General features: G+C 39.3%; 6 protein-coding genes and 1 long non-coding RNA gene across 11 annotated transcripts; 3 read left to right on the top strand and 4 right to left on the bottom strand.

The window, feature by feature from the left end:
- Nucleotides 1-1959: 1959 nt before the first annotated feature.
- Nucleotides 1960-2731, bottom strand: LOC140924929 (uncharacterized). The gene is made up of 2 exons (XR_012164362.1): nucleotides 2562-2731; nucleotides 1960-2034 (listed from the first exon to the last, which is right to left on the bottom strand). It is a non-coding gene; the product is annotated as an uncharacterized lncRNA (long non-coding RNA).
- A 4984-nt stretch (nucleotides 2732-7715) lies between these two features.
- LOC140924999 (uncharacterized) lies at nucleotides 7716-10175 on the top strand (the record flags this gene model as incomplete). The annotated part of the gene is made up of 4 exons (XM_073374961.1): nucleotides 7716-8328; nucleotides 8931-9221; nucleotides 9486-9537; nucleotides 9929-10175. Coding segments are annotated over 4 exons (975 nt in total), but the record flags the coding sequence as incomplete, so codon positions are not given.
- A 6772-nt stretch (nucleotides 10176-16947) lies between these two features.
- On the top strand, nucleotides 16948-18927 carry LOC140924293 (uncharacterized). Its single transcript, XM_073374324.1, has 4 exons — nucleotides 16948-17056; nucleotides 17692-17982; nucleotides 18247-18298; nucleotides 18690-18927. Exons 1-4 carry the CDS (start codon nucleotides 16990-16992, stop codon nucleotides 18706-18708), a joined length of 429 nt encoding a protein of 142 aa, XP_073230425.1. The 5' UTR covers nucleotides 16948-16989; the 3' UTR covers nucleotides 18709-18927.
- A 13648-nt stretch (nucleotides 18928-32575) lies between these two features.
- On the bottom strand, nucleotides 32576-35523 carry LOC140924697 (uncharacterized). The gene has a single exon (XM_073374717.1). The coding sequence runs from the start codon at nucleotides 35397-35399 to the stop codon at nucleotides 34026-34028; it is 1374 nt and encodes a 457-aa protein (XP_073230818.1). The 5' UTR covers nucleotides 35400-35523; the 3' UTR covers nucleotides 32576-34025.
- Nucleotides 35524-40629: 5106 nt separating this feature from the next.
- On the bottom strand, nucleotides 40630-61092 carry LOC140923873 (uncharacterized). 3 transcript variants are annotated; one of them, XR_012164191.1, is made up of 18 exons: nucleotides 58278-58966; nucleotides 53735-53811; nucleotides 52558-52596; nucleotides 52167-52244; nucleotides 51557-51675; nucleotides 50971-51061; nucleotides 50728-50806; nucleotides 50414-50487; nucleotides 49737-49793; nucleotides 48709-48783; nucleotides 47903-47959; nucleotides 47781-47812; nucleotides 47321-47363; nucleotides 46679-46752; nucleotides 45426-45619; nucleotides 44759-44833; nucleotides 42043-44100; nucleotides 40630-41950 (listed from the first exon to the last, which is right to left on the bottom strand). XR_012164191.1 is itself a non-coding variant. In XM_073373885.1 (17 exons), exons 1-17 carry the CDS (start codon nucleotides 61011-61013, stop codon nucleotides 42404-42406), a joined length of 2961 nt encoding a protein of 986 aa, XP_073229986.1. In that variant the 5' UTR covers nucleotides 61014-61092; the 3' UTR covers nucleotides 41979-42403. The 3 variants fall into 3 exon arrangements, 2 of the variants coding, with proteins under 2 accessions (XP_073229986.1, XP_073229985.1); XM_073373885.1 differs by lacking the exons at nucleotides 40630-41950; nucleotides 58278-58966 and adding an exon at nucleotides 60914-61092 and having other exon boundaries at nucleotides 41979-44100; XM_073373884.1 differs by lacking the exon at nucleotides 40630-41950 and having other exon boundaries at nucleotides 41979-44100.
- An 855-nt stretch (nucleotides 61093-61947) lies between these two features.
- Nucleotides 61948-84413, bottom strand: LOC140925235 (histone-lysine N-methyltransferase SETD2-like). The gene is made up of 22 exons (XM_073375224.1): nucleotides 84048-84413; nucleotides 81808-81826; nucleotides 80538-80626; nucleotides 79917-79975; nucleotides 78681-78741; nucleotides 78264-78315; nucleotides 77279-77355; nucleotides 75769-75892; nucleotides 75487-75564; nucleotides 74898-74995; nucleotides 74182-74356; nucleotides 73544-73678; nucleotides 73201-73311; nucleotides 72072-72545; nucleotides 71778-71813; nucleotides 71460-71508; nucleotides 71164-71188; nucleotides 69501-70868; nucleotides 68625-68748; nucleotides 67392-67598; nucleotides 65797-65898; nucleotides 61948-63912 (listed from the first exon to the last, which is right to left on the bottom strand). Exons 1-22 carry the CDS (start codon nucleotides 84095-84097, stop codon nucleotides 63769-63771), a joined length of 3657 nt encoding a protein of 1218 aa, XP_073231325.1. The 5' UTR covers nucleotides 84098-84413; the 3' UTR covers nucleotides 61948-63768.
- A 259-nt stretch (nucleotides 84414-84672) lies between these two features.
- On the top strand, nucleotides 84673-99653 carry LOC140925236 (uncharacterized). Of its 3 annotated transcripts, XM_073375225.1 has the most exons (15): nucleotides 84682-85020; nucleotides 87358-87413; nucleotides 88642-88705; nucleotides 89287-89313; nucleotides 90464-90556; nucleotides 91412-91495; nucleotides 92472-92533; nucleotides 92677-92746; nucleotides 93035-93057; nucleotides 93828-94017; nucleotides 94778-94820; nucleotides 95336-95420; nucleotides 95909-96040; nucleotides 96837-96917; nucleotides 97181-99653. In XM_073375225.1, exons 1-15 carry the CDS (start codon nucleotides 84841-84843, stop codon nucleotides 97323-97325), a joined length of 1335 nt encoding a protein of 444 aa, XP_073231326.1. In that variant the 5' UTR covers nucleotides 84682-84840; the 3' UTR covers nucleotides 97326-99653. The 3 variants fall into 3 exon arrangements, with proteins under 3 accessions (XP_073231328.1, XP_073231329.1, XP_073231326.1); XM_073375227.1 differs by lacking the exon at nucleotides 96837-96917 and having other exon boundaries at nucleotides 84673-85020; XM_073375228.1 differs by lacking the exon at nucleotides 87358-87413 and having other exon boundaries at nucleotides 84681-85020.
- The last annotated feature ends 6632 nt before the right edge of the window (nucleotides 99654-106285 follow it).

Below are 106285 nucleotides of genomic sequence, written 5' to 3'. Positions count from 1 at the left end.
TTTAATACAGCATTTTATAAATTGTTACAAAGCATTCTGACAGTTCATTGTGGTGGAAATCTTCTCATTACTGCACCATATCTTCACTGCATTGCTTAATGGAACTGTAGATATAAAAAAATAATTAATGCAGTTACAGATCAAGTTATTTTTATGAAAACATGGATAGCTACAACTTGGCTTTCTTTTTGCAATTGATTTAGTTTCTAGTGAATGGTAGGCCACTCAGAAAGTATGTTAATTAGTTAATTTAGGCGATAAAGCAATTTCTTAATTATTTTGAAGGAAATAGCATCATGAAATCAATAATCAATGGCTTAATGAGCCATTATACAAGAAATCTCAGTGTATTATAAAAAATTTTGACAAATTGGCCATCGAAGAGTGAAACGAGAGTGAATCCACACCGGTTTCCACCGTTTTTCAGAAATTGGTCAGATTTTGCATAATAAATGATATTATTCTAATAAAAAAATTTCCTGAGTTGAAATCTGGAAAATGGTTTGGACAAATGTTTTTTAGAATTCTTCCAATTTCCGGGCATTTCTGGGCATTAGAACTGGCCAATATCCTGTCTGAATGACCCAGAAAGATACTAGGAAAGGGGACTTTCCTAGGTGAAAGGGGAGTTATGATAAACAAAAGTTCCCAGGGGAGAATGTCCCCTGATCCGCCGCCTTCATCGCTTGTTAAGGAAATCGGTCAGTATTAATTATCCTAGCTCTGTGCCTGAGAAAGTTTAATGACATTAGCTTCCAGGGGTCTCCTGTGGCTCATCAGTAGAGTATACTAGACTAGTAACCAGAAAGTCATAGGTTTTACTCCTGTTGGGAGTACTCGGACTTTTTTTCGAAGTTGCCTATCTCCCTAACCGAAAAAAATTTCTTTCTAATGAAGGAACACATCTGTAAATGATATGTAGCTATGATTTACACAGGTATATATTATGAACAAGCTTTTAGCTCAACTCAACTCTTTAACACTTTTTTCCATTTTTTAGTCAAGCTTGCTTTAGCAGCAAGACTGTCAAAATGCAAACATTTCTTTTTTTTTTCATGTGTGTGCGCCAAAAGGGGGCCCAGCAGAGACCATGGAAACTGGGGATAAATATTGCAACATGACCTACAACATATTTAAAAGATGTTGAGCTTTTCCAGAACAGGTCAGTCTACAAATTCTATTGCTTGAAAGCACTGTTTACTTTGGAACAAGTGAATACTTCAGTGATCAAAAACAAAAAAGAATCTCTATGAGCAGAAGTTCAGCAAAACTTGAGGCTAATTTCTCTCAAATAAAGGCCCTTGATTTTGTGTATTTAATCCATCCTCGGAGACCCAGGGCCAGATAAAGGGGCGAGGGAAAGTCTAAACGGGCGGAAAAATATATATGGAACAAAGAAAAGTAAAGAATGGCGAGAAGAGCCCCTGGGGACAATGTCTTACCAGACCAGTTCCAAACGGTCGCCGCCGTTCTGGCTTCTGGTTGGTGCCAGAAAACTTGTGTTTTTCTGGCACCAATCAGAAACCAGAGCGGCAGCAACCGTTTGGAACTGGACTGGTAAGACATTGTCCCCAGGGGCTCTTCTCGCCGTTCTTTACTTTTCTTCGCGCCACATTTTTCCCCCCGTTTAGACTTTCCCTCGTCCCCACTATCTGCCCCTGGGTCTCCGAGGATGGTATTTAATCATGCACACTCAATCAACTCAGAAACAAATCATCAAATACAATATAAAAAGTAAATATCCTGAAGAATACTCAACCGTTGATAAAGTAAAAAGTGAGAAACTTTTAATGCGGAAATCCTGTTTTGTGTAGAATTGATTGCCCTCTAATTTCTTATCTAATCTCCAAGCAACAAGCTTGGCCTGACGCTTTTTTAAGGGCATTTTTGTCTTTCTTGGTAGACTGCACAAAAAGTAAGGTATTTTTACTAACCTTTTGGAAGCCAATATCTTTGGCATACTGTCTGAAGCATCTTCGACAAATGTTTAAACCATATTTTCTGATAATTCCATGGTGATTGAAACATACACGGCTATGAAAAAATAAGGACTAGACATCAGTAACTATGTTGACAGTGTATATAGTTGCAAGAAATAAAATGTTGACATGAAAAAATCCTTACAATTTATTAGCTGAAACAAGATATAAGTAGCTGTATTACCAAAATTTCTTCAATATGAATGAAGGAAGCCAGGCAGAAGTCTACTGATAGCTTAACAAAGCTAAATCTTTTAATAAGTATTGAGAGTATTGCAAAGGTCAAATTTATTTGTTGAAAGAAATACGATTTTATGACATTAACAAGGCTTCCCATATTTTCTATTTAAAGTTACTGACCAACACATATATTAAAACCGTCCTAACCGCGAGGAAAGTAAACTGTAAGCCGACAGTTTTAAGCTATCCGTTCCAAAACCACGTGTCCGCCATCTTGAATTGTCGTCGTGCTGAGCGCCGAGTTCTTTGCTCGCCAAATAAACGTTTATCAAAAGTAAATCCTTATTAATTTGGCAAGAAATAACGAGAAACGAATTAAGTGGGCTATGAAGACAATCTTACCAGGATCTTGATCCTGGTCCATAGGTTCTTGGGTGTGAAAACCAAACGTTCGAATGAGGCATGTTGGAATAATCCGCCACAAAAGAGAAAGAAGCGTGTGCAACATGCGACCACATGGGACGCTGGGAAGTGTAGAAATAACCTTGTGGGGTAGGGTGAGGAATGCTTGACCACTGCAGAAAAGATTTTAGCAACATGAGATTTGTATTCCTTTAAGATAAAAGAAGTAGTTGTTAATCAAAAGCAAAATAGGTTTTGAATTGTAACGACTTTCCAGTTCATTAGATCCCCTGAAGAAGGACGGCTTGTCCGTCAGAAATATCGCGAAACTTCAAGTCTTCGCTTTTCTCTTTGCTTTTTTGTTATTTATGTCTATATTTTTGTCTCCGAAAATGGCTACGAGCTGAGGGCGCTAAAAGATATGTATTTTAGCTCAAACAGCCGAATATTGCAGTTGGGTTCAGATCATGTGTCAGATTTTAACTCTGGTGGTCTGAATAGAGTTCGGGTCGGCGGAGGTCTAGAAATAGGAATTAGTTCACGAGGACGCAAAAACGAGAAGTCCAAAGAACGTGACTGCAAAGCTGATCAGAACAACGTGTATTGTTTTTTCATGATAATATTTCGGCTGGCCACACCAGCCTTTTTCAAGTTTACAGATGTTACTGAATTTATGGAAGGAATCACAATATTATATAGAGTGGAGAACGCCACAATAAAAATCACGAAGACGCCACTTTTTACCTTAGATTCATCTCAACTATACAACTAAAAAGTAGTACAAAACCGAAGGGAGGTGGGTGGGAGCACTCCATAAAAGTTTTGTACGGAGCCGGAGAGGCTCTGCTCCAAGGTCCAACCTGTTACCTTATTATACAGACCATTTTTAACAGAAAAGGTACCCCTTTCACGGCTCAGCCCTTTTCACATTCTAGTTTAGATCACTGTATCTCTTTTAGTTGTTGTAAATTCCCCGTCTTTTAAATATGATTAAATCACTAAACCGAGAAAGTTTTCTCGTCCTCTTCACAGCCATAAAATGCGCCTATTAGCCCTTTCAGATCCTTTCACAGACCACAATGACAAATTCCCTCCCCCTTTCGTGCCCGGGGGGGGGGTACTTGGGTTAATGTTTGCTGGGTATGTGCCGCTGGCTTGTCAGAGCCCCTACCCCATTATAGCCTATTTTGTGGCCAAATAAAGACTCCATCTTACTCACTTTTTGGAAAATGTAATTTTCGCGATCCCAACTTAGTCACTTTCTATTTATGCATCTACCTTATCGATGTGGTTTCAAGCGACGGAATGTAATTTAATAAACAACAACTTTCTGATTTTTTAACCGAGAATCTTCCCATTTTGAATCGGCCTACTTATCCCAAAAATCTGAAAAATTTGCGACCCCATTCTAGTAAATCTATTGAAAATGCGATCCCATTATAGTCAATCCAGTCGTGAAAATGCGACCTCATCCAGCGGCACATCCCTTTCCGCCTCTTGTAAGGGAGTACCCCCCCCGGGGGGCTTTCGTGTACTGCAACTGGTGAAACCCCTACCGTTTATATACGTTAAGCCTGAAAAAGGCACCCCTTTGGCGGAAACTCCCCGTATTGGCCATTATAGAGTATCCTCCCAAAGCCGAAAGCCAAAGAGTTCGTGGGTAGATTGGATCGTTTATAAGCTAGGGTGTAAGTGCATCATGGGACTGGTTCAAAATAGGACCTACCTGAAAAATAAGAGGTTCCTGAATAGTTTGCTCTGAATTTAGGTAAAGCTTTTAGAGGACATGCCGGTTGATCAAAATGCATCATAGCGACCTGAAATTGTATACGAAAGTCCCAGAAACCATACCTTGTTCAGCGGCACATCTCCTTATAGGCAAAGTAAGAGATTCCCCACTCCCCCACCCCCCCACCACCTTTCCCACAGCCTTATCCTGGGAAATAGATCGTAATTTGCCATGAATAATCAATACCGAAGGTTAACTGAAAAAAGAAAACTGCATGTTAAGTCGTTCACATGCTTATCCACCGTTTAAGACAGGACGAAAAAAAACATTCCAAAGATCTTTCGCTGGACGCTAATCAAAACTGCAGGTGACCGTATCATTGTTTTGTCGTTAAAACATCATCGCCTCTTCTTTTGCGTACTTAGGGTCTTCAATAGCGTCAGTAAAACCATGAGACTATTTGAATAAAAAACTTGCCTACGATGGGCCTTAAGAAGGTTCGTAGAGGCGATAAAAACATTGCAAAAAATAAAACGTAATGCTGTACCATTCAAATTCACAAAGGTTGAATAAAACTGGTAATTATTTTTCATAATGTTTCAGATCCTAGCGCGCTCTGTGTGAATCCTCAATTGTATGCGGTCTCCATGGCGATGATTGAAACACTCAAGTTATCAATGCGTCAATAACTTGTACTGCGTTCTTTAGAATAACAACGTTATCAGGGGTTTTGTTACGGTAACCGACAAATAGCGCCAAAAAAAAAAAAGTGTCATGTTTTAGCCTCGGTTGCCATGGATACACCAATGAGAGCGACTTTTGTAATGTCCTCCTTCAAATATATTGTCTCAGAAATTACTGATTCTCACATAATCAACACGAACTAGATTTGTGTGGTCAAAGAGGCCTTTTCCTTCCATTTTCGATCTTAAAAGCCAAGCCAGATCAAGGTAAGAGAACCAGACTATTTGATGTTACTTTTTACACTTCTAGAAAGGGTTAGCTTTCAAGGTTTTGAAAGAGAATCACAGAATCCCAATCGAGGCTAGAAAATGTGGTTTTGTGGCCGTCATAGCCTTAGATTTCCTTTCATAATTTGATTCAAATTACGGTTCGTGAACTATTTCCAGTTTTCCGTCAAAGATGACAGTCTCATGTACTTCACAAGTGAACGTTTCGGTCTTTTTAGTATTTCTCTACATCAACTATTTTACCAACAATTAAATTGCCACCTAGATGAACTGAGTTGACCTTTTTATCTACAGGGATATTTAATTGCTTGTAAAACATTATTCTAAAATAAAAAAATTCAATATAAATACAGGCTACGGGAATGGCATACGCGGACTAAAATGTCACTTAAATCAATACAAATCGCGTTAGATAAACTTCCTTGTTTGCCAATATGAAATTAAACTAGATGTGCAAACGAAATTCTGCGGCGCGACTCCTTTAACGTTAACGATGCAAAGTTTTGAGAGAATCTCAGAATGAATTCATTAAATATTTGATTTCTTTCAATGACGGCCTTCCGCGAAAAAAACCTGAAAGTGTGTAGTAAGGCTGAGAAAACTGCCTAGAATATTCGCGTTTCTGAAATTAAAGTGTGCATGACATTTTTTAGAAGGCCCTTCGCAATTTGGCAAAGACCGCCATTAAAAAAGATCTGAGGCTTTGTGGTAAGCTTATATTCAGCTCGTCTAGGGCACGAATTTTAAATAACGTTTGTGAAATAAAAATTGCATTTGGTGGACGCAGCACGTAGAAGCTCTTTATTTCAGTTTTCTGTTCTTTTCTAATATATATGTCTAATATATTAACGAACGAGCCACTGGTACATTAAAGTCTTTTCTAAGGTATAAACACACGAAGCACAGCATGTTTTTTGGATTTCAAAGCCGTCCTACTTTCTTCCGTTTAAACTAAAACTAAGTAGCGGAACAGGTGTATTTGAGAATACTACGTTATGCAAAACTGTGATCGTATGAATTATTTAAACACCTTAATTTTTTGCCCTAAAGGAACATTTAACTCTCTTGAATGTCAATAGAATGGATTTAAAACTAGTTCCCTGAAACATGATTCAGTGAACTTACAAAAATGAGTGACAAGTGTTCCGCCACGAGTCTGTCGCAACGATCATGTCTTTGCTGAATTGAGGTGTGTAACCATGGAAACAAACTTCGGAGCAAACATGCATACGTATTAAACATACGTATAGACATAACACATAAAGAAGAAACTAGTTTCCCTCTTCAAAAGATAGAATTAACCTTAAGAACTACAAATGCTACGTACGGCTTAACATAAAACAGGAAATATAGCATTTCTTGACACTTACAAGTTCTAGTTCTCGTTGGTTATATGCCAGCTGTGACTGCATTAATCCGTTAGCCTTCATTTCTAGCCTGTTTTTAGTGGAAATCTGTACTTTCTTCTGTATTTTGTTGCCTTGATTGAGTTTGTTGTCTAATCGACAACTTTATCCTTTAAATCACCTTTTTCAGACATTCACAGTAACTAGCGAGGTAATACTTAAAAAATATATTAAAGAACCACCTGTCTTCAAAGATAAAGTTACGTCCTCCACTCCTATTTTCTTCAATTCTATTGAAAAGACTGAAATACTCACTCGCTGTCAAAGTTTTAATTGGAGGTAGGCACAGACTGTACACAAATCAAGCAATTTAGGTCCAGTTCTAACAATTTACAAGGTGGTTCGATTTTTCGAAGATGCATTTCCCTGTTCAGTAAAGCAGTACTTTTCTGAGGTGCGTTGCGGTTATTTTAGTACAGGGTGCGTCTTGCGCTTTATTCTGGTGTTTAAAACTTATGCATTGACCCTGAAACGAAACTAATGCCACTGAGCAATACGTTTCTGTAGTACTGTTTGGTGACGTGTTAATTCTGCGGCAAAAATTACACACCATAGTGATAAGTGCACAGTGCCTGAATTTTAAAGGAATCAGCTATATTTTTTGCATCCTTGATTGAGAATTTTCCTAAATAACCTCTTTTACACCATGCTATTCTGTTCTTTTTGTCAAAAGAAATTTGTTTCTTTTTACTCTTCTTTCTGAAACTAATTGAAATCATGTCTGCAAACGTATTTTTAACCCCTTAAAACTCGAAAAATATGTTGTTTATTATAGAATATGAGATTACTCTATTAACTCTGTTTTGTATTATCTTTCTACCGTGAAAAGATGATGGCAGCTTATCGAGTGGTATGTCTTCTTCTGTTAATTCATTGGATCTACCCAGGATCTTCTTCATCATCCTCGTCTTCATCTGTTTCGACATCGTCATCAGCTTCTGCATCTACATCTTCGTCATCATCTCTGTCTGCTTCTGCTTCGTCGTCAGTGTCATTGCCGCCATCGTTGTCGTCATCAGCATCAACATCAGCGTCAATATCAGTATCAATATCAACGTCAGCAGCAATGTCAGCATCAACATTAGCAGCAATATCGACATCAGCACCAGTATCAATATCGACATCAGCAGCATCTACATCAACATTGGCATCAGTTTCAGCATCAACATCACCATCCTCCTCTCCATCATCGTCATCAATTTCATCACCATCATCATCACCATCTTCAGCTGCACCAAACTCAATGTCAACATCATCATCAACAACAACACTCTCCGCTTCCACGCCGTCGACAACGCTCTCCATATCAACGCCGCCAACCTCTACTTTAACCTCTCCATCATCAACAACTCTTTCAACCTCCACTCTGTCAAGAACGCTTTCCGCGTCCACGTTCACGCTGTCAACAACGTCTTCTACGTCCGCGCCGTTATCAGCAATCCTTTCCATATCCACGCTGTCATCGTATTCAACCACAGAACCTATGACGGTGACAACAGCATCAGCTATGACTGGAAACACGACATCCACCGCGGGAGGAGCCTCGCTTTCAGCTACAGTATCACCAACGGAACCGATTGCGTCTTCCACTGCAATGACAAATTCATCGATAACAGCCGTACCTTCCATCAATCAGACCTCAGCTATGCCCATTGTAAATGGTAAATATCGATCTGAGTTTTAAGGGGCTCTCAGGATATTGCTGTTTAAGGTCAAATCTGTGTTATAGTCATAACCTATTGCTTTATCTATAACCAAAATACTTTTTACAATAACTGAGCGTATCCTCGCGCGCTGATTGGTCGAGAGCTATGGTCTATGAGAGTATAGGCCATGGAAATGACGTAACATGTCACGCAGTACCGGTTGTTTCGTTTTTGGTTTTTCGTAAAAAAATAAGTGTTATAGTAATTATGGACCATAGAATTTCCGCCCAGTTCTCCAAATCCTGACCCTATTTCAGACCAAAAAATGTCATCTTTCACACTCATTTTCAGACCTGGCCTCTAAAATCCATACCCATTCTCAGACCTGGCCTTTAAGAAATTATGTCATCACTACTTAGATTAAAACAGGAACACCTTGAAAACCATACCCGATTCCAGACCAAAACGGCGCAAAAACCCTTCCCTATGGGGCCGCACATACCTGTATGGCTTATATAGGGGGAGTACCTCTCCGGGGGAGGGGTGGAAGCTTTCCGTATAAAACTTTGTTGAGTAGTCGACACAGGACCTAATGTATCATTTTAATCCGTCAACAGTTACCCTCAGCACAGATTCCATAACAACGTTGGCATCCGCAGATTGCAGCCAGTCCTGCAGTGGGATCGGTGGCACTGTAACTGTTACATTGCAATGCAAAATAAAAGGAACCGGCATCGATCAAGATTGCAATGCAGCAAACTTCAACGCCACAAAATGCGACTATGTTGTGCTACGGGATAAACATTTTATCTGTGACGATGTCAAGAGAAACTACAGTCAGATTGTCGTGGGGTTCGATAAAGTGGTCCAGGATTGTGAGACTGTATGTCCTCCTGATTCAGCGGCCGGTGAGTATTTGTAGCTTAACCGTTTCATTCCGCTGAAAAGGTGACCAAGCGAAAAAAATATTCACCAAAAAATCATATTTCGGTCAAATAAACGAGATCTCCTTTGCAAGAGAAATGACGTTCATAATGCCGAGCCTGGTTGATTTTTCGCAAGTTTTCCATAGCGCAGGCAAGTCACAGAATTCATTTGCAGTACAGATAAAATTTAAGAAAACGTACTTTTTTGATATGTTTCACTAAATATATGTGTTGTTTATTCTACAGGAATGTTTCTTCATTTCTGGCTTGTTTTGTCCGCTCTTTTTCTTAGTGTTAGGTAAGTTATTTCTCCTGAATTTGTCAGCAAAAAATTAATTCGGAATATGAGAAACGTTTGACTACCGCAAATCTTCAATTTACTCAAGTTGCTGTGACGGTTGCAGAAAGTTTCTTGCGTTACACAGGCTGGTGAGGCTGCTTTCTGCGACTTGTTACGTAGTTTTCGTTGTTTGGCAACCGAATGCCCATGCGCACATGACATAATCAATGTTAAAAAGAAAAGAACAATCTCGTTCCCAGAGGCCGTGATCCTTTCGGACATGCGCACAGCTATATCACCCGGGCAACGGGCAGTGGGTGCACACTGTAATCTAACAACTCATAAAAAAGACCAATTTAAAAAATTAAATAAGGAAATCTTACTTTTCTTTACTCGATTATTTCTATAGCTTGCCCCTGATGGTATGAACCAGTGAATCCAGTTGACAGTGTAAAGAAGAAATGGAGAAGGAAGACAGATTACAAGTTGAAGCTCCGTGTTCAACTTTTAACTGATTATGGAACTCGCTTCAATTCATTTCCTGTCTTAGTGTCAAACTGTTTAATTGATTTATTTAGTCACTTACCTGAAAGTAAGTCCTCCAAGTCCCAAGTCCCGCTGACAAGGCCGGAGATGTCGTACTAAAACCAACTTTTCACATGACGTCACGGCGGCCATATTGGTGTCCCAAAACAATGAAGCGGCGCCAATGTTGGTGTCCCAAACCAGTCCTCTGGGAGTTGAACTCTTTTCTTATGTAAACGCTTTCTTTTGTTCCAATGAATTTGCATATATGCTGGCCACGTGAGTGAAAACACTCTATATGAACACTACACCCATCAAAAGTGCTTCGTACTGTATATTATATATTTAACGAGAGGGATGTAGGTATTTACCGCTGGCTTGGATAGGGATGAAAGCTCTTCACCGATACAAGCTTACCTGAAGCGATTGAAAAAATGATTTCTATTTTCTGGGAAGCCCTGTAGTGTAGCCCTTTGTATAAATGATTATTGCAGAAAAATGCCCTAACATTTTTGTAATTTCAAGTTACTGTGTTTTTATTATAATCCGCAAACAACCTAGTCTCAGTCGTAGACAGTCAAAAATATCGAGTCTCGAGTGACAAGTCCGGCTGCAACTCAGGTTACAAACGAGCAAGACGAGGCGAATCCTTAATTCTGATTGGCTACCTGAGCGAGCAAGATAGTTCCCGATCTTGCCCGCTCGGGATGACTGGCTTTGTCCCGCAAGAAACGATTTTGCTTTTACTTTATCATAAATCTGTTATTGACAGGAATAGTGTGGCTCATATGTTGTAAATAGATAAGTCTTGTCTTATTAAATACTAACTGATTCTCAATTATGGTATCACCGGTTCACTGATGTGAATAACAATGGGTAGAACGTACCCCGTCGAAAGTTTAGGAGTGCCAGCGTATAAATAGACTACAAGCGGTCTCTCTTTTTTCTTGGTCCGTCGAGCAAAACGCCCGAGACACGCAATTGATCACGCGCGTGACTGAAGGCGCGGGGCTGCCGCCTTCGTTTCTCGCAACGCTCGCGCGCACGTGCACTCCCCTTACAAAATCTGAAGAAAAAGAGAGACTGCTCGCACTCTAGCGTGCAAATCGTCTCCTAAAGTACAAGGCTTGCAAAATGATGAAACTGAAAATTTTTGAAGAGATAAATAATCTTGAGTAGTTCTAATGTCTGATAAAACAAATAACTCTAAAGAAACGGAAAATTTTTACTTTAAAATTTGATGACGTCAAAAACAAGCCAGCAGTAGGCCATTTAAGAGTCTCTACAACTCTCACTTCAAAACGAGGCTATGTGCAAAATCTAAAGAGTTTTATGTGCATGAGAATAAAAATGATTTTCATCTCAACGGCTTTGCACTTAGCCTCGCTTTGAAACAGAGGCTCAAGACTACTCGGAAATGGCCCATTGAAGCAAGTGTAGTTTAACAGAGAGAGTTAAAGTTTAAAAGAGAGAGAAAGATATCCATATAATTTAAGAATTAGCGGGAGGGGGGACGCACATTGCTAGTCTAGCCAAGCCAGGGGGTGGTAGCTTATTGACGGAGCACGCATTAGAGCGTGGTTGCTTCTGACTCGTCCCCAGTCGTCTCTCAGTCTGCTATTAATATTAACGAGAGAGGCGCACTCAAGGGGAGTGCGAGGGGTGCTGGGAAGGAGGAAAGAAGAGAGACTTTCTCCCTTTTGTTTTCCTCCTTCGTATCACCCGTCGCGCTCCCTTCGGTCGCGCGTGCGAACCAAATAGAGAAGACTGGGGACGAGTCAGTGGTTCCTTTAACCTAAAGCCCCGTGCAAACACCCGAACGCAACATTGTTGGGGGTTGTTGCGTCCGTTTGCATGTAGCTTAACAAACACAGTATGCATATATTTTAACACTACAATGATGAAAGAAGATGTTCCAGCTGCGTCTGATTCCATTCCCAGAATGAAAGGTACCAAGAACACAGCGCTCGTTCAGTTTGAAGCGTTTTTGCCCTCGTTGGTTCATCTCAGTATGAACTTCATCGGTGCGAACGACATTTGTTTCCTGACAGTAATCACATCTTATCCTTGTCAAGTACCCCAAGCCAGCTTGCCTCTCGTTCGTCGTTTTTTTTCGAGTTCAGGGGACCCACACCACACCACACCACATTTGCACATTTATCCAGTTGTTCTGATTAATATCCCCAGTTAACTATACGGTACCGTGTATTAGCCGATTCTAATGCGTGGCTTACGCTTTGGCTTCTTGTTATAGTAGGAGATAAAGAAGGGCAAGGGTACTCAACTGGTACTTTCCTTTTTATAGGTGGATGACGCTTATTTTTTTCTCTTCGCTTACCTTTCAATATTTTCATACACTCCCCAAATGATTTTCTTACTGGAGCCTCTCCTTCGCTTGTAATTAGTTTCAGAATAAAAAAGAGCCAATCAAAAATATAGCCCATGAGGCAGTTTGAGCAAGAAAAAAACTAAGCATTGACAGCTCAAAACGTGGCTGAAACCGACCACTTACCTTGTTCTCTGCTATCATTCGGGCTGGTAAAATTTGTATTTATTAAATTGTTCAAATTGCTTTCATCAGGTTTACCTTCCTTTTGTCCTGGTTCACTTAACTTTTCCTCATTCATGTCCTTCTCTCAAAAACGTCTAACAGTGCACTGCAACGTTTACCATCTTTAAACGTATATTGTGCAAAGGTGAAATCGCCATAAATTACCAATTTATAGGAAATAGATTTCCATATGTAAATGATAACTATTATCCCCAAGTGGCATACTGCTCGTGAGCATGTGATAGCATGTGATTTTGACCAACATTTTGTGGAGCGATTTCTACGGTCACGATACGCTCTTCTCACGTATGGTAATATGCCCGTCTAACCTCGTTTTTGAGTAAAAAGTCCTTTGAAATGCTAATCAGACGACGTTTTCGTATTTGAATTTCAAAAGAATTTTTACCCGTAAACGAGGTTAGACGGGCATATTACCATATGTGAGAAGAGCGTATTGCCTTCAAACTTGCAGACATAAAACTAGAGAGCTCTGAGGCTTATATGCTGAAGTTAGGGAAAAATCTGTCGTGGGATTTCGAAGTTATTTTCATTTTTCGTAAAAATGAGGTTTTAAATATAAAAGTTTTTATACCTATAAGAAAATAAATAACATTTCCTTAAAGGTCCATCATTATTTATTAAGGATGCAAAAAGTCGTAGAAATGGTTGAATCTTTCATTCTGAAAAACGCGAATCAAAACATAATCAACACGCATATAAATAGGAACGGGCCACCTTAAACTAAAACTAAGTAGCGGAACAGGTGTATTTGAGAATACTACGTTATGCAAAACTGTGATCGTATGAAATATTTTAACACCTTAATTTTTGGCCCAAAACGAACATTCAACTCTCTTGAATGTCAATTGAACGGCTTTAAAACTAGTTATCTGAAACATGATTCACTGAACTTACAAACGTGAGAGATCGAATTGAATTGAGGTATGTAACCATGGAAACAAACTGGGAGCAAACATGCCTACTTATAGTCATAACACATACAGAATACCCTGGGGGCCAGAGGGTTTTTTTTCCTGTTGTTTGCCGCGAAAATTGAGCGGCGAAGCCACGATCGTGACAAGCGAGAAAAAAATTCGCCGCAAACAACAGGAAAACAAACCCTCTGGCACCCAGGGTACATACAGAATAGACCAGTTTACCTCTTCAAAAGTTTAAGAACTACAAATGCCAGGTACGGCCTAACATAAAACAGGAAATTTAGCATTTCTCGACAGTTTCAAGTATTAGTTCTCGCTGCTTATATGCCAGCTGTGACTGTAGTAATCCGTCGGCCTTCATTTCTAGCCTGTTTTTAGTGGAAATCTGTACTTTTTTTCCGTCAGGCTTTCCTTGACTGAGTTTCCTGTGTAATCGACAACTTTATCTTTCACATCACGTTTTTCAGACATTCACAGAAACTAGCGTAGTAATAGTTGAAAAATATATTAAAGAACCATCTGTCTTCAAAGATAAGGTTACGTCCTCTACTCCTATTTTCTTAAATTCTATTGAAAAGACTGAAATATAATACGCACTTGTTGTCAAAGTTTTAAATGGACGCACAGACTGTACTCCAATCAAGCAATTTAGGTTCAGTTCTAACAATTTACAAGGTGGTTCGATTTTTCGAAGATGTATTTCTCTGTTCAAATGAAAGTTGCTAAGCAGTACTTTCCTGTGGTACTTTTTTCTATTAGTCTGCACAAGGTGGTTCTAACTTTTGAGTCTTTGTTTGAAATCCTATTGTATGACCATTCAAATGAAAGCTACTGAGCAGTACTTTCCTGGGGTTCTGTTTATTATGCTGTACAAGGTGGTTCTAACTTTTGAATCCTTGGATGAAATCCTATGGTGTGACCATTCAAATGAAAGCTACTGAGCAGTACTTTCCTGTGGTACTGTTTATTATGCTGTACAAGGTGGTTCTAACTTTTGGATCTGTGGATGAGATACTATGGTGTGACTATTCAAATCAGGGGCACGCAATGACTGTGTTCTGTAAAATATCTGTTCGGATACGCAAATATTGCCTAGAATTTTCTTTTGCTTGAGGACGGCTAAAAAGATTCTAGATACACGACCGTTCCATTTATGTAAAATTTTCGAAGCTCATCTAATAAATTTCCTACGATTTTCTGAAATTTAATTTTTCACATTTTACTCCTCATGTTATAGGTTATTTTTCAACGAATAAAGAAAAACTTAAAATTTTCGGATTGAAAAATGAGATAGAAAGAGGAATCAGAAAGAGGAATCTTTCCTTTGTCCTTTGTAATAAGTTAAATTGCATCTAAAATTTTCGGGGGAAATGATACTGAAGCCCTGGTAATTTCGGAAAGACTCACGTTCCCCTAGGATGACCGAACAGACACAAATTTTACAGCGCCGCTAAGAACGTAAAATTACACACAATAGTGATCAGTGCGCAGTGCCGGAATTTTGAAGGAATCAGCCATGATATTTTTTGGATCCTTGACTGAGAATTTTCTTAAATAACCTCTTTTACACCGTGCTATTCTGTTCTTTTTGTCAAATGAAATTTGTTTCTTTTTTTACTCTTCTTTCTGCAACTAATGGAAATAGCGTGGCGCGCGAAAGACGTCAAAGTGACTGATTTGCAATTTTTGTCTGAGTTTTGTAATTTTTTTCATTTTGATGACAAAAGACAGACAAACATGACATTTTAATGACAAAAGTCAGACAAAAGTGAGAAATTCGCTAATGTAAATTTCTGGTGGTTTGTCTGAGTTTCCGGTCTATGAATAGCAACGGCGCGCAGCGCTATTGTGTCTGCCGACTTGTTTTTAAACCCTCTAGAACTCGAAAAACATATTGTTTATTATAGAATATGAGACTACTCTAGGTGTTTACTCTGTTTTGTATTATCTTTCTCCTTAGAAAAGATGATGGCAGCTTATCGAGTGCTATGTCTTCCAGTTCTGTTAATTCATTGGATCCACCAAGGATCTTCTTCACCATCCTTATCTTTGACATCGTTATCAGCTTTTGCATCCACATCTTCTGCTTCTGCTTCAGCGTCAGTATCATTGTCGCCATCGTTGTCCTCATCAGCATCAACATTAACCTCAATATCAGCATCAACATCAACGTCAACATCAGTATCAACATCACCATCAATATCAGCATCAACATCAACGTCAACATCAGCATCAATATCAGCATCAACATCAGCATCAATATCAGCATCAACATCAGCATCAATATCGACATCAGCACCAGCATCAATATCGACATCAATATCAGCATCAACATCAACATCAACATCACCATCAATATCAGCATCAACATCAACGTCAACATCAGTATCAACATCACCATCAATATCAGCATCAACATCAACGTCAACATCAGCATCAATATCAGCATCGACATCAGCATCAATATCAGCATCAACATCAACATCAATATCGACATCAGCACCAGCATCAATATCACCATCAATATCAGCATCAACATCAACGTCAACATCGGTATCAACATCACCATCAATATCAGCATCAACATCAACGTCAACATCAGTATCAACATCACCATCAATATCAGCATCAACATCAACGTCAACATCAGCATCAATATCAGCATCAACATCAACATCAACGTCAACATCAGTATCAACATCAGTATCAATATCAGCATCATCATCAACATCAATATCGACATCAGCACCAGCATCAATATCGACATCAGTATCAGCACCTACATCAACATCGGAATCAGTTTCAGCATCAGCATCAACGTCAACATCAACGTCAACATCACCATCAATATCAGCATCAACATCAACGTCAACATCAGTATCAATATCAGCATCAACATCAACATCAATATCGACATCAGCACCAGCATCAATATCGACATCAGTATCAGCACCTACATCAACATCGGAATCAGTTTCAGCATCAGCATCACTATCCTCCTCTCCATCATCATCAATATCCTCATCACCAACATCATCACTATCATCATTGTCATCAATTTCATCATCATCATCATCACCATCTTCAGCTACATCAAACTCAATGACAAAATCATCACCATCAACAACAGCACTCTCCGCCTCTGCGTCGTCGACAACCATCCCCACATCAACGCCCCCAACCTCTACTTCAACCTCTCCGTCATCAGCAACTCTTTCAACCTCCACTCCGTCAAGAACGCTTTCCGCGTCCACGTTCACGCCGTCAACAACGTCTTCTACGTCCACGCCGTTATCAGCAATCCTTTCCACATCCACGCCATCATCCTATTCATCCACAGAACCTATGTCGGTGACAACAACATCAGCTATGACTGGAAACACGACATCCACCGCGGGAGGAGCCTCGCTTTCAGCTACAGTATCACCAACGGAACCGATTGCGTCTTCCACTGCAATGACAAATTCATCGATAACAGCTGTACCTTCCATCAATCAGACCTCAGCTATGCCCATTGTAAATGGTAAATATCGATCTGAGTTTTAAGGGGCTCTCAGGATATTGCTGTTTAAGGTCAAATCTGTGTTATAGTCATAACCTATTGCTTTATCTATAACCAAAATACTTTTTACAATAACTGAGCGTATCCTCGCGCGCTGATTGGTCGAGAGCTATGGTCTATGAGAGTATAGGCCATGGAAATGACGTAACATGTCACGCAGTACCGGTTGTTTCGTTTTTGGTTTTTCGTAAAAAAATAAGTGTTATAGTAATTATGGACCATAGAATTTCCGCCCAGTTCTCCAAATCCTGACCCTATTTCAGACCAAAAAATGTCATCTTTCACACTCATTTTCAGACCTGGCCTCTAAAATCCATACCCATTCTCAGACCTGGCCTTTAAGAAATTATGTCATCACTACTTAGATTAAAACAGGAACACCTTGAAAACCATACCCGATTCCAGACCAAAACGAGCAAAGTCTATACCTTTTTTCAGACCAAAACGGCGCAAAAACCCTTCCCTATGGGGCCGCACATACCTGTATGGCTTATATAGGGGGAGTACCTCTCCGGGGGAGGGGTGGAAGCTTTCCGTATAAAACTTTGTTGAGTAGTCGACACGGGACCTAATGTATCATTTTAATCCGTCAACAGTTACCCTCAGCACAGATTCCATAACAACGTTGGCATCCGCAGATTGCAGCCAGTCCTGCAGTGGGATCGGTGGCACTGTAACTGTTACATTGCAATGCAAAATAAAAGGAACCGGCATCGATCAAGATTGCAATGCAGCAAACTTCAACGCCACAAAATGCGACTATGTTGTGCTACGGGATAAACATTTTATCTGTGACGATGTCAAGAGAAACTACAGTCAGATTGTCGTGGGGTTCGATAAAGTGGTCCAGGATTGTGAGACTGTATGTCCTCCTGATTCAGCGGCCGGTGAGTATTTGTAGCTTAACCGTTTCATTCCGCTGAAAAGGTGACCAAGCGAAAAAAATATTCACCAAAAAATCATATTTCGGTCAAATAAACGAGATCTCCTTTGCAAGAGAAATGGCGTTCATAATGCCGAGCCTGGTTGATTTTTCGCAAGTTTTCCATAGCGCAGGCAAGTCACAGAATTCATTTGCAGTACAGATAAAATTTAAGAAAACGTACTTTTTTGATATGTTTCACTAAATATATGTGTTGTTTATTCTACAGGAATGTTTCTTCATTTCTGGCTTGTTTTGTCCGCTCTTTTTCTTAGTGTTAGGTAAGTTATTTCTCCTGAATTTGTCAGCAAAAAATTAATTCGGAATATGAGAAACGTTTGACTACCGCAAATCTTCAATTTACTCAAGTTGCTGTGACGGTTGCAGAAAGTTTCTTGCGTTACACAGGCTGGTGAGGCTGCTTTCTGCGACTTGTTACGTAGTTTTCGTTGTTTGGCAACCGAATGCCCATGCGCACATGACATAATCAATGTTAAAAAGAAAAGAACAATCTCGTTCCCAGAGGCCGTGATCCTTTCGGACATGCGCACAGCTATATCACCCGGGCAACGGGCAGTGGGTGCACACTGTAATCTAACAACTCATAAAAAAGACCAATTTAAAAAATTAAATAAGGAAATCTTACTTTTCTTTACTCGATTATTTCTATAGCTTGCCCCTGATGGTATGAACCAGTGAATCCAGTTGACAGTGTAAAGAAGAAATGGAGAAGGAAGACAGATTACAAGTTGAAGCTCCGTGTTCAACTTTTAACTGATTATGGAACTCGCTTCAATTCATTTCCTGTCTTAGTGTCAAACTGTTTAATTGATTTATTTAGTCACTTACCTGAAAGTAAGTCCTCCAAGTCCCAAGTCCCGCTGACAAGGCCGGAGATGTCGTACTAAAACCAACTTTTCACATGACGTCACGGCGGCCATATTGGTGTCCCAAAACAATGAAGCGGCGCCAATGTTGGTGTCCCAAACCAGTCCTCTGGGAGTTGAACTCTTTTCTTATGTAAACGCTTTCTTTTGTTCCAATGAATTTGCATATATGCTGGCCACGTGAGTGAAAACACTCTATATGAACACTACACCCATCAAAAGTGCTTCGTACTGTATATTATATATTTAACGAGAGGGATGTAGGTATTTACCGCTGGCTTGGATAGGGATGAAAGCTCTTCACCGATACAAGCTTACCTGAAGCGATTGAAAAAATGATTTCTATTTTCTGGGAAGCCCTGTAGTGTAGCCCTTTGTATAAATGATTATTGCAGAAAAATGCCCTAACATTTTTGTAATTTCAAGTTACTGTGTTTTTATTATAATCCGCAAACAACCTAGTCTCAGTCGTAGACAGTCAAAAATATCGAGTCTCGAGTGACAAGTCCGGCTGCAACTCAGGTTACAAACGAGCAAGACGAGGCGAATCCTTAATTCTGATTGGCTATCTGAGCGAGCAAGATAGTTCCCGATCTTGCCCGCTCGGGATGACTGGCTTTGTCCCGCAAGAAACGATTTTGCTTTTACTTTATCATAAATCTGTTATTGACAGGAATAGTGTGGCTCATATGTTGTAAATAGATAAGTCTTGTCTTATTAAATACTAACTGATTCTCAATTATGGTATCACCGGTTCACTGATGTGAATAACAATGGGTAGAACGTACCCCGTCGAAAGTTTAGGAGTGCCAGCGTATAAATAGACTACAAGCGGTCTCTCTTTTTTCTTGGTCCGTCGAGCAAAACGCCCGAGACACGCAATTGATCACGCGCGTGACTGAAGGCGCGGGGCTGCCGCCTTCGTTTCTCGCAACGCTCGCGCGCACGTGCACTCCCCTTACAAAATCTGAAGAAAAAGAGAGACTGCTCGCACTCTAGCGTGCAAATCGTCTCCTAAAGTACAAGGCTTGCAAAATGATGAAACTGAAAATTTTTGAAGAGATAAATAATCTTGAGTAGTTCTAATGTCTGATAAAACAAATAACTCTAAAGAAACGGAAAATTTTTATTTTAAAATTTGATGACGTCAAAAACAAGCCAGCAGTAGGCCATTTAAGAGTCTCTACAACTCTCACTTCAAAACGAGGCTATGTGCAAAATCTAAAGAGTTTTATGTGCATGAGAATAAAAATGATTTTCATCTCAACGGCTTTGCACTTAGCCTCGCTTTGAAACAGAGGCTCAAGACTACTCGGAAATGGCCCATTGAAGCAAGTGTAGTTTAACAGAGAGAGTTAAAGTTTAAAAGAGAGAGAAAGATATCCATATAATTTAAGAATTAGCGGGAGGGGGGACGCACATTGCTAGTCTAGCCAAGCCAGGGGGTGGTAGCTTATTGACGGAGCACGCATTAGAGCGTGGTTGCTTCTGACTCGTCCCCAGTCGTCTCTCAGTCTGCTATTAATATTAACGAGAGAGGCGCACTCAAGGGGAGTGCGAGGGGTGCTGGGAAGGAGGAAAGAAGAGAGACTTTCTCCCTTTTGTTTTCCTCCTTCGTATCACCCGTCGCGTTCCCTTCGGTCGCGCGTGCGAACCAAATAGAGAAGACTGGGGACGAGTCAGTGGTTCCTTTAACCTAAAGCCCCGTGCAAACACCCGAACGCAACATTGTTGGGGGTTGTTGCGTCCGTTTGCATGTAACTTAACAAACACAGTATGCATATATTTTAACACTACAATGGTGAAAGAAGATGTTCCAGCTGCGTCTGATTCCATTCCCAGAATGAAAGGTACCAAGAACACAGCGCTCGTTCAGTTTGAAGCGTTTTTGCCCTCGTTGGTTCATCTCAGTATGAACTTCATCGGTGCGAACGACATTTGTTTCCTGACAGTAATCACATCTTATCCTTGTCAAGTACCCCAAGCCAGCTTGCCTCTCGTTCGTCGTTTTTTTTTCAAGTTCAGGGGACCCACACCACATTTTGCACATTTATCCAGTTGTTCTGATTAATATCCCCAGTTAACTATACGGTACCGTGTATTAGCCGATTCTAATGCGTGGCTTACGCTTTGGCTTCTTGTTGTTGTAGGAGATAAAGAAGGGCAAGGGTACTCAACTGGTACTTTCCTTTTTATCGGTGGATGACGCTTATTTTTTTCTCTTCGCTTACCTTTCAATATTTTCATACACTCCCCAAATGATTTTCTTACTGGAGCCTCTCCTTCGTCTGTAATTAGTTTCAGAATAAAAAAGAGCCAATCAAAAATATAGCCCATGAGGCAGTTTGAGCAAGAAAAAAACTAAGCATTGACAGCTCAAAACGTGGCTGAAACCGACCACTTACCTTGTTCGCTGCTATCATTCGGGCTGGTAAAATTTGTATTTATTAAATTGTTCAAATTGCTTTCATCAGGTTTACCTTCCTTTTGTCCTGGTTCACTTAACTTTTCCTCATTCATGTCCTTCTCTCAAAAACGTCTAACAGTGCACTGCAACGTTTACCATCTTTAAACGTATATTGTGCAAAGGTGAAATCGCCATAAATTACCAATTTATTGGAAATAGATTTCCATATGTAAATGATAACTATTATCCCCAAGTGGCATACTGCTCGTGAGCATGTGATAGCATGTGATTTTGACCAACATTTTGTGGAGCGATTTCTACGGTCACGATACGCTCTTCTCACGTATGGTAATATGCCCGTCTAACCTCGTTTTTGAGTAAAAAATCCTTTGAAATGCTAATCAGACGACGTTTTCGTATTTGAATTTCAAAAGAATTTTTACCCGTAAACGAGGTTAGACGGGCATATTACCATATGTGAGAAGAGCGTATTGCCTTCAAACTTGCAGACATAAAACTAGAGAGCTCTGAGGCTTATATGCTGAAGTTAGGGAAAAATCTGTCGTGGGATTTCGAAGTTATTTTCATTTTTCGTAAAAATGAGGTTTTAAATATAAAAGTTTTTATACCTATAAGAAAATAAATAACATTTCCTTAAAGGTCCATCATTATTTATTAAGGATGCAAAAAGTCGTAGAAGTGGTTGAATCTTTCATTCTGAAAAACGCGAATCAAAACATAACCAACACGCATATAAATAGGAACGGGCCACTTTAAACTAAAACTAAATAGCGGAACAGGTGTATTTGAGAATACTACGTTATGCAAAACTGTGATCGTATGAATTATTTTAACACCTTAATTTTTGGCCCAAAACGAACATTCAACTCTCTTGAATGTCAATTGAACGGCTTTAAAACTAGTTATCTGAAACATGATTCACTGAACTTACAAAAGTGAGAGACAAGTTTTCCGCCACGCGTTTGTCGCAAAGATCATGTCTTTGCTGAATTGAGGTATGTAACCATGGAAACAAAGTGGGAGCAAACATGCCTACTTATAGTCATAACACATACAGAATACCCTGGGGGGCCAGAGGGTTTTTTTTCCTGTTGTTTGCCGCGAAAATTGAGCGGCGAAGCCACGATCGTGACAAGCGAGAAAAAAATTCGCCGCAAACAACAGGAAAACAAACCCTCTGGCACCCAGGGTACATACAGAATAGACCAGTTTACCTCTTCAAAAGTTTAAGAACTACAAATGCCAGGTACGGCCTAACATAAAACAGGAAATTTAGCATTTCTCGACAGTTTCAAGTATTAGTTCTCGCTGCTTATATGCCAGCTGTGACTGTAGTAATCCGTCGGCCTTCATTTCTAGCCTGTTTTTAGTGGAAATCTGTACTTTTTTTCCGTCAGGCTTTCCTTGACTGAGTTTCCTGTGTAATCGACAACTTTATCTTTCACATCACGTTTTTCAGACATTCACAGAAACTAGCGTAGTAATGGTTGAAAAATATATTAAAGAACCATCTGTCTTCAAAGATAAGGTTACGTCCTCTACTCCTATTTTCTTAAATTCTATTGAAAAGACTGAAATATAATACGCACTTGTTGTCAAAGTTTTAAATGGACGCACAGACTGTACTCCAATCAAGCAATTTAGGTTCAGTTCTAACAATTTACAAGGTGGTTCGATTTTTCGAAGATGTATTTCTCTGTTCAAATGAAAGTTGCTAAGCAGTACTTTCCTGTGGTACTTTTTTCTATTAGTCTGCACAAGGTGGTTCTAACTTTTGAGTCTTTGTTTGAAATCCTATTGTATGACCATTCAAATGAAAGCTACTGAGCAGTACTTTCCTGGGGTTCTGTTTATTATGCTGTACAAGGTGGTTCTAACTTTTGAATCCTTGGATGAAATCCTATGGTGTGACCATTCAAATGAAAGCTACTGAGCAGTACTTTCCTGTGGTACTGTTTATTATGCTGTACAAGGTGGTTCTAACTTTTGAATCCTTGGATGAAATCCTATGGTGTGACCATTCAAATGAAAGCTACTGAGCAGTACTTTCCTGTGGTACTGTTTATTATGCTGTACAAGGTGGTTCTAACTTTTGGATCTGTGGATGAGATACTATGGTGTGACTATTCAAATCAGGGGCACGCAATGACTGTGTTCTGTAAAATATCTGTTCGGATACGCAAATATTGCCTAGAATTTTCTTTTGCTTGAGGACGGCTAAAAAGATTCTAGATACACGACCGTTCCATTTATGTAAAATTTTCGAAGCTCATCTAATAAATTTCCTACGATTTTCTGAAATTTAATTTTTCACATTTTACTCCTCATGTTATAGGTTATTTTTCAACGAATAAAGAAAAACTTAAAATTTTCGGATTGAAAAATGAGATAGAAAGAGGAATCAGAAAGAGGAATCTTTCCTTTGTCCTTTGTAATAAGTTAAATTGCATCTAAAATTTTCGGGGGAAATGATACTGAAGCCCTGGTAATTTCGGAAAGACTCACGTTCCCCTAGGATGACCGAACAGACACAAATTTTACAGCGCCGCTAAGAACGTAAAATTACACACAATAGTGATCAGTGCGCAGTGCCGGAATTTTGAAGGAATCAGCCATGATATTTTTTGGATCCTTGACTGAGAATTTTCTTAAATAACCTCTTTTACACCGTGCTATTCTGTTCTTTTTGTCAAATGAAATTTGTTTCTTTTTTTACTCTTCTTTCTGCAACTAATGGAAATAGCGTGGCGCGCGAAAGACGTCAAAGTGACTGATTTACAATTTTTGTCTGAGTTTTGTAATTTTTTTCATTTTGATGACAAAAGACAGACAAACATGACATTTTAATGACAAAAGTCAGACAAAAGTGAGAAATTCGCTAATGTAAATTTCTGGTTGTTTGTCTGAGTTTCCGGTCTATGAATAGCAACGGCGCGCAGCGCTATTGTGTCTGCCGACTTGTTTTTAAACCCTTTACAACTCGAAAAACATATTGTTTATTATAGAATATGAGACTACTCTAGGTGTTAACTCTGTTTTGTATTATCTTTCTCCTTAGAAAAGATGATGGCAGCTTATCGAGTGCTATGTCTTCCAGTTCTGTTAATTCATTGGATCCACCAAGGATCTTCTTCACCATCCTTATCTTTGACATCGTTATCAGCTTTTGCATCCACATCTTCTGCTTCTGCTTCAGCGTCAGTATCATTGTCGCCATCGTTGTCCTCATCAGCATCAACATCACCCTCAATATCAGCATCAACATCAACGTCAACATCAGTATCAACATCACCATCAATATCAGCATCAACATCAACGTCAACATCAGCATCAATATCAGCATCAACATCAGCATCAATATCAGCATCAACATCAACATCAATATCGACATCAGCACCAGCATCAATATCGACATCAATATCAGCATCAACATCAACATCAACATCAACATCACCATCAATATCAGCATCAACATCAACGTCAACATCAGTATCAACATCACCATCAATATCAGCATCAACATCAACGTCAATATCAGCATCAATATCAGCATCGACATCAGCATCAATATCAGCATCAACATCAACATCAATATCGACATCAGCACCAGCATCAATATCGACATCAGTATCAGCACCTACATCAACATCGGAATCAGTTTCAGCATCAGCATCAACGTCAACATCAACGTCAACATCACCATCAATATCAGCATCAACATCAACGTCAACATCAGTATCAATATCAGCATCAACATCAACATCAATATCGACATCAGCACCAGCATCAATATCGACATCAGTATCAGCACCTACATCAACATCGGAATCAGTTTCAGCATCAGCATCAACGTCAACATCAGTATCAACATCACCATCAATATCAGCATCAACATCAACGTCAACATCAGCATCAATATCAGCATCGACATCAGCATCAATATCAGCATCAACATCAACATCAATATCGACATCAGCACCAGCATCAATATCGACATCAATATCAGCATCAACATCAACATCAACATCACCATCAATATCAGCATCAACATCAACGTCAACATCACTATCAACATCACCATCAATATCAGCATCAACATCAACGTCAACATCAGCATCAATATCAGCATCGACATCAGCATCAATATCAGCATCAACATCAGCATCAATATCAGCATCAACATCAACATCAATATCGACATCAGCACCAGCATCAATATCGACATCAATATCAGCATCAACATCAACATCAACATCACCATCAATATCAGCATCAACATCAACGTCAACATCAGTATCAACATCACCATCAATATCAGCATCAACATCAACGTCAACATCAGCATTAATATCAGCATCGACATCAGCATCAATATCAGCATCAACATCAACATCAATATCGACATCAGCACCAGCATCAATATCGACATCAATATCAGCATCAACATCAACATCAACATCACCATCAATATCAGCATCAACATCAACGTCAACATCAGTATCAACATCACCATCAATATCAGCATCAACATCAACGTCAACATCAGTATCAACATCACCATCGATATCAGCATCAACATCAACGTCAACATCAGCATCAATATCAGCATCAACATCAACATCAACGTCAACATCAGTATCAACATCAGTATCAATATCAGCATCAACATCAACATCAATATCGACATCAGCACCAGCATCAATATCGACATCAGTATCAGCACCTACATCAACATCGGAATCAGTTTCAGCATCAGCATCAACGTCAACATCAGTATCAACATCACCATCAATATCAGCATCAACATCAACGTCAACATCAGCATCAATATCAGCATCAACATCAACATCAATATCGACATCAGCACCAGCATCAATATCGACATCAGTATCAGCACCTACATCAACATCGGAATCAGTTTCAGCATCAGCATCACTATCCTCCTCTCCATCATCATCAATATCCTCATCACCAACATCATCACTATCATCATTGTCATCAATTTCATCATCATCATCATCACCATCTTCAGCTACATCAAACTCAATGACAAAATCATCACCATCAACAACAGCACTCTCCGCCTCTGCGTCGTCGACAACCATCCCCACATCAACGCCCCCAACCTCTACTTCAACCTCTCCGTCATCAGCAACTCTTTCAACCTCCACTCCGTCAAGAACGCTTTCCGCGTCCACGTTCACGCCGTCAACAACGTCTTCTACGTCCACGCCATTATCAGAAATCCTTTCCACATCCACGACATCATCCTATTCATCCACGGAACCTATGTCGGTGACAACAACATCAGCTATGACGGGAAACACGACATCAACCACGCAAGTAGTCTCACTTACAGCTACAGTATCACCAACGGAACCGATTGCGTCTTCCACTGCAATGACAAATTCATCGATAACAGCAGTACCTTCCATCAATCAGACCTCAGCTGTGCCCATGGTAAATGGTAAATATCGATCTGAGTTTTAAGGGGCTCTCAGGATATTGCTGTTTTAGGGCAAATCTGTGTTATAGTCATAACCTATCGCTTTATCTATAACCAAAATGCTTTTTACAATAACTGAGCGAATCCTCGGCGCGGTGATTGGTCAAGAGCTATGGTCTATGAGAGTATATACCATGGAAATGACGTAACATGTCACGCAGTGCCGCTTGTTTCGTTTGTGGTTTTTCGTAAAAAATAAAATTAATGTTATAGTAAAAAACAAATCGACCACAATTTCCCATGGTCTACACTCTTATAGACCATAGAAGTTCCGCCCAGTTCTCCAAATCCCGACCCTTTTTCAGACCAAAAAATATCATTTTTCACACCCGTTTTCAGACCTGGCCTCTAAAATCATTACCCATTCTCAGACCTGGCCTTTCATAAATTATTTCATCATTACTTAGATTAGAACAGCAACAAAAAAGGCTTCTTACAATCCATTTCGAATTCGCATATTTCTCTTTCTTTCTTACTCATTTGGAATTGAAAAAAATAAATAGGTTCGTACACTCCCGTAGTTCTTTTGAAAACCATACCCGATTCCACACCAAAATGAGCAAAGTCTGTACCCATTTTCAGACCAAAACGGCGCAAAAATCCTTCCCTTTGGGGCGGCACACACATGTATGGCTTATATAGGGGGAGTACCTCCCCGGGGGAGGGGTGGAAGCTTTCCGTATAAAACTTTGTTGAGTAGTCCACACGCGACCTAATGTATCATTTTAATCCGTCAACAGTTACCCTCAGCATAGATTCCATAACTACGTTGGCATTCGCAGATTGCAGCCAGTCCTGCAGTGGGATCGGTGGCACTGTAACTGTTACATTGCAATGCAAAATAAAAGGAACCGGCATCGATCAAGATTGCAATGCAGCAAATTTCAACGCCACAAAATGCGACTATGTGGTGCTTCAGGATAAACATTTTGTCTGTGACGATGTCAAGAGAAACTACAGTCAGATTGTCGTGGGGTTCGATAAAGTGGTACGGGATTGTGAGACTGTATGTCCTCCTGATTCAGCGACCGGTGAGTGATTATAGCTTAACCGTTTCATTCCTGTGAAAAGGTGACCAAGCGAAAAAAATATTCACCAAAAAATCATATTTCGGTCAAATAAAAGAGATCTCCTTTGCAAGAGAAATGGTATTCACAATGCCAAACCTGGTTGATTTTTCGCAAGTTTTCCATAGCGCAGGCAAGTCACAGAATTCATTTGCAGTACAGATAAAATTTAAGAAAACGTGCTTTTTTGATATGTTTCACTAAATATATCTGTTGTTTATTCTACAGGAATGTTTCTTCATTTCTGGCTTGTTTTGTCCGCTCTTTTTCTTAATGTTAGGTAAGTTATTTCTCCTGAATTTGTGAGCAAAAAATTAATTCGGAATGTGAGAAACGTTTGACTACCGCAAATCTTCAATTAACTCAGGTTTCTGTGACGGTTGCAGAAAGTTTCTTGCGTTACGCAGGCTGGTGAGGCTGCTTTCTGCGACTTGTTACGTAGTTTTCTTTGCTTGGCAACCAAATGCTCATGCGCACATGACTTAATCAATGTTACCAGAAAAGAATAATCTCGTTCCCAGAGGCCGCGATCCTTTTGGTCAGCGAAAAGAGTACAAAACGGTAACAACAAGGAAGCAGACACTACTAGCTCCGCGAAATGGCCAGTACATTACGCATGCGCACAGCTATATCACAAGGGCAACAGGCAATGGGTGTACACTGTAATCTAACAACTCATTAAAAGACCAATTTTAAAAATTAAATAATTACTAATAATCTTTACTCGATTATTTCTATAGCTTGCCCCTGATGATATGAACCAATGAATCCAGTTGACAGTGTAAAGAAGAAATGGAGAAGGAAGACAGATTACAAGTTGAAGCTCCGTGTTCAACTTTTAACTGATTATGGAACTCGCTTCAATTCATTTTCTGTCTTAGTGTCAAACTGTTAAATTGATTTATTTAGCGACTTACCTGAAAGAAAGTCCTCCAAGTCCCAAGTCCCCTGACTAGGCGGGAGATGTCGTGCTGAAACCAACTTGAACACGTTGCAGATGTAGCTAGAAAAGTAGGTTTTCAAGAACACTACACCCATCGAAAATGCTTCGTACTGTACATTATATATTTAACGAAAGGGATGTAGGTATTTACCGCTGGCTTGGATAGGGATGAAAGCTCTTCACCGATACAAGCTTACCTGAAGCGATTGAAAAAATGATTTCTATTTTCTGGGAAGCCCTGTAGTGTAGCCCTTTGTATAAATGATTAATGCAGAAAAATGCCCTAACATTTTGTAATTGCAAGTTACTGTGTTTTTATTATAATCCGCAAACAAGCTAGTCTCAGTCGCAGACAGTCAAAATATCGAGTCTCGAGTGTCAAGTCCGGCTGCAACGCAAGTTACAAACGAGCAAGACGAGGCGAATCCTTAATTCTGATTGGCTACCCGAGCGAGCAAGATAGTTCCCGATCTTGCCCGCTCGGGATGACTGGCTTTGTCCTGCAAGAAACGATTTTGTTTTGCCTTTATCATAAATCTGTTATTGACAGGAATAGTGTGGCTCATATGTTGTAAATAGATAAGTCTTGTCTTATTAAATACTCAAAGATTCTCAATCATGGTATCACCGGTTCACTGATGTGAATAACAATGGGTAGAACGTACCCAGTCGAAAGTTTAGGAGAGCCAGCGTATAAATCGTCTCCTAAAGTGCAAGGTTTGCAAAATAATGAAACTGAAAATTTTTGAAGAGTTAAATAATCTTGAGTAGTTCTAATGTCTGATAAAACAAATAACTCTAAAGAAACGGAAAATTTTTATTTTAAAATTTGATGACAAAAACAAACCAGAAATAGGCCAGTTTAGGGTCCCTACAACTCTCACTTCAAAACGAGGTTAAGTGCAAAATCTAGAGAGTTTTATTTGGATGAGATTAAAAATGATTTTCATCTCAACGGCTTTGCACTTAGCCTCGCTTTGAAACAGAGGCTCAAGACTACTCGGAAATGGCCCATTGAAGCAAGTGTAGTTTAACAGAAAGTTTAAAAGTTTAAATTCCATGCAAAACAAAAAGACTAGTAGTTAGTTTTTGTTCCATATTTCAATTCTGGCATGGACGATTAGCGGAATTACACATCCATTTATATGCAGTTCACGCCGCAATTTCAATTAATAAGCCCACATCACGTATTACACGGAATAACAGGCCTCAGAAATTTGCTTCTCTGTAAAAAATTCACAAGTAAATAGGTACCTCTCAAGCAGCATTTAATTTATTACTTGTTTTGCTACTTTATCAAACTTAACTCTTGTGCCAAGTGAGTCAGGGTAGTTTTGGCCTCTGGAATCTCGGCACCAGGACTAGGAGACCCTCGGGCTTCCCTCGGGTTACATCAGTTAACAAAGCCATTGCCAGACTAAAATGTTACACAATTGCACGCGTTGCGAGTCACGGGAAGCTGTGCATAGGAAATGTGGAACCAGAATGTAACCGAATTCTCTCTGTCCAAGAATTTGTAGAATTTAATTAAGATTGTGCTAACAAGAAATCGAACCCAGGCATGGTTGCCTGTAGCGATACAAAGGACAGCGTCAGAGAAAGGAAGGAACCACCGACACCAACAATAAAAACTACAACAAATGATGGAACGGTATGGCAACTCGAAGTTGTGAAAAGGAAATACTTGGCTACTATTCTTTCGGCAAGCACGGGACTCGGAGGGCTACAGAAAAAACAAACAAACAAAAACTACATTGTGGACTGCAGCGTGACTAGTACTCTTGCAACTAAGAAAGCAAGGAAAACACGTTCATTAGCACACACACGAAATGCTAAACACGGGATACAGAGGCAGTAACCTAGAACGACAATGTCGTGCGAAGTACACAACTAAACCAACTTTTCGGACAGCTTGTGATATGACACCAACAATTTTCAGAGACCTAAGTAAGTAATAACTGAAAAATAACATGCACAATTCACGCTCCCACGATGTACAAGGGAATGTAAAACTTTTAAGTTAGGACAACTGTTATCCATATTACGTATTGCAACAGTTATTTTGAAGCATGAGGTTCACTCGAAGGCAAGCACAAAAAGCTTCTACCCTAGGCCTGACCTTATACAAATACATGCAAAGTTGCACGTAATGTTGCATACGAAATGAACAGTAATTGGCTCAGGTACATGTATTCCTAAGGTAAACGATACAACATCAACACAACAACAATATTCAGCCACGCTTGGCGTATTGCATGCTGTGTCAATTAAAACTCCACGCGTACATTGCAAGTACAGTGTGGTTCTGTTTATTAACTTACTTGGGGAGGAATGCGATACCCTTGAATGACTATTTCTCCTGACAGGAAACGAGCATTTTCGAAGGAGACTGGATATAACTTACCGAAGATAACCAAGCCGATTACATATATCAGATTAATAAACAAGACGGATCTGGGATCACATTCTTTCAACGCGTCATTTGGAAAAGTCATTGATCTGCCAAGTCATCAGTTCAACAGGTTGGTTAGAATGCCACGCTTGGTGTATTGCATGCTGTGACAATTAAAACTCCACGCGTACATTGCAAGTACAGTGTGGTTCTGTTTATTAACTTATTGGGGAGGAATGCGATACCCTTGAATGACTATTTCTTCTGACAGGAAACGAGCATTTTCAAAGGAGAACGATATAACTTACAGAAGATAACCAAGCCGATTACATATATCAGATTAATAAACAAGACGGATCTGGGATCACATTCTTTCAAAGCGTCATTTGAAAAAGTCATTGATCTACCAAGTCATCAGTTCAACAGGTTGGTTAGAATGGATCAATGTGTGATTGTGGGAAATGAACTTTCCACATACCCCTCCCCTAACCAGCTGATGAGTTTCCCGCAGGTGATGAGTTAGCATTCCTGTTGAGTTAGGGTCGGGGTAGGTGGGGAGACTCTTAGAAACACGGAATAAACCGTCCAGCAATCAATATCTACCATCAAAAGGTCATGTACGCTGTACGCGGTAACTATTTTAACAGATCACGGGCGTAAAGAGAATACCCTGCTAGCAAAGGTTTTTATCTCGCCGCTTCTTTTTCCTAGTCTTTATACGCCGGTGCGGGCAATTTTTCGCAATTTTCAGCCTTATTGTTTTTTCTCATAAAAAACTTTATAAATATGCAAATTATTCAAATTACGAAACAATATACAGAGTCAATATACTGAATTCTGCAGTATTCATATATAGAGCTTGGGCTGCCTGTGATGCTACTCAGAAACAATGTAGATTTTACGTATTGTGAAAACATGTGAAATTCAAACTGCTCTATTTTCAAAACAAAGCAGGCTACCAAGCTGAAAACAGGCCAGCAGATATATGTTTAAATATGTCTTTTAGCTGACGAATGTAAAAACTCATTTTTTTTTTATTTTAGTTTTTTCTGACGTCACGTGAAAACCAAGAATACTTTTAGCCTTCAAAGTCTCGTTTAGGGTTTTAGGGAACAAATTTAGCAAAATAAATTCTATTTTTTAAATCAGATTGGTCTCCTTTAGGGGTCAATTTCAAAATTTTCGACGTGCAACGTGGTCTTTTTCAGAAAGAAGTCAACCCCCACCCTCGAGTGTAAAGGTATCGTATTTTATATAGAGCAAGAGACAAATTAAAAAAACTCTTGGTGCATGCACCTGATTAAAACTCCTTGTCGCACAATACACAACAAAACATCGGATAAATGTGGTAATTTTATTAAGTGACATTATACAAACAACAACAAGTTATTAACACGATCGTGCCCCAGTACAAACGTAATTGAAAAATGAAAAATGCTATCAACAAATGACTATTAAGGCAATGCTTCTGCTACAAAAACATGCATGCAAAACGTATCTTGCTATGTTGAGCCCAAAGGTCTACACTGCATGCATCTCAACTTCTACAAAACCCATGATCAAGCTAACCCTTTCATTCCTAACAGTGGCCAAAACGAAAATTTGGGAAAAATCCTACATTTAATTTTGTAAAATACATAAAATCGAATAGTACCAATCAAAAGTACTGCTAAGGAGGTTTCATTTAAATGGTCACACCATAGGATTTCATCCACAGACTCAAAAGTTAGAACTACCTTGAACAGCATAATAAACAGTACCACAGTAAAGTACTGCTGAAGAGGTTTCATTTGAATGGTCACACCACGGGATTTCATCAACAGACTCAAAAGTTAGAGCGACATACTAAATAAATAGTACCATGTGAAAGTACTGCCAAAGAGGTCTCATTTAAATGGTCGCACCACGGGATTTCATCTACAGACTCAAAACTTAGAGCTACATTTTCTTGTGCACGTAACTGGTGCCGTTTTACACCGCACATGAGTTACATGTGCCCACACGTTCAAACTAAAGCATACTCACCGGTCAAGAAATTGAGTTCATTCCTTAGAAAACGTTTCGGTCATGGTACAGACAGGCTGTTGCACGTAACAAAAACACTACCGTTAGCGTGAAATTTCCGCTTGAGACCATACAACTCGAAGAACACTGACCCGAACGAAACCTGAGGCCACCGCCATCTTGTTTGTGGTTCAAAAGCCGAGCGGATGGAGTTGTGCCATTATTAGTAAAATCAAAAAGCGACTTGTCATTTAGCATTTTATCGGTGTTGGTACTGTTTCTTGCACTTTTGTTACACATGAATTGTTTTGTCAACTCTTACAGTTTTGACTTCGTGGGACAGGTCAAACGTAGTTGAGACAAAAAAAATCAAAATAGTCTTCAATTTTGTTCTTTTCTAGTTTTCAAGAAAGCGAAAATCAGAATTCAAGAGCGCCAATTTTGTAATTTTCAATTTTTGATTTCCGAAATTGAAAAATGATTTCAGTTTTCCTTTTTCCTAGCAATCAAAAATTTAAAATCAAAAATTAAGCATATCGATTGTCAATTTTTAACTTTTTCTGAAAATCAAATGGAGGGAAGGTACACCGACCTCGCAGCAATTACCTCTCTGGTTCTGCTCTATGCAAGAAAAAGATTGTTTCAAGGTTTCACCCTGTTTACAGGTAATTCTCTACAACGCTAAAAATCACTCACAATATCGTAACCTAACGTAGTAAGTTAAAATTAGGAATGTAAACTCACAACAGTTCAATGTCTTTCAAAATCCTCGCAACTCTTCTCACTTCTTTGGCTTTTTCACTTCAGCAATCTTAGCTTTGACGTTGATATTATGTGAATCCAGACCTGGTGTTTGACCTCCAAGATCAAACTCGATGTCCACTTCTGGGCGGAATATCAGCAAATGTGTGGAGCCACCAAAGTGAAACATGCCAAGCTGGTCACCTTTCTTTACTTTATCCCCTTTCTTAACAGTGATTTCGTTGGTAGACACTTCTGACATACCGATTGATACGAAGCACATCAAGCCAATATGAGGGTTTTTAGCTTTAATGTAAATAATACCCCGGGCGGCTACCTGAGCAATGTATCCCTGTGACATGTTGGGTGATGCGGGGTCGTCCTGGATGTTGTGGGTTTGCGAGTAGTAGGAACCATCCACAAGCTCCGTTCCAACGATTTCACCAGTCACGGGGCTGTGCCATCGGTGGTAACTGGTGGCGCTCAGAAATGCTTGGTACAAGGTTCCACCATAAAATGGCTGGGCTTTTTCTTTCCCGTTCAGGATGAAATCCAACGAGTATCGCTGCTTTTTTATCCAAAAGAAGTCCCTGTGCTTAACGTTTATAGCCAACTTGTACGGCGCCGATTCACAGGCATTTGCAACAATGTAATCATCGTCTGGGGATGCTACTGGACGAACATCAGGTTTCGTCCGAAACTTTCTGGTAAAAAAATCGTCCCATGACTTAAAGCCATAATGGGGTTGCTCTGGGTGGCATTCAAATTCTTCAACAAAGTTTGGCATATGCTTCATTGCCTCTTCGCTAAACCAACCTCCAGGTGACTCCGTGGTCAAAACAGAGCAAGATTTTGGAGTGTTCAGCCAGGTTTCTGCCCAGTAATTGAGAATCGCCTTGAACAACTTGTTGACTTTGTCGTTCAGGAAAGCAGCAAAGCCAGCAGTGGTATTCATCGGCCAGTTCAAGATTACATTGATGGGGAAGCCAACCAAACCAGACTCGTTGAACTCAGGAGCAGTTGTCATGATGTAGTCGATCAACACAATCATCAAATGCCAGGTCGGAATTTTGACTCCTTCTGAAGAATCTGGGAGTCTATACTGTTGCCAGAACATTTGATGGAAAAACATGTTGATCTCAGGGTCGGTAAGAATGGCATTCTTCAAGTCTTCCACCGGTGGATGGAGACGATACCGTTCGTCTGCAGGGGGAGGTGGAGGTGGAAGCTTAACCATGGCTGCTTCAGCTATTTCTTCGCCTTCAGCTGGAGGGTGTTGATCCTCAATCGCCTTTAACTTTCCTTGGCAGATCGAGTCGGCTTTGACTTTTTTGATCAAGTTGTCTAACCATTCGTCAAGAACTTTAGGGTCGGAGGGAAGCCATTGACCAACACGACGAGGTTTGGAGCTCATGATTGTGCCAGTAGCGTGTGGTTCGCTGATCGTTTTGCCGTTAAATGATGCACTCCTATCGAGTGCGTCTATTCTTTATGGAGTTTTGTGTACTTGCACTTCCACAATTAACGCTGTAATGAGAGTGTAATGATGCGATAAGCCTTTGTTCGGATACTTGATAACCGGATGGAAATTCTCAGACAAGGCGGCACTTAAATTTGTGCAGCTAAGTGGAACAATATGTTCTTTATTGCACTTTTCGTGCTAATTTCCTTCAAGGGCAAGGTAAAGCGGGGTAAAGATCATTTCATGGTAGTTAACAAGAACCGTGCTAAAAAAAATCCAACTAACGGTTCATAGTTCCGTCATAGTTAACGAAATTATCCCGTTAGCAAGATCAAGGTAATTAAAAACCTCCTTGCGGGATACATCAGCGAGACCAGACGCTTAAATCCGCCAAAACAATTATAATTGCATGGAATAAAAATGCTGATACTGTGAAAACATCCGTTTCTCCTTGCTGTTCGCCGCTGGGGACGTCTCCAGCGGCGAAGAGCAAGATGTTTTCGCGGGCTAGTAAAAATGCTGATACTGCCCTAAGACACGCACAGTACAGCGTTTGACACTCAAACCTATAAAGCTATTTTAATACTTTCACTAAAAATATTTTTTACATTTGACTAATTCAGTCATAAATTAACACTTCGAACTGAAGATCAATATTCTGCCCCTCCCTCTCTTTAATTCTGTTATCTGATTATTTGCTTACGGCCCCGGGAGGGGGGGTACTTTAGGAATTTCGGGGTGGGGATGTGCCGCTGGGACCCTGGAACCCTTAACCTATACCAGAGCTAGTTCAGCTGAATTTTGTTACCCAATACTAGAGTAAACTCCCCGAATCCCCCCTATCCTAGAGAAGTTGTTTCCCTAGTCTGGATAAAATCTTCAACCAACTGATCAGTTTCCTGAAAAATGATACCCAATTCTAGACCCAAACTCTCTAATTTATATACCCTATCCCAGAGCAAACTGCTTGAAAACCATACCCTTCATAGCGGCACATACCTATATAGCCCATATATGGCAGTACCCCCCCCCCCCCCCCGCCCGGGCTTATGGCCAACTTCGCCTATGTCAAGTTTTCCCGATTTTTCATTCAAAGGAAATATTAGCCTGTTCCAGACTGTCGGTAATTAGGGTGGAGCGAAAAAGAGAGGGCGAGCGAGAGAAAAAACGAGGGGGCCCCCTCGTTTTTTCTCTCGCTCGTCCCCAACTACCGACAGCCTGGAACAGGCTAAGGAAATATCAACCTCATCGCTGGCTTGTTCATGTCGAATTTAGTAAGAAAGAAAAGTTTCACGGGATTAAGTTGCAAAAGTATGGAAATATAGGACGCCAAACTTGCCAAACTTTGCAGGGGGCAAGCACTTGACTCCATTTGCATCTCTATAGATGAATTGGCACGTTCCAGTTCCCATATTACCATGAGTTTGCAAAGGATCCTATGAAACTTTGCAGATTTCCTTATCTCTACCTGATAAATTAATGTATGGAGGTGTTTTTTTTTTGTAAAAATACGAATGGTTGTTTATGTTACGTGCCAGACGACGATCGAATAGTATCCCATGATGCATTTGACGCTGTAACGAGAGTGCAATGATGCAATAAGCCTTTGTTCGGATACTTGATAACCGGATACAAATTTTCAGACAAGGCGGCACTTCAATTTGTGCAGCTATGAAAAGTGTTCTTTACTGGAATTTTTCGTGCTAATTTACTTCACAAGCAAGGTCACGAACAGCGGGGTAAAGATCATTTCATGGTAGTTAACAAGAACCGTGCTAAAAAAAAATCCAACTAACGGTTCATAGTTCCGTCATAGTTAACGAAATTATCCCGTTAGCCAGATCAAGGTAATTAAAAACCTCCTTGCGGGATACATCAGCGCGACCAGACGCTTTAGTCCGCCAAAACAAATATAATTGCATGGAGTAAAAAATGCTGATACTGCTCTAAGACACGCACAGTACAGCGTTTGACACTCAAACCTATAAAGCTATTTTAATACTTTCACTAAAAAAATTTTTTTCATTTGACTAATTGATAAATTAACACTTCGAACTGAAGACCAATATTCTGCTCCTCCCGCTCTTTAATTCTGTTATCTGATTATTTGCTTATGGCCCACTTCGCCTGTGTCAAGTTTTTCCGAATTTTCATTCAAAGGAAATATTAGCCTGTTCCAGGCTGTCGGTAGTTGGGGACGAGCGAAAAAGAGAGGGCGAGCGAGAGAAAAAACGAGGGGGCCCTCTCGTTTTTTCTCTCGCTCGCCCTCTCTTTTTCGCTCGTGCCCAACTACCGACAGCCTGGAACAGGCTAAGGAAATATCAACCTCATCACTTGCTTGTTAATGTCGAATTTAGTAAGAAAGAAAAGTTTCACGGGATTAAGTTGCAAAAGTATGGAAATATAGGACGCCAAACTTGCCAAACTGTTTGCAGACATATCCGGAAGACATATATGCCAGGGGGCAAGCACTTGACTCCATTTGCATCTCTACAGATGAATTGGCACGTTCCAGTTCCCATATTACCATGAGTTTGCAAAGGATCCTATGAAACTTTGCAGATTTCCTTATCTCTACCTGATAAATTAATGTATGGAGGTGTTTTTTTTTTTGTAAAAATACGAATGGTTGTTTATGTTACGTGCCATCCTCGAAGTGATCAAGCAGCTATTTATCAGCGGTAATCACAAAAGGCTTTTAAAAACAAAGAACTTTTTTGTTTTACCAGGGGTGTTGCCAGCGTTTGTTTTCCACCTTCTAAACTTATGACCTTTCACTGTGTATGGAACACCAAGCGTGGCAAAAGTGTTGAAAACTAAAATATAGGTTGTATCGCTGAATATATGCTGTACCGTGTTATAAATGGGTTGAAAATTGCGTATATATAGCTTACGGTGAGGCAAATACAGGTTGTAAATTTGAACATATCTAGAGAATACTTCATGGAAAGTGCTGGCGTACGGTATTTACGCACGAGTTGTTGACGTATCAGAAATCTTACTCGTTCGCTGCGCTCACTCGTTCGATTTCTGATACGTCAACAACTCGTGCGTAAATACCGTACAAAGCATTTTCCATGTGGTATTGTGTTTATTATATACATACTGAGACATTCATCATTTTGGCGGCCTTTTTTTTTAAATCTTTAAAAAATGCTAAAATTTGTCGCTACAAGAAAAGGCGCAACAAAAGCTTACGTCTCGTTCTGTTTACCCCTTTCCACTGTTGTTTCGCCGGCTCTCTACAGTTTTCTTTATCGACAGTGAAACAAACGAAACTATTCCACTCCATTTCCGAAATGTTTTTCACTTTTTTGGCGAGAAAAACTCATTGAGTAAAACCTTTTCACGTTGAATGTGTACGAAGCGGCGCTGCAAGCTGCAATAAAAGGCGGGAATTTTGGCGCGAAACTCGCACACCTCTGTGGCTTCTGATTGGACGTATCATTTTTCTCACACGTGAAAAAACATCGTTCGCGATTCTGATTGGACGTGTCATTTTCTTTCACATGTGAAAACCATCGTTCGCTTCTCTGATTGGCTAGCACTAATTTGCGTACGAAAATTTACGACATAGCTTTTTGGTGAGTATTTCTCAGTATATATATATAATAAATATATATATGTCACTTGAAAATCGATATGATATGTTGTACAGCCTGAAAAATATATAGGTTGATTGGTCGATTTGTTCGCTTTTACGAAAATTTTCGGAACGAGACCGACGGGCGCGTCACGAAGTATGGAGACGACGCCATGTTCGGGTGATCATCGATTATCATCTATGCGGCCTATATTAGCGATTTTTTCGACAGAATTCCTGGCATTGTCTCACAGGCCCGTCGAGGCTAAGTGCAAAATCTAAAGAGTTTTATGTGCATGAGAATAAAAATGATTTTCATCTCAACGGCTTTGCACTTAGCCTCGCTTTGAAACAGAGGCTCAAGTCTACTCGGAAATGGCCCACTGAAGCAAGTGTAGTTTAACAGAAAGCTTAAAAGAGAGAGAAAGATATCCATATAATTAAAGAATTAGCGGGAGGGGAACGCACATTGCTAGTCTAGCCAAGCCAGGGGATGGGAGCTTATTGACGGAGCACGCATTAGAGCGTGGTTGCTTCTGACTCGTCCCCACTCGTCTCTCAGTCTGCTATTAATATTAACGAGAGAGGCGCATTCAAGGTAGCCTCCCACGCAGGCGTTTTTAGGGGAGCTCGTTTTTCATCCCTCCCCACAAACGCTTGCTCAACCGAAGACAACATTCCTTTCCCATGCTTAGCCAATCACATTGTACTTTCCAAATTCTGGAAAGTTGACCTTGACTGCAGGGTAAACTGATAATTACTCGATCTGCAAGAAACACTGGGAAAGATTTCTGACCTCCAATAAATGTCAGATTCAGAGCGGCAAAAATAAGATTTAGTCAAATTTTAGAATACTCCATGCACTGCATAACCTTAGCGAAGGAAAGAAAAGAAGGAAAACGGTAACTCTAGGGTCACGTTTTAGTCGCGTTTAGCCTGTCAACACTTAATTGCACAACTGTTGATTGGCACTTACCACGCAAATAAAACAATGGGAAAGGAATGTTGTTTTCGGTTAAGCAGGCGTTTGTGGGGAGGGATGAAAACCGAGCTCCCCTAAAAACGCCTGCGTGGGAGGCTACATTCAAAGGGAGTGCGAGGGGTCTCTCCGTTTTGTTTTCCTCCTTCCCATCACTCGTCGCGCTCCCTTCGGTCGCGCGTGCGATCCAAAAAGAGAAGACTGGGGACGAGTCAGTGGTTGCTTTTATCTAAAGCCCCGTGCAAACAACCGGACGCAACATTGTTGGCCAACTACACCCAACATTGTTGGCGGTTGTTGCGTCCGTTTGCATGTAGCTTAACAAACACAGTATACATATATTGTGACACTACAATGTATGACAGTTGCTCATGGACGGCCCTGTTTATGGCGGTGGTTTATTTATACAGTACTTAGCTATTTACAATTCCATCCAAAACAAAATTCTAGTAGTTAGTTTTTGTTCCATATTTCAATTCTGGCATGGATGATTAGCCGGATTACACATTCATTTACATATAGTTCATGCCGCAATTTCAAATAATAAGCCCATATCACGCATTACACGGAATAACCAGCCTCAGAAATTTGCTTCTCTGTAAAAAATTCACCAGTAAATATGAACCTCACAAGCAGCATTCAATTTATTACTTGTTTTGTTACTTTACCAAACTTAACTCTCGTGCCTAGTGCTTCAGGGTAGTTTTGGCCTCTGGAGTCTTGGCACCAGGAGACCCTCGGGCTTCCCTCGGGTTACATCAGTTAACAAAGCCATGGCCTGACTAAAATGTTACATAATTGCACGAGTTGCGAGTCGCGGGAAGCTGTGCATCGAAAACGTTGAACCAGAATATAACCGAATTCTCTCTGTCAAAGAATTTGTACAGTTTAATTGGATTTAGGGAAATACCCCTTCTACAATGAAAAACATAAATCCTATAAAAAATATGGTTCTGCTATCCGCACTGATATATATATGTTCTTCAATATAGTTATAACAAAATATACCCACTAAATTTTAAATACTTAAGATTTATCTCCTTCGATTTTAACATTAGATACCAACTTCGAAGTAAGAAACTGTTATTTTTAAATAACCTAACGCTTCATTCAGTCACGCAGAGAAAAGGTGAGCTGAGCGTGACCTTAACTCCTATGCAGCCCATATTTGGGCAGTCACTCAATACTGAAGAAAGGCTACCCCATGGACAGGGGCAGCCTCGTTTCCAGGGTCTCTCTTCTTCCCGTTTCCGTTCCCGTCTCCCTCTTGATAAAAGCCTGATTTTGCAACAAAACGGGAACGTCATTTGACGACGGGAAACCGCGCGGAAAGGACTAAACTCGATTTCCAGTGCCCAATTTGCCGCTTTGCCGGTGACGCCATTGGTCAAGATTTGCGCGCGCCGTCGTCAACTGAGGTCCCCCTTCTGTTACTAAATCAGGCTTAAGTCAAAGCAACAGACACCCTACGACGCCTACACAAAGCAGCATTAGATTGCAGTGAAGTTTAGTTATTAAGGTTCAGAAACGACGAGAATGATGCTTCATATACCCGTTATAAGGAGTCTGACCTACCGTAGGTGGATGTTATTTAGTTGCAACCCCTCCTCCGTCTCTTTCTCAGTCTCGCTCAAAACGAAAGGAAAGACAGGAGACCCCGTGAAGGGCGAGAGGCCAGTCTAATTTTTATTACACGACAATTTTGGACCGACGCTTGAATTTCAGAGAGCATCTCTCAACGAGTGACTTATCAAGCGGAGGAGGCGGCTGAAATTCAGGCTATTCTGGACGGCATCACGGTTCAATATTTTATATCGTTCACGTAATGAGGCGCGGAAGCGTGGACGAGTGAACGGATGTGAGTATGCATTTGATTCAAGGCAGCCCCTCGGCCACGCTTGTAAATCACGGATCAATTTAGGTTTCTGGGAAACTGCCCACCTAACCCTCCCTTAAGCCAACATCAACACGTACTTCTCATTTAAGGCAATATGTTGACTTAGGGGAGGGGCAGGTGGGCAGTTTCCAGAAACCTAAATTGATCCTAAATCACTACCTGGTTACCTCCGGTCAGGGATCGTTTTTCATTCCTGATGTTTTCTAAGGGAACTGGGCCGAGTAAATTTTGCAAAGACTTCTGGGATTGTTACTAAGGAAAGGCAAAAATTGGCGCAATTGGCGCGTCTCCAGTAACCATCCCAGAAACACTTGCAGGACGCACTCCGGCCCCAGTTCCCTTCTCGTTTTCGATCAAGAGTCTTCAAGTATTTCAGTGGGTACCGACAAAATAGCTTGCACAGCAAATGGCAATTCCACTGTTGTCAAACATTCACAATATTTTTTTACAAGAATGACAATACAAAATGTTATTCCGTCCTTCCAAAGTTGAATTAGTTATCTATTATCTCGAGACTTTCGTCCAAAGAAAGACATTAAACCAAGTCCACCGAAGTCCTCAAATGCAAACGCACTGTTGATTTTCTCCAGTCGTTCTTCGCTCTTGGGTTGTAGCGGGAGTGACTCCATAGGGGGAGAAGGCATCTCAAGACTTTTACTCCCCCCCTGGCTCCAAAATCCTCGGAGCCCAGCCAAGCCACTCAAGCGCGTCCCTATTCCGAAGCCACTCTTACCAGAGGCCCCAGCTAAGGTGTCCACACTGGCCGAAGGAGCGTTATTGGTAGAGAGACCGCGACCAAAGAAACTTGTCCCATCTTGGTCAAACTTTGAAGGTGATGGGAGTGATTCTCCAGGTTTAAAAACTGGAAGTGATTCCAAACTTGTTGAGCGGAGCCCTAGTGTACCTGGTAAGGTAGCGGTTAAATTGCTCCTTTGCACCAGATTTGTAAGGCTCCCTATACTCGGGGTGCGCCTCAGACGACCGAAAAAGCCACCCTCTGAAACGTCCCTTGATGGACCTGCCAGGTTTTCGTTGCTAAGATCCTTGATGTTTCCAAAGCTAGAGCTCCTGTACAATCTCATCCCTGAACCATTGCCACTTAAGTCATCTAAACTGCTGGAACCTGACGCTGTTTCTTGCAAATCGCCGCTGCTGGCACGTCGACGAAGAGTTGGAAAATTCAACTGAGAAAAGTCTGGTGGTGAGTCTAGTGCACCGGAAGTGGTCTTAAGCAATTTTGCAGAGTCCAGACTATGACGCTTACCTGACGTATCATCCGCCAAGGACCCCTGAGCCAAACTCAGTAGGTTACTACCACTAGAGTTCCTAACTAGAGTACCTCGTGTAAGAATACTTGGAGAAGTCGAGGTGCTGGTAGTCGTCGTTGTGGGTAACCCGGTGCTTTTGGCAGTGGTTGTAATCGGTGAAGGAAAAGTCAAATTCGCAGATAATGAACTTGACGCAAGAACCTTACTCAGTAGTCCACCCGCTGGGGAACTAGTCTTCGGCATTTGTATCACGGGAGAAGAGGCTGGGGCTTTGGTTTTCACCGGGGTGGGGTTACTACCACGCTCTTTATCACTGAAGTACTTTGCCAGGTTCCGGAGAGATGCAGCGCGTGTAGGCTCCTTTTCAGACGCTTCCTTACTGGCCTTGTTTAAGACCTCAGCAAGTACCTGCCCCACAGATGACGTAGTAGGGGATGAAGTCGAGGGACCGCTTAGAAGATGCGCTAAGATGCCCCCGCTATCGACGGTCCTCTGGAGTCCATGACCACTGACCAGTGGCATCAGGCCCATGTTTTGAGGAGGGGTCAAAGAGGAGGGTCTTTTCACGCTAGCTCCTTTCTCAGCCTTTGAAACTGGAGTTCCTTTATCTTGATTCCTGCTAATTCGCATTTGAATCGGTCCATCATCATCGTCATTATCATCATCATGGTCATCACCTTCGTTTGTCCCCGTATGGCTGGTAGCCTCTGAAGCAGACTCTGAAGTCCGAACACTACGCATGTGTACAGACGCATCTTCCTCGTACTCAAGATCATCAGGGTCCATATCACTTAAGTCAGTCTGCTCCCTTGGCTCTCCGGTCCCCATTTCTCGGTCCTGACCTTTAACGTGCACCCCAGGACGTTCCTCAGCGAGATTTAAGGTCGGATTGGCTAGTTTCTTCCACTGATGCAAAGTAACTGATCCTGTCAGAAGAATGGAATATTAAGACCCCAAAAATACGTACAGTCGGACCTCGATTGTCCACACCTCTTTTATCCGGACCTCGATTAATTTCGATTTTCATGGCCTTGATTAGCCGGACCTCGATTATCCGGGCTTTGATTAACCTGACATTGATTATCCGTACTTCGATTTTTCGGACCTCGACTTTCCTGACTTGTTTCTTTGGAAAGTTCACTAACGTTTACACACGGAGTTTAAAACAGAGTTCAAATCTGCTTAGCTTTGTAAAAACGCAACACAATTGAGCTGTATTGAGTTTGCCCCTTGAGTCTACTAACAAAATGGTTCTTCGTACTTAATTTAGTTGTATTGTAAAACGGGCTGGTCATATATGAGACCTGTCAAGTTAATTGACCTTTCTGTTCCTGCTTTTCGTGTTTTGTCGAACTGAACAATACGGCTGTTTTGGGGAACTCTATGGCTCTTTTCATAGACAGGAGAGTCATTACGTCCTCTCTACTGGCTATAACGAGGTTGCGCAAGAAACTGGGGCAGTATTCGCTCATCGTCCTACACAACATTTCAACACAACCTCGACCCAGTCTCTCACGCCAACTCAACATGGCCAAAGCCTCTCGGTTATTGTGAATCAAGATGATGAGTGTGAACTTGTCTCACCTTTGATTGGTTTGACGATCTGTAACTTCTCTGGAGCTCGAAACGACCGTCTCCCAGAGTAAGATATCCTTCTTTCTGTTAAAAAAATTAAAAACATACAAATCAGTTTTACCTTGACGGGTTTCAATCCTTTCAGTGAAATCAACAAATCAAAATCACTTCCCACGTTGGATAGCACAATGGATTGTTTTCAAGTTCGATGTTCACTTGCTATTGTGATAAGATAGCGAGAAACCCGCGAGAAGCGCGCGAGAAGCATGCTAGCAGGTTCTCTGACTGGCTCCGGGACCGGAAGAGAAAAAGGGGAGAGCTCTCGTATTCTCTCGGGTATCAGGTCGTTTCGCCCGAAGGTCGGTTCGCCCGATAGCAGTTCACCCTGACTAAGTCGATTCGCCCGAAGTGTATTTGTCATTCTTTAAGCCCGAGAAAAAGGAATAAGCATTTAAAGACAGTGACTGCACATTTGGAATCCAAGGGTAACTGAAATAACATCTCGAAAGGTATGTTCACCATGTTGTAGAGTGTTGTATGTCATCGAGCGAATCGACTAATGTCCTGGCAAACGCCGTCGGGCAAAACGACCGCAATTCTTCTCTCGTCCATCGTCCCCAGGGAACTTGCTCGTAGACTAGCGTGGGAGAAGTGTATCAGTTATATAAGTTAGTACCTGCCGCTGGGCTGCCAGTCTGTGAGTTGGCCGCAGCACCACCATTTTCCGCTGATCCAGTCACGATACCTGAAGGATCAAACTGAAATCCGGCACCGCTCTTACTTGCACGGAGTCCGGTTTTCCTGGTTCTTCGTCCAGAACTACCACTATTAATCACACGGACAGTTTCCATAACGCGCGCTGTGTGCTCTCTGTAAAGAAAATGAAATGGTTGTCATTAGACCCTTGCCTGACTTTTTTTCATTTTTTTCATAAACCAGTTAGTGACAATCAATCGAGGTACTGGTCATCTCGCCACCAAGAAGTCGACTCGCCGCCGACCACCACGCCACCAAGTAATAACTCTGTAATCAAATTCGAATAAGCTTAGCGAAAAAGTAAAAATTCTAGGTAAGTAATCCTAGGTGAGTAAACACGTTGATTAATGCAGAGACATTAGTTGGTGGCGATGAGAGTTGTTGGTGGCGAGTTGACTGGCGACGAGTCCACTTCTTGGCGGCGAGATGACCATAAACATCCATCGATAGCGATGGAAAGAGCTCCTTGAGATCAGTAGCGAATCCAAGTTTGAGAGCAATAGGTTTAAGGCGATCGAAGCTACGGCTCCACAAAAATGGTGTTGTACAGTGGAGGGGCGGAGGGGTGGAGGGTGGGGGGGGGGGGGGGGGCGGGGGTTGGGCAAGTTTGTGCCCCCACCATTCCAACAAACGTCAGAAAAATTTCGCAACTTGCAGAGCTACAACTTCGCTTGTTTCCTCTCCCTCCCCCTAATAAAAAGAAAAGGCTAAAGATTGTTTTAAAAACATACTTTAGTTGCCAGTTTTGCTGTACTGGACATATTGAGGTCGTGCTCAAGACTGGGTCAATAATGTTTTGGGGACCAAATTTGGACCCAGGTCCCTGCTCGACCTCGTAACAGCTAATAAAAAGCAGCGAAAAAACAGCTTCATGGTACAATTCGGCACCACAGCTTCTCAGTCCCAAAATGGCTGATTAAAAATTGGCAGTAACAAATAAAGCCATAAGAAATATATGGGTGTTATATTTAACCGGCACCAATATCCACATACAAATTCTCCAAACTGATCCCTATATATTTCTTTAAAGAATGAGTTATGAGCATTTGATAAAAGATCAAAGTTTTTTCTCTTAGGTGATCAATTTATTAATTCTCATAACCTAATCTCTTGACAATGTATGGATATTGTTAGGAGAAAATTGAAGTTAGTTACTATTGGGACTAATTGTACCTCTTCTCCTGCTGAGTGGTCAGATCTCTCTTGACACTTTCCTCAATTTCCAGGGCAATAGAATCACGGGAATCCTACAAGAATAACCCACAAAAATGACAAATTGTTACCTTCAACTTTGAACACTTACAAATACGAAACCCTGATCAAACGCACCACAGCTCAGTGGCAGATCAAGGGGAGGGGCCCAGAAAAGGGCTTTTTTGGAGACCACCCCCTCCCCTCCTTATCTCAGGGTCTGGATGACTAGGCTCCCCCTTATCTGAAGGTCTCGATTCGCCACTGCAGCTTATCAGCTAAAGTAACCTCGTCCTACCTATCCCCCCAGAGGGACAAGTAGGAGGAGGACCCTGGGACCAAAGTTGGTTCCTGAGCATTTTAAACAACACTTCATACATAAATTTTGAGGCAATATTAGTGAGTATATCCTAATTCGATCCTGATTCAATCCATTTAATCTTTCCAATTTTAAAAACACTTTGCTCTTTATGGAAGCTGTTGCTGAAGTTTACTAGACCAGAGCAAACATTTACTTTATCATGTCAAATGTTGCATGCCCGTCAGACAACTCAGAATGAAAACATGCTAGCCCAACTGGTCGCTTGACTTTTTTTGAGGTGCCTAGGGTCACTCTGTACTTACGTGATATGGTAACTGTGACCTTTTTCTGGGTACCATGTCAGACCTGAAAAACCAACCAGGGAAAAGTTTTAGAATCTGAGTTGTGTAGAAAATAAATTTAATTTTCAACATAAATTTTACTAGGCCCGGGTTGTTCAAACTTGGATAGCGTTATCCGCCCCATAAATCTCTATCCAGTGGATTAGTATTAGGGAAACTAATTGCACTACCCACTGGATAGAGATTTATCTGGTGGATAGAGCTCTCCGCCCCATAAATCTCTATCCAGAAGTATTAGGGAAACTAATTGCACTATCCACTGGATAGAGATTTATGGGGTGGATAGCGCTATCCACCCCATAAATCTCTATCCAGTGGATTAGTATTAGGGAAACTAATTGCACTATCTACTGGATAGAGTTTTATCCCGTGGATAGTGCTATCCAACCTTTGAACAACCGAGGCCTGATGATTAACTCACTCTATCTTTGTGTTCAACTTTTTTACTTCCCTCTATAAAATTAAAAAAATAAATTTTAGAAAAATATCTCAGTATGATATTGCAGAGAAAAAAACTACAGCAAAAAACTCAATTTAAATCACCTGGTTTTCCATCAGCATCTCCAGACATTCATGGTATTTTTCTTGCAAATCATTAACCTGAAACAAACAGTTTTTATTTAGCTCTTGCTAATGATCATCCTCGGTGATCCAGAGGCAGTCAGTCACGAGGGAGAAAAGGTGTGACAAAAGCACGGGCAGAAGAGCCCCTCGCTACTGACCATCACCAGACCAATTCCAAATGTTCAAGTGAATGGTGGCCCCTGATTGGTCACAAAATATGCTTTGTATTATTTTGACCAATCAGCGAACAGCATCTGCTGAGTTCTTTTCGTGTGTTTGTACATCACAGTTGTCCCTAAGATTTCAAGTTGCCGGGTAAATACAAGAAGTAGGCAGGGAATCAAACAGCTAGGGATTTCTTTTGGCTTTTTTTTTTCTATCTTCCTATGAAAGTAGCCGGGGGCCACACTAACTATAGCAGGGGGAAATCCCCAGCCCTCGACTCTTAATGACAACCCTGGTACATGACAGGATTTGTCTCGCCATACTTGTCTGGTTCGTTCACCAAGTGAAACTTACATAATAATCGTTAAACTTTCTAGTCTTCTTGGATAAGGAGGATAAACCATAGGCCCTGTCTCACAACCCATGCACATATAAATTCCCTGGGACATTGAAGAAACCCACACACCATTCGTAAAGAGTAGGGAAAGTAAACCCAGGTGTGGTGGTCTATCTCTAAAGGGGGGAGGGACTGTTATGGGCCCACAGTAATTGGTGACCATGACAGCATTGGCGAACCTAAGAAAATAAAAATAATTTCCTCTTAATTTAACGGCAATCACCTGAGTCTTCAGCTGTTCTTGATTGGCCTGGGATGAGTTTAACAAACTTTGTAAATCGTCATTATTCGATGACAGCTGAAAACAGAAAAATAACATGAGCACTTACATGACAGAATAACAGCTCACTTTTTGTTGCACATAAAATTGCAGAACAGTTAATATGATAGCCATTACAATAGAGCAGGGCTGTCATTAAAATTTCAGGTTGCCAGGTAAATGGTGTAAGTAGGCGGGGAATCAAGCTGCTAGGGATATTGTTTGGTTCTATTTTTCTTCCATTTTCCTTCTAAAGTAGGTGGGGGTCATGTTCGTACTAACCAGAGAAAATCCCTGGCCCCCTGCTCTTAATCAAAGCCCTGCAATAGAGGAAAGATCACCAAATATAACATGCACCAGTAGCATAAGAAATTACAAGTACAGTTAGGAGAATGCATATCGTTAACCCTTTAACAGGGTTCATACAGATTTTTGGATCCAAAAAATTCAAGACTTTTTCCAGACTTTTTCCAAAAAAATAATTACTTTTTCCAGACTCAAGGTTATCAAATAGGTGATCAATATAGACCTTAAAAAAAAAACAGAAACAAACCCTTTTCAATGATGCACTGCAAACATACAGGTAAGATTGAATACGATTTGACCAACAGGAAAAAAATTTCACTTGTAAAGCACTTGTTCTAGCTTTCAAAAAACCTCGAGACTTTTTACCATTTTTTTCCAGACTTTATCTCTATTTTCCAGTATTTAACAAGTCTGGAAAATTGTTGGGCAAATTTCAAGACTTTTTCAAGAATTCAAGACTCTGTACAAACCCTGTTTAAGTCCCAAGAGTGACCAACGGCAAATTTCTCCTGACAATATCAGTACAACATCAAGAGCAAAGGTTATGAGAATTAATAAAATGATCATCAAAGTGAAAATGCTTTGATCTTTTATCACATTCTCACTACTTATTCTTAACGAAATGCACAGAGATCAGTCAAGAGAATTTCTCCGTGGACATTGAGCCTTGAAAGGTATAATCTTACTTCCTTGTGCCTTGTCTGAAGATCCACAACTGTTGTTATTAGATGGGTGATTTCTTCCTAAAAAGAGAAAAAAAGTCTTTGCTTAAAATTTCCTAAACCATTTACACTGTACCTTTGAATTAACTCAACGATATTCCACATTTTTATGGAAACTTCCAACCAAAATGAGGCCTAGTAAATGTTCAGTGAAAGGAAAACAAAAGAAATGAGAAGTAGAGAAACCAAAAGGTGAAAGTCAAGAGGAGAAACTTTGCCTTCTGTGCAAGCCTGAACTTTGGAACTTATACATGAAGCATCAAGAACAAAAGCCAACATAGTGCTCAACTTGTAAACAACCTCTTGGGCAGTCTTTTCTTGTTTTGGCCAGATGCTGACCAGGAAACAGCTTGTCTGTAGCTTCAAACAGTGTTTTTCAGAAAAACTTGTGGTGGCAACTAGGTTATTAACGATACCAAAAGAGAATTCAATGTTTATTGCTCTAATTGTAAGAAAATAAGATTTTTACTACACACTTTGCATGATCAAAAAAAGGAAAAAGTAATGAGCTGAAATTAAGTAATGAAAATAACAAAAAAAAAAAGGATTTCTTTTAGGTATGCTTTCAAGTGAAAGGCTGCACACACAACCAAAAATAAGACCCTTATTTTGTATTCTGTTCAAGAAAATGATATACATACCTGTTGCCTGATATTGTCGTCTGCTTTCTGAGAAATCTCATCAGTCAGGGAAGTTATCTGATCTTTTGCTTCAACTATCAAAGACACAAATAATATTATTATCAAATGAAATCATTTTGCGAAGCCTAAATTCAAAGTGCAAAAGTATTTGTTTTGTAGCTGCTTTTCCTGGGAAAAGCCCTAGAGTTCAACAAAAGATGGGGGCCAGCTCCCTCCCATACCTACCCTCTGTGATTTCGAGCTAATTTATTTCCACCTACTTAAATTATTTCTCCTTTTACTTTAGATTTCCTAGGAGGGACTGATTCACTTACCTAGTTGCTTGACACAATCTAAGACAAGTTGCTGCTCCTTCATTTCAACTGAGGCTGTCTCCTCCTTTATCTGCAAAGCCTACAAAATTCATCCAAGCAAGTCTACAGTAAATCTTTGTAATTTCCAGAGCTAAAGAATCACATTATAGAAACCTAAATATGAGACATCACAGTGGTTTAACTAATACTTTTGCATATTGTAAGAATCACCTTCGATATACTGTTGGTCATTTATTGTCATACCTCTAAGATGAGATGTGTGTTCTGTTGCTCCAAGGCTTGACATTTCTGCTGTAATGAGTTGATTGATTCATCTCTGCAAAAACTGTCGCTACTGCAAAAAGAAGAGAATTAAGCACATTTTAGAGCATAGCTTAATGACTTGTACCCTGCCAGCAGTGGTTTCTCCAGGCCGGACACTATGCTACGAAGGGAGAGTTCTATCCCTTCGTAGTGTAGCGTCCAGCTTGGAGAAACCACTGCTCGTAGGGTAAATGACTTGCCACTTATTTAGGGATGCACTAATTAACCAGCAGTCCCAGGAGAGATTTTTTTACAAACTACTTGGCTATCTGTACAAAGTCTACTTCAGGCCATGGTTGAAGAAATCTCATTGGATCTCTAGATCTGTCATATTAAGTGGAATATTTTTAAGAGGATATTTTTTTATTGCATTACTGGTCTATGCTATACGCTCTGATGAGCCTACCCCTTATGGAGAGTATTAAAATCAGATCAGCCTGGGCAAACTTACATTCGAGCCTTTTTAATGCAGTGACCCCATGAATAAAGATTGATTGACATTTTAAAATGGTGTAATTCAGCTCACCTTCGACTGTCTTCATCTGAGCGATGAGACAGCTGATAGTACTCTTCTAATTCTTGATCCCTCAAAAATTTCTGAAGCAGTTCATTCTTCATAGACACCTCATGCTGAAGCTGGGTTTCCTGGTAAAACAAAATTTTTATTTTAGTTTATAAAACAAGTTGATTATTGAAGTCATTAGCAGCCAGCTTTGTTAGCCAGCTACTGCAGCAAATTTAGCCTGCTTCTATAAGTTTGAAAATGAGTCAAACGATCAAACAAAGGGGGATTTGTGAAAGGTTTGAACCCAGGAGTCATTTCAAAAGTAGGTTGAGTTTGATCGTCTGGGTGAATGTAGTCCTGAATAGGACTGTCCCAATCAGACCAATAACCCGAGTTTAATACCATCAACTGACGTGATACAACTCACTTTGACTCTGAAGATGACTACCACACAGGTTGTCGAAATGTCGGTCACTGTCAACAACAACAGTCCTATTCAGGACTACGTTCACCTGCACGCTCAAACTCAACCTAAAGGAGGATCTGTCGGATAAATAACTACTTTCCATGAGAGACCATGAAGCCACTTAAAACTTTAATGACAGCTCCCCTTAAACATTCTTGTACTGACCTTTTCATCACATTCAGCAACAAAACTTTCAAAAGCTTGCGTTTTAGCCAATAGCTGCTTGTTTCTTTCCAATAAGGACTAGAAGAGTAACAAAATGAAAAGTTGGCACCTGTGTACCTCAAGAGAAAATAAATTTTATTTATTATTTATAATATTTATTAATTATAGCACCCAGACAGGTAAAAATTAGTCCTCGCTCAGTGGTAGAGATTAGAGTAAGTCAGCAGGCTGATTCTTGCATGACAGCTTCTTAAGCAGGTGTTACAAACAAAGATGGACAGTAGATCAGAGACTACAGTCATCAACAAAAACTTGAATATTAAGACAAGACGCACACAAGTTGTGCATTATCAACTTAACATGTAGCTGTGGTATTTGACAATGTTCTCACCTGTCCAATCCTGGCAGCAAGCTCTAGGTCTTTCTCTTTCTATTAAACAAAAATTTGGAGGAAAAAATATTAATCATTGAAAGCTATCCCTACTAGGAAAAACCACTGAAATATGAATTTAACAGTGATCAGTCTGGCATGGGTGTTTAAAATTTAAAAATGCTATCCAATGGATAAAAAGCTCCCCAGCCTTCTTATAGAAGTCAATATACTGGTATGATCTATTTAAAAATGAAAGGTTTTTCAACCTCACCAAATATATACAGAGACCTAACAGTCAAAAATTTCTTAGCTCTTTATGCATGCAGGAATCAGATTTGAATAATTAGATAACATTAGCAGCAAAAACTAGTTCAGTTTTTAAAATGGTCAGTTCATTAATGGAATCCGTGGGGGTAAGCTTAGCTTGGCCTAGCTTGACTGTAAAGCAATAAACAACACTGTATTGGTGTCAGGATACAAATTATACTTAAATCATACTGTTGAGTTCAGAAATAAAGTAACAACCTTCATTACTTTCAGCTTAAGCAGCCTTTTGCTATAGCTACTTTCGGGAAAGCTAAACTGTGTATCGTACATGGGCTGTACGAAGTTACGGTAATAATATTGCAATAATTGTGAAAACATTCGCACTTATTAATGGGAGAAACTTATTTCATGTCGTTGCTCTTTAAATAAATATTCAAAAGAATTATTGTTTGATTACAGTGTGGGTATTCACAGACGAAAGAAAGACTTTTTGAAAAAAAAAGATGTAATGTACCTTTTGAGTTACATAAAGGAATGTCAAAGATCATTATTATAACCATTAAAAAATAGATCTTGTGTCATCAGTTCAGTAAAGCTTGTTGTAACTATAATTTCCATTTTTCTAGAAGGAGGGGAAATCACTTTTGAAGTCGCTACTTTCGGTGGGTTGTTATTTTCCGAGGGTCACCACTTTTGGCGTTTGCTAGCACCTGTGAAATTTTATCACTACTTTTGATACATGTGTAGGTCGCTACTTTCAGGGGGTCATTACTTTGGGAACTTTACGGTACTTTATATATAATATAATGCTCATACAAGACTTAAACAACTCAATAAGCCAACTCAGGCCATATTTTCGCCATGGATGCCATTACTGTATAACCAATTATAGAACCAAGTTGCATTAAGCAGAGAAAATTTAACTCACCTCTTGCAAGAGTTGTAGAATAGCATCAAGATCATTATGGGTCTTGGTCATTTGGTTAGTTCTGTCTGACGCTAATGCTGTAAAAATAAAAATACCAATAATATTGTCATTCAAATTTGCCATCACTCTACTGACAGAACGGTCCCAACATACACTCATACCACAATGTAAAAAAACACAATTTGACAGTGAAAATGTAAATGCAACTCAGGTCAACAATTCAAAGCTAACTTGGAGATTATAAAGTAGAACATTCTCAGGATTTGAATAAAGCCTTTAAAATCAACTGATGGTTCGACAGATAACACACAGATATTAGACTCATTGCTCACATTTTTTCTTGCGTCAGTCTAGGAGATCACAGTAATTAAAACGCACTGTACTGTGTGACTTCAAATATCTGCATGCATTATCTGACAATTTTTAACTTAGATTAGGTAATTAATAATAATAATATTCAGTGTTACACATACATGTAACCCTAGAAGATTGCCTCCCTTTCACCCTGGGACAACAACAACAGCTATTACGATGTTACTAAATAATATAATTTGCATATCTCTGATTGGGTCTTTGACATTTGTACAATTAATATGTGCATTTATTTAACAAATTCACTGTTATCTGCTAAACTCTGCAAAATATTACATACTAAAATTATGTCAAAATTATATTTATTGCCAAGTACGGGTGACATATGTTGCAAGTTTTAAAATAGATGGTATTAAAAAGTGACCTGTCCAAGAAAATAATAATAATAATAACAATAGGTAGAACAGAAATAATCAACTGCTTATGCCATTAAGATTTGTAAAAAAAAAAATTAAAGAGAGCAAAGTTTAATTCTTTAAACAGCAATAGTAATGTGTACATCAAGTACTACATGTAGTAGAGTCATTTCATGGAATTTTCACTTTCCACATCAATATCATTGAAGAACAAAATCTGCTGAAAAATAATATTGTTCCAAAACATGAAGTGAACATAAACTTTGTGCTTGGTGCCAAATCACATCATCTTTCTCACCCAAACCTGGCCTTCTAACTGATGCATGAAAACTGATTTTTGTTAGAACCAAACTTAGCAAATCATCTCGTAATAATATATTATTACAATGTGTCATGAAATTAACTTCTCCAGTGATGTTGGGTGAGTGTGAAAACATGTCTCCTTCCACATTGTATTAACCATACAAATTTGCTGACTCCAGCACTAAAACTCCTTCCAATAAATTTCCAGACATAATTAAATTTGCACTTTAGTATATAGTACCTTATAGTACTGTCAAGACACTTAGTAGGCATGAAAGTTATCAATAATTCATCAAGTATCATGCTTCCTTTGGAAAGTGCTAAGAACAATAACATTCAATTGAAATACAGGAGCCATTCATAAAGCTTTTGTTCTATCTGAATGAATCACCTGTCTAAAGAGACAGATTGACTCTCAACCCTTAAAACACTTCGGAACCTGAATATTACAATTTACATTCAGTGCGCATTGTGTCAAACTTCATTTAATTTATACCTATCAGAAATTATTGCAAACTTGATATCTTTTTTTCAAGGTGGACAAAATAATTTTAAGAACTGAGTTTTAAAAAGTAAATTGTTCTTTTTATTTCCTTCTTTAATATTTTTACCAACTGGTTTAATGGTACAATGCAGTTCAGACAATTAGAATTAATATATGCTAGTATATCAACCACAAAGTGCAGGTATATATCTGAGTTAAGTCTATGTTTGGATTTAAAGGAGTTTTGAAAATCCCCAGGAATATAATAAATATCACGCTGACTAAAAAAGCAGTTGTGAGAAAAATAGTGACACTCAGTAAATGCTTGCAAAAATAAATCCCTGAAAAAATAATTTCAAAATTTCATGACTGGATACCCAGAGCAAAGCATTCCTGAATCAAGGTGAAATTTCCATGAATAATATTAGTGTGCAAAAATATCATTATGCATAACTTTTATGAATATGTTACACGTGAAATTTGATTTCAGGTTAAAATTTTTTAACCTAGGTTGGTTCTCAATTTTGCTTGTCTTCTAGGGCTAGGAGACATTGGAAATTCAGAATCAACCTAGGTTAAATCAAAATTAACCTGAAATCAAATTTGACCTGTAAAAAATACATTAAAATATACAAGAAGAACAATGACTTCTTACACATAAAAACCTTGAACAAATAAAAAAAATGACAAATTCAAAACAGAATGAAATCATCAAACTATCTACTATTATATGTATTAAATGTTATCGACCAAGAATCAACCATATGAATACAGAAATTTGGGCAGGCAATTTTTCGAAATAAGCCCATCTGGTACAAACGCTAATTTGAGTACAACGTTCTAGCACCAGTGAGCAGTCTGGATAAAAAGTGAGCAGTTTGCCTAAGAGAAATCTGCATCATTCAAGAAACAATCAAACTGTATGGTAACAATCCTTTACCATGTGGAAAGTAAAACAAATCAAAAACACACACAGCCAAATTATAAAAGAAGGGTAGAAAAAATTAAGCCTTTTACCAGGGCGCATCTAATCGATACTTTTGAAAGTCAATAGAAATCGATTACCATCGAAAATTGATAGAAATCGATCACTCGCGTCTTTGTGATTATCAATTTTGATTGATTTATGTAATTAGCTATTGATCTTAACGATTTGTTCAACAATGATCGAAAAGAAAATGCTACCATTGGAGAAAGAAGTAACATCATCTTTATCAACAAAGCAGATTTGAAGGTAAGCTTGAAGGTAAGTGTTATGAAGTGTTATGATAAGATCAGATCATGTTTTTGATTTTCAATTTCCATAGATGTGACAAAAGATTTGTGATTATAGATTTCAATCAATATTAAATTGACTAATCCATCGACAAATATCGAGTACTATCGAGTATTATCGATTAATCGATTACATTTTTGATGATCGATTTCTATCGATTAGATATGCCCTGCTTTTACTACCACAGTGAACAATGAAGTCCTGTATGGTGAATCTAGCTTTGGAGAATGGGGCTCAAATCGTTTGGTGCGACCATTCAAATGAAACTTTTTGGCAGTGCTTTCACATGGTACTATTACTTGTATTTGTTAGCATTTTATAAAATGAAATTGAAACTTTCTTGAATTGTGACTTTGGCCACTTTGGGGCTTTCCTACACCTCAACCCTGGGCATCTCAGACTGACGTCAGAAGAGCTGCACATGATTGTCATAGACTGACTTTATTAGTCAAGTCTCTAAACTCTGCTCCAAATACATTGACTAGACTGTATGAGCTAGCTAATCAGTGGAAAATCCCATGTTAAACTCACACTGGGAGACTTAAAAGCCTGCGTTATTGATGTTAGAGGTCATGCCCACAGACATCCATAAAACTGATGCATTTCAGACCGCTTTCCTCAATACATGAAAAATCATAAATGGATGTCTATAGAGACAGTATAATAGAAGAGCGGAGAAGTTTGTCAAAAGATAAATATTGTTCTGCCGTGGATACATGTAAAAGTTTTAGGTACTTTTTAACCCTTTAGGCCCCAAGAGTGACCAACATCAATTTTCTCCTAACAACAACAGCAGATCATTAAGAGTAAAGGTTATGAGAATTTCTAAATTGATCACCAAGGGGAGAACTCTTTGATCTTAAACCAAATTCTCTCAACTATTCTTTAAAGAAATGTATGGAGATCAGTCTGGGGAATTTGTATTTGGATCTTGGGGCTTAAAGGGTTAAACCAGAACCATGGTAAGAACTGTCCAGCAAAAACTTAAATCCTTAATGGGTTGAATACTGGTTAAAACATAAGAAGAAATTTTACCCACAACATAAACTGTGTAAAGTTCTTTGTGTACATTTATAGAGTGGACTCATGCGGAAATGGTTTAATATTATCATTGCTGAGAGCTTATGAGTTTTCATAAACAAAACATGTCAAAAAAAAAACTTTATAAACTTAATCCAAGTCAAATTAAGTAAACAAAAGATTGGGTAAATAAACAAAGCGCTAAATTTTCTGGAGCTTTGTCTTGTGAACACGATTAAATAACTGGCATCATATATGAAGTTTGCATGTAAAATATCAAAAGTCAAAGTATTCAAGATCAAGAGCATGCCTCCATATTGATAACTTTAAATTTACAATTCAATCAAAAACACTTCGACCGGTTACATAAGCAAAAGAGGAAATAATCCGCTTCGAAAAAAGAACTTACAAAGCACAGATGTTTTGTACTTCAATTTCAATTCTTTGTTTGAAACAATTAGGAACTGAAATTATTTTGGAGGACACAATATAATATTAAGAAAAAGACCTTTCACTATTTTTCTTGTCTAAGCTTAATGTTGAACCCGTTCGCTGGTTTTATAAATATACAAATAAAGGTTAAACATTTGCCTTAAAAATCGTCAAAACAAAGGTTGTCTTACTGAAGAATTTGGTATAAGACTTTTTTGTTTCAACACAACAAGCGTTTAGCAATAAATTTTCTCACATTATTAATATTTGAAATCAAATATATCAAATCGCAATACTCACTGAAATATTTCAGCGTTTCTTGTGCTTGTTCGGTGGTCAAGTCGAGGTCGCCCAAACGTAAACTTTCATCCGAGCCGGTGAGATACGAATTCAGATCTAACAATTCAGCCAGTTCCGTCCAGTCAGCCTCAGTAACATCTCCAGTTGCACTTTCCACACCGCTTTCAATCTCGAAATTATCTGAATTCGACAGGGTTTCTTCTACAAAGCCAGTATCTCTGTCTTCGACAATATCCGAAGCAACCGAGTTGCCATCTTTGCACTCGTCACTGTTCGCACAAAAGTTGTCTTTCGTTTCGCATTCCTCCATAACGCAAGTGGATCCCCCATGTTGTATAAACGAGGACTGTTTGATAATTTCCAACCCCGCCAGCTTCTCCGTCTTCAGCGGAAAGCACGAGAACCGAAACAGAACCGATCCAAAGTTCGATCAAGGAAAAACCATTGAAATCTCACAGATGCCGGTAAGTAACCTCCCTTGTCACGATGTTAATGAGCTTACGAATCACCGGAAGGTTATTACGCTATCTCCTTCGCTCAAAGGCAGTGTTTAAGACTTCGGCATTGTTTTCATGAGATCAAAATAACAAACCGAGTCAAACAAACCGTTGAAAACGCGTGAAAACTGCTACAAATATTTTGTTCACGCGCTTCACATTCATCACACTGAAAGTGCCTCAATTTCATGTGATGATGTAATTACTCAGGAGGGGAGGGAAGGTTCCAGTATGATCTCGGAAGAACACAGGGAGCCCAGTTTTGATGTTTGGGACATCGAACTGAGTACTGTAACTGGCGCACATTTCTCTAAGCCTGCTCCAAAGGTGTGCTGTCCCTCAACGCTACATTCCACACTATCTAAATGCCTGGATCAGACTGACTAGGCTTTTAGTTCACTTTTGGACTCGATAAACAAGCTCTTTTGGGCCTGGGTGGCAAGCGTTGCTTGAGCCGTCGTTGCTGCTCTATAGCAATCCCATATGATTTAAACTGCTCCCTGGAAGAACTTTTTTAATGAAGTGATATCGGTTAACAAAGCTTCCATTGACGTCGCTGTAATTTATAAAATGTAAGAAACTGAAAATTTCACTTAGTATGATTGTTTGTGTAAAGTGGTCATTACAGTCATTACTTAATTCACATGGTTCACTATCAACATCATCATCATCATCATCATCATCATCATCATCATCATCATCATCATCATCATCATCATCATCATCTTCATCATCATCACCCTTTTCCTCTTCTTCTTCCACACTCTCTTCTATTCTTTTCTGTCGCTTACAGGGGCTAGCTGAGTAGCACTTGAACCTACGTAAACTCAGTGCCTAAAACAGATGCTTTTCTGGCGGGCTTTCACTCCATGAGACTCTTAAACGCTATCAGAATATCAAGGTGCTAAAACCAGAAAATCAAGCAGCCCATAGTAGTCTGGAGCCACAATATATAGTCAGTTTCTACCTCATAAATGAGCTAAAGTAAAAAGGAAACGTTTTGAAATCAATATGACATTAGACTGCTTGCAGTCCGCCTTTTCTCTTAAAATCTGTTTAGTTCTTATCTCATCCAGCGCGACAGCAAACCACGACGTTATTATAACAATAAGGGATTAGTAACTTTGCAAAGAAAAATAAGAGACTGCTCGCAGTTTATATGACATACAAGGTCTTTCCAAAGGGCCAGTAAGTCAGCACTTCCAGCTGTACTTAATCTCATCGCTTTGATGAAAATTCTTTTACAATGATTTCTTTAGGGTAGGCACGCCTAGCTCTAGATCGGTATTGGGAGAGATTGTCCAGCTACCAAAAACCCATGATATTCTCAGGAGAAACTCCCGCTGCTGACCGAAATCGTGATCGTGATATGCTGGGTTGCCGGTCGAAGTACGCAAACCGTGTCTCTACGCACGTACATGGACTGCAATGTACATAATCGCGCAAACATTAGTGTACATTAATTATTGTCAATAAAAAAAAAACGTCAATGTTTGAATGTTTGGTTTTTAATTAGTTTTCACAACGCCCATGGGTTTAATTTCACTAGAATGCAAAAATACAACATCGATCGGAAGAAATTGTTACGGCCATGGCATGTAACACTAGTGTTCCAATGAACCATGTCTCTGTCACAACACACTGTCCAACCCGAGTGTGACCTCTTGTTGTTTAGGTAATTTCGAATATGTCTCTCAGATGACAATTTCAAAAAGAACCTTCACACTGAGTACGGTATTCCGATTTGCGCAAAAGTCTATCTTTAGTCCCCCGGATAGTAGTACAGTATTTTCTCTTCACAAATTCAACCGCTACAAAAAAGAAATGAGAAATAAAAGAGAGAAATGGGGCAAACCTGAGAACTTGCCCTGATAGTTAGAAAGTGATAATAAAAAAGATTCTTAATCTAGTTGATGCTAAGGAGATATTGCAAATTTATAAAAATAGATAGAACCATGTGAATTTAGCTGCGGGTTCCACAGAACTAAACAAACCACGCCATCTGCGGATCTAAACATTCAACTTAACATTTCTGCCTTAAGTTTGTAAACAAAGAGTTACGGGACATGTAAAATTTAGCCAATAAGGTAAATTGCCGTGAATCAACCCCGGTCAAAAATTATCACCCGCTGTACTTACAAAGTAGATCTTCGAATCCTGAATCGGAGAGGCCATCCAGTTCTACAAATGGCCAGTGTTCATGTTCCCTGGGTTCCATAAATTGGCAATATTTGCGCATTACGTATTTACGGCAACTACGCAACGCGGAAAGGATGAAGACCAAGCTTCGATGCGTTTTGAAAAGAGAGCGGTTTCTGCATGAATAATTGCTTCAGTGCCATTACGTTAAAGCTGTCTGAAAATTATTTCATGGTTTAGCCAAGCAGTTCCGGCTTTTGACAGAACTCGCAGCTTGCCTACAAAGGCCTCCAATAGGGAGAAGTCAAAAACAATGACATTAATGCTAATTTTTAGTCCAGGGCAGCCCCTTCTGTTGACTTAAATGATTAAATGAACACTGATCAACCATTGAAGAGGAAGCCTTTGTTGAGAAACAATACGACAACAAAATTGGGTCTGTATGAACTCACTGCTCGGTTACGAACCTTGACCCCCTGCATGAGCGAGTCTTAATTGCAGTTTCTCTTCTATATAAATCTGGTATTGGACCTTTTCTGTTGGGCGGGTTGAACCAACTCTTTCAATAAAGCTTTTCAGAAAAAAGCTCCTTGACTAACAAGTTTAGAACTTAGCTTCCTTTTTAACTGCTTTGAATGCACTGTCTTTTAAATATTAATCATTAACAAAACCGGGAAACTTTCTTGACTTTTTCACAGCCATAAAATCTTTCTGTTAGAACTTTTACGTCCTTTTACAGACCGAAATAACAAATTTCTGAGGCGAAAAGCCTCGACTGTTGAGACTTCAGTGGTTCACTGCCGAGAGAACGACTACAGACCTTGGGAACTTTACTTGACTTGCAAGAGGAAACCAAACAGCCAAGGAAGGGGTCGTTCCGCAGAGAAATAAACGCGCAAAGCAGTTGAAAATGAGCTCAGAAATGGCGAAGAAATTTTTAAGTTTACTCTTAGTAATCAAAACAAAAAATAATTAAAATAAGAACTTGAATGAAAAAGGAAATTAAAAAACGAAAAGAAAACAAACACTGCAGATTCAGTTGGTGAGTTCGTTGTATTTGGTAAGTTTAGATGGTAATAAACATTTAGGAGACATCTTCCAGATAAATAAGAAGTAAATCAGTTTTCTGAAGAACATTTGTTGCTTTCAATGGCAGTCGCAAAGCATCTCGAATAGTTTACTTAATCAACTCCTTAACCTCTGACAATACGTTTAAGCATACCCTATTACCCCTTTTTATTATATGACTCTTTAACCCTTTAAACCGTAAGATCAAAATTTGGATTCTCATTTGTTGCCCCTATTAATTTCCTACAGAAGTAGTAGGGAGAAGTTGATAAAATATCAAGCAAATCTTGTGTGATCATGTCCATAATTCTCATGACCACTCTGTTTTACAAAGCATTGATATTACAAGGAGAAAGTTGATGCTGATCACTCTTGGAGCTTAAAGGGTTAGAGAGGCAGTGTCCAATCCAACTTGAATATCCAATGGCAGTGTTTGTATGGTTGTAGCCAGCGAGTGAGCCTCGCCGCCAGAGCGCCCGGAGAACTTGCTAGCAGGCTAGTATGATTGAAAATTCCCTAAGAGCGGCCGAGTTTTGCTAAAAGATACAATACTAGTACAAGAAGCTACAACAAGAAATTGAAATTTCTACATTCTGAAGTGCAGGAAAGGGGCTTGCCCACACGAAATGAAAGGTACGCCTATCGCGCTCCGCGTTCCCTGCCCTCCACGTGATCCGCGCGCGCAAGAATCTTCTTTCTGACGCATGTGAAAAGCTTAGAAAATAGCGCCGTCCTGAAGTAAGGTTTTTCTGCGAAAATATCTTTAAAAAAGGCAACTAGGCAAAAAGGACACACTAAACAACCATTAAAAAATACAACCTCGTCTTCTAGCGCAAAGACAAGTTTTAAAACACCTAAGCATTTTTACAAGAAACAGAAGTGTTAACAGTGCTCTGGTTACTTTGAACGTGATGAAGACTGTAAGAACGAACGACGATGAAGAAATATAAGTTATTGAACTAACAAAGGTGTACATCATATATATATCACAGAATATGAACACAAACCGATCACGGAGGACTGTCTACATTCACTCGACGAGTTCAAAACGAGTTCAAAACGCAATAAATAATAGCATTGAAGAGCAAAGCCAACCTTTGGTGTTGCTAAAGAAAGTATCTTAGGCAGAACGCAGTCACCATTTGCGGAATCGACACTGAGAGTGGATTTCCACTGTCAAGTAATTTTCAGGTGCGTGCGCACATAAATTTTACGAGCGTGATTGGTAAAATAGAGGCAATGTATGGATGGTCACGCGTAAACGTAAAAGTTGAACCTCGCTCAACTTTAAAGTTTACGAGCAGCCTTTCATACATTGCCCCTATTATGATTTTTAAACGCGGCAAAATTTTCGTGTTTACGCACGTGAAAATTGCGCGACAGTGGGAATTGTCCCTATGGTTAGCTAAAATTCTAAACACGAAGACTTCCGTTGCGAGACAGTCCACTAAAGTAAAGATAAATTATATATACAAATTCCTATTAGATTTTGAAGTCAAATACAAATGTCCTCGTACAAGAAAAAGTGCTCAAGTGCGTTGAATTTCCAACCGTCCTTCGTGATGCATAGGTTCCAGAAAGAGCAGATAAAATCCTTGGTTGTACACAAGACCTACAAACTGGGTTCCCAGCATATATATATACAAAAACGTGCTAAAACCATAAAACAATTTAAAAGACGTGTATGCTAGTCTGAAAAAATATATACAAAGTAAATACATATAACCTATAGATAGTGAGCTTCTCTCCTCCGCAAAGGATCCCGCTGGGAGGAGAGAACCAGTGAGCTATGTTCTTTTGTACACAGGTCCAAATTTTTTCATATAACTTCGAATATACTCCTTAGTTTTGATCTTAACGGAGTCGTTGCACTGCAACGTTTCCTCGTCTTTTAAGTGGTGCAGCTCCTTCATTAGAATTCCATGTGTCAACTGAAAAGTAAAGAAAATAACACATAAATAAATAACATGCATTTAAGGCCGTTTAAAAGAGTTAGCAAATAACAGGGTCCACAGTGCTAGAGGTCAGCGGTCTTTTGGTTCGCACATGCCCAGTAGCTCGCTACATCGATCATGCCACGAGGTTTCTTTCATCTACTTTCTTCCCCTCCCTCTTCTCTCTGTTGCTCTTTATCCACTTATGACGGGTACCTGTTTGTTTCCTTTTGTGTGGGGGCTCATGGGTGGCACAACAGGGCAACCCAGCCACGAGGGCGTTTTTCAATGTAGGGGCTGCTACCAAAAATGGAAGCCCCTGTACACTCCAGGCACCCACCTCCGTTTAGCGATGTAGATGTTAACAAATAAATGAATATATAAATAAATAAACAAATAAATGAAAAGATTTTACACAAAGTGAAGTACTTTTCCAATGAACTTGACGGGCTACTTGAGGTACGACGCAGAGAAGATGAGTATGGTTGTTATCACCAATTAAACTCGCAGCAGGACTGCTAGCCTGCGTAGCAAGCGTTTCCAATCGAGTTATTGCGCGAAAGTTAGAGCGGAAGCAAAAAAAAAGGGTTGAAGGGGGAGGGGGAGGGGAGAAGAGGAAACGCTTGCCCGCAAACCCCACGATTCTGGAAAACGCCCCTTGATATTTCACGGTTCGGTTCATTTGTAAATTGACAGCTCGTCAAAATAGAAACATAACGAACAGATTACCCCTGGATTACATGTACCAGATTTGTAAAATTACTTTGTTCTCTAATAGAACACGTTGCAGGAGATTGCAAGAACTGTAATAAAAAACATTTACGATAAAAGAAAGTTAAAACTATGAGCGATTGCTGCGGAGTTTCTTGTTTTTTATTGTGTCGACAAGGTTTCAGACGAGATAAAGCCACACGTCAGAAATGATTTGTCCGGAACAATTCACTCCGCCGGGTATAAGTTTTGCAAAGCGGCTGCTCTTCAGCCTGTGTCGAAACGTTCTCTACAATACTTGCCCCTAAATTTCAAATAAACAAAAAGAATCTTTTCATTTCAAAAAGCTGACAAATCGCTTGTCCATGGCGGCTTTAGCTAGTGTCGAGTACCGATGTTCTGATTTATGTTGATGTTTAATATCTCCAACAAACAGTCCATTTTTTCCAGTCAGATCCTCACGTAGTCATTCTCAATAAATTTGCCTTCCCTAGTCTCCACTGCTCGATCTCCAATTATACTTTGAAGACTCTGATCTCATAAACCTTCGCACAAACACGATTCCAATAAATATCAGTCGAAAGCACTTGTAATCTGCGACCACAAATCAGATGAGACCAGATCTGTACGTGATGCACGAAAACAAAGCATACCTGGTTTGATTGATGTTTCGAATGCTAAGTAATCAACACTACCCGCACCGCGCCAATCAAAAGCTGCGTTCGTGGGCGAACGCAGTTTTTCAAAATCGTGGGGTTTGCGGGCAAGCGGTTCCTTCTTTCCCCTCCCCCTCCCCCGTCATTCATTTTTTTTTTGCTCTTGTCCCAGCTTTCTAGACGAACCTCGCGAGGAAACGCTTGCTACGCAGGCTACAGGACTGCAAAAAAATTTTCTGTTTTGAAAGGACAAGCATGTGTCCGACCTAGGCTGCTTAGCTGGTGGGATTAGCTGGCTAGTGCTGAAGAAATAGTGACGAAAACATTAAGAGCTCACTGCAGTACAGAAGACCGCGAGCTTCACATTTTTGTACACGCTGTCTGCACAAAGGACTACCGGGTCATACCGGGCTGGCTTGGTTGACCGGACGCATATCTACAGACCATGAGGCGTAAAAAGCGTGGGGGAGGGGGATGTGGGTGTCCTGAAGATTTATCAAAAAAAAAAACGTACCTTCCTAGCTAAATATTTGAAGTCATCTGTAGTCAATATCCTGCCTAGCTTACAATCCACTTTGAAAAAAGGGTTCAGACAGTTGACAACTACATTGGAAAGCTGCAAAATATAATAAAAAAGTAAACGAAAAATACTCTTATGTCAGCAACTTTACCACTACAAATTAAAAAAGAGCGGATTAAGTTGATGGTTTTAAATAGTTCACGCCAATCAGAACATAAGAGGAGAAAGCAATGAGCCAATCAGAAACGAGGGAATGCGCGTGCGCGTAAGACACGATTTGGTCTTGATTTAATTTATGATTGGTTAACAAAGTTGCGTCACGTGATTTTTTTGGCCAATGCAAAGCCCACCAATGAAAATTCAAAGCAGCTATGAATTAATTCAGATTCTCTACTGAACGCAACTCTAAATCAGAATACTTTAGGCAGAATCGACGCTAAACCTCAGCCATGTGATCGTCACATTGAACGACCCACCTTCATTTTTTTTCAATGAACGCTTTAAACCCAAATATCAACTTCTCCACACTGATCTCCTTACACTTCCTTAAAGAAGCCGTTGAGAGAATTGGATAAAAGATCAAAGCACTTCTCCCCTGGTTTTAACTTTACAAATTCTCATAACCTTTTCTATTTGATAATGTGTGGATGCTGTTAGGACAAAATTGATATTGGTCACTCTTATGCACCTATCAATGTAATGCCGGCTGGGGGGGGGGGGGGGGGGGGGGGAGGGAGGGCATGGGGTGGGAATTTGACTTTTTTCAAAAATTTGTAATCAAATTCCCTGCCCACGGGCACATCATTCCAGTCAAATGCAACCAAATTTCCCCACCCCAGGCCGCACATTGCTGTCAATCCCAAGGCAGGACCTAAGAAAGGTACAATAAAAATATCTCCAAATAAAACTCTGCAATCTTTTATAAATGTTGCTGCATCACCAAAGATACATGTTCCTGTTACAGATGCAATTATACGTTTTAACCATAATCCGTGTTATACTGCGTAGAATACATAAACCTTTAGAGAAAGTCCACATTTTGTAAGGTTAAATATACCGTTCTTAGTAAAGGGTACAAAGAAAGTCAGTTTTATAAGTTTGCAGTGACTGTAGCGAATGAGCCATAAAATAATCAATTGTACTTGCAAAAATCGACTTGGTTACTCTTTACTTCCGTTTACTTTGATACCACAGTATTTCAAGAGGTTCAATTGATCAAAAACACGCTAAAACAAACGAAATTTGAAGACAAAACAGTGAAATCCACTCAGCCTTCGCTTGTTCTCATTGGCCTCCATGACTTCCTGATCTTTTCAAACCGTACAGTGCATGCGTGAAGCGCGGAAGAGGGAGACATATGTTTGGTCTCAGTCTTTTTCGTCCGAGTCCGCAATCAAATATCTCCACGTCGGGCGAAGAAAGATTCAAATATCCCCTCCCCTGGGAGGACAAGATCAGTCAAATGCCCTACCCCAGGGCTAACAAAGACAATCGAATCCCCACCCCATGCCCTGCCTCCCCCCACGCCGGCTTTACATTGATAGGTGCATTAAGAGTGAAGGGTTGATAATTAAGTTTTCATCACCTACCTTCATTCTAAACATTTCTCTAATCTTACTCTGTTGCGATGACGGACCAGCCGAGGGATCCTCTCTTCCCAGCATGTGTTCCTCGTCCCTCCTGTGCGCTGTAGTATCCGCTGGGGCAGTGGTGAGAGTCGGGCTTTCAGGGGGGGTCCCTGGAGGTGTGGTTGGTGTCTTCACAATCTTCGTTACCTTTGCTTTTGGCGAAGAAAGCTGCACAAGATTCACAAAATGATAATTTAGGTTTTTGGGAAACTGTCCACCTACCCTTCCCCTAAGCCCACATTTTGCCTTAAGTGAGAAGTAAGTGATAATGTTGGTTTAGGGGAGGGGTAGGTGAGCAGTTTCTTACAAGCCTAAAATGATCCGATAACTGCATACTTTTTCAAGACTATTTTCAGAGAACAACTCCTACTACAAATACAGTACAGTTGACTGCCGATAATTCGAAACCCTCGCTAACTCGAACCAAAATTAATTTCCCCTAGATTTCCTTCATGCATTTACTGTAATTTTACCCTCGATAACTCGAATCTCCCGCTACCTCAAAGTAATTTTTGTTTCCCTTCAGATCATTTCTATATAACTCGAACCATATTTCAAGCGCGTGACAAGTCGGCAAAAAAATCCAGTCTACTGAAGGCCGAAACATTGACTTTACTTCAAAACAACCACGAATTCTTTGCCTGTACTTTTTTGTCAGTCCAGTTGAAATTTAGTGTCCATTCCTGCATAAACGTTGTTGCTAAATTCTTTTCTAAAAAATATCGATGTATATCTCTTGCTGCCCTTGAAGTGAAGTGTGCATGACACTTGCATTCTCGCCCCATCCCATTTGCTCATTTTCTTATTGCCAGCTATTTGCCTCGAGCTCCCGATAACTCGAACTTTTTTCGATTTCCCTTGAAGGTTGAAGTTATCGTAGACTACGAGTAGTCCCCCAATTTTCCTCAGGGATAATAGAGCGAGCGAAACGCGTTCCCGCGTGAAAATCACCCCGCGCGAGAAAAGGCGACACGCGGCGGGGAGAGAAAAAATGAGAGAAAAATGATTTGTTTTCCCCTCATTTTTCTCTCTCCCCGCTGCGTGTCGCCTTTTCTCGAGTGGGGTGATTTTCACGCGCGCTCGTGTTTCGCTCGCTCTACTATCCCTGAGGGAAAATGGGGGACTACTCGTAGTCTAGAGTTATCGGGAGTCGACTGTAAATACAATTCGCAGTTAAAATGACACAAGTGTTACCTCGTCTATGCTGTTGTATCTCTGAGGCGTTATACTTGTGTCCTCTGGTGCTGTTATATTGCCTAGCTGATCTTCTTCTGATGAGGGACTGCTTTCCCACCTTGGAAGTTCCCACTGCGTTTTCCTTTAGAAAAATTCAATGAAAAAAGATCATTTTTTGTGATGCACGACAGAGGGCGAGGGTTTCAGGGAAGAGCTGGAGAACATCTGACGGTGGAAAGGATGATAAAGAGTGAGTAGTGGGGAGGTCTTTTCAACTTGCTACTTTCGGTGTTAAACTGCACACCACAATAGGTGCATTTAGCAAGTATAACGGGGAGCTTAAGCATAGACGTGTTTGAGCGACGTACATCAATCGAAAGTAAGGTCTTTTCCCTTTTAATATGTCCTGACGCTATAAAATTTGTTTTGCTGAGAGTCTTTACTCTTATAGAGACGATTTGCCTACAAATTTGGGCCAATCCACTGCCAAGAATGCAGAGAGTCCACTTCCGGTTGGCATGCGCTGCTCAAAGACTCCTTGCTTAAGCTTCCCAATGAGATGATGGTGACGGTGGTGCGCACAGATCTAGAAACCGTCTTGACCAATGGCAGAGCAGCAAATTGACCAACGGAAGTCGGGTTCAGTCCTTTCCGTGCGTTTTCGTCTCCCAAGGATACAATCTTGGGGTTTCATCACGCGTTCCTTCCTCTTTGGAGAGGATCGCGTGACGAGCCTAAAGAAAGTCTGCGTGGGAGGCTAAATGTCAGAATGTGGATATGTAATGTAGTTCCAACGCTCGAAACTGTCTGGTGATGAAATCATGAAACCTCTTTGAAATTTGTTTTTCGGTATTTTGCACAAGACGGAAATTTTACTGAATGTTATTTCCATACCTCGTTTGCGTGTGATAGTAGTAAACTTTTCCTTGTGGGTCGGTCGCTGATTTCCAGTTTGGAGGGAGATGTATCGGCTTATTCTTCACAGGCGATGGTGTCCACGGTTCTGAAATTTCTCTCGTGTTATACGCATCTATTGAGGAGGTTGAAACAGCAACAGCTTGGAGGGAGAAAGACTCCGCCTCTGAAGACTGAGAAGGTTCGTACAAACGTCCTTGAACTTGCGCGGCAACTGGGAAAGTCCCTGGGGGGCTCGTCTGTTGCACGGGAGGCATGTTTAAGGGCGGGGCCGCTGGAGAGTTGAACGGAGGAAACTGGAAAGTAGACTGCACGTTTTGAGGCTGCTGCTGTTGTTGCATGATGTTAGACTGCATAAATTGTGAGGGAGGGGTGGGCAAGTTGGCTTGAAAAGGCGGGGGAGGTGGGAGCCTACTATAGGGTGACTGCTGGTTCGGCGAGAAGAACGGCGGCTGGTTAGGTTGAAGCGACGGGGGAGGAACAGCTTGTTGAGGCATAAGAGGATTCTGCGGCACGTTCTGCATCATTGAAGGCTGGCCTTGTTGAGGAAAATTCGGCGGAGGAAATTTGCGGAAAAAATCCATCGGTGGAATATTTGGCGGAGGAACACTAAAATTAGGAACAGGGGGACCCTGCTGCGAAAAGTTTCCTACAAAATTACCGGGTCCCACATTCTGGGGTCTTGGACCCTGATCAAGTCCTGTAGGTCCACCAACGAAGAACTGGTTGCCTTGGTAATTCTGAGGGGCACTCATGTTGCCCTGAGAAGGAACCCCCCATTGAGCCATGCCTTGTTGTGGACCACAGTTCATTTGAGAGTTTGCGTTATAATTTCCATAACTGTTGTAATCTCCTGAACTTTGATTATTCCTTTCTTGCTGCTGGAACAAACTCTGGGTTTGATTCCACTTTTTCCTTTTCTTTTTGTTCCCACGGGGTTTCTGCTGAAACTTGCCAGACCCCTGATCCATGTTAAAGTTCATTCGTTGTTGATAACCAAACTTCAAAGTATTATACATATTCTGAGACTTAATATCACGAGACGCCTCCATATTTTCTGATAACAAACGATTTGCAAGTTTATCTTCACTTTTATCAGGAGTTGAGTTACCATCTTTAGCTTCTAACACATCTTCAAACTCTAACAAGCTAAAGTCACCAGCTTTTGAAGCGGGACGTTCCATTGGAGAGCCTTTCTGTACGTTTGTTTCTTCGTTACTTGTGGAGAAACCCTGGGATTCCGGCGGGGTCTGGGTTTCCACGGGGAACAGGGGTTTCGGAGAATCATGAAGACTTTTCATGATTAAGTCTAATCTCCGTGGAGAACTGAAAGTTTCAACTGGAGTCCTGCCAAAAAACAAAACAAAAATGAACATTTCAATGAAGTGTATAAGAGTATAAAAGCCACAATGGTCAATTTACCTATTGTAGGAACAAAATTCTGCTTCTACAACATGTCGCATGAAATTCCACTGCTCTGAATACGTGTGTCATGAAGCGAGGACAATATAACCCAGGTTTTTTCAGTGGATAGGTGGGTACATTTTGCAAGGAACAAGCCCGGAAGTATATCCTGCCTCTACTATTAAATGTAATATTCCAGTTTCACTTTGCATTAAGTGAAAATATTACAAATTCTTACCTAGCATGATCGCCATTGGTACTTCCTAGAAAACAACATCGAATAACGCTTTTTAATATTAAATCAATAAGATTTTATGGTCAGGTAAAAAAAAGCTTGGCATACTCTTCAATGCAGTGCACTGTTTGCTGCAATTTGTTTTTCAAATTTCACTGCCTTTTTACATGAAGCTTTAAGATTGAAAACAAAAATTAAAAAAACACAGGGATATCAGTGCAAAAATTCACGATTAAATGCCTACTGCTAATAACAATGAAAGTTCAACAAGCCTTAAAAATAACTGTGATATAGGGTACCTGCCGGACTGCTTGCTATTGTCAGCTCAACAATTCTGTCCTGCTTTGCCTAAGGAGAGAACATTGGACAAGATCAATAGCTCAGCCAATTAACAACAGATATTTACTTTAGATAAACCGAGCATAGATAAATCAGTTAGACTTCATTTAAATAATTGACCAATAATCCTTCTGAATAGTTCTTCACTCCTTAATGCTCGACCAGTTTCTCTCAGCTTATAATATTTTTTAACATGAGCAGAGGTCATATGGTAACCAAAGGTTAATATCAAACTATGATTACTGGAGAAAATGATCAATTATAAGCCTTTAACTTACAGGAGTCGCAGATTTCTTTGGTATCCTGTAGACTTCCTGCAAACAATTGGAGGAAACAAAAATTAATTAAATATTACCATCCCAAACATGGAAGAAATCCTATGGTAAGACCATTCAAATGAAAGCTACTGAGCAGTACTTTCCTGTAATACCGTTTATTATGCCGGACAAGGCGGTACTAACTTTTGGATCTGTGGACTAAATCCACTCAAACTTTTTTCAAACACAGTCAGTCAACATTCTAGCGTGGGGAACCAAATTTACCACAAGAAAGCAAAGCTAAAACATGAGTACCTTAAGTGAACTCCAAGCCTTCAACAATTCATTGGCCATAAACCCAACCCCATCTGCTGGCAACCGCTCATCTTCTGACTTCGCATCATCCTCTGAAAGGTCATCAGGAGACTTTCCTGAGCTTTCCGAAGCCATTTTTATTTTTAAAGATCCACCGTCCATAGTCTTCTCAACATTAAAGCTGGCAACTTCAGCATCCAGAGAATCATCATCAGATTGATCCTTATTGGAGCACTGCCTTTCAAACACAGGGATACCATTCTCTTTCTTGTCCTTCTCATAATCATTTTCTTCAGTTCCCGCTGTACACTCAGAATCTGCGGGGCTGTCGCCATGTGACTCCTGTCCACTGCTGGAACCCCCTTCAACAGTTGGGCAGTGAGATGACGCCCATTTTCTGACCACTTTTATGACTTTACTATCTTCAAGCTGGTTCTTAGTAGCAATCGGAAGGTATTTTAAAGTCTCGAGCAACTACAAGCAAACATAAAATCACATTTCAGAATCTTTCCTGAATTGATAACCTACTAGAGTGAAAAGCTTGATGAACACTCAGAATTGTGGTTATCAATGCCATTGCAGAAATTGCATTGAAGAACTTTGGTTGGCCAAAAACTGATGGTAACAAAATATTTAGCTTCCCAATACCATAGTAGGCAAGGTACAAAGAATGGTCTTCACTCCTTCCTCAAAAAGCACATGCCTTAATAATCAAAGTTCAATTTCTCAAAGTACCAATTAAGCAATTTCCCTGCTTCCGTTACACTGTACAAACAGTTTAAACAATCCTTCTCATTTACACTGATAACAACCAGGAGGAACTGGGAATTTGTAAATGCATTCAAAGGTTTACCATCAGAATTGAAGTGACAGATAAATGTTTTCAAAGTGGAGAGGTTTGTACCATTCAGTGAATTATGAGCACAAGTTTAATATGATGCGGAAATGATTTCACAGTTCTTCAGTAAAAAACTTCACTGACCTGTCGGGCAAGTTAAGAACAGAATTCACTCGCCCGATAACAAAATCCACTAGCCCCGAGCTATCAGACACTACTTTCTTTGCACGCTGCAATGACAATGTGATAATTAAATTGGAATATTCAAAGAGATTACATCCTGATCTTTACCTCTCTCCGCAATTTTGGCTTCTTTTCTCCTCCATCAACCATCCAGCTCCATAACAGGGACAAGCCTTGAAATCTTAGAAAGCCCTTCAAACAAGACTGGTCAGTGGTGTTCTGCAAAAGAAAAGTTGACAAAAAAAATAATATTAACCTGCGAGTACATAGACACATAAAAAGGCGACCATGCTAAATCGGATAATTTTAGAGTTATCTTGCTTCCTGGTAGCCAAGCCTTTTCTACAAGGCAGCCTGCCCATATTATAGCCTACAGGCGTCCATGTAAACAAATGTCAATTTTTCTACCAGACTACTTGCCTCCCAAAACACTTCATAATTCAGTATTTACCTGCAGGATTTTAAGAAGCATTATTCTCTGCTCTGTGGTTTCTGCTCGCACCATAAGTCGTGACAGTTTTAAGGCGTGGTCACTTTGCACCAATCCCCTGTTATCTCCCAAAAGTTTTTCAACCTCATCTTCAAGCTGACAACAAATCAAACCAAAAATTAGTTTTAGAAAAATTTCCAAAGTAGATACTCTGCTAGTTCCTATTACAGATCTTCACTTCAGGTTAAGGGGGTATCGAGGGAAGGGTGGAGGCATGTGTTCATCAAGACCTTTAAATAAGGGCTGCTCCCAAAGGTTGGTAGCTATAGTAACATGTTACTGATACTGTTTCTGGTGTTGGAGAAAGGAGGTTATTATTCTTGATTGCATGACATGAAGTGTTTGTTTATTTTGTTTTCTTAAATATCTGTCGGGTACTTCGAAAAACCAATCAACAAGAGTCCTATGCCAAATGCTGGAAATTGCCTAAAGATGTACGGGATATTGTATATTTAAGAGATTGTGATTGGCTATATCTCAGGTTGATAATCCCAGGACATATAGACTCATACCCAGTCCCCCTTGGTTTGAAACCAAGCAATTTTCAACTAAAAAGCAGGACAACTAAAACAAGCTTCAAATGACATTTTTGGATTTACCGTAACATCATCAAATTCAGCCGTTAGGTTCCTCTTCTTACGAGCTCTCCTCCTTGGAGAGCTAGTGGGTGGAGTAGTGATTCTCTCAACTGTGTTCTTCAGAGGAGTTTGCTTTTCACCGCCAATGAATCCACGACAGTTGTCAGCCTCGCAGTGACAAACTTGAGCCACTTTCCTGTGCAAATTCACCAAAAGAAGAAAATAGTGCTACCATTACTGTCAAACTAACAAGATTGTGAAAATCTGAAATATTTTGAGTATTTATCGTGTCATAACCAATCGCCATTAACATCAGGACATGTGAACAGGCCACAAAACCAGAAACTTTTTACCACAGTTGTTTGCAATTTAGTTTTCACACGCCTGATTGCCTCTTTCCTTGCACCACAACATTCCAGAATTATTATTGCTAGCGTTCCAGTGTTGTGAGTTTCACAGTAAGTTTTTCATGCACATAGTAAGGAAAACATCATGGCGGTGAATGGTATTTATGTCGATTGTACTTTTGGTGCATAAAAGTACCATAAAGATACATCACATTTCTCCATTACATGTTGGTTTTCAAATAGACATTCCCCACAATTTATTTGCATTATACATGATAAACTTTAGGAATGACAAAACTATACAGTGTACATAGCAGTCAAACCCTAATCAATACAGAGCACATCAATAAACTGCGTGATTAAAAAATAAATGCTATAGTGTAATCATACCCGTAACGCTGCAATTTGTAGTCAAATGTCAGTTCAGTTCCTGCTGGAATATGTCTCTGGGTAAAAAATCCAATTCTAAGCAAGCCATTCACAGTCCACTAAAACAAACAGAAATGATGTTATTATGAATATTCTCCTCACTGATCCGACAATAGTAGATATGATTAAGTAAATTTAATGATTTATCTGTGGTGACAAAGCACTACTAAGCAGGACTACTTCCTTTCATTACTGGACAAATCATGGTAACATTACACCTTGACTGTGTATTCTTTGGATGATTTCTTAAGGTGTTACCATTCAAATAAAACTTCTTCGACAAACCTCATGTATGGTTCTAATAATTTCTCTGATTTTTCAAAAAATGTGTTTTTGGTGTGAATTTTTTACTTTGGCTACTGATAGTGATAAAAGGGTTAGTTAAATGAAAAAAAAGGACCATACTCTGGTGAATCTCAGCCAAAGGGTAAAAAAATTCTGAAGACATGCATTAAAAATTGCTAACTGTGCAGCATCCATACAAAGGTTAGTTAATTGTAACTTATAATAACGTCAGGATTTACAGTAAGTCGTGTTTTCATCAACCTACCTTTTGAGTTTCACAGTTTGAGTCACAACTATGGTTGATGAATCGTGATAGATTTCCTTTAAATGTGGCATCAATAATCTGTGGAAGTACAGTTATACATGAATAACAACAAAACAGTGAAGTGGCAAGTACAAACAACTGTCAATGTATTATCAAATTTCACATCATGGTCATGCAGTCGTGGCAGAGCACTAAACCAATTGCCTTTTTGATATCCTCGCTGCCGTCACTGTCGTCATTGCTAAAACTCCCTAATATCTGGTAAAAGCAGCCAATTATTACCTCATCAGCTCTAAGTGTCATGAAATAATAATGTCTTCGGTTCTCTTTGTCGTAACGTTCTGCTCTTTCTTGGAAATCTTTGTAATCCATAACTTCCCCACAGTATTCCATCACAAACTGATTTCTAAACAAAAGTGTTGTAAAAACAGTATTTATGTGCTATCAAACTTAAGACATTGTTTTTGCTGGGCTAAGAATTTTGAGCAAACCCCAGTCAAGCATTGCCATTCCCAATGATGACCAAAGTCAACTTTCTTGGCAATATCCATACATTGTCAAGAGATTAGGTCATGAGAATCAATAAAAGATCACCAAAGAGAAAATGCCTTGATCTTTTCTCAAATTCTCCCAACTAATTCTTTAAGAAAATGTATGGAGATCAGTTTGGAGAATTTGTAATTGGATTTTTACTTGTCCAAGAAGATTTGGAGGGCATGTGAGTTACAGGTAATTTAAACCCTTTCAGAGCTGGTCCTTAGCCCAACTCATTTATTACCCTCACTTTTAATACTGAGGACAAAAGGCTATGGTGTTACCAATCAAAGGATATCTCTTTGTCAGGAAGCATATATAAGGCACACTGGCAATCACATCACGATTTCATTTATTCATTTATTTATTTATTTAATCACTTCCACCATATAGTGTGGAACATACAACAAAAGAGCGAGGCTCCAATTTAAGTGTGTCCAGGGCTGTCAACAAGTTCTTAAGTAGCAGGCTCAAAATAAATAGTAGGCGGCTTTGGAACTCGCACCAAAGGCACAAGTTCTTGAGGGCCGAGGCATCTAGGGACATTTTGAAAATTAGAGTATCGGAAATGGCGTTTGCAGGAGTTTTCAAGAGGTATTTTCCACCGTAGACGCCATGTTGTTTCGTCAAAATACACGCAAGACTGGGAACAATGCCGTTGAAATGTCCCAGGCGTTGCAAGACATTGCACAGTTCGAACGTGTTACAGATCTAAACCTGCTAGAATATGCGTTCAATGTCATCCAAAACTGGGAAACGGATGCTTTACAATTATTTTTATTTGATGATGCTTATTTTCTGTTAGCAGTTATGGTAGATAAGGAGATGAAAGTAGCCAGCTAAAGAGGGCTTACTAGCCGGCGGTTTTGACCGGCTACCGGCCCTTATTGACAGCCCTGGTGTCCTTGCAGATAACCTACCCAGCCCACAAGAGGTTGGCCACACCACTGGGGTCTACGTCCCCTACTCTTTTCAAACAGTGGTGTGGGTTCTTTTACTTCCCACAAAGAACCAGATAGGTGAAAGTGCTGTGAGACAGGAACTACGGTTTTTCGTCCTTATCTGAGAAGACTAGAAAGTCTAACTGTTTGCAGAAGTCATTGCAAAGGCAGCACTTTCTCCTCAGTTATTTTAAAGACCCTGAGTGTTGGTCCAGCGGGGTTTGGAACTCACAACCTCCCACTCAGCAGACCGACACTCTTTCAACTGAGCTAACCAGGCAGTGTTCAAATGATAACAAACTACAAGACAAACTTACGGCTCAAGATCCTCAAGTGTTCGCAATCCCCATCCTTTCTTCTCAGTTTTAAAGACTTCCACTTTCACCTTGCAGCCCTAAAGGAAGAGCATTGTTTAAAGGCTGGGTATCACTAACGACAGAGTCAGAGTCGTAATCAGAAGAGTAAGACTTTATGAACAAGTGAAAAAAGGGTTTCGATTCTGTTTACGGCTCCATCGCTTATGATCAAGTAAATATTAGGTTGTCGGAGTCACAAGCAGAAATGGAAGAACTAAACCAATCACAAAGCACGGGAACGTGCATTGTGATTGGTTTATCCTTCTGCCGCTCCTTCCAACCCCCACAATCTGGTTTTCACTAGATCATGAGCAACCGAGTCATAAGCTGAGTCAGAAGAAATGGAAACTTCTGATTCATCCGTCTCTGATCTGACTTTGACTGCCACACCATATATACAGTAAAAACCCGCAACTAAGAACCTAAAAATTAAGAACCTGTTAGCCTAAAATTGGTCATTTATACCCACTATAAACAAGAACCTATTTAGCCTAAGAAATTTAAAATAGGTTCTATTTTCTAAAATCATACTAGTACATTACAGCTGCATTGCAAGAATCATATTTGAAGCAAGAAAAGCAGATTGCCGTCGTTGTAACTGAAAGAAAAATGAGTGCAAGATATGCAGACTTACAAAGCATACTAAGCAATACATGTAAACATATCAATTGATATCTTCTTAAATGTATTTTTTTTTGGGGGGGGGGTGGTTTGGGGCTGAGAAAATAAAAGTATAGGCTAATGACCAACTTGTTTGTGTTTTAATTGTTTTTTCTCCAGGATTAAGAACCCATTTTAAGAACCCAAATAGCCTAAAATTCTGTTAACAACTATTTATATAAGAACCTGTTTAGGCTAACTCCTAAAAATGTAGGTTCTTAGTTGCGAGTTTTTACTGTATGTAAAGAAAGACATACTACCATTTATTTTTTTCTGCTCTACTGACCTGCTGAAATCGTTTGTTGCTGCACTGTGTTCCACATGCACATCTGCTGTTACTGTTAGGACAGAAATCAGAGAGAAGTGTGAGCTGATAGATCTCAAAAGAGCAAAATAGGAGAAATTTGAGACGGGAAAACCTGTAAGGCTAGCGCTTATCCAATTCTGTCCTATACAAGTAATTAACATGAAATATTGAATGATTAACCCTTTTAAGTTCCAAATCCACATACAAATTCTCCAAACTCATTTCCACACATTTTCTTTAAGAATTAGTTCAGAGAATGGGATAAAAGATCATCGCATTTTCCCTTTGGTGATCATTTTATTAATTCTCATAACTTTATCTCTATATTATTAGGAGAAAATTGTGTTTGGTCACTATTGGCACTTAAAGGGTTAAAAAAAGAAAAATTAAACATACCATTCAATCATGAGCAGCCTGTTAAGACAGTCCTCGCCACAAGCAACAAAGTCCTCATCATCTACAGACAAAACAGCAAAAGATTTAACAAAAGACACATACAGTCTGGGCTTATGTCCAGTTCGGTAGTCTAGGACAAGTAGATTCCCTTGCTGGGCAACTAAACAACTTTTAACGCTTACATGCCCAATTGACCACTCCAGAAATACCATAACATACCATAATGCTCTTTGTTTGTTACCCGAAAATTTTGCACAAGCATTGTCTTCAGTTTCTCTTGGAAGTTAAAATGGCCCCAAGAGAAACTGAAAACAATGCTTATGCAAAATTTTGGGGTGACAAACAAAAGGCTTTATCATTCAATGCAAATGTTTCTTCCTTTTCATTGGCCGAGAGCCCACCACGTGACCTGCAAATAACTGCTTACAAATAATGGTGTGCTCATGCGCAATGTTGTTCAACTGTTTTTGGGTGCTAATACTATTCTGCTCATACATAAATGAAACCACGCTTTTCTCCTTCTTGTGACCGCTCTTGCGTGAAAATGGCAGATCGCTTCGCTTCCCGAAGATATTCCTTAAAAACCAAACTCGGTGATCGAATGATAAAACAATTATTGAACTCGGTTATCGCAAAATATCGTGATTTGTCAGTGTCTCGCAGATCAATTATTTGGCTCAGCTGAATAACTGATCTGCTCGCCACTGACAAATCACGATATTTTGCGATAACCGAGTGCAATAATTGCTAATTATGGTATATTATGGTATTTTTTGCAGTGGTCAATGGGCAAGGGTCCAGATAAGTCATCCCCTAATGTGGAACATTATACGTTTCTGGGAAACTGCCCACCTATATACCCCTCCCCTAAGCCAACATTAACACTTACTTCCCACTTAGGGCCAAATGTTGGTATAGGAGAGGGGTAGGTGGGCAGTTTTCTAGAAACGTATAATGATCCACAAAATTATTAACTAAGACGAGCAAGAAGTGGCCAAGGGCAAGAAAACTGAGAGAACTGCTTGTTTAAAGGGCAAGCTGGAAGTCTTTTTCAAGCCCTGAGTATAACCAAACCTACATTGTACATTGGAACTTCTCAAACTGTTTCATAAACCTCTTTACAATTCATTATTTGTTACAATATAGAAATCAATCACTATTTCACCCTGATTTGATGTACATTGTACATGTACATGAAGCACAAAAAATATTATGCCAGGCACAGCTTTCCCTTACCAGCATCAAAGGTGCAGTCACATTGCATCTTTCGCACTTCCTTGTTTACTCTCTTCTTCCTAGAGTAAAGAATAAATTGTTTGAAGGTTACATAGCTGTGTGCGACACTAAGACCACTTTTACTGAGCAGTGAGGTGAATTCCCCACTTCAGAGACTCAAGGGAGAATGGGGACAAGATTTAGGAGAAGTGATTTCTGGGAACCTCACTTGCGACCAAGATGGCGAGTGGAAAGTTAAATGCATGGAGAGTTTAACTGTACAGAATTTAAGAGTTAAACTGTACAGAATGTAACCCAGAGCATGAGTTTAACGGTGGGCACAGACTAACAGTATTAGGAAAGAGATTTGATGCAGGTTTGTGTCTTACCATAAAATTTTTTAGTTTTTGTTTTTCCTTGAACAAGGTGTCATTTTTCAGGTTTGGGGCCGTACATAGGATGTCAATTTTTGTACGTCACTTCCTTTGAAAAGCTCAGGGTTTAAGACCGTGGGCGGCACACACCTATCTGAAATTTATGGGAGTACCTTCCACCCCCCCTCTGGGACTGAAAGTTTCCGTTATAGTTTCTAGAGTGGGGAACTACAAAAAGCACATGTCAAATGTTACATTTTGTATTTACCTGTCAAACAAATAAACATTCTCCTCAACATGCTCGTAGTAAGGAGGCTGATACTCCTCCGTTGAAGAAATAACATGTTCACCTGAGACCTAAAAAAAATAAAAATAAAAAGATGGTTCCTAACCTTTCACACATTTCAAGAAATATACAGTAGACATCAGTTCATGGAAATTCCACTCTCGTAGAGATTTTATCTCTTCTATTAGCTGACATCTACGCAGGAAATGAAACTAACAGTATGTAGCAACAACAATCTTTGTATGACCCTTTAAGCCCTAATATTCACATACAAATTCTCCTCACTGATCTCCATACATTTCCTTAAAAAATAAGTTGGGAGAATTTGTTAAAAGATCAAAGTGTTTATCCTCTGTTGATCATTTTATTACTATCAAACTCAGAAAACTGTGAACAGCTGAGCTCAGGACTCAGAAGCAGACCACAAAACAACACACTCATTACCACTGCTGCTTGCAGTCTAGTTTTCTCCTGCCTGAATAGCATATTCCTGGCAACACCACAGCATTCCAAAAATAATTCTGCTGTTCACAAATTAAGAAGTTTCTGAGTTTCATAGTAATTTTCACGACCTTTCTGCTTAATTATTTATCGCATTGTCAGTGATTTTGTTAAAAATCATGAGTGCTAGTCCAGAACCAATGAGTCCCATTAAAAAAAAGAGTCCAAAATTGAAAATGCTTTGGACTTAAAGTAACCAGACAGTTAATAACTCTATATCGCAGTATACTGAAATTAAAATATAGTCCTTCTATTTTAAAGCACAATGAAGGCTAAAAGAAATATGCATTATTAAACAGCAGCCATAATAACTGCCACAAAGAAATTATACGAATGGGATATTTCTACAAATAAATATGTTACGATCGATTCATCGATCTTTGTGTCCTTCCGAAAGCATGCCATTAATTATTTTGCATCTTTGGGGATTTTTAGGCATCAGGGACACGTCAGGATGCAAAGGTAACAAAATTACTGATTATTAGTCAATTAGTGTTGGTCGCCCCTTTAAAAGGACTTAAAGAGTAAAGACATTATTTAACATCAAGTTTAACCTAGTCACAGTGAGAATTTCCCCAATATTCCAATTTCAAATTGCAAATTCCTAAAAAGTAAATTGTGCTTAAGTAAAACCATTACATTTCATCCACAGGCTCCAAAGTTAAAGTAAAAAGTCATCTGAGGTAATTACATACAGGTTTAGAAATGAAAAGGTTAAAAACAAAAACAAACAAACAACAAACAAACTTACCTCATCATCACTCTCTGACCTAAAAGTAAATTTAAGATAAGCAACATTATTAAATGCAGCGACCATACAATTAACCTTGTAATTTTTACAGTACATTAAGACAGACTCCAATGGGGTGAGGACTAATGATAAGCCTGCGTCACAGACATAATCTGGTTAGTAACTTCTGGGAAGCAATGCTAATATCCCTGTGATGGAACCCCCGAAAGACTCAATGATTTACCCGACAATGCGTTTTGAATTTCTTTTCAACCTGATTGGCAAATTAACAAAGGCATTTTTAACCCTTTGAGCCCCAAGAGTGATCAGCATGAAATTTCTCCTCATAATATCAATGCTTTAGAAAACATGGTGGTTGCGAGAATTGAGTACATGATCAGGGAAGATGAGTCTATTTGATATTTCACCAAATTCTCCCCAATACCTCTATTGATATTGTATAGGGACAGTAAATGAGAATCTCAATTTTGATATTAGGGTTTAAAGGGTTAACAGGCCAATCATGACGCCTTCTCAAATCCTGGTACACAGGTAGGGACCCTGAACAAGGATTTCAGTGCTGTTTCGCAGACAGATTTAACCAGAAGTTTAAATCTGTCTGTAGAACAGGTTAGGACGAATGGGTGACCACCAGCTCCTAGGGAGATGTCAGCCTCATAAAGAGACAACTCCACCTTCTATAATCACCTCCCTGAAGGACAAATGCTGCAGGGATGAGCCACAAGCAACTGTCTTCACCCCATAGAGAGTTAACTATTTCCAATATGGACATGGTTAGGAGTTTCTGCCTTACACAGGTGATCACATTGTAAAGAGTCAATTCATTCTAAAACAGACCTGTACAGACAAATTATGGCCAGTAGCTATTTCAGGGAGGTTTTTTATAATATAAAGTTTACTCTCTCAAGGACAGACACCATTTAGATCAGTGCAGAGTGATCGTCTTAAAGGTGTCCACCCAATGCACTCCTGCAGGGAATCCTGACGTCTTGGACTTAAGAATTTAAGGTAACAAACCAACCGCTTTTTTAAGAGTCATGAAGTTTAATACCCTTAACAATGTCGCTCAATGAAAGTTTTGTGTATGTTTTCCAAATTAATTTAAAAAGACTGCTTTGAAATGACTTTGTTATGCAGCAAAATGAATTTTCAGTAAAATAAGGAGGCTTTTTCTCAATGTTACTCAAAAGTTACTGATTACTCACATACACCACACAAGCATGTTTGTAAATGTTAAACAAGTTATCAGCATCAAGAGAAATTTTCAGAGCTCTCAGTTTTTTTCTTCAGCTACTACAGCTTTATGGCTCAATTCATCTTAGTGATTTACATAACTAATTTGTGATGACAATTGAAATGTGAGAAACTATCTGGTATGGTCAAGCAGTACAATGGCATCAAGTGCACTTAGCCCTCAACCATTGTTTCCTCGTCAGACAAATTTTGTTTGCCACAGTACATATAGTAATTTAAAAAAATTAACAAAATTATCCTTTGTGAACTTGCAAAGAACTTGTGCGAAATTTTCATGCAGAAACAACTCCTTCACCAAAAAAAAAATCAAAGATTGCACTTTGCGAATTCTATTCTGCAACCAAACCATCCAACTAGAAATTACAAGTAGAAACAGATCAATCTCAGACGATAATTCCGACGAGTCAAGTTACAAATTAAAGGAAGGAAAATCTAGGTCAGATTTAAAGGCCGAATTTGCTCATTTCCTTCCTTTTGGTCAGTCAGTGTTCGTTCCGGTTGACGAAAGATCGTATCCTCCTCGAACGGACTCGATGAAAAGGCAATGAAAAGTGTACAAAGAGAGGATAACTTTAATCAGAGAACATTTTTTCATGTGGACGATCCATAAAAGTCACCTTTAAAATACGGCGAAAGAAATATAACAACTGAAATGATTGGAAAGGCTACATTGATATGCAAAGTACGCGGGTTCGATCGGGTCACCCAAGGGAATTGAAGTCTGCATGTAAAACAACACACAACCTGCTACGAGGATAAGCTTCAATTTCGCTTAAATAGAACCATCGTGTTCGCTTTGACAAGATGAAAGGATCACAACAAGCAGAAAACAAAGCAAGGAACAATGTTGTGTGATTCAGTTTGTGGTCGCTATGTTTTTGAATTCGAACTCGCCAACACAACATACATTTCAAGCTTTGTAGCGCCCACTACTATAGACGGCGACTTTTCTCATTTAAAACCACTTTCAGATAAATTTAACTTACTTGCTGTCATCTGTCTGCCCCGAATTATCGGATCTTTCTTCAGAACTCATGCTTCCCGATTGGTTTTCCCAACGCCAGTGGAAATGAAAGGCGATCGAGAATGTGTGCTTAAAAACAATGCAATGCAACCTAGAATTCGTGACAGTCCCTGCAGAACGACGTTTGTTCCACAATCTGGTCCACCGCAATGACAAATTTTCTCTTTCGATCGTATTTATGGAAATCTCGTATCCTTTCTAGAACCAAACAAAAACACATCACGAAAAACCATGGCGAAAACTAACGGTACACCCGATGCAATCACATCAGCTTTGCTTTGCCTATGCTGCATGCACCCCCACCACAAACGCGAGCAGTGTTAGTTCATCCGGGATATTGACGCCCCTGCCACGTGTTCCAATTGGTCCAGCCGCCAAAACGACCGTGGGAGACTTTCCCATTTCGGTCAATACTTTTTTTTTCCTTTTCTCCATCACTTTTTCCAAAGAAACTCGTAAAATAATTAAGAGAAATTTGAAACGATGTTATTTTCTGATGTTTATTCAACAAGATTCCAAGACTGAACCGTTTTTACATGAATTTAAGAGTTTTTCGTCGAAGATGTGATCAAATTCTCCTTACCTTAACCACAAGAATTCAAGCTCGCCCTTGTCCCTCTCTCATCACCATAAAAACAAATTCCGCTTGCCTTTCTGCAAGAAAAAAGCTGATAAATAATTCACAAATTTTTGCCATGCACGTCGGTAGTAGGCGAAAATCTTACCGTTAGCCACCTGTTAAAATGGATCACTGAATGTTATCATGTTATCGCAAAAAATATAATTTTCCACTTTACGCGACAACTGGCGAGGTGAGAGCTCTCTTTGTAAAAAGTGCAGCAATGAGTGGATACATCGGCGATTTGTCTTCGCACCAAGAAAAGGCGTTAAAAGAGCTGAAAGAAATGTTAACAACGGAGCCAACAGAAGATGAGGTAAGCCTTTAATGCAAGTTACAGCGAGATCGTGAAAAGTGGTGCGATCAGGTCTCATGCTTTTTATAAAAGCAGAATACTCGAATCTCCACTTTATTCGTGAAGCATCTGGAACTGCGAACTTTTTGACTGTTGACATGGAACACTTATTTATAACTTGGCGGGGATTAGACTAGTCACTCTGAAACGCGATTTTAGCACGTTCTCACGAACAAAAATGTGTTTACATAATTCAGTATCACATATTCAATGTATTTATAAAGATAAAGAATTGAAGCTGTAATTTTTCAAAACTTAAGCCATGTGTTTATCACGTCAATTTCCGTCTCTTTGAATTAAGCTTATAATTTCACTTCCTTCATTGGTTAATGTTTTCATTGATTTTCGTTTAGCCTTTTATTAATTCTCATGGGAGATTAGTTAACGGAATTATTGTAAGTTTACGGTGGGCTTTTAAATTCGTTATAGATGTGCAAGTTTATTTTCTGCTGAAGCGTGACTCAGCTTAAGGACTTTAGTTTATCAGTGACGTCTTTGGACGAATGAAATTAGAACTTGTACTGCGACATGACTCATGTGAGCTTACTACAGCTAAGCAACAAATTGATTAAAACTGTAATGAATTTTTTAAAACATCGAGGTTGTTTAGTATAAGGGCTGCAATATTTAACTGTTCATCCGTGATCAATGTTTTGAAACTTCTGCTTTATGCGTGAGTGTGTTCCAGGGTTTGCCCTTATTTGCTCGTTATGTAATGATAAGCTTATATTCATCTTGTTCAACAGTTTCCCGAGAATCTCACAGGATAAACATCACACTTATTTTAATAGTCCTCTTTCGGCATTAATTATTTCGTACGAACGTGGTTGATAGAAAAACTGTTTGTGATTTAGTACATTAAAGCAAAACAATCAACATGTTTGTGAAAAATTATTGTGATATTTTATAAACTGATTTTTTTTTTTAATGTTGTTATTTCAAGTGTGTACAAAAAATAAAAAAATTTGAATAAATACAATGACGTAAATTCCTTGTAGGGGCTGGTTATTTGAATAATAAAGAAACATCTCTCGTGTACATATGCATCTCGCGCATAGGAAAATAATGTAATTGTCTTTTATCATTTTCAGCTTGCAACAATTTAGTTTCTATTTTGTTTAAACAATGGTTAGATGAAATAAGTTACGTATGTTGTAACTCTGATTTTAAGATTAGAGTATAACAAGATTTTCTATCTTTGATATCGATTCTTCTATCTGTTGTTGGCATCATGTGGTGCCAAATGTGATTATCAATTATTTAAATTTATAATTTTGGAATAAATTTTGTCTTGTTTGATAAATTTAGGTGTTTTTATGCCTGTTTCACTATTACCTGCCACCTTAATAGAATTGAACTTTTGGGAAATATTTAAATTCAAATGGATTTGTTGGGAAATCTTTATTAGTGGTTACAATAATATTTTGTATACCATGGAAAAATAATTTTTATAAAGCATGCCAAGTTAAGAGATTCATCCCTCAGCAATGCAAACAAGTATGGTCAAAACTTTCCTACTAAAAGTTAATTATCATATGTATTTGGAAGTATATACTCTGCTGTAAAGTTACTCTTATTTCAATTTCTTGCATCCTGAGACTCAAGTGAAACCCCGCCTTACAGTCACCTCGGTAATATGGTCACCTGGTTATTACGGCCACTTCTTTTTCGCCATCTGGCAAAAACTGCCAGTCATTTTCTTGTAAAAAAAAAACCCTCGTTAATACGGCTAAATTTTTTTTTGCCTATTGGTGACCCTATTAACAAGGTTCCACTGTATTTAATTGAGACCACAGACATGAATAAATTAGATACTGAGAGAAAGTATGGCAGGCCAACACTAAGAAGCATTTAACACTTGTCTATAAACTTCTGAAACAATATCTAATTTTTGCAATTATTTGGTTGAGACGATCTCTAAAAAGAATTCCCAGATTTTCAAACTCAGCACTCATAACTAAGAACCTACAGTTACATACAGGGTTTGGATAAACTTTAACCCTTTAGGTCCCAAGGGTGACCAACATCAATTTTCTCCTAACGTTACCAATACACAATCAAGAGAAAAGGTTAGGAGAATTGATCGAATGATCACCAAAGGAAAAATGCTCTAATTTTTATCAAATTCTCCCAACTAATTCAGTAAGAAATGTATAGAGATTAGTTGGGAGAATTTGTATGTGGATATTGGGGCTATTTCTTGGTAGAAGGAGTTATAGCTATTAAAAAATGCTCTTTCACAGTCCATTTTCTTCAAAACAAAAGCTTGTGCCAACGAAGACTTGACCTTTTTTGCAGGGTACATTGTTAAGGTTTCTCAGGGCACGAAGCTTTGATCCCAAAGCAGCTCACAGGTATGCAATTTTTACGATAATAGTACAGTAGAACCTCAATATAACGAACCTCTGTATAGCAAGGACTGCAGTATAAGAAACGATTTTCCTTTCCCCAGTAATAGAAAAATATATGAAAAAGAACCTCGATGTAACAAAACTGCATTATAGCGAACAGATTTTGCCAGTCCCTTGGCTCTTTGTTATGTCGAGGTTTCACTTTATAGTCCAAACTGATCCATGTGTGACCACCTCTTGCAAGCGACCACCTCCCATAAGCAATAACAGATCTGAAACACCAAATTTTTCCCAGCCAAAGTCCTCTAGTTGGAACTTCTCATATACAGCCACCACTCGTAAGCCACATGCACACTTTTTGGGGTGTTGGTTTTTATAATTTTCCATTGTTTTTATAAACCTTGTGTAAGCAACTGCTTTACACATGGTCTGGCCCCAGTTGTTCAAAAGCTGGATAGAGCTATCAATCAGATAAATCTCTATCCAGTGGATAAATACTAGGGAAATGAATTGCACTATACAGTGGATAGAGATTTATCAGGTGGACAGCGCTATCCACCTTTTAACAACTGGGGCCTCTCTTAGTTCTCTGTATGCATTTCACTAATCAGAGCATTAGAACAAATTTTTAAAGAAAGCATGGAAGTACATGATCTAAGTAACTCATAAATTGCATGCAGTTAATTATCTTCCAAAAAGCAGATTTATGGAGGCCTGTTCTCGGAAGACACCCCATGATGGTCAATTCTCGTCAGGGAACACCTCCGCACACTGTAAGCAACCACTCATCCTCGGAGACCCAGGGGCAGATAGTGGGGGTGAGGGAAAGTCTAAACGGGCAGAAAAATGTGGCGCGAAGAAAAGTAAAGAACGGCGAGAAGAGCCCCTGGGGACAATGTCTTATCAGACCAGTTCCAAACGGTCACTGCCATTCTGACTTCTGATTGGCGCCAGAAAACTTTAATAATATTATTATTATTATTATTATTATTATAACATTAATAATATATAATACTGTTATTATTATTATATTATTACTGTTAGTGTAAATAAGCCATTAGAAAATTATTATATACATGTATTGTTGTGGTTCAATGTTATTTTTGGTTCAAATGTCATGTGCCTTTGTTTGGGTATGGTTTATGATAAAATGTTTGAAAAAATTATTTAAGGACCATAAAATTTAAACCAAGGATAAAACTGAGCCTTTCCTTTCATCTTCTGTTTTCAGGCAATACACAGCTACAAGAGAATGGCGACTTAACAATGATATAGATAATATTCTTATCAGTGAGGTGAGTGGAGGAAAGAACAACTAAATAAGTTACCATTTCTTGAACAGGTTAGGGCAAAATAAAAGATTTCATCTTAAACAGGGGTGTCGTATGAAGTTGCCATCCCCACCCCAAGCTTATTTTAAGTGCCCAGCCCTTTCCCTTGAAATAACTTTCTAAGCCATTTGAAATGACCTTCCTGAATCCAAAGTATTATAAGGAGTTTCAAATAGGAATTAAAATAAGAGTTATCGTTTTAATGTAAAGTAATCAGTATATACCAGCTTGCAAAGAAAGTGCTGTCCAATAGCCTGGGGCTAGAGGATTTTGCTGTCAGGCTAGTGAATTTTTTTCTTAGCTTGCCTGGTGGGCAAGTGAATTTTTTTGCGAATTCAAATTACAGAAGAACTGTGTATTCAAACCTGCTCATCAAAAAGCTTTTGAGGCTAGTTAAAGTGATGTTTGGGCTAGTACATGCTAGCTACAGCTAGCCCGAATGGCAAGCTGTAAAACTGACTTTCTTTGCACCCTGTATACTGATTGTATTGTTATAGTCAAAAGCATGGAATAACCATCCCTTTCTTTAATTTTTATTACTACAGAGACCACTAGACAAAGAAGTCAAAAAGGTTGGTCCAAATTTTTGTATTGTCAAGAATAATAACTCTTGTCCATGATGAAGTTAATTTTTTATCTCAAGTAATTTTTATTTTTCCTAGTTTGTTCCAATTTTATTTCATTAGCATACAATACCATACCCTAAAACAACAACGACAAAAAAAGTGTACAAAAATTAACTGAGATGAAAAATTAACTACAACATCTACAACAAAACATTCTTACAGCTAGTAGTTAGTGTGAGTAAGAAAGCTGCGTAATTTTTTGGACACATTGATCCCCAAAATTATTCATGAGAAAGATGTTTTTTCTCAGGCAGCTCAGAAGAAAAAATCCTTGTACTCCCAACAGGTGTCGAAACTACATGTATGACCTTCTGTTTACTCATCCAGATGCTCTACCACTGAGCCACAGGAGACTTGTGGGAGCTAATATTAAAGGCCACTAAGTCCCAATATCCACACACAAATTATCCAAACTGGTCTCCATACAATTCCTTAAAGAATGAGTTGAGAGAATTTGGTAAAAGATCAAGGCATTTTCCCTTTGGTGATCATTTTATTAATTCTCACAACCTAATCTCTTGACGTTGTATGAATATTGTTAGGAGAAAATTGATGTTGGTCACTATTGGGACTTAAAGGGTGACAAACATCGTACATACCATTAGGACTGGGTTGTTGTTATGTCTCTCCTCTCCGCAGAGACCTCTTTGTGTCATATGGAGGCTGGGAACAAAGAAAAAGAAAGCGCTCATGGCATGATGGAAGGGGGAAAGAAAGGAAGCGAGGCTCCTGCCTTTTCCCTCTTCCCATGGTCCCCTGAGTGCTTTCTGTTGTTTGATTATTGGGATACCCAGCAGGAACCTTTGCGGAGGAGAGAGTTGTTGTGTGCCCACACTGTATATGTGCAATAATAGAAATGTGATGGTGAATTTTAAGCCTGGTAATTACTTGCCGGAGTGAGGAAGACATTTTTTAGTCAGTGACACAAGTGGCTCAGAAAAAAAATTCTTTATCATCCACTTTATGGTGCACTCCAGCTGGCTAGGACATTGTGTCCCATCCTTGCGGATTAAATTTTTGGTGAGAAAAAGTAATGTTCCCAGCCTTAAGAATTTTTCCAACTGCTTTTAATTTTGTACTGTTCTTTCAATTCAAGGTTATCTCTTGCGCTTTTCATAAACATGATAAGTTTGGTCATCCATGCTACATTGAGCACACAGGAAGAACTGACATAACAGCCCTTTTAAAGGTGAGCCTAACATCATTGCTCTTCCCATTTTTTTGCTGGATTATTGCTGATTGATAAAGAAACAAAAATTAGGATTTAGAGAGTGGAAGGTCATTTCTGGCACCAATCTCATTACCATAATTGTCCTGTCCTATGCATCCCCTGGAGCTGCAGAGGCAGGGGGGGGGAGGGTGAGTAGGAGGAGACCCTAGCCGGAGCAAGGTTGCTCCGCATCTCTCTTAATCCCTTACCTCTCTCTCTAGAGAAACACAGATAATAGTGCTACAACCATCTACTCAAGAATATTATAATTATTGAAAAATATAGAATGGTTAATAGTAGAACAATTTTCATTGCTATGCTGCACCTCTATGGCACGCACGGGGATACTAAGATATGGGCGAAAATAATTTCCGCTTGTACAAAGAGGTGCAGCAGGATTGAAGGTTTTTGTCACTGAGGGGAGGAGGGAGGGGTTAAAAAACGAATCTGAATAGTCTGAATAGACCTCTCAGGGCATGAACGCATGTGAGAGCGATCTGATGACAGTAGGGCGTATAAATGCTAAGCTAAATACCCAGGGGTGCTAGAAAGGTCTCTAGAGGGCAAATATGCTTTAAGGAGCGCACAAATCCATTTCGACACAATTATATCAATGAAACTAAATACATGTAAGGAGTATTGATTAAGGACGATGAAGATACAGATTGACAATATTGGCAACTGAGAGCAATGGCGATAGTTAAGTCATCATAATACTGATGACAATAGTCATGGTGATTACGATGACAGTGGTGATGATGTTGATGTTGATGACAGTAGTGATAATGATAGTATGACAGTCTACTTCCTCTTGTTCTTGCTTTCCTCTTTTAGCTGCCACCAGAGCAGTACATTGGCTGGCACATCTGGAATATTGAAAAACAAATACAGAGAATGGATGAACTTTCTAAGAAATTTGTGAGTACTATTTAATAAATTGGCACATCATTGCATAGGGAAGTACATTTATCTATAAGCCAGTGTAGCGAGTTAGCCCCATAAGGAATTGAGTATTGCCCACATAGCATAGTGAATGAGTCCCAGAAAGAGTTAGCCCTGTAAAATGTTCAGAATGAAGACCTGTCTCCAACAACTGTTTTTAAATGTTGCACCAAAGATCACTTCACTTTCATCCGTCCAGCTGAAGGGATCCATACTTGACATACTTTGCCAACCAACTCACTGCAAGCTCTGGAAGATCTTTGAAATATTTGGCTGCTTAGTAGTTAGGTTCTTTTTTCTTTTTTATGAAAGACCCTAAAAATTAGGCATTGGTAAGGTCTGTGTTTGTGGAACAAAAATTCGTACACAAGTCCATCATGTTAACCAAAAAGAAAAATATAGACTAACAAAAAGAAACAATTGTGCTTATGTATTTGATAAAATAGCTGACCTTCTTGGACTGACAAAAGCAAAAATTTAACAATTAACATGGAACATAAAAGACTCAGCCATAACTGACATCACCAGTACAGTAAAAGTTAATTTATTACATTCAACGTTTGGAGAATATAGTCTCTAATATTGGTATTCCTGTGGTACTTGGTTTGGTTGTCCTGTAGTATTCAGCAAGTTTTGTGTTGTACATTTCCTTTTTCTGCATTATTTTGAATCAAGACATTGTGCATGCACATCTCCATGGTTTGATCAACGGTCAACCCGGTGATGCAATGAAGAGGTCTACACAGGGATTATAGAAAGAGTGTTTATTGTTTAAAACATTTTTTCATGACTTTTATCTAATTTTGAAATAAAGCTTGAGGGTAAAAGTAAAGAAAACTTAAATAAACCCACTAATCTATGATTACTGCTAGTTATAAGTTGAATTTCTAGCTGATTGCCTACTTGTCAGTGCTGATGTTCAAGCTAATTAATTAACTTGTTTCTGCTTTAGGGCAAACCGATAGAAACAATGGTACACATTCATGATATGGCTGGAGCCACTATGTTTTTAAGGTAAAGTCAGTTTTTAGAATACATCCTACGCATTCTAGGTGCAGAGGTACTGGGTTAGAGTGGGGTGTGGTTGCTTTATCATTTTTTTTTTTGGTCACCAAGACTCAACCTAAAATACCCCAATTTGATGTTCATCAATACAGGAAAGCGTTGACCCCTTTCAAGAGATTGGCTAAGCTGGATCAAGATTATTATCCTGAAAGAATGGGAAAGGTTTGTTATTGTTGTTCATCAATTCAATTTTGATGCTGTGAGTTTAGCATAGTGACATGTTGACAAGTTCAAACATAGTTTTAAGTGCTAAACTGAGGACATTAACCCCCTGAGTGCAAGACAGGAAGTTAACTTATTAGCCTTCAAATGTAAATGATAAAGGAAATCAGACGTTTCTTCTTTCATCTTTTTGTTTTGTAAAATGCTCCATTTCCTTTATTACTTGTTGTTGGTTTTCTTTTATTTTCCTGTTTGTTTATTCGTTATTTTCATTTTTTTTATTTACAGATATTTATTATCAATACCCCCTGGTAAGTGATTGCCCATAAAATCCCTTTTTCAAAATTCATAAAAATAAACTACAATAAACTTTTGATCAATATTTATGAATTCCTGTTTTCATAAATGACACCCTTCAAAGCAACGTGACATTAAAATGTAAGCTGGTGTATAACAGCAACTCTCTTCCTAAAGTGGACACTAAGAATTATCATCCATCTTATAGAGAGGTGTGGCTCATGTGCCCTCTAAGTGAGTGGATGTGCGTTCTGAGCAAGTGAACGTTGTGTTGAAATAATCTTATAATTGTGTCTGGAAAAGTGAACAACTCTAAAGTTAAAGCACTACAACACCAGAAAGATTCAATTATGAAAGAAACTCAATCTTTGTGGATATTTTGATACAGGTGGATACTTATGATGGTGTGCGCACTTTAAATGACATATTTAGTCTTGTTATTTCGATATGTTGATGTTTGTGTATCTGTTTTTCTTTATTGTTATGTTTCAACCCTGTTATTGTAATAATTACAATTTTTTTTTTAGCATTTTTTTTTTTACTTTTCCTTCCTGCCTCGATTAGCTAAGCTATTTTGCAGGCAAGGATCAACTATGATATGTACCGGTATCCAAAGTGTTTTTAATAAACTTGAACTTTAAACTTGGAACATTTTTGTCATGTGATTTAACCCTTTAAGTGTTAGGGCACATAATATTGTCCTGATGTAATAAATGAGATTTGCTGACTTCATTTTTTCTCCCACTGGTCTTCCATTTCCTTTTCATTTTCCACACGATTTCAGGGTGTTTCCTGTGATGTGGAAAATTGCCAAGATTTTCTTAGACCCTAAAACAAGGGCTAAATGTGTTGTACTTAAGAGCTCAGAGCTGCATAAACTTTGTGAATACTTCAATCCCGAGGACCTCCCTGAAGAATTTGGTGGCAGTTGTAGATGTGAGGATGGATGTCTTCCTCCTGTGCCTAAACACATGGTAAGGCCTAGCCAAACGTCAAACTTTTTGTGACATGAACCAAACGTAGTGAGTTAAGTTCATGAAGAGTTTGACGTCTGGCTCTGTTAAGTTCGTTCTATCGGTCTGCTTCAGATGGATAGCACATCTGAAGATTAATTTCGTTCAGGACAAACATTGATCTTCACATGCAATGAACTAAACTAATAAATTAAACATTTGTATAATATATATTTAGCCTTGTTTGGGTGAAAATTTATCACTGATCTGATTCAGTTGATTGGTTCGAGGCATCCTAAGTTTGACGTCTGACCCAACAAATGATCATAACCTAACTAAGGTTGACCCAAATTAGAGTTTGGCTCATCTAATGAAAAGTTTGATGTTTGACCTAGGTCTAAGAGGACCAGTTACCTTACATTTGATCAACCATACGGATTTGTGAAACAATTTTTATGGTCAATTTCAGGGCTCTTTAAATCACCACACATTTTCTCTACACAAGGGTCCAAAATTCTTCTGGGTTTTAGTAATAATGGGAGTTAATATACACTTGTGCAAAAAACAAATCTTGATTTAATGGGCTGATGTTGTTTTTAGTCATTTATGCTATCGGACACTTGTTTCTCTTATCTCTTAAACATTATGTTGTTTTAACGCGGGTGTCCTATAATTGTCAAATAATGACAGCATGTAGTGGTATTCTTACTGGACTAAGGTACTAGTGATTATCATAGTTAAAAATATTTTGTCGATTTTATTTTTCTTTTTTTTTTGCCAGTTGGAAATGAAAGACAATCCTCAGTTGACTGAACAGACAATAGGTAAATAGATCTTCAGCATGCAGCATTTCGGTAATTCCTGCAAGGGGGCAGGGGAGCGGGGGTGCCAAACCTCCCACCTCCCATATCTTGCATTTCCAGATCCTGCTTTTTTTTCTTGGCTTACTCCCTTAAGCCCTCCTTGATTGCAAAATATTAAGCATTGTTGCATAGTCTCCACTTATTTCCCCCTATTCCCACCCTTGTAGAACCCCTTCCTCCCGTTTTCTTCTCTTGCCTCCTGTAACCCCCCCCCCCCCCCCCCCCCTAATACCTCCTATTCTCCCGGGTTCCCACTCTCTTCACCTCTCCCCACTGCAAACTCCAAGTGGGAAAAAACATATATTAAACAATTCCTTAGTGCATGAGGAGGATTATTTTAGAAGACAGCAGGGTTCGGCCACTGCTCAAAAAAAAGTTACAACTTGTCCTTTCCCTTGTCTAACACTGCTCCATTTTGGAAGTAGTTTTCAAACCTGATCATGTACCTGTTTCATTGTTTCATATTGTTTTCACAGGAGCCAAGAAAACCTTCACATATACAGTGGAGTATGATGGAAAGAAGTCTGATATGTCTATAGCATGGTTTTTCACAGCTACAAGGTGAAGCTCAGTTTTTTTTTTCTAATCAGCAGCCAGCATTAATTCAGTATACACTTAGTAAGTTTTCACCATTTGCCATTTCCACAAGTAATGTTTCTGGAACGATTTTCAGATACTTTTTCATAGCTTGTTTGTGAGCTATCCCCATTTCCAAGCTTCCAGTAAATTTTTTATGCAATTATCCTATGTCTATTTAGCCAAGAGAATGTTTGATCAGAAACATGCTTTCCCAGTTTTCAAAATTTGTGACAGAAGTGCCTTTTAGCCTGGCCCAATAATTTGTGTATTTTTTCCCTCAAGAAAAATATACACCACTAAAAATGGTTGCCACAGGTCAGGAAATGGTAAGGAAAAGTCAGGGAATTTTTAAGCATGATTAGAGAGGTTAAGGACATTAGCAGTGTATATAGTTATTGAAAGAACGGTTGTTGTTCATGATAAAAATATCTGGATTTATAATGGACTTACACAGACTTCTTTGTTTGCAGTAAAGACATCCAGTTTGGTGTGAAATTCAAACCACAACCTCACTCAGGCTGGAAAAGTGGGGACAATGAAATTGAGGACATCTGGGTTGAAGAGCTGGAACCAATTGCAGACTATGAATCATCAATAACTGGGTAAGCCTGGGATCTTGACCAGGCCACTTTCATAAATTCCAGTCTATGGGAAATGCTTCCACTGAAGTACCTGGTGTTCTGAATTCAATAAACGAGCAGGGTTTAAAGCCTGTTTTTAAACCATTTAGTCTGGAGCTAATCCCGTTATTTCACTTGGGATGTGTTTTGTCTGACGTGCAGCTTTCTGGTCGCGCTACGTCTTAATCGATATTGTTATACAGCTGAAAATTTTTTCTCAACAGCGCACACTCTCATTGGTTACTTCGAGGTCACATGACATCTAACAATGAAACGGTTTCCTGCCAAAATCCCTGAGTGGGCAACATTGCAAAATCTATGACGTCTGTTGACCTCTGAATGTTGACCGCTCGCGAGATTTATTTTCTTAAATTTGTTTACGAAAAGGTTTTTCTTCGTGAGCTACATAACAAATCATTTAAAGACTAGTCCCTCGGGAAACAGTTAATTTTGTTTCCCTCGAATCTCAACGTTTCCCTCGGCGAAACAAAATCAGCTGTTTCCTGAGAGACCAATCATTAAGTGTTTAATGTTACTTTTTGTACAAAATGTTGCTAGAACTCAATTTATAAATTTAGAGTGTTATACTTACACCCCTTTTTTATGAATTCTCATAGCCCGTACTTCCAAATGTTTGTCACACCTTAGTCACGTGAGACTGACGTCAAGATCGAGACACGTCGTGGGGAGGGGAGGAGGGGAATCTCCGCCCTGCCCTCCCGTGGTCTGACGAGTTCACTTGTTCTATTTCACATAAAACCTGTTTCTTCTGTTTCAGATTCTATACTCCTCCTTGCCCTGGCATTTGCACGTTAGTTTGGGACAATTCAAACTGTAAATGGCTGTCAAGAACAATCAGGTTAGAACATACTGAATTTCACAACTCCGTAAATTGTTCTTAACGCCTTGCCGTGAATATTTTGTTGATCGAAAACAAATCAAGACGACAAACAGCTGCCTACTTTGCACTTGAACATTAGTCTAACGCCACCACAAACTGCTACAGTTTGGCGGCAAAACATGTCTTGTTTTCATCCAATTAGAACATTTTTTTTCGTCACGTGTACACGCTTAGATGCAACCGACAGCAGTTACCAATCATAATCATGTGATCTTTTCCAGATATCACGTGATGGTGAGCGAGACGAACTCTGACTCGGATGAAGAAATTTCAACCAATGGCAACAGTGAAATCTCAACGAATGGCAACAGTGAAATCTCAACAAATGGCCACAATGAAATCTCACAGATAACAAGTATTTCTTAACACTCGCTATGTTACCAGTAAGGCTTGCTCTTTGCACTGGCTGGCCTTTGATGCGCGTGTGCTAGAAAAGTCCCGGTAGCAATAAGTTCCCAATAACTTACAGAGACTCCAGAAATCAATAGCCTACCAGCCTTGTTTCCAGTGTCTCTCTAAGATTCTTGTCCACCCTGGGTACGAGGTTAATAGTCTACATATTTAACGCAAACGTGAAGGGAAGGAGAAAAATACCTGCGCCTAGTTGTTCAGAAGGTAGTTAACGCTATCCAGTGGATAAATCTCTATCAAGTGGATAGTGCAATCGATTTTCCTAATACTTTATCTGCTGGATAGTGATTAATCCGATGGATAGCGCTATCCAACGTTTGAACAACCGGGGCCTGGGTTTTTCACGGAAAAGTTTTTCATATAACTTCCTGGCATGCTCTCCTTCTAGTACGTTACAAACAAAGGTGATATCAGATGCTGCAAAATGAGAGTTGTTCCTACAATTTTCTGTGTCAAAATTTGCTGTTCAGCATGCTTTTTCTTAGAATTAAATTGCTTTATAATTATTTCTTATCGAAAACAACATCAACCAGAGCTTCACACAAGGAAAATTTCATTTCAGTGTTTTATTTTGATTGTGTATAGCTCATCTTTTATAGGGGATAGCTTCCCTCCTTATCCAAAGTCCCGTCACCATATCTAATGGAACAGTAGTGTTCATTCGCCACTTTAGAAACGAGAAGGGTAGGGAGCGGAGGGTAACAAGAACCTATAACTTCCCCTGGGGGTAATCAAGGATTTATATACGAGGAGGCTCCGCCCCGTGGTCCTACCCCTTACTCTTTTACGTCATGACGTGATTGTTTGTATGTGGACGAAACCCTATGGTGTAACAATTCAAATGAAAACTACTGAGCAGTACTTTCCTGTGGTACTGTTTATTATGCTGTTCAAGGTGGTTCTGACTTTTGAGTCTGTGGATGAAATCCTATGGTGTGACCATTCAAATGAAACCTCTTTAGCAGAACTTTTGCATAATACTATTTATTTCTTAGGATTTTACAATAAGAAATTTCAATTTCCGGTAATTTTTTTCGTGGGTTACTATAACGAGTGATTGAAAGGGTTAAGTACCAAAGAGATACCTCCATAGAGCGAAGCCTCACCGTATAGTCTATAATAGGAAGGATCCATTTTAGATTCTCTTGTTAGGAAATTAGACCCGCTGATAATTTAGTCAAATAAAATCAAGTCAAATAGGCGCCGAAACTATGATCATTCGGTGTTATTAAAATAAGATACACTCATATATTATGACTTAACTTTTTCAAGTGAATATCACTGGAATAGTTAACTACTATTAATAATTACAATTTATAATAAATGATCAATTGGTGAATTTATTCCAAATTACAAGAATAACCGAAATAATTGATAAACAAAAACCGACCTGAAAAAGGTCGATGATAAAGTAAAACTAAGCATATGCCTAGTGAGAAGACTCAATAACGAGCGCAATTTATGAACGCACGCTGTTTTCACATTTTTCTTGGGGAGCTCACATTGTAGATTTCTTACACAGTCTAAAGAAATATTAGCCGTGTGATATTTTTGTAATAATTTCATGACCTTACACCAAGCCACGTTTCGGCTTCATTTTTAATAGTTTTGTTCGTGGATGCAATGACAAATTCTACTCGTTTCTGTGGCTTTCCCGGCTAGGCCGACATCATGAACGAGGAGGAAGCCATGGAGCCTGGAGATGAGGCTGAAAAAAATCCTCGTCTTTGATCCTCGTCACTTTTGTACGACATTCCTTAACAGGAACGTAAATTAAAATGATTTAAAATGTTAAATTATTCGTATTTAACTATTTGGTAAAAGTACTGTTGTGTATAATTGCTGAAGTTATTTAAAGCGGTGTGTTTATCGCTCGTTTGAAATATTTTATGAAAGATATTTAACGCAATGTTCATTGAATGAATATGTTAACATGATCTATTATATATGACAAGAAAATTGATGTCACAACGATTAAGGCCACTCTTAAAAATACCAATAAAATCTTACGTACAGGCTTAACCTCACCTGGAATTGTGCAACAAATGGTAAGAAGGGTTCATTAGCCCATATATAAGACAAGGACTTTTAAACCACATTTAAGCCAACGTTCGTCTGCAAACAAAAAAAAACACAACTTGCTCATCTTGAAGACGAGGCTAAGCGGGGCGGTAGGGCACAGAATTTTATGGTATTTTTATGATGGCCTATACGTTTATTATACAGCATTAAAATGCACATATATTTTGTTATAAGAATAAAGAAAACTCTTCGTACACAAAATTGTTGTTGGTTATTTCTTTTCTTCTTTAAGGTGATTCCATAGTAAAAGAACCTAACATAGATTGTAGCTAAAACTTGGTACACTGATGTAACAAGTCAAGAAGATGATAAAAAAGTAATAAAAAGTGGGGGTCACCGTGCTCGTTTTGACATCACAATGCTGACAAATTCGGCTATTTAGGACCCTTTTACAAAAACCGAGGGCAACCCAAAACTAGACAAAAGGAGAGATTTTTTCGATGATGCATGTGGCATCACACAGAATTTGACTTTAATGTATTGTTTATCCACTTACGTACCAGAAAAATGCCTTTTAATGTCCTTGTTTTTACTTTACGCTCCAAAGTAGAATTAAATTGGACGCGCGCTTTTCGACCCGTGATGGCTCAATCCGTACAATTTAGTAAAATTGCCAAAAAACTGAACGTAGATTTGTGCCAATTTTTTGCTCATCGAAAGGAAGTACTGTCCTTATTAAAATCATGAAATAAAAAATGGGGGTCACCGTACTCGTTTTTGCGGTAGAGCTGCAGAAAGTGCGCACCAAACGCATTTTCTCCGATTTTTGAGAGAGGACTGGGGCGAGTTTCAAAATAGAATGTACGTGAAAGGGGGAAGAAAGTATTAAAAAATCCGTTTTTACAGAATTTACATCGAGATTTCACATTTAGGACACAATGTGATAAAGACAGTGTTTAAATGCACAAGCACAAGTTAAACACCCACTATCGAGGTTCTCCGAGAGGAGGTCGAACTCAGCAACACGCGTACTACTTACGTTATGCACATTCCCAACACATTGAGTCTCACCTCGGCAAGAAACAACAGCAAGCAAAAATACCAATAGCGTTTCTCTTCAGTCAACTTCATTTTAATAATATTACTTCACATGCTCTTTTTTACGGCGGCCATCTTGTTATGCGCAGTAAGAGATGCGCAGTGCAAAACTAGGGAATCACCTTAAGTTGTTTTCATTATTTTTTGTAGCAGCATTTATGGAAGGATGAAAAAGTTCTATGTATGATAAAAGCTAAATGGTCAAGAAACAAGATGTGACTAGCTTGGTATCTTTTGAATACATAAAAGTCTTGCTAAGATCACCCACCACTGTTCTTAGAATTTGTGTACCTTATCGGCCCCCGCCGTCTACCGAAGACGGAATTACTGCGACTATGTTTTTCAACGAATTTCCCAAGTTTGCTTGAGCGTTTAGCCGTATCTAGTGGTGGTTTAGTGAGGAAATTGCCGTAGAAAAACGTACGCGTCGTCAACTAGAAAGGCGTTGGCGCAAGTCTGGATCTGAAGTATCAGAAGTAGATAAGCAACAATACGCCAATCAGTGTAGTAGGGTTCGTAAGCTAATGAAGTCAACAGAGATGAGTTACTACGCTTCGCTTCAGATTTAATTTATGATATTAAATCGGATTCTAGGGGTTTATTTATACTATAGACTGCTGCACCTTACGTCTGAGAAACACTATCCAACCTGCGGCTGTGCTAAAGAATTGCGTGATAAGTTCGCTGACTTTTTCTCCGATAAAATTGTGACAATCAGGCATCAACTGGATACGTTATCTATAACGGACGCACCTGATTTTGCGATGCTTGATGATGCCCTTGTTGACATTCCTGCATGTCGATGCATGTAAGTTAAGCGAATTTTCCCCGACTTCAGGGAAAGAACTACTGAGCAGTACTTTCCTGTGGTACTGTTTATTATGCTGTACAAGGTGTTTCTAACTTTTGAATCTGTGGATGAAATCCTATGGTGTTACCATTCAAATCAAAGCTACTGAGTAGTACTTTCTTGTATCTGTAGATGAAATCCTATGGTGTAACCATTCAAATGCCGGAAAGCTACTGAGCAGTACTTTCCTGTGGTATTGTTAATTATGTCGTACAAGGTAGTTCTAACTTCCGATTCTGTGGATGAAATCCTATGGTGTGAGCATCAGGATTCAAATGAAAGCTACTGAGCAGTACTTTCCTGTGGTACTGTTTATTATGCTGTACAAGGTGGTTCTAACTTTTAATTACACCTATTGATTACCTATCTACCTATTAATTCTTTTCTATTTTACCACTGGAAATTGATGTTCGTTGGTTTGTACTTTTCTCTTGTTTGTAGCAGTATGGCACGTTATGAAAGCGATCTAAAAGAGGTTAATAGCGACTTCATTTCCGTGCGTGCGTCGTTTCCGTGGTGTTGGCATGTTATTAATTTCCTTCTTCTAAGACAGCTTAACATGCAAAATAAAACTTAAACTAATTGAAATGCAAGCTGTTGCTTATCCCATCCCTGAGAGAGCTGATTTATCTTATTAACCAGTCAACGGCGTGTATCCGAAAAAGTGGGCCTAGAGCCATACACATGTTGCTATTTTTCTTTAAAGAATTTCAGGCGTATTGCGTTTCCTTCGGCTTTAGTGAATAAGGCTCGTATATCTTTATCAGAGGAAACGTTTGCGAGAAACCATGTGGGGTTTGTTTTGTGTTTGCTTGCCTAATGATGGCGATGATAGCGGATTAAGGAGTCATCTTATGCTCGTTAACCAATCGATGAAAACCTTGTTGACGCTCGGAACACTTGGCTTTAAATCAAACAATTCCTTGTCATAAAACAATCGATTTTCAAGTATGTATTTACTGTGGTATCCTTCAATACATTTGTTTAAATACTTTACCAAACTATTAACTGGGCTTAAAGGCATACAAGACAGGAGAAAGTCCCCAATTAGAACTTCAGCCCCGTCTTAAGTCCAGTGAACGCCTTTGTTTAACGACCTTTTTCTTTGAGAAACGCCTAGAAGTATTGGTTTGCTGATAATCTATCAAAAAAGGCTGAGACTTTGAATGCCAAATGCACTCTTCACCTCTTCAATTTTACATGATCAAGTTTACTGCCGCGCGGGTTAATTGGCGTGAACAGTGCGACGTAATTTTTATCAGACTTCTCGTTTGTTTTACGTAGCTGATGGAACATTAATGAGGTTCGTATGGTTAACAAAAAAGCGAAATTAGTTTCTTAAACACAAGGAGAACGTCCAGAGATGAAAATAAACGTTTTGACCTTCCGTTCTGTGTGTGTGTTTGTAAGTATTGCGTTTTTCAAACAGGTATAAAAGCTGAGGATTTAAAGACTGGATAAGTTTGAGATATAGAACTTTGGAATTCTAAAAAGGGGAAATTTTTGTCGTTTTGGAGTGCATCAGTTTTAGCGGAATGGATGGTGTTCAGAGATAAGATTAACTTTCGCACGTAAAAAAAGTGTTGATATGTTATCTTCACGTATTTCCTAACAATTGTGTCTGCTCAAGCAGAGCTCGGCGGTTCTGCCGGATGAGAGAAAATTAAAGCTGTTCGCGATTAAATTTGCTAAGCGTTTTGTTCACGCCTTATTACGTGAAAACAGCTTATAAATATTCAACGCGTGGAAGATTCAGTTTAAGGTTAGCGAGCTATTGGCCGAATCATCCGTAGCCGGATCTTCTGTAACTCGCAAAGCTGTATGCGAATGCTTTGTCCTACACCTATTGTATAGCAAAATTTGGGTTAAAAAATACGAAACACATGAAAATTAACGTGACGAATGCCAACTGATACGTTCTGACTAGGCTCCCAGCTGCCCAAGAATAAACTACAACTTGCAAGTGGTCAGTGGCTTGTTTCATCGTTAGAGGTATGCAAAAGTAATTTGTAGATTTGCTAGTAATAATGCTCTTTCATACATCCAACCCTGACGGAATATCATTTCCTAATCAATAATAGAGTAGATACAGTGTAAGCTACTTTCGATAACTCATGTTTTTTTGGCCATGGCTGATCATCGGTCGTTCTTTTTTCGGCTCCCGGGGTAAGGGGGCACTCCCTATAATAAATATACGGGGCGGTTGCGCCCGAAAACGCGTACCTCTCTTTTATTCTTCGGATGGGGTAGCGATTTCACTAGTTGAAGATATGAAGTAGTGGAAAATCTGTCATTTCGTTCGGTAAAAAGACCCAAAATTAGGACTAACAGATGTATTTTATGGCTGAGAAAAATCCAGAAAACGTTCTGGCCTTGTGATTTATTCATATGTCAAAGATAGTACATTTATAGCAGTTAAAAGGGATGTAAAGTTCTAAACCAGGTACGTGAAGGGGGTACCATTTGTCAACAGAGGGTAATACGTAAGTGGTTCCTTTTCTGTCGATAATCTATAAAAGGGCAAGGGGTTAGACAATCGGGGGGGGGGGAGCCTCGCGGTATAAAAAGTTTTTGAGACCCCCCCGCCGGTTCTTAGATTTCACACCTGTTATCGGTTAGCTAAGGGGTTGCTGTCTGAATCCTTTTGCGTTGCTCGCTTACATTTTACAGAGTGGTCGGGCTATCCTTGGATTTCAGTGTTGATAACAGTTAAATGATGATAAGAAGAAATAACTTTGCTTGTCTGCTGCTAATTTGTGACGAGTAATGTATGAAAATAATGACAGTTGTCAACGCTGTGCAGGATAAAATCTCAAGGAGAGCAAGTCTTTCGAAAGAGCTTATAGCGTCCGGTGCCAGTATAAAGGATTGGACGAAAAGGAAGCGAGCCTACAAAAGCGCAACCCTCGATTTGGCTCGGTGCTGTTCAACTCGAAGGCATCTGTAGCTCTAGATTGGCTAGATAGATTTGGAGCCACTGGCTAAGTTGTGACTTTTGATTACAAAATTGAATTAAGCTTTCCTGCTTCCTGATTGGCTAAATTTAGCTCGATAAACACATATTCAAAGACTTATAGTTGGTCTATAGTCAGGAGCCGATTAGATTCTAGAAGAGATAGGGTGGGGAAGGTTTGACATAGTGACTGTTTGGTCTAGTTCCCCGGCAATTTAAATGGGGTGGGGTGGGGAAGGTTTGACATTGCCGGACCTTTGTCTTCTCCAAACCCTGAAATCTAAGAGGACCCGCTACCAACCTTCGTGAAACGTTGCCAGACACATGATATAAGCGTAAGTCCTGTTTACTGAGATTATATTCGGTTATATATATGGACCTATCACTAATGAAAACAGTAAGATGTTTTTTCAAACGTTGTACAGCTGTATCTATATTTCGCAAGCATTTAGCGCCCCTGTACATTGATCTTTAGCACGACTTAACTCCAACGTAAGGCATAGTATGCAAAACAACCAACTCCGTCTAATACCACTGGCGTATTCAGTGCAAAATTTGACGAAAAGAATAGCGCGAATTAATAATGGCGGGAGGATAAAAGTTCAAACTGAACACTGCTGAACATAATTTTTTGTGTAAATGGTAACATTATAAGAAGAATTTTACTTTAAAAAAACAAATTAGAGAGTTAACTGGAATTGTATATCAAGGAAAATGGTAGGAGATTTGGTTCGTTGACATTTCGTAAGGAAATACTCTAATTCTGGTAAAATCGCTCTCTTAAAATAGAGCAATGGTCTAACGAAAATACAAAAAGGGGCTGGATCATGGTTATTCGTGTCTAAAACACTAAATTTAGGTTTTACCATTAGTATATCTCTTCAGGTATGGCTGGGCTTCTTTCTTTAACTATAAAGTCATCCTCGCTTTATGTTAGAAAAGGAAATAAATTGATCTTCAATTTGATTAATTTCAATTTCAATTTCCCGGGATTTAAAGTATCAGTCACGGAATCTACTTGTGTAAAAGAGTACTCCGCTTGGGCCAAAGTGAATGTTTGATGGCAAAGGCTTTCAACAGCGGAATCAGCTTACATTGTAATTTCCACAGGTAAATACACCGGACCAACGGTGAGCTTAAACGCTGCACGCAACAGTGTATATTAGAGCACGTTTTAAGGCTAGTTTACACTGAAAACCTTTGCGGCTCGCATGCGGTGCTTATGATGACAAGCTTACAGCACGAATCGTATGGTGTAAATAACATTTATGACTGTCAAGCCAAGGGGACGAGTTTGTTAGATCAGAATACGCTAAACAACATGTTATTGTTGTAGGACCGGGAAGTCGTAGGGCGTACTTCCTCTATCTTCCCCTCTCTCTCTCCCCTTGCCAACCCCTAGTGTTTTCTTCGTGCGGAGGAGGAAATGGGGCGAGTAAATGGGAGCGATTTCTACTCTCCCCAATCTTCCTCTGTCATAAAATCTAAGATGGCGGCTTCAACAGTACGAACATAAACAAGCAGCTTTCTCCCGCCCAAAATACGCCTGGCTACCTCCCCCCCTCCAAATCTCCAAATTCTGAGACATCAAGTCCATCCTCTTTCAAGCCCCTTCTCATGTCATTGATTAAGATTGGATAACTGAGACAAATCCAAACTGACGAGACAATTTGAACACACGACCTCGACTTCAATTTGGAATTTATTTGCACGAGTGTGTGTTTCAAAAAGTCTCAAAATTGCATGAGGCCGTATTAGCCAGTCATGTGCAGTGCTCCGTTCTCCTACATAATTGCATTTTATGTAATTCCTACTTTTTGCATTCCGTTTCCTCATTTTTGCACTGTGTTTACTAACAAGTGCATTGCTCTCCGCCTATCAGATTCAAGGATTTTTTCATGTATATTATCATTAATATGTTAGTACACTTTTAGTTTTCACTCTCATAAAATGTTGTGTCTTGAAGAAGGGACCTTAAATCAGTTGCAAACA

The sequence above is a fragment of the Porites lutea genome, chromosome 14, assembly GCF_958299795.1.
Source record: "Porites lutea chromosome 14, jaPorLute2.1, whole genome shotgun sequence".
NCBI classification, from domain to species: Eukaryota; Metazoa; Cnidaria; class Anthozoa; order Scleractinia; family Poritidae; genus Porites; species Porites lutea.
Note: the sequence above shows the minus strand (reverse complement) of the source record. Positions and strands in the feature narration are given on the sequence as shown.

Excerpts from the sequence above, each read along its gene's own strand:
- LOC140924293 (XM_073374324.1), top strand. The coding sequence starts at position 16,990 with ATGACAAATTCATCGATAACAGCTGTACCTTCCATCAATCAGACCTCA. Across the intron at positions 17,057-17,691 it reads AGCTATGCCCATTGTAAATG|TTACCCTCAGCACAGATTCC; the intron begins GTAAATATCGAT and ends ATCCGTCAACAG. Across the intron at positions 17,983-18,246 it reads TCCTCCTGATTCAGCGGCCG|GAATGTTTCTTCATTTCTGG; the intron begins GTGAGTATTTGT and ends TTTATTCTACAG.
- LOC140924697 (XM_073374717.1), bottom strand. The coding sequence starts at position 35,399 with ATGAGCTCCAAACCTCGTCGTGTTGGTCAATGGCTTCCCTCCGACCCT.
- LOC140923873 (XM_073373884.1), bottom strand. The coding sequence starts at position 58,587 with ATGGAGGAATGCGAAACGAAAGACAACTTTTGTGCGAACAGTGACGAG. Across the intron at positions 50,488-50,727 it reads AGATTGTGTCAAGCAACTAG|TTGAAGCAAAAGATCAGATA; the intron begins GTAAGTGAATCA and ends TGTCTTTGATAG. Across the intron at positions 47,364-47,780 it reads AAGTTGAACACAAAGATAGA|GTCTGACATGGTACCCAGAA; the intron begins GTGAGTTAATCA and ends TTGGTTTTTCAG.
- LOC140925235 (XM_073375224.1), bottom strand. The coding sequence starts at position 84,097 with ATGAGTTCTGAAGAAAGATCCGATAATTCGGGGCAGACAGATGACAGC. Across the intron at positions 74,996-75,486 it reads CAAACTGTGAAACTCAAAAG|TGGACTGTGAATGGCTTGCT; the intron begins GTAGGTTGATGA and ends TGTTTGTTTTAG. Across the intron at positions 73,679-74,181 it reads CTGAATTTGATGATGTTACG|CTTGAAGATGAGGTTGAAAA; the intron begins GTAAATCCAAAA and ends ATTTGTTGTCAG.
- LOC140925236 (XM_073375225.1), top strand. The coding sequence starts at position 84,841 with ATGTTATCATGTTATCGCAAAAAATATAATTTTCCACTTTACGCGACA. Across the intron at positions 92,747-93,034 it reads ATCCTGAAAGAATGGGAAAG|ATATTTATTATCAATACCCC; the intron begins GTTTGTTATTGT and ends TTTTATTTACAG. Across the intron at positions 96,041-96,836 it reads TATGAATCATCAATAACTGG|ATTCTATACTCCTCCTTGCC; the intron begins GTAAGCCTGGGA and ends CTTCTGTTTCAG.